Genomic DNA, 143,059 nt, shown 5'->3' on the forward strand with positions numbered 1-143,059 from the left:
TTTCTTTTTTCAATGTTGACATGTCACGTTGGAAAAGCACAGTTGTAAATGATCAAATGAATGCTGGCTGAATTCAGTTTAGCTGCTTCAGTTTCAGAGTCTTGGTATTAGTGATGAAAATATTTAGATACTTTACATAAGTAAAAGTGACAATACAACAGTGTTAAAAAAAAAAGTTGTTACAAGTAGCCTACAATTTATGGTAACTATAGCTAAATAAATGTAGTGAAGAACTATTTCCCACTGAAACAGTAGAGTGGAAGTATAGCAGAAAATGGAAATACTCAAGTAAGTACAAGTAAAGTACAATACTTGAGTAAATATATTTAGTGTTGTGCATGCTGACTCACTGCCACAATGCCGTGGCTTACTGAGCCATCTCTAATGTCATTAGTAAGGACCCTCCAACTGATATGCCTACAGCTATTCATCAATATTGTTACTTACACCTTCTGCTCTAATGTGTCAAAATGTCCTCAGTGAAAATGGTCTAAAAAAAACTGGAGTTAAATGTTATCAGAATTTGAAGCTGAAATGTTATTTAGGCTACTTATCATCTCTTATTTTGAAGTTAATGTTTCCGTTAAAATTAAGCTAATGATCAGTGAATATAGAATACTCATGAAAACAAGTCAAAAGTCAACCGTTTGAATCAGGATCACTCAAGTTTGACCAATTGCGGTCTAGCCTGTCTCTCGATTTATACCTCAGCTCAGCATTTTTTTTATCTATTGGACCCAGGGTATTTGTTGGACTTTAGTATTAATTTGACTAGCTGATGTAAAAACAGACTATTGGCAAAGGAAGCAAGGTCAGGTTAATCTTACATTCTCTGGTCCCACTCATGAAAACTCACTTGTCTGAAAAATTCAACAGCCTGCTTTCTACACCCACACTGGTCTTTTCAATATGAAAAAAATAATTGTGTAATAAAACTGCACCCCTGAGTGAAACAGCCTGAATGCTTCTAAATGTTAAGGGAAACAATTTGGTCTGCAGATCTGTAAAGTCTATTCATTCCCATTACAAAGTACAGTATATATTTTTTTATTGGTAATACACAATATCTTCCATAAGATGGCGCTCACACCCAATCAACTTGAAAGAAGATATTGCTCAGTATCAGAGATCTCCATGACACGTACAGTACAGTGATGCTCTACTGAACATGTGTTCAACACATACAGTATTCCATCCATTCATCTGAGAGTGTTGTCACAATTGTACTTTTCTGGACATCACTGCTAAATTACATAATCACACAGAATAACAGAGCTACATTTCATAAACCATAAATTTTTTAAGAGATCTTCCCTGTTGTGTATTTTGCACAGGTCACCACAACACACCTTAAACAAAACAGACAGGACAAAAATAGGTTAATGAATGATTTGTCTGATTAATTGGATGAGTAAAAACTTTAATAATTCTGTGGTGAAAAGTGGCCATTATATTAGTCTAAAAACTGAATATCAACAGAAAAAGAACATGTGTAAAATGTTTGGATAAAGTCTGATTACAAAACACACAACTAACAAGTATGATTTAAACCTGAAAAATATAAATATAAAGCAAAACATTGAGCTTGGTCATCACCTTTCATAGCCAAGATAGACACGTTATCATAATACCGTCTCACAACCCAACTCAAAATTAAATAAATCTAATTAATAATTAAAAAGTGCTTGGCTGCTTTTTTTTTGTTTTTGTTTTTTATTTGATTTATTTTGGATTTGACAGACAACATAATCCAAAGGATAATATGATAACGTGTGAACACTTATTTCCAACATGGTCCTTGGTGTTAGAACATTTAACACATGACAAAGACCTATTGCAGGACAAAGACAATAACATTTAACACAAATCATCCAAGGCTCAAAAGCATTCTAAAATCAGAAAATCACAGATCACATAAAATAATCAGTCTACTCTAATTAAAAAGATTGGTTACTCTATTCCATAAAAATGCCTTAACCTGATGTCTAAAAACCCCTCTGGTATTTACAATTTTGAGGGAAAGCGGCAGATTATTCCACAATGCTATACCTGTATAGAAAAAAGCACTTCTAGCTGCATTGTTGACTCTGGGCACTTTACAAGAACGGACACTGGCCCTAGTATTGTGATTATGCTGTGTATGAACCATTTTTATATGAGAGTGTAAATATTCGGGAGCAGAGCCATTATGACATTACATATGATTCAACTTTAACTGCTCCACTCTAACATGTACTGGCAGCAGTCCCTTTTAAAAGCATCTCTACCAATATGAGTCCGGGGGGGTGCATTTAACAAGTAGCGGATAACAATATATTGCATCACTTGCAGTCTGTTTTTAAGTTTAACTGATAATCCACAGTACCAGCAGAACATGCATAGTCAAAATGACATTGAATCAGTGATACAACCACTAATTTCTTGACAGAAAAACCTAGATGCCTTGTCCTGCGATACAGGAATTTCATTTTACCGGCACACTTGGATAATATTTTGTCAGCAATAGATTTACAGGTTAATGACCACTCTAATGTTAACCCCAGGTATGTGACACTTTTCTGATACACTATTTCAGTTTCATTACATGTGACCTTAAGTGCATTTGTTCTAGACAACTTCCTTTTTGTTCCAAATAAAATGGATTCAGTTTACCCAGATGTATTGAAAGCCTTTTGTCTATGAGCCACTTGCTAACACTATCTAAGGGGCCATCCACACGGAGACGCTTTTTGGTGCAAATGCACATTTTTAGCATCGTGAATCCAGTAAACGCACTGCCTGAAAACGCACTTTTTTGAAACCGGGTCCCAAGGTGAAAAAATTCGAAAACGGCTCTCTTTTGGCTTCGTCTGGATGATGAAGCCGGATATTTATCGTATCGATGATGTCATCGCCACACCCCTCGACCTCTAACTCGCAGTCCCGCACTAGTGCACGGCCACACACGACTGCGGTGAAGCTAAGCGAGCATATCCCATCTCAATGGTCAAACCAGCTCACTTCATCTAGCTAAATAGTTTGTCTCTGCTCCCTGACACTTCCCTCTGCTCTGCCGGTCCTGGATTCTACACAAGATATATTGCTAATGTTATGTAGCTAACGTTAAACATCACTAAAGTAGCTGACCGCTACAGCAATGTTGATATATACCTGACACACTCGGCAACTTATCAACCAGACTGGCAGCAACTGTTGTAAAAAAGGTATTGAAAAAGCAAGCAACCTGCTGTTTGTCAAAAACCATCTTATCCTCAATGACTAATCCAATATTACTCTTGCATCTGAAGAACGGCCGCAAGTACCACCAAGAAGACCACATGAGTGGTGATCATTTCTCAGTCATGCGAGATGTCCCATGCTTGCTTTTGCCCAGGGCCCTTAAATCTCTGAAGCATGATCTTTGCTTTTAGTATTGCTGCACTGATTCAATTTCATGGCCTCAGATCTTACACAAACTGTAAGCACATCTCTTTTATCAGATGTCTTCCCACAGGCCCTCAAAACTACAGTCATCAAGCCACTCTTAAAAAAGAAAAATCTAGACATATGACTAATGAACAAGTATAGATCCATATCAAACCTCCCGATTTCAAGTAAAATCATTGAAAAAGCTGTTTTTCTACTGCTAAACAACTTATTGTCACCACTAAACGACTGTTTTGATGTCTTCTGGTCAGGTTTATGACCACACCACAGTACTGAGACTGTTCAATTCTTCAATGATATCTGCTTAAACACAGACAGGGGCAGAATTTTAGTCTTAGTATTACTGTATCTCAGTGCTGCATTCAACACAGTCAACCACAACATATTACTAGAATGACTGGAAGACTGGGTGGACTTTCTGCAACAGTACAAAAACTGGTTTGAATCTTACTTAAAGTACATGGACTACTTTGTGTCAATAGGTAATTACACATCTGAGTGGACAAAATTGGCAGAGTTCCACAAGGCTCCATTCTGGGGCCTCTTCTGTTTAACATCTACATGCTTCCACTAGCTCATATAATGAAAACAACAAAATAAGTTACCATAATTATTCAGACGATGCACAAATTTACATAACCAAGCAACCAGGGGACTGAAGGTCCAATACAAGCACTGAGTAAGTGCATTGAACAAATCAAGGATTGGATGTGCCAACATTTTCTTAAAGTATACGAAGACAAAACTATTAAAATGTTAAAAACCACAGACCAAGCAAGAAACCTTGGTCTAGTCATGGAATCAGATCTAAATTTTAACTGCCACATTAAGACAATGACAAAGTCAGCCCACTATCACCTTAAGAATATACTGAGACTTGTGAAGAAGAAGAAGAAGAAGAAGAAGAAGAAGAAGAAGAAGAAGAAGACATGCCTTTCTTAATCCCGCAAAGGGAAATTTAAATTTTTTTTCACTCTGCTTTGGTATAGTTATTACACACATTACACTCAGGCCTGAAATACACACACATGCACAGGACCTATACATGCACTAAAGGAGAGATGTCAGAGTGATGTCACTGCTCCCTCAAATGAGTGCCCTGAACAGTTGGGGGTTCGTTGCCTTGCTCAAGGGCATCTTGGCAGTGCCCAGGAGGTGAACTGGCACCACGCTCCGTACTTTGGGCCCTTCGGTTCCTAGCCCAACTCCCTACAGACTGAGCTACTGATACTGTCTCACCAGGATCTAGAAGACTCGACTACTGTAACAGTGTCTGTACAGGTCTCCCTAAAAAATCAAATAGACAGCTGCAGCTGATTCAGAAAGCTGCTGCTCGAGTCCTCACTAAGACCAAGAAAGTGGATCACATTACCCCAGTTCTGAGGTCTTTACACTAGCTTCCCGTCTCTCAAATGATTGATTTCAATATACTGCTTTTATGCACCACATATCTGAAACAATCTCCCAGAAAACAGTTCCGCTGAAACTCTCAGTTCTTTTAAATCAAGGCTGACGACTCTGCTGATTGCTGCTGCTTTTATTTTCTATTCTCTTGGCTCTTTAATGACTGTTTTTAATTGTATTTAAAAATATTACTACAAATTGTATTTGTTTTTGCTGCTAAGCACATCTGCGCCGCCGTAATGTGATTTATGTCTGCTCGTACGTATATATGTTTTTTGGGTGTGACATCATCTACCCAGAGTGCAGTCAGTGTAGAAGACAGGATGCCAGACATTCCTTAAATACTCCACACAGGATCTCACTGCTGCTTGTAAACACAACCCTGTACCTCCAGTGAGTGGAAAAATACAGGCTCTGTTCAGGCTCAGTGGGTGAGGCTCTGGAGGGATTGATAGATGTCTTACTGCTGGATATCATTCAAATGTCTCATTTGTTTTTATAATTATGAGCCATTGAAAGTTGTTACTTCTACACACTTTTTTTTTTTTACTTTACTTTTTTTTTACTTTACTGTTGAGAGAATAAATTACCCTCTTTTATACCAAGGCATAGCAGAATTCTGTTATCTGGACAGGTGGAACAACCACAAACACAATGGAAGATTAATGCAACTTCTGTAGAGATGCCCTGATTGATTAACCAGTGCACCCCTTTAGAGCAGACATTTCCACAGTCGTCTGACATTCCAGATAGGGTTGTCAAAGGAAGGGGAGCCTTGCTGGCAAGGAAAAGCCACTTCACTGCAGCCATACGTAATGTCCTGACATTCCTTGAGCTATACAATTCTGTGGTTATCATGTCAGAGATCTGGCCTTATCTGGGCTCCTGTCATGCAACAGCAGCTTTTCCGGCTTCTTTTTGCAGGGTTTCTGCTCGAGCTTTGCTCTGGAATCTCATGAATACAGAAGGTTTGGTAGAGGTCTTTTTTTTAAATCAGCGGTTGCAGAAGAAGTTTGAAAATATGTAGCAGGTTTCATTCTCTCTATCTGTATTCCCTTTTAAACATGCAACATTGCTGGGTTAATTTAAACATTAAAGGTTTTTGAAGCAGGTTTTGGCTTTGACACATTGACCTCTTTTACAGGAAACTTCCATGTTGACTCTGTTTACGACAAAGCCTACATGAGATTTGGCATCTGGCACAACAGACTGTGTGTGTTTGCCTGCACTGTGCATTTACGTTAGAACAAGCCAGCACAATGCTACAACCACGGGATGTTACAGAGGCCTCCCCGTCCCAGTCATAATCCTCTTACAGCTTTACTCCAGGTGAGTATTATGACATCAATGGACTCAGTCTTCTCACTCAGGATATTGTGTGTGCTTGTGAGAATGGATGTGTGAGTGTGAGAGACTTGATCTGGTTTTAAGATACGATATAGTGTGAAAGGTGTAATTACCCTGCATCCTCCAGCTATCAGACAGGCAATCACGTTCACACTTAAGCCCTTATCACACAGGAAGTCAGGTTAGATTTAGTGGGTACGTGATGGCCTTTGTTGTTTAGTCATGTGTGTCATGTCACTTTCCCATGTGGGTCTTTCAATGTAGACAAAAAAAAATGAAAACGTTACTTTATCATTGTGTGGTAATGCAGCTGAAATGGACTTGAAATGTAAGCAGGTGTGATATATTCCTGGACAGTGTAATTAATTACAAAAACAATGACCCTCGTCAGACATTTAATTGCTAATTGAATGCAGAAGACTTCTAAAGAGCAGACTCCATAAAAACTCAGTGAGTCTTGATATACTGTCTGTATCAACTTATCAGGTTAGCAAACTATTTTCTACTGATTACACATTCAGCAAACAACACGGCAATACCAATGAAGTCCTCCTGCTTGTGACCAGTCAGTGTAATGTACCACTGTAACTCTGAATTCTTTATAAAGCTTAATTCTGTATGCGTAAACTCTTCGCCGAGGTGTTGCTATTGGCTTATTTACTACTTTAGCGTGTCCTGCCATGGCTGTCACATAACCTTCTCAAAACTGCAACTACATGTCAGGGCTACATATTTTGAAGAGAAGAAGATCTGACATATGTGTTAAGCCAGCCTTGAAATAGACCACAGTTGGCCAAAACGTTGGTGATATGTTATGGATCTTACAGTGTTGTCATCTTCTCTGTTGTCATCAGAATGTGTCACTGCCATGACCAGCACCCAATTTTTTGTTCGCATTCACAAGATAACTTAACCAAGATCTGTCGTGTGTCTGCCAAATGGCCACAATTATTACCAGTTTCTGTCACAAAGATATTTCTTTGCAAATGAATGCAATACATTCCCTGCACATAAGAACACTGACAACATTGATATAGTGTTGTGACACTGCTATGACAGTTAACATGTAATGAGAGTCATTTGATTCCATATTAGTCAACGTTTTAATGTAACTTGTTTAGGTACATGTGACAGAATTCAATTCAAATATGCCGTTTTTTAAGGAAGTGGGTATGTGTCACATATCTGATGTAGAAAAAGTAATCGAAACTCCAACTCCAACATATTTCATCCAAACTGGATTGTGTAAAAAGGGAGGGGTGGGGTTATGTCTCTTTCTGTCATTGCAGCAGTTCTGACACATTACATAACCATGTTTCCTCTGGATTGTGTTAATTAAAACGACTCTGAAGTTGAGTCAGAGCTCATTGCTAAATGGATCATACTTAAACTGGCAAATGACGTTATGGTCAATTGTGACTGACTGCTATAGACTGAAAACGTGAAGCTATGATAAGAAATACGAGACTCAATGTATCAGAAGTAAACTTAAGCAAGCTTGTACTTTCATTTTATCTTGTTTCAGCATCCAGCCTCATTTGGATAGCACCTTGACATTATCTCACACCACATTTAGATTGTCTCTCTCTCTCTCTCTCTCTCTCACACACACACACACACACACACACACACACACACACATAGTGTTTCACTATTTTTGTGGGGACCCGTCATTGACATAATGCATTCCCTAGCCCCTTACCCTAACCTTAACCATCACAACTAAATGCCTAACCATAACCCTTAGCCTCACCCTAACCATAACCTAATTCTAGCCATAATCATACAACCAAGTCTTAACCCTCAAACAGCCCTTTAAAGTTGTGGGGTCCAGCATTTTGGCCCCACAAAGCTGTCGGGACCCCACAAGTATACTGTAGTCCCAGTTTTTGTACCCCACGAATATAGTTAAACAAGAACACACACACACACACACACACACACACACACACACACACACATCACGATGCTATGTCCCTGACCAGTCAATTGACTTAGGGCTTTTTCCCTCCAAAGCTCCCTCATCAGATCATAAAAGATGCCTAACGACTTTCACACACATACAGACACAACACACTCCTGCCAACCTCCCTCCTGACAACAGGAAATCTAAAGACACAAAGGCGGGTGTGCTGGTTAGGGAAGGGGGGGAGTCGCACATATGTCACCAAAACCACAGCTTGTCTGAGGAAGCTGGTGAGGTCATGAATGAGCCTTTCATCACAGATGTATTGTCACTGGTGATTTTTTTCTTTCAGAGACAAACATTTGGATCGCTGTCAGATAAGAAGTGGGTGTCCGTTTAAAGAATACATTTTGTCATTTGTCAGAATCCATGTATTTAAAGTGAAAGTGTTGTCAAAATGTAAAGGTATTCTCCCCCTAAACCTGAGCTTCATTAAAAATGTTGTTTTGTAGTAAAGGCCTTGGGGTATCATCACCATCACCTCCGGAGGAAGTTTTTTCTCCTTTTTCTCACACCCAGCCGAGGGTCAAAGCCAATGTTTTGGCTAATTTGCAACCTTAACATATTCCTTTCCCTTTCACGGCCATCTCTGTCTCTGTCCCCATTGGTGGGGAGGCAGGGGACACAAGGCCGGTGCTTGAATAAGCCCTGAATGCTCTTTAGTTGTCACACTTTTCCCAAACGCCTTGCAGCTGCTCCTATTGTGGCCACAGAGGGAGGGCTCCTTAGCTCATTCTTTAGGCCTCCTGCTGCTGCCCTGCTCTCAGATGGGTTCATAAAGAGGGAGTGTGGCCAAAACAATGGGCAACACCATGACATCATGCTTCTTATGTGGCCAAAATCCTTATGCAGATATATGATAGGATTCCATCGCATGGAACAAAACAGGGAACGACGTGCACAGAGATATTTCTGACATGTCAGTAGGTCAATTTCACTTTAAGTTTGTTTGGGTGAATTGCAATTGCAGTTTTTGTCCTTGTGCTCTTTTAAGTCTATGTAAGCATCAAAATAAATAAAAACTTTCATTGTTGGATACATAAACATAATTTTTTATTCAATCAACAGAAAATTTAACTATTTTGATAATAGAAAAATGTATTATTTAAGCTAAAATGCTAATACATTCAGTTCGTATAACTTCAATTAAATGTGAACATTTGCTGGTTTAAGTAGTCCTCTATAATATTGAAGGAAACGTCTCAGTTTTGGACTGTTGGCCACACAAAACAAGCAATTTAAATGTCAACTTGTGCTTTGGGAAATTATAAAGCCCCAATTTATTTATTTTTGTACTAATTTCTAACCAAACGATTAATTAGAAATAATCCACAGATTCATCAATAATGAAATAATGGTTAGTTGCTGCCCTAAAATGTTTGTACTACTGGTCATATACAAACACATTTTTTATTTCTAGGGATATAATTTATTCCATTCAATTTTGGGAGACAATAAGCTTATGAATTTGCTTTGTATTTTACACTAAATTTGTATAATATTTATAACCTGAAGACGCCACTTTGGAAAGATATATCGGTTCTAAGTATTAGTTACCTCAAGTTACTTGGCATTATTGACATATTGGTAGATAACTAGATGTGACATTTCAAAAACTAAATCTGTTTTGCAAGTTATTGTGCATCATTGGTCTCACCAGTGAATAAATGTCTTCTGTTGGACAGAGAACAAAAAAGAGAAAATCTTCAACGGAGTACAAAAGTCAAATGAGATTTATTAAACGGTATAAAAACATTTAAACAAACATATGCAAAAATAGATATGATAAAGAAATATATTACTTTAGTTCAATAAATATGTCAGAATGCAGCCACTGAGGACTACGCGACCCCATTTTAGTAGTTTTGGGGTTTTGTCTGTCTCAGCACTGTAGGACACAGTACAGAAACATGAGGTAATTATGGTCCATTTCCCCAATGTGTCAGGATCGTCAAGGTTTCGCGATGTCTTGAATCGCAGGTATTTGCATTTGAATAGGCAACACATTCAACTCTCAAACTGAACATGAAGATTCCTGCCACATCTACACTGAAAAGAAGGGGATACATTCATTGTTCGTCAAATGAAGGAGTAACTCCCATGCCATGTTGCGCAATGGGTTTGAACAGCTTTCTTTAACCAGTACAGAAAGCAAAATAGACTTTTGAGAGGATAAGTCAACATTCCTGAGACAACTGTTAATCCTCTCCATTATGTTTGCTTAAAAATGATTATGATTATCAAAAGCAGTTGCCTTCATGGAAAAATAAAAATCAGTCCTTTGAATAAAGAATATTCAGATACTTCTAATTTCCTCTACAGGATTCATCTAAACTACCTTTTCAGCCAGAGATTTGGCCAGCAGCTAACAGAGTCACACAAACTGACCCCAAATACTAGTTCTCATTCTGTCCAGTGATACCAGTATCACCATCAAATGGATTATAATCAGGACTGTGTTTTGTGCAGTGCTCTTTGTAAAGTCACTTCAGTTACCAGTCCAAACAAAGTCTGTGCTCCCCACACCTTCCTCAGCAGCTGGGAGAGGTGGTGATGGGGCTGTGGAGGAATGAGAGCTGACCAGCAGACGTGTGTACGGGGATGGACACTGGGAAATTGAAGACTGTGCTGTTGTTGCGGATTGCTGGACTGCCAGCCTCCGACGAGCAGCTAGATGTGGCCAGGACCTGGGACTCAAACTGGAGGAGCTGACCCATGAAGCTGAAGTTGGGGGAGATGATGCTGCGGCGCTGCTTGACAAACTCAAAGGCCTCGTCCAGCTTCACGCGGTTGGTCCGCATGAGGTAGGCAAGGCAAATGGTGGCCGAGCGGGAGATGCCAGCTTGACAATGGACAAACACACGGCCTCCTTTATTCCTCACCGAGTCTGGGGGGGGGAGAGAGAGAGAAGGGACGAGAAAGCAACATTAGTTCACTGTAAACATCTATCAGGTGATTAAATGCATTTGCAAATAATGGAGGTTAAAACTCTGCAGGTCACAGGAAGGCAAAACAACTAAGAAAAAGTCTTTGCAACACTTTCAGTTCCCTTTTAAATCCAACAGTGCTCATTAAGAGACAGGAACAGAGTTATAAGGGGTGCAGGGTGTGAGCATGTGGGGGTTATTCCCAAAGGAGACAGTCTGAATGGACAAAGGAGGGGAACAGACCCCTGCTGGGGGGTATTGATCTGGGAGGAAGGCCGACAGTGAGAGAGGAGAAATTGCCTTTTGTTTAGCCAGAACAAAGAGTGGCGTGGAGGGAGCCATTCATGCACCGCCAGCCTACCCACTACAAAACTAGTTTGGAGCCGCTGCCTCACAATTCATTAGATGGAGGCATCCCTTTTTCTACGCCTGAGAGGTGGTGATGATGTAACCACTATTGTGGTGGAGTGGGGAGCCTGTGCTGAGCCAGCTGGTCGGTTTTGGAGGGAATTTTTTTTTTTTTTTATTTAAATCCAGGAGTCAAAGAGTGTTGTGAAGGTAAAGGGGGGTTGGATGTTTGTGTTGCTTGCCATCAGGGGGCTCAAGTAACAGCTGTGATAGGCGCGTCAAATTTGGCAGTTGGAGGGAGTGTGAAGGGGGTAAAAACGGAGTGTGTACTCACCGATAAACTCGATTGCCTCGTTGAACCAGGAGCTGATATTGGCTTTATGGTTGTCCTCGACAGGGATGCTCTTGTAGAGGAAGGAGTCCACAAAGTGGTTGGGGCAGTTGGCAGAGACGTTGATTAGAGCGCTGATCCCAAGCATGTCAAGCATGTCTTTTCTTGAAGCATGGTAAGCACTGCCGAGGTACAGGAAAGGCAAGATCTCCACAGGACCACCCTAAACAAAAAAATAAATAAACAAAGCAACCCCATTCAGTCAGCTACAAAACAGTACAACAGGAAGTAAGGAACAAACAGAGCGTGGTGTGCAATCTGATTAAATAAAATAAAAGATACTAACCTGGTCATATAAAGGAGTGTTGCATGGACTACAGCTCGGGTCTGCACTCCCAGGATGGCTGGAGCTCAGGGGCAAACTAAGCCCTTGTGGAGGGGAGGGCTTGGTACACATCTCTGGAAACTCTGTGGAAAATGTATCAAAGCCGCCTGAAAAGTAGAGAAAAAGGACATCTAGGTTAGATGACACCATACAGCACAGAGACACATCCACGTTTAAATATGGGTCTGCAAAAAGGCGACAACTGCTCATGGAGCTATTTTGGAACATTGTTTACTCCAGTACCAGCTGGTATGGTGACAGCTGTAATCCGCATTTGTTGCCCCGTTGTTAGGATACAGTGAAACAATTGTGCGAGGCTATTTCAAGCAGTCCCCAACTCACCTTTAAGAATAAAAACCCTAGACCCACAGGGGTCGCGACACAGGGCCGTAACAGCAAGCATCAATGTCCCGTCTTTCTTCGCCTGGCTTAAGTCCAAACTGCGGTCGTCAAGCAGCACGACAGACTGGTACTCCCCGGACAGGAGCCGGTTCCTGGTGTCCTCGTTGGGGACAATGTGCTCAAGTCCCAGACCACCCCTGGCTCGCCTGCGCACTATGGTGCTGAAGCGCACATTGGTAGAGCCCGATATGTGGGCCGAGTTAAAGGACAGGAAGGATCGGCAGTCCAGCACCAGGCAGCCCGCCGGGACGTCGCCCTCCAACAGACCACGGAGGGACGCACAGTCGATAGTGGGGACCTCCATAATGACCATAGTAGGACGGCGGGATAGAAATGTAAAATCCAAATACATAAGCTTGTACGGCAACAAAACAGAAGTTTAGGTTGTTGTGAAAAAGGCTTTTCCCCAAAGTAGCTTAATCTTTGAAGCGGCAAATCCTTTGTTCCGGATAACGTTTTTTTAAAGAAAAACAGTCCAAAAAGTTTTAAGACTATAGTAGCGGGTCCTTTTCTTTTCTTGAGTGTATCCTGTAGTTGTGGGTTTTCTTTAAAAGATTAATATATTCAACTTGCGTTTGACTTGCTTCTGGCTCAGAGCGCTTTGGAAAGCGTTTATATGTGCTACAGCTCGTGCTTGTGAATGAGAGAGGCCACTCACGTCAGGCGACCGCCCCTCTTGGCTTCCTGTCAACACTGCGAACGTCATCATCTCCACCCTCCCCCCTCATTGAGTACATGGTGCGGTTGCAGAACGGGGCTCGCGCACATCGCACGTGCAGGACATTTTTGTACATGCGCAGTGCGCACGGCACGTACGCGGCCACGCTGTGTCAAATCGCCTAGATTAAAAACACTAGAACCTATTTATATTGGTTCTAGTGTTTTTAAGAGTTAAAAGTACTTTAAACCGTGTGCAGATCGGATGTGCATTGCATGTGCAAAATGGGGGTTATTATAAATGATGTACAAAAAAATATATTGCACTTTGCCAAAGTTGCACAGAAAACAAATGTAAATGTGAGTCCAGTTACAGTTATAGCGAATGAGTCCAGAGGGACCTCAGTCAGCAGCCTCCCAGTCCACAGATGTCCATACTACCACAGAGTGTGGATGAATTAAAAAGTTAAACCATAAAGTTTTAACTGGGAGACTGAGGCATGGATGTGTTATAAGAGATCTTTTCTCCTTAATTGTTCTTTTATCTTTTATAATACTTGTATAATTATTCTTGTGTTTCCAAATCATAACTGCAAATAAGGAATTTGCCAAATTTTCCATGATGTTAGTGTTTAATTAGATTTCTATTTTGCCTCTTCACCTGAGAGTTGACAAATAACAAGATAATAAGTCAATATCTGCCATGGGGGCCATAAAAGTTTATTCTTTGTTTTTATTAGTCAGAGGTACATAGTGTTCAATGCCCCGAGAGCAAAGGCTAACCATAAAAGTTAATCACTGTATAGAAATCTGAAGTCCAGTAAATTTCCACATGCTGAGAAACAAAAACACTGGTCGACCACAAAGATAACAGCAGATGGAGATCTCTTGACCTGTCAGTTTTGTTTCATCTGTGACCAAATTAAAAACAGATAAATGAGGCGTTTTCCTCCGAAGAAAAAAAAAGTATATTTTAAAAAGCAAACATGACGACAATCACTCTGGGAAACCCTTTTGATTTGTTGGTGTGGTTTGCTGACTCAGAGTGGGCAACACTGCTGTCTCATAATAAGTAAGCATGAGGATCATTATTGACAGGCAACAGGCGTCTACTGACAGGAGGGTGTGTTGAAACTACACAGTAGATATGTGCCTAGGTTGTTTTGTTGTGAAACAAATGTTTACTGTGTCGATTTTAAAAAGGTGTTGTTGCGACATACTATTCAAAATCCCATTAAGTTTCAGCTCAATAGTGCTCAGATTATGTTATCCCATTGCCCTAAAAATCTAATGTATTTCTAATTAAGTCTTTATAACTAAAGTATCACATTGTATGTGCCAACTGTTTTAAACTGTGTATTGCTTCAAAAGACCAGGCTGACATAGGCCATGGTGACATCATTCTCACTTAAATGTAACCTGAATATGTGAGGACTTTCAGCCCTGTGAATCCACATCCATACTGTTTTGACTTCAAGCAGACGGATATGTGTTATTTGAGAAAGAAAGAGGGAGGGGGAGGGGAGGGGAAGCTTTAAGGACAGAAACTTAACCAATCACAACAAAGTGCAAAAACTCTCCAGCCGGTTTAACCTCACACTCCTGTGAGATGAGTCAACTGTGAGACACATGCAGGAATGTTACAAACTATACAGGGAAGGAGAGTTGAACAGGGCTCTTAAAACAGTCTGTACCCAAACATTTTGTCCTAAAATGTGTCTTGCCTCCAGTCATGAAGTGCTGGGCTTACATCCTGGAGGTTAGGAAAGAAATCAAACACCAGATGAAGGAGTGAGCAAAGACAGATAGTAGCCTACAGCGGATGCCTGGTGAAGCAATTGTGTATTTCCATAAAGTAAATCTTCACCTCATTCATTTCTTCACAGCACCTGCCAATGTTATCTGTGATATTGGTGCTTTCCAAAATGTTCTACAAAACATATTACAAAAAGTTCAACTGCCTAAACTATATTTTCTCTGTTCATGTTCAACATTTATCCGTGCAAATGAAACTCCCCGAGTAAGAATACAAACCTGTATGGGTGTGTCTGTACTGTGTGGGACTTAATATTTAAATTAAGATTTAAAAATAGAGCCTGAGTTAGACCTATTGCTCTGCATGTCCTTTAATTATGGCCCATAATCAACTGTAGCTCTCATCCAGAAAGGGAAGTGAAACAGAGGACGAAAGAGGCATTTCCTGTGGTCCGTCCAACCTCGCTGTCACTTGCTGTCATCCCTGCCTGTTTACTGTCATTGTCACTACAGGCAACAGCTGAGCCGTCAGTGGGAAAACACAGGGCCTATCCTGTCTTAGTGTCTCAACAACAGGAACGTTATTTGAGCCAAAAATGTTTAGTTTCCTGTATACATGAGTGTGGGGACACCAAAAAAACCACAACTGATAGAGTTTGTGGGTTTTCTTGTATGACAAATGTTTTCTTTTCAACATCAAATCATGACGTATAGCTCTCTGTTTTTGAGTTATGATGGTAACATAGTTAAAAAATACCTAGGCTATATCTGATACATGTGACAATAATGGATAACCGTAATGTTAACATAATGCTAGGGGAGAAAAAAAACACACACACACACACACACACACACACACACACACACACACACAAATTAACTTGCCCACCAATTAATCATTCTGATCTTATATACACCTTTACAAGCACTACCAGTTCTTTCCTGGTTACCTTTTTGTATGTAACAAGTAATCCATGTTGATGAATAATTTTCAGGCTTTTCTAAAAATGTTCTCCAACTTTTTTCATATGCTATCCAAACAGTGTAGTTGATGGGTTTGGGGCCATGGGGGCATTAGATGTCACCACAGGAATTTTAATAAAAAAAATGTCTTTAAGGCAATTTTTTCATAAAGGCAACATGGTTTATGGCCTGCTGTTTGAGGTCACCAACTGTAGTAGCCAGATAAACATGTAGTTACTCACTGGCTAAAGGTTGAAATATCCATCCATCCATCCATCTTCATCCGCTTATCCGGGGTCGGGTCGCGGGGGTAGCAGCTCCAGCAGGGGACCCCAAACTTCCCTTTCCCGGGCCACATTAACCAGCTCCGACTGTGGGATCCCGAGGCGTTCCCAGGCCAGGATAGAGATATAATCCCTCCACCTAGTCCTGGGTCTCCCCCGAGGCCTCCTCCCAGCTGGACGTGCCTGGAACACCTCCCTAGGGAGGCGTCCAGGGGGCATCCTTACCAGATGCCCGAACCACCTCAACTGGCTCCTTTTGACGCAAAGGAGCAGCTCCTTACGGATAACTGAGCTTCTCACCCTATCTCTAAGGGAGACGCCAGCTACCCTCCTGAGGCCGCTTGTACCCTGGATCTTGTTCTTTCGGTCATGACCCAGCCTTCATGACCGTAGGTGAGGGTAGGAACAAAAACTGACCGGTAGATTGAGAGCTTTGCCTTCTGGCTCAGCTCTCTTTTCGTGCGATAAACGGTGCGATAAATTGAATGTAATACCGCACCTGCTGTGCCGATTCTCCGACCAATCTCCCGCTCCATTGTCCCCTCACTCGCGAACAAGACCCCAAGGTACTTGAACTCCTTCACTTGGGGTAAGGACTCATTCCCTACCTGGAGAAGGCACTCCATCGGTTTCCTGCTGAGAACCATGGCCTCAGATTTAGAGGTGCTGATCCTCATCCCAGCCGCTTCACACTCGGCTGCGAACCGATCCAGTGAGTGCTGAAGGTCACAGGCCGATGATGCCATCAGTACCACATCATCTGCAAAAAGCAGCGATAAGATCCCCAGCCCACCGAACTGCAACCCCTCTCCACCCCGACTACACCTCGATATCCTGTCCATAAATACTACAAACAGGATTGGTGACAAAGCACAGCCCTGGCGGAGGCCAACTCTCACCTGAAACGAGTCCGACTTACTGCCGAGAACCCGGACACAGCTCTCGCTTTGGTCGTACAGAGATTGGATGGCCCTGAGAAGGGACCCCCTCACCCCGTACTCCCGCAGCACCTCCCACAGTATCTCCCGGGACACCCGGTCATACGCCTTCTCCAGATCCACAAAACACATGTAGACTGGTTGGGCATACTCCCAGGCTCCCTCCAGGATCCTTGCAGAGTAAAGATCTGGTCCGTTGTTCCACGACCAGGGACGGAATCCGCATTGTTCCTCTTCAACCTGAGATTCGACTATCGACCGAACCCTCCTTTCCAGCACCTTGGAGTAGACTTTACCGGGGAGGCTGAGAAGTGTGATACCCCTGTAATTGGCACACACCCTCTGGTCCCCCCTTTTTTAAAAAGGGAACCACCACCCCGGTCTGCCACTCCTTAGGCACCGTCCCAGACTTCCACGCAATGTTGAAGAGCGTGTCAACCAAGACAACCCCTCCACACCCAGAGCTTTAAGCATTTCTGGACGGATCTCATCAATTCCTGGGGCTTTGCCACTGTGGAGTTGTTTAACTACCTCAGCAACCTCCACCAGGGAAATTGATGCCAATCCCCCCCTCATCCTCCAGCTCTGCCTCTACCATAGAGGGTGTATTAGTCGGATTTAGGAGTTCCTCAAAGTGCTCCTTCCACCGCCCTATTACCTCCTCAGTTGAGGTCAACAGCGTCCCATCCTTACTGTACACAGCTTGGATGGTTCTCCGCTTCCCCCCTCCTGAGGTGGCGAACGGTTTTCCAGAAGTACCTTGGTGCCGACCGAAAGTCCTTCTCCATGTCTTCTCCGAACTTCTCCCACACACGCTGCTTTGCCTCTTTCACGGCAGAGGCTGCAGCCCTTCGGGCCCTTCGGTACCTTGCAGCTGCCTCCGGAGTCGTCCGGGATAACATATCCCGGAAAGACTCCTTCTTCAGTCGGACGGCTTCCCTGACCACCGGTGTCCACCACGGTGTTCGTGGGTTACCGTCCCCTTGAGGCACCTAAGACCCTAAGACCACAGCTCCTCACCGCAGCTTCAGCAATGGAAACTTTGAACATTGTCCACTCGGGTTCAATGCCCCCAGCCTCCACAGGGATGCACGAAAAAGCTCCGCCCGGAGGTGTGAGTTGAAAGTCTGTCGGACAGGGGCCTCCTCCAGACGTTCCCAATTTACCCGCACTACCCGTTTGGGCTTACCAGGTCTGTCCAGAGTCTTCCCCCACCCCCTGACCCAACTCACCACCAGATGGTGATCGGTTGACAGCTCCGCCCCTCTCTTCACCCGAGTGTCCAAAACATACGGCCTCAGATCAGATGAAACGATTATAAAATCGATCATTGACCTTTGGCCTAGGGTGCTCTGGTACCAAGTACACTTATGAGCATCCCTATGTTCGAACATGGTGTTCGTTATAGACAATCCATGACTAGCACAGAAGTCCAACAACAAACAACCACTCTGGTTTAGATCAGGGAGGCCGTTCCTCCCAATCACGCCTCTCCATGTGTCTCCATTATTATCCACGTGTGCGTTGAAGTCCCCCAGCAGAACTATGGAGTCCCCGACTGAAGCCCCATGCAGGACTCCACTCAAGGTCTCCAAGAAGGCCGAATACCCGAAGTCTTGTTTGGTGCATATGCACAAACAACAGTCAGAGTTTTCCCCCCCACAACCCGCAAGCGTAGGGAGGCGACCCTCTCGTCCATCGGGTTAAACTCCAACGTAGCGGCGCTCAGTGCTGGGCTTGTGAGTATCCCCACACCTGCCCGGCGCCTCACACCCTGGGCAACTCCGGAGAAGAAAAGAGTCCAACCCCTATCCAGGAGTATGGTTCCAGAACCAAGACTGTGCGTAGAGGTAAGCCCCACCAGATCTAACCGGTAGCGCTCCACCTCCCGCACAAGTTCCGGCTCCTTCCCCCACAAAGAGGTGACATTCCACGTCCCCAGAGCCAGCCTCTGCTGCCCGGGTCTGGTCTGTCGAGGCCCCTGACCTTCACTGCCACCCATGTGGCAGCGCACCCGACCCCAGCGGTTCCTCCCACAGGTGGTGGGCCCATGGGATGGAGAGATGTCCGCCACGTAGCTTTTTCGGGCTGTGCCCGGCCGGGCTCCGTGGCAAACCCGGCCACCAGACGCTCGCTGACGAGCCCTCCATCTGGGCCTGGCTCCAGACGGGGGCCCCGGGCTTCCTCCAGGCAGGGTCACTTCATCCGTTCCTCGATTTTTCATAGGATTTTTGAACCATTCTTTGTCTGGCCCCTCACCTGAGACCACTTTGCCTTGGGAGACCCTACCAGGAGCACAAAGCTCCAGACAACACAGCTCTCAGGTTCATAGGAACACACAAACCTCTCCACCACGATAAGGTGATGGTTCCCGGAGAAGAGGTTGAAATATGAGCTACTTAAATCAGCATGTGTATATGGGTATACAATAATACAAAAAAAGGCACCTATCTACAAAATAATGTAAATATTTATTTATCTTGTTCGTATTTCACAAATGTAAATGATCTGTTCACTCAAGCTCAAGCTCATTACAAACTTTAAAAAACTGTCCAACACATTACAGCTACTCAAACTTAGTTGGTTACACTTTACTTCAAGCAGTACTTGATAAATGATTTATAACACACTTTAATGTAGATGTGAGCATAAATAAGGAAATGTTTAAGTGTGTATTAATATGTGAACAATATTGCATGTGATCACAAGTATATATGGTTATATATTTCTTGGTCAATCACCAGTTGCACCAGCTATAGAGGTTTTACATGAGGAGTTACAGTAACAAAACAAAAAACATTTATGCTATCAACCACATTACATACTACTGCAGTTTACTATTTTGTACTATGTTGTAATGATATGCCATTTTATACTATTTTTAGGGTGCCTTTTTACATCTGGCTGGGGACAACAGATGAAATACACACATTTTTTATATAGATAAAGAAATAAATTATATTTGTGTTGCTGTTTTTCATTAAAATTAAAATTGTATAAATTGTGGTGGGAATACAGATGGAAAGTAATGTGGTACAAAGCGTCTCTTCTCTCTGTATGATATCAATGTTTTGTGTAGGCTACATAATTATGGTCCCTGAAAAAAATAATGTGTGTCTGTGAAAAAAAAACTATTTACTCAGAATTGTCATAACATTCATCAACCACAATTTATATTTGTGAGAAAAAAAAAGAGTAGCCTAATAATCTAAGTTTGTAAATAAAATATATCTGAAATTATTGGGCTTAAAAATGATTCACTTGCTTGCATTTTCAACGAACGTAAATCAAAAGCCATAAAAACGACGCCGCGCTTTCACAGGAAGAAGAATCAGAGCGAACAGGAAGTAATGTTAGCTCTCAGCCAATCGGCTTTTGCAAAGCGTCCTAAGCTGACGTCAGCCCGGTACCGATGAACAACCGGTAGCGTTGAAGAGAGCTGTATGATAGCCCGTTGTGTGTAGCTTTGTCCGCTAATCCCGCTGTCTAACGTGCAAACATCATGCCTTTCGATGTACGGAGGTGAGTACGGAGCTTCAGGTTATTTTGGGTAAGGTATGAAGGGACTGCGGCGGTGTTTTACAGTCTGTGAGCTCTGGATGAATTAACGGTTGGCAAAGCATCGTCTCCTTACGTTAATGAGCGAGTCAAAGTTGTAACTGGTGTTTTACATTTGGCATGAATAGGCTACATTGTCGCAGGGGATGTAGAGTTTGTGTTGAGTCGGTAGAGTGATTCTCAGGTATATGCTCACAGAGTTTTTGCGTGGGTTCCTGCCTGCGCATGTGCAGCTTTCATCATCTATCCTGATATTTGCAAGACGTGAAACTTACTAGGCTACAGTTACCTCAGGGCATAGTAACATTTATATTCAATACAGTTTTGCCATAGTTGCATGTTTTACTAAACAAACGAAATGGCTTGGTTTAGTGTTATTCACAAATCAAAGTTCTAATTCTCCCAATACACAACAAGGGTAAAATCATTCAGAATCATTAGCCACCAATAAACCGTCAAAACCAGGTAATAGAGGGTTTTCACGGCCTGTCATCAAACGCGTCATCAGACCCGAAGTCGCCATGTTGGAGGTACTCCGTATCACAACAAAGCACAGGCACTGAAGTAGATCCCGAACGGCGTTAAGGAAAATGGTTAATTATTGCCGTGTTTTAGGTTGTACCAATAGGTCAGACCGAGAAAAAACATTTGGAATATTATCGACTTCCTAAAGTTATTAAAAACCAGGGTGAGGAATGCCAGACGTTATCAGAGGAAACTCTTTCCTGGAAAGGAGGTGCTTGTGGTTGGCAAAGCTCAACCAGGATCTACAGGGAAAACTGTCTTGTTCGGTCTTTGAAATGAAAAACTGTTGAGAGTCACTTGGCTACACCTTGAGTATCACAATAATATCATACAGTTAAGGTTAGGTTGATTAAAGACGTTATTGCATTACTTACTTTGGCCTTCACAACACATTGGTTGTTAATGACTTGGTACTGCGTCTCCCTCACCCATCCACACACCATCTGGTTATAAGCCTCCAAACTTTTGTAGGATTTAAGGTCTTCTGCTGTGTATGGGCTCGGCGAGAAAACCAGGTAGTTGACTATATCGGGAAATGCAACTGAAGGAAGAATCAGCGGGTCACCATGGATCCAAGAAGAGGGAGCCAACTTGTAGGGATCTGCACCGCCAGTAAACTGTAATTTCTCAAAATATCGCGCCTTTTTTGTGGCGCAAGTTCTTCCATGCCTTTGCATCTTGGATGCGTTTTGATGAGCTTTTCTGTTATTTGACATAAAGTATTAAAGTATCCAAAGTGCACAATACTCCATTACTCCATTCAGTTGTTTACACAGAGTGCCTCCAATATGGCTGCGCATCCAGGTTACCGCCCAGAACGTGACTTCGGTGAAAACCCTCTATAAATAGTCAGAAATACACCTGACCTGACCCATTTAACTAACCTATAGATACTTGGGCAACAGGCACAAAGCTAATAGTCACACCTACAGGGCTGTTGAAACTGTCAATATAGCGCACCCTGATCAAACTAACGGACAGGATGTTTGCACTCAGTGGTCACTAAATAATTTGGGCAGTGACAGATGATATTCTGTCAAACTTAATTCTTAAATTTGAGTGTGAAGTATTAACTTAAAGTACTAGGGCTACAACCAATGGCTATTTTGGTATACGTGCAGTTTAGTGTCCCAAATTCCCCGTAACATAACCCCATTAGTACAGGTCCTATCCCCTGACCAATCGAGCTGCTTCGTAGGGCGGGTCTTGGCGTGGCCATAGTGGAATTTGGGGCACTACACTGCACGCAAACCGGTTATTTTAATGATGAATATTATGCAGATTTCTTTCATCAAATGTCAGAAAAGTACTGAAACAATGCCCATCACAACTTCCCAGAACCCAAGGGGATATACAGTACTTAACTGTCTTGTTTCGTGCCACCAAAACCCAGAGATTCAGTTTACAATGACATGACAAAGAAAAGCAGAACTTCTTCACATGAATGAAACTGTTTTTCCACAATTTTTGCTTGAATAAATTTGTACGATTAATTAACTTATCAAAATGGTTACCGAGTATTTTTATGGCGATCGACTAACTGATATATTGATTAATAGTTTTAGCTCCCTAAGGCATATATGTCCTGAACAAACTTGAGAGGAAGTTGAGAACTAAAACATGTGTAAATACATTTTTTCATGAGGGAACAGCACAGGATTTTCATCCTTGGTAATTAGTGATAGTTCATTTGGACCACGATCTGGTCAAAATATTGAATTTACGAGGCAAGATCACACTAGTCCTGAGAAAATAGTAGATTAATTGATTTGTTTGCAACTATTCTGATAATCAATTTCTAATTGCTGTCATTTATGAAACAAAAATTCCAAACATTCTCTTATTTCAGCTTCTCCAACATGAGGCTGCTTTTCTCTGTTTGATGTTACTGTAAATCTGATATTATGAGGTTTTGGATTGTTGGTCGGACAAAACAAACTTACTTGTAGATGTCACCTTGGTAACTGCTGATAAAAATGATGGTCAGTTGTAGGATTGGGCATCGAGAACCGATTCCTACTTGGAATCGTTACAAAAATTACGATTCCTGTAGAATCGTTTCTTCATTTGGAATCATTTTAGAGGATTTGGTTTCAAATCCGATCATCACTTCCCAATTTAATATGCGCAAGTTTTGGTTTCCAAAGTTGCCAGGCACTTGTTGTGTTGCAGCCTTGGAGCGCAGTAAGCAGCGCTCTAGTGTGCCCTCTAAAACTGCAAACCACCATTGACTCAAAATAAAACTTTCCTCTTTATTTGTGAAACAGGCATGTGACCCATTTCTACTCCACCCCTCAAAGAATCGGAATCAAGAATTGATAAGAATCAAAAGGAAGAATCAGAATTGGAATCAGAATTGTTAAAATCCAAACGATACCCAACCCTAGTCAGTTGCAGCCCTAGATGACACACACGCAGCTTACAGCTGTGTTGTAATGGGAAAATGAATTTACCGACATACAGGATCTGGCGTAATTTTCGTTTGCACTACTACCGTAGATGACCTGTGTTTGAGGGTTGTGAACGTGTCATGGGGTTATCAAGTGGTCATGTCCCGTTCAGGTACTTCACTGACCTGATGCCCTGATCATACAAAACCTGCACTGCAACAAGCTTGAAATACTTCGATTGACCAACTAACTAGAACTTTACTTTCAGAAATACGTCACCAGTGTGAGAGTTAGGGCTGTTGGAACGAATTCCGAAAGTCGAATATAATTTGAATAGTAAAAAAAAAAATCAATACTTCTTCGAATGTGATTTTTTTTTTATAAATAGGTTGGCTAACGCTAGCTAATCTCCCTCTTCTCATGTCACGTCTGATGAACAATAAGTTACGGGAGTGAGAAACGCAAGGCATTGTGAGCTTCAGTTTATTCTTTGTCCCAGAAGGGCAATTTGTATGCAGCAGGAAGACATCACAACACAAACCACACAACAATGAACTTACTAAAAACAGCAATAAATACAGCAATAAAAACAGCAATAAAAAACCGCGGCTTCAGCCTGAGTTTACGTACGTTACGTACCGAGTAACATTACGTACAGGAGTTGACAGGCTGGAAATCGGAAGATGGATGGGAAATAGTTTTAGCATGACTTTAAAATCGACATCCACCGAGTCAAAATGCTTATGTTATCAATAGTTACCTCGTTCTGGTTTTCCTAACTGCGGCGTGAGTTATAGGAGCTTAGCTGGGAGCTTCATGGAGACAGCTAAAGACTATGTTAGCTGCCCTACAGCTGTCAGAGTTAGCTTTGATTTCATATATTACCTTCTAACAGCTGGATTCTCAGTAACGTGACAATCTGCAAGAAACAGGTTACTTTTAAATCACTATAATAGTAGTGAGCCTGAGTAGTGTAGTACATATTTATAACAGGCTGCATATGAGCATTCAATATTCAAATATTATTTGAATATTAAAAAAACAACAAATGGAAGACATCAGGAAGACTGACAGCTCTAGTGAGAGTGTGTAGCAATATAGATTACCATAGATTACTTTATTATAAAGCTAATCTTTCTTCTTTTAATATTCAACATGTATATATTATTATTACTCTTTTTTTGTTATTGATTCCAAGTTGCATCCAACCAGAAATCCCAATGTTCCAAACAGAATGACTGCATTCCCATCCATAAACTAAACATCCATTTAAAAACCAACCTGACATGAGTCCACTCACAAAGAGTTTTCTTACACCTCTTGTCACGTACTATTACTAAACATGTATTCGACTGAATGTGAATGTACTAAAAATGCCTTTTTACTTGATACATTACCTTAAATGGCTAAAACAGTGTAAGAGAATGGCTTTCTGTGTTGCTTTTGAATGGTGCTTCAGAAGTAATATAGACAAAGATCAGCTTCTAATAAGGATCACTTCATTCAGAATGACTGAACAGCAGCTCATCTGAATGAATAACTGAAAGGGTTTCATCCCCAAGTTTAATTGACCTTCAGATTCAGTAATTTCTTGACAAACACAGGTTTGGTTTGGGCTAACCTGATGATTTAGAGTCTGCTCCCTGGGATGATTAGATCATGGTGACTTGAGAGCTTCAGTGAGGATGCTCAGCGTCAATAGTTCTATCTTTTAATCTGGGTGTCTGTTTACTGTTTGATACTTGACGTACACAACAGGGAGGTGAGTCGTAGAAACCTGTGTAAAGAAAGACCTGGGTACATGCGTTGCTTATAGCTTGTGATGTCAGGACATCATATGTGAGAAGAACATTATTCAGTAACACCCGTTATGTGCGTTTACTCAGCAATACTGTACATAAAAAAGGATGTACTACTGACTCACTATGACTCATTTGCGAGATATGGTTCATTTGGAAAGGGCCCTTCCTTTCGAAGCGGCCCTGTGGTGTCAACGGAGAGATGTTAGTACATCATGTTCTTACCATTAACAAAACATCTTTTTTTTTTTTTTAACAGAAGACTGAGCAGTGGGGAAGTGACGAAGGGAGGTGTGTAGACTGTAATTCAGGAAATTACAAACCTCAACGATGGGCTGAGAGGTGAACTCTCTGCAGTCAACATTAATATTCATGAATACAAAGTGTTCTGAGCGGAGGAAATTAAGCGAAACTGAGTTCTCCAACCAATTAGATGTGTTATACAGTATTTAAGTATAATACAACACAATAACATATTTGTACTTCTTACTTACGTAAGTAAATATTGTATCATATGAATATCAAGATAGTGCTGTGATGCCTGCGTGTTATTTTTGTCCTTATCTCCAACCTTGAACTTTAAGTGTAATTCAGACCTTATGTCCAGATATATCCAGGCTGTTGGTGGTACAGTAACATCCATTTGAGACTATTTAGAGTTCACATGTAGCATCAGTTTCCATCTCACGTCTCGAGTGACCTGACGAGTGAGATTTAGTTTCCTCGCTCATATTCGCATTTAGCAGCGGGAAACTGTGACCGTTTAAAATAAGTCTTTGGCATCCTACAGCAAGAAGTGAGGATCTCTGTAACTATTTATAACCCGGTCTTGGATACAGACTTCTAAGGCAAATCAACTGTTTGTGAGGTTTTAGGTAGAGATATATGATTTTAACAGACAGGCAAGCATATTAAAATTAGGGATGCACCGATCCAACTTTTTCAGTCCCGATACCTGGGCTTTGTGTATCTGTCGATACCCGATACTGATCCAATACCGTTGTTGAATTAATAATACACTGTATACCTTCCACCTTATACCTTCATTCCACCATGTGGAAGAGACTAAAGGCACCAGACTTTCCTAACTAAACATTACTTTCCTAACTAAGACAAAATAACATGGATGTAATGTATTGAATTCTTATTTATTTGGACACTCAACTCTTCCAGCATGCGACACACGTGCGACAGAGGGGAAAAAAACTAACAAAACTGGATCGGCCCGTGGATCTGTTCATTTTTCCGCTCCCCGATCCAACTATTTTGTCAATATCGGGACCGATATCCGATCTTAATATCGGATCGGCACACCCCTAATTAAAATGGCTTGTTTTTGTGTGATTAAAAAATACAAACTATAACCCAAGATCTATTTATGTGCTACAAAAAACTATCTTTTCAGTAGAACTTGTGTGTGTACCAGTTCCCCAAAAAAGATGTCCATGTATATCAGTAACATATTCATTAATTTACATTCATCTTGTGTTAAATTGAAATGAAATAAATAATAATAATCATGGTGTATGTAATTTAAAAGTATACTTGCTTGATATCATATATTTTTAAACAAGCTCAGTGGTCTCTTCCTACAGTAGTTTATATAGTTGCCATTGGATGAATACACCTTAACTAATCTCAACTCACTTTTGGTAGTGGATGCATTTCTCATTTTAGTTTTCCACTGCGGCTAGTACCCCTCAGTGTAGGGTTAGGGTTATTTCGCCATAGCGATGCCGGGTGAAATTGCCCAGGCATAATATTCAATGCGACACTCGCTGGATCCTTTCAACAATGTCTACACTTCAATTGAGTCAATTTTACAGTATAGTTTTGCTGGCTGCCATTTATAAAAAAAAATAAAAAAAATCTAAAACTAAATAAAAAAAGTAGCTGTCTCTATTGACGGTAGGAGGGCATTTTCTTTTAAATGGCGGGTTTGGGCAGGATGTCCCGTGTCGAGCTAGTGCCGCTTCTTTTCTGCAGCGTAACCTACAGGGGAGCATGTAGTCCTTGAAGTGAAGTCAGAAAGATGGAAATGGACTTGGTCATGTGAAGGTTTTCACATGACAGTAGTGTATATCACAGTGCTCCACCTGTCTGCTGGTCTCAGGAGGTCAGTGCAGTGGCTGGGTGGAGAGGAAAGAGACTCTCCCTCTGCACATTAAAGCTTAACATTCAGGAAGTGTGCTACTCTAGAAGTTATTCTGATCCTGATACAGAGCGACCCCTCCCTGAGCCCCCCAGCCCCTCTCTATGCTGTCTGCCCTCTGTATCCTGCCAGGCCAGCTATTGGCACACAGTGATCTAATACTAATGGGACATTGGCGCAGGACGTTTTAGATGAATGCGGATGGAGAGAGGAAGAGACGGAGGGACACCGGCTGAGGAGTTTGGGATCCAGTGGTCCTTTAGCGGTAGATGAAAACAAAGGAGTGAAAGCTGAGGCAAAATAAGAGAAGCAGCAGGTTTGGGGCTGGACAGGAAGCCCTAACTCCTACTTTCTCCCCCACCCTGCATAGCATCAGCTGTGGTTATTTCCCCGAGAGCTCTAGGTGGAAGAAATACAAACAGATGTGAGTGTTATGGAAGCACTTGATGAAGGGGAGAGGGAGGTGGGTGGGGTTTGTCTGCGATGGAGTTTGGGGTCAAAAACGTTTCACTGCCCAAAAAGGACATGCGCAAGAACTCGTGAGCCTAAATAGTTTTGGTGTTGAGAAGCAGATTTTTTCCCCCTCATCTTCTCCAGTCCCCAAATAGGCAACAGTATTTAATAAGAGAGTTGATTGTGTCAGGTTGCAATGATCCTCCTCCGCTTCGGATTCACTGATTCACACACAATCTAAAAATATCAAAAGTTAGTACGAAAATGTTAAAGATTTAGATGAGAATAAATCTGCAGCCTGAATTCTTCACTGTCGGTGTGGCTGTATGTAATTGTACACTAACTTCCACTTACCGCCAAGAAGTTCAAACCTTATAATTGAAAGTTGTTACTGCAGTTGTGTTTATGATTCCAGTGTGCCTTTTTTCCATTGGTGTATGTGTTTATGTTGGCTTTGTGTTTTCCTGTGTATATGTTGAGTGCCAGACACCTTTGTTGAAGAGAGAGAGAGTGAGTGTGTGGTTTTGTGTGTGTGTGTGTGGGGATGTGTGTGTAATGGCAGGAGTCCAGAGCTAACATTCCACCACTCTTCTGTAATACCGCACGCACAGCCTTATGGGTACAGAATGTGCTTCTTTTCTCAGCACGTAGTGTTTATATTTCCTTTTTTTCTTTCTCTCCTCAGATTCGATATCTACAGGAAAGTGCCAAAAGATCTCACCCAGCCCACATACACGGGAGCTTTCAGTGAGTAGTTCTTGCACGCACAACAGGCCAAACTTATGAGCTTCTATTTTTTGGTTGTTTTTCATTTATTTGGATACTTTGTTTAATGTGTTCATTAATTATGAAAAAATGATAAAGTTTGGTGCAATAAAGCTCTATTTGCTATTCAGTCACAAACCTGAAACACTCTTATTTGGTTACTTTCTGAAAGTTAACTAAAAAGATTAAAACTACTATCATGTTTGTACATAAAATATTTAACTACCGCCAATAGACACAGTTGGTTTAGCTTAGCACAAAGGCTGAAAATGGGGAAACGGATAGCCTCGCTCTGTTTGAAGGTAACATAATCCTTCTACCAGCAGCTTATAACAAATTTACACCAAACCAAATGACAATTCGCGGTTTCATTGTTGTGTTTTACACTTCAGTTTATGTGCGTATTAAACACACAAGATGCAATGTGTTAATTAGTGAGCTTTAAAGGTGCTGGTGGTCGTCGGAGCCAATCGTTTCCAATCTTTGTGCTAAGCTTAGCTAAGGCCACGTCCACACGTACCAAAACAATCTTTTTTTTTTTTTTTTTTCCCGTCTTCCCTTGAACTGTGTATTATTAAAAAAAAAAAAAATAAAAAAAAAAGTGCGTCCAAATGGATCCATTTGTAAAAGACTCAACATGCTACTTCATATTCCAGGCATATAGGTGGCGCTGTTTCTGCTACAGAAATTTACCAAAAACGGAGAAGAAGAGCATAGTCATATCAACATGATAGACTATAACTTTTACCACTGCTCATTTTATAAAGGCCGCCGCAAGAAAATGTCTTTGTTTACATTGTATAATGTGCTGTTGGATTGCTTTTTATTTTGCAATTCTGTCTGCCATCGGACATGATTGCAGCGCGCTAGCTAGCAGAGCTAACGTTAGTGCGCTAACGCTGCTAGCTAACATCGGCAGTCAAACGGCAATGATCCAATGTCTTTTTGATAATATACACGTTTTTCTTGCGGTAGCGTTTCTACAATTCTGCTGGAGCGTCAGTTACTTTAGCGGTGTTTAACGTTAGCTACATAACATTAGCGGTCGAGGGGTGTGGCAATGACATCATCGATACGCACGTATGCGGCTTCGCCTTCCAAACAGAGCCAAAATGGAGCCGTTTTCGAATATTTTTCACCTTGGGACCAGGTTTCAAAAAGCGCGTTAGGACGATAGGCCCAAACGATGCAAAACATGTGCGTTTGCATCAAAAAGTGTCTCCGTGTGGATGGCCCCTAAGTGGCTATTGGCTCTAGCTTCATATTAAAACCACAGCTTGTCTTTTCTACACTTCTGTTTTTGTACGGAGGTGTTGGTAAGCTGATTTTGTTACCTTTTGAAAAGTGCAAAGCTAGCTGTTTCCAGTCTTTATGCTAAGGTGCTTTTTAGCAATCTCACTAGCTGATTTAGTCATAGCAACATTTTGCTTTAACGTCTCAGTATTGTGAAAGTTTTTTTTTTTTTTTTTCTTTTTTTTTTTTCCAAAGTGGAAAAAAACAACCAGTAACAAGAACATACTTTCATCCAAATAAAAGTATTCATTTCAACTGATAAACATGTCTTCTATCACTTCTATTCACACAGCCTTCTGTTAAATGACAATATCCAATAACTTTGTAATCCTAGCTGGACTGAAGAGGTACTATTTAGCATATCGATAGAGTTTTAGGGAGGTGGATGACGTATTGAGGAACAGTTTAGGCAGCTGTAATTCGAGTTCCTACCTGTCCCAGCGTAGAGGTGCGTCCCGACAGTCATTTAGCATGGCAAAGTACCTGTTTAGGCACAAACTAATATGTTAAGAATGTTAATGATCATGCTCTGCCATCGCCTCAGGCACCTGAGAAGTCACCAGAAGAAATCTGAATGCTTTTCCTGTCACGTCATGTGTTTTACTGCTTGTCATCAATAAGTCATTGTGTAAACAGGGAATTGTATCGATTATTCACTGCTTGATTGAATACAAAAGGCCTGATGACACATTTTGGCTCCTCTGTTATTTACTAGTATTGGTTATTCATTGGAGAGCTAACGACAGAACAAAATGTCAACCTCTTACCAAACTGATGACAGAATGGATAGGCAGTGCTGTCATTGAACGGGGAACAGTTTTAAACCGATTTATAAACCCCTTCCTGGATGACAGGAAAGAGCATGGATTGGCTAAAGATATACGCACGGCTTCCACCCATGAGGAAATTCTTCCTGTTCACAGTCTACACCCTTTCCTGTCTCCTTCCACTGTCTAGGGTTGAGGGTATTGGGTTGATTTGGATATTAGACAACTGTTTCTTTGTGTATTTGCTTCACCCACGGCAGGTCAACTCACATTTTGGCTTGTGCGTGGTTCAGAGGCAACCAGAAACAGCCCCCCCCCCTTCTCACAAAAGGCCACATATTTGACCCTATCTGCTTCTGTTATTCTGTTTTAGGGCCACATGCCTTTTTGGGTTTAATTTGTACGGTATTTACTGCGAACAATAACTGTGTTTGGGCCACAGCGGTTTCCAGAGCTGTTCTAGCTTTGGACATAATGTATCAATCTGTTGTTGTGCCTGATTGTTTTGTCATAATATATGTTTGTACTGCCTGTGATGTTACAAAATTCTCATTTGTCTTTGCAGTGCAAAAATATATGGCAATGTGGAGATGCAGCGCTAGTTTCTTATGTTACTGACTGATTCATGGTGAAAAATCCCATTTCTTCCCATGTGTGAGCACTAGTAGGATGAGCTCAAGTGTAAATAAAACACTCATGTAAGGTCTTTGTTAATCATTTGGCTTGTCAGTATTTCCATGGCGGAGCTGTTGAAGTTTAAAACCGTAGCAGCCTATTACGCTGATCTTTAGTAATCCACATCCAGTATTGCGCCCTTTGAAGCCCGGTAAAGAATTACTGTGCAAGTTTTTTGAACCTGAATTGTGTGTCATAGCGACACTCCTTATTGTTTGTTGGTTAAACATTACCTCATGTAAAGCCTCCACCAGCCGCAGGTTTGGCTGTGATGCCCTTTCAACCACAAGGTCATGTTACTGTGAGATCCTAGGAGACAGTTGCCACGTAAACACGCCTCACCTGCTGAGTGAGAGCTTTCTGACTGAGGCTCTCACCATACCGGATAGACCACAGTTGTGCAGACACGGATCAGTTCCTTCCATATTTATCTTGGTAAACACATGTTTTATATGACAGTTTGGCTGATTAGTTTGACACATGACATAAAAAAAGATGGCCTGATTGCTTCCTCTTTTTCAATCTTAGGCTTTATTTAGACTTAGACTGAACAAAAGGTTGATATTCAGGAGTTGGTTTCTGTCTAGCTTTTAGTTAAAGTCCTTTAAAGCTTCTTTGTGGGAGCCATTTTTTGCCTGGGTGACTGTCTGTGTGTAAGTTCGTCTAAGGAAACCTAAAAAGAGCTGTTTGTAGGAATTGCGTAGCATGAGCTCACCTCTCTAAAGAAGCAGCTATGCTGTAATGGCTGCCTGTTGTGCTGGTATTTAATGTGTAATTAGTGTAGGAGGGTCTTTAAAGACCTGCGTAATGGCAGACTTAATACCGCCAGTAACACAGCTATTTAGGGAAAAAAAATAAATAAATTATAACCGCTGTGATTTCATTAATGTCAATACCTTAGGTCATAGCTTGGCTCATTTGGTTTGCATCATCCCTTGAAATGCCGGTGTAATTAGAGATTAATGTGAAATAAATGCCACATGTGTGATCAACAGGGACTTAAGTTTAATTTTGATTCTAACTTTCTTCCTCTCTGCCCACAGTTTCCATCCTCTGCTGTGTCTTCATACTCTTCCTGTTCCTGTCTGAGCTGACGGGATTCATAGCCACAGAAATGTAGGTATCACAGCATCAAATGTCAGAAAGAGGGTGTATCTTGTAATATCCTGTGGCTGAAACACACAGATCTAGAGGGCAGTTCCTTTGTTGCCACAAGGGCGCAGGACCTGCTGTGTGAAATATACAAAACGGGGAGTTAGTCATGACTGTCAATGCCCCCATCATGATGTATTCTGCTCAGGCCCTGAATGGATGCAGTTCTCTCCAGGAAATTGGCTTTGTGCATACGTCAGCTTCTTGGTGATATGTAATAAGGGATGACTTGGCTGACTTTTCTTTACTTATCTAACAATTTTTCTCATTTTCTGTCCATTACAGTGTAAATGAACTGTATGTGGATGATCCTGATAAAGATAGTGGTGGGAAGATAGAAGTGAGTTTAAACATCAGTTTGCCAAACTTACACTGTGATTGTGAGTATATGCATACAACTCTACACCATTTCTTTGCATTACACTTCCTGTTTGTGTGTTTTCTTTTGACACATTGCTTATGGGCTCCTTTTTACAGTTTTGTTTTTCCCCTTTTATATGACCGTATCATACTTACCATGCCTTATCATTTTACATCACATATTGGCAAAAGATAAACGCTGCCCTAGATAATGGAGTTGACTGATAATGGTTTGTTTGCCGCCTGTGTTGTGGCATGCTGCGAGATACCACTCGATTTAAGGCCAGCCTCCGGCCTGTGCCGCCCTCTGTTTGATCTTGTGTTGCCACACAGTGATCTCAGTTTGAGTTGCCTCTCTTGGCTCGGCTGCTTTACTTCAATGTCAGAGAAGTGGCTAGGACGGAGAGCAGTCACTGGTTATTTGCTCCTTCATGACTCCTGTCAGAAACTATGCCCAATTACACACACACACACACACACACACACACACACACACACAGACAGACTGGCGAGGCTTGGGCAGCCGAAGCACAGAAAACACACATTTGTTCGATTCAAGCGATCTCCAAAAATGGCAAAGCTAATAGATGTTTGTGTGAAAGCGAGAGAGGCTTTGGCATGCAGACACACAGCTGTTGGCCATGTGTTTAGACGAGCTCACTCATGGCATGCCTAAACAAAGGCCGTCTCATGCCATTTCCAATTAAAGCTCTCGGTGATTGTATATACGGTGGTTTTGTTTATTTGCAGAATTTAAACCTTTTTTTTTTCTGCAGAAATGTGGGGCCCTCTTAAATACCCGCTCAAACACGCTGGTCTACCCACACTGCAGCTGCATAGAATGAGTAGAAATGTTCCTCGGCCATCCTCTCTGCGAGTTAATATTGTACATCAGTTTATTTTCCAGCCCTCCAAACAGGTTGTCATCCATTACAAATATACTTGGAGGGAGAAATCATTTCATCATGGAAAAGCTGGCATTTCCATCCCTTTTTTTTTTATATTCCTCTGTGCTGCTCTGCTGTTCTAGATTTAAACACTGTCTCCCTCCACTGACCTTTACGGCTTGCCAGATCTTGATTTGTGACTCCATGAAAAAGTAGAGCCGCGCGTAATAACCTTATAATATTCCATGCCCCCCCCCCCCCCCCAAACTACTTTTACATGAACGCACTTCCAGTTCTAAATGACTTAAAAAGGAGAAACGACCAGCTCAGACACAGTCACAGTGGCAGACTAAACTTATGTTTGTGCACTGTATTTAGGGGCAGGGGGCGGAGTGGGGTTGGGGGTGGGGGAGTTGGTCGAACTTGTCTTGAATGTCAAAGGTCAGACAGACGGCATGTGGAGGTTTAAGCACAGGTCCAGCAGACGTCCTCCTCTGCACTGCTAGCCAACACACAGCACAAGCCGGTTCTGAAAATAGGCCAGTGCCAGTGTGCCAACACACGGCGGCCTGCAGGAGGGGTGGGTGGGGGGGGGGGTAGTGAAGTCTAGATGGAAAAACACAGACACGCAGGTTGGGTGGTCTGTTTGGACTTTGTGTGTTTACTCTATGTGTCACTCTGCAGAATTTCTCTTTTTATTCTTTTCTTTCACTGCTTGTTTGGTTTGGCTGTACAAAATAGAAATAATACAAATAGAGCTGCAGCTAATGATTATTGTCATTATATATCATTTATTTGATTAACCAATTAATTGTTGAGCCCATAAAGGGTCCAAAGAATCTGGGAAAATGCTCTTCACATGGTGGTGACATCTTTAGTGAACTTGTTTTGTCAAAAACAAAAAGATTTTCAATTTTTCGTGACGTTAGTTTTAACATTTATTCATAATTTCAGTGTTTATAGTTTTTTTCATTTTATTTAAACTCAAAGATTATCATACAAAACAGAGAAAAAGTAGCGAATGTTTGGTATAGAGCTGAAACAACAAGTTGATTAATCAAAACAAAATAAATGATGAATTAATAATGAAAACAAATGTTATTTGCAGCCCTTGTTTGGTATTTTTGCTAAACACATGATTTAAGAGATGAATCAATTATCAAACAAGTTGATGATTCATTTTCTGTTGTTTATTTGATTAATCAACTTAATTGTCTCAGCACTGGAAATAGTAAAAGAACCCAGCACAGCAAACTGTGTAATAGTTCTGTTCATATTCGTTCATGTTTGTTATATATTTAATGATCGTGTTTTTTTCAGTGGTGGGATTGGACATCCAGGATGAGATGGGCCGCCACGAGGTCGGTCACATAGACAACTCCATGAAGATCCCTCTCAACCAGGGTGACGGTTGTCGCTTTGAGGGCGAGTTCACCATCAACAAAGTAAGGCCTCATCACATAGTGGAGTGGAGACGAAGAGTAACCCACGCACACACTGTATGAGTTTTTATATGGCTGATCCCCTTCAGAGAAAGGCAAGGTTTCTGTGCTCAGTAATTCCATTATGGTGGATCTGATAAGAGGCCTGATATTTTTGTGGGACATAAGCCATTGGACTACATGTTGTTTATTTGTCTTGGACTTGAGTTAAACATAGAGCTCCCCGCTCGAGAGGATCGAGGCCGACCTGCTTCCTCCTCCAGTCTAAATTGAGTTATGTTAAATGGAGCAGCTCTGGAATCAGCTTCAGTAACACCTGCAGTCTGGGCCCTGTGCAGCACTATTTGCCCTACCACCATCTTGTGCGTCAGTCCTTCCAGTCCATTTAAAATGATTAACCCAGCAGTTGTACATTTAACACACTTGCATGTGGAATATCTGGAAATATGTGAAACGTGTTGAAGTGGATTTTTCTTCCGGAGGCAAGGGCCATTTAGTTTCCCAACCAACTATGTGTATATTCAGACTTGGTCATTAGTTAACTAAATGTGTTGCATGTGCTTACACAGACACACTAAGTGTGTGTGTGTGTGTGTGTGTGTCCGTGTCCTTTTCAGGTGCCAGGAAACTTCCATGTGTCGACACACAGCGCTACAGCGCAGCCCCAAAGCCCAGACATGACCCACAACATCCACAAGCTGGCCTTTGGAGAAAAGCTCCAGGTTGGGTCATGCACAGAAAACGCACACCACACATATATAAGATTTACAGTATCAAGGCTGAAGGCAGATTACTTTTCTTTCTTTTGTCACGCAGGTACAAAAAGTACAAGGAGCCTTCAATGCGTTAGGAGGGGCTGACAGGCTGTCATCTAATCGTAAGTATGCACATGTACTCAACAGAACCACTGTGACATTTATGTAAAGCATGGGATGATCCAATGAAATGAGTCACCTAGTGGACGTCTAAGGAATCCAAAGTGGAACCACACTGACACTGCATCTCGGATGGAAAAGCTCCAGCTAGTTGCGTCATGATTAAAACTACATCCATTTTTGGACACTTTTAAAAAGAAAAATCACTTTGTTTCTTTTGCAGCTCTGGCCTCACATGACTACATACTGAAGATCGTTCCAACAGTGTATGAGGACCTATCAGGCAAACAGAGGTTCTCCTACCAGTACACGGTAGCCAATAAGGTGCTGTCTTCCTCCTTATCCCTCTTTGAATCTTCTCTCACCTGTAGGATCCGGCCCTCTCCGTCATTGGTTGTTTTTGCACATGTCAAGGCAGCGTGACCATCCCAACATATGGCCAGAGCATGTATCACCGTGTTAACTTGTGCACTGACCCGGAAGTGAAAGCTCACCCCTAGTGACTGGAAACGCTCCCCAGATGTCAACAAACCATAAACGCCGAACACACTTCCTAGAACTGTATTGACTGACAGCTGGGTTTGGAGTTATAAGAGTGCAGGTCAGCCTTGATTAGAGGAGGATTAGGGTGCCTGAGCAGAATATTCCAAAATCTCATTGCCAAAGAACAAATAAAGGTCCAGTTGAGACACCTATCAGTGCAGCTCTTTTTTTCCTCGTGAATTAGAATGGTGTGTTTTTTTTTTTTTTTTTTGCAGTAATGTCATTCATATAAACTCACTGATATCCATGTAATAACTCACAACGCATTGTTGCCTCGTCCCGCTTACGTCATCAGTTTTTATTCAGCCAAGATTCATTTTCAATGAATCATTTATGGCTTTTGAGTGACTTTATCCCAAACCAATTCTGTTACGACTCATAAACAGCCACTACTAGAGATAAAAATGAAATAACAGATTGCTCTAAATTGATTTCTAAACATAATGGGATTGACCGTCTCAGTGTTTATTAAATCGATTTCTCTTGCCTGGATCAGCTCCAAAACTCATTAAAATTTGTAACACACTTTTTTTTTCTTTCTTTTTTTTTTTTTTTACATCCCACACAGGAGTACGTTGCTTACAGCCACACGGGCAGGATTATCCCGGCCATCTGGTTCCGATACGACCTCAGTCCAATCACAGTCAAGTACACAGAGAGGAGACAGCCCTTCTACCGCTTCATCACGACAGTGAGTGAAGGCAATCTATTTTAATTCAAGGTCTTCTAAAGTCCTTAAACAGTTACAGTGAAAGCTGTGATCTTAGGCTTTGAACATAAACTTAAAGCTGCAATAACTGTTTTTTATGCCGCCCAAGCGCAGAAGAAATAAGCTTTGAACGCAACACTGACATTATTATCACCATTTCAGTTAATATGGCGAACTTGCAAGCTAACAGTTACCTTTTTACACATCCAGCATTCCAGTATTCACTCTCTTTTTTAGCTCTGATTTGGTGTCTTCCGACTCCTATGGGAATATATTGTATAGCTGCTGTACAGCTGCCCTAATTAATGTTCTTTCTAATAACAACAGAAATATATATTGCTTATAGCATTCTAGTATCTTTCAGCTCTTTGTTTTGGTTTTACCGCTGGCAGCTTTACTGTTTCGGTTTACTCTTGCCGCTCTCGTCAACCCCGTTTTCACCAACAGGCAGCTGTTTTTAGGGAAAAAGCTCTGATGAACCCATTGTATGCTACCTGCCCAGCAAACGGCAGACCTACGAAGTTAGCCACTAGCTGGTGAACATGGTGGAGCATTTAGCAGCTAAAGAGTTAGATATTCCCTTCAGGAGTCGGTGGAGACCGAAGCCAGAGCTTAAAGGAGAGTGAATGCTGGACTTGCATCCATCGGGTGGCCAGAAACAGAACTCCAGGTAAATGGTGATGCTGCGACGTGTCTGCTGGCTTTGTGAAAAGGCAACCGTTGGCAAACACATTTACCATAACAATATGTCAGCCTGTTGCACTGCTCCCATATCGCCAAAAAAATCACCTAATACACAATATACTTTTTGAGTGGGAAATCAAAATGGACACAGAGTATGTCTCGCAAAACTATGTTGGGTCACACACGCTTTTATGATTTTGGGTTTTCTCTTTGTCTCATAAGAGTTTTTTTTTAAAGTCCTAACTTTAATATAATTGTTTCAAGATTTTGGGAAAACCGCTCATTTTTCTTTTTGAGAGTTGGATGAGAATACCTGAATGATGGATACCTGTATGTTAAATCTGAAGCCACAGGCAGCAGCCAGTCACCTTAGCTTAGCATGGAGACTGGAAATAGGGGGAAACCGCTAGCCTGGCTCTGTCCAAAGACGACAAAGTCCACATACCAGCTTTTTAAGAAGAAAACGATTTCTATTACATCCTGAATTCCTTTCCTCGTTCCCTGCCATCTCGCCCCACCTGACGTCATCTCGCCCCACCTAACGTGTCGGTTGAGGAATTTTGGCTGATCCTGTACCACCTCATCGGAAGGTTTCCTTCTGACTGATAATGTCCTCAGGATCGAATTGGCTGCCTGGCTGATGAGCTACACCGTTATTTGTCTTTTGAGTTGTTCAGGTTTATCATGACTTCAAGCATGGGTTGGGATATGACTGTGATTGTGAGTCATGGCTTAAGATTGTGAGTCAAGCTGCAGCAGAACTCGCTGCTGGATGCCAGAGCATACTGAGGTGTCAGTGTAATGTATTGTTATGATAAAATGTGATTGGAAGCAGCTGATACTGAGCCATTTATAACCAGAGAAGAGAACATCAAAGCTTTTAAATGGCGAGACTGACAGAGTGATTTGTTCTCTGTAGATCTGTGCCATCGTCGGCGGGACGTTCACAGTCGCAGGAATCATCGACTCCTGTATATTCACCGCTTCAGAGGCCTGGAAGAAGATCCAGATTGGGAAAATGTCATGAGGACTGTTGCCCACTCCTCCCTACATCTTATTTATATAAGTGCAAAGTTGTTAGCCTGTTAGCTAAATCCAGTCCTGCTCGAACCCACTTCCTTTTGGAGATTGTATCAGCGTGATCGACGACGTGGCTCCGGCACTCGGATCTAACTACCAGGCTGCACGGCTGCGTCTCAGTTTCTCAAGCTCCACTCGGGCTCAGTCTGCCCTGGTGACGCGTGGACGCTGACTATCACATGTCTGCTTCCTCCGTCTTCAGTGTCTTCAGTCTTTTGTTACTGTGGATATGAAGTACTGCATGGCAGGGTTCAATCAGTATGGGTATTTGAAGGCTGCACCTGTGTTTTTTTTTTTTTGTTGTTTTTTTTTTTTTCATTCAACACAAATCACATACATTCAATTTATAGGGATATGTTCAAGTTATGGCTCAATGATTAACAGGCAACAAGACATAACTAATTGTTTAAATGAATTAAAAAGGTTAATTTCTGCCAGTATATACTGTGTTTGTTTGCAAAAGGGGAATGATCATTTCAACGAAGTGTTCTGGTTTATAAAACTGGACTGAACTTTAAAGTATTTCTGTAATTTACACTAAAACACACATAAAACTACATTTTGAATCATGTTACGTTATTTATTTTTTTGTCAGCCCTTCTCATTTTATCGCCGGTATTCAAATTGTGTGCCTTTTTAGGTTTCCTCTTCTACCAAACAGGGTTATCATCATCATGTGTGTTTGTCCACTAAAACCAGTTGCACCTGCATGTTACAACTTACTGTTTAGATTCACTTTTTAAGAGATCATTGTGTACCTTTCAGTCAATTTGGTATACCACGTTTCACCAACGCTGTTAAAGGTCCTAGCTTTGACTTTTTCCATTACATTTGAATTACTGCAAAACTATAGTGAATGTCTTGTTGTTTTTCTCTAAGAGATCAATTTATTTAGTTTGATTTTATTTTTTTTTTACACGGTACGTGAACTTTTTTTTTTTTATTGAGTTTCTATGAAGTTGTAAAGCAGATTTGTGAGAAGAGAACCTGTAGGCCAAAGTGTTTTTCCTCTTCCATCATTTTATCTTTCTTTTGTACTGTTGTATAAAAGACCTCTCTGATCACAAGCCCTCGGAAACTAGTCTTTCTACTGATAAGGTCATTTACATCCTGTTCTGTCTCAGATTAGTCTGTAATGCTATGTGTTCCTCAAGTAAAGGTACCATAAAAAACACTGTTGTGTGTTCAGGTTTCTATAAGATAGCTGCCATTCGTTCTACATGTTGTACTAGTTATTTTCATTTTATTTCCTTTTTTTTTTTTATCCACTCTAAAAGAGAGTCCTCGCCTACTAAATTGAGGTTTAACAAGGAAGGATTTTTTATATCTGGCCTGAAAAGGTACAAGAATTCACTTGATTTCATAATAAAACCTGAAGTAGTCGAGTCACGGACGCCAGGTTGTGTAGGGTCCAGGTACCCTTATCGACAATAATTCGTAGAAACTGAAAATGGAACCTTTGCACCTCTGATTTCTACACATTAACTGAGCTCTAGTGGCTGTAATTGTGTGTTTATGAAGTGGACTTTGCACCCAGATGCTCATTTCCCTCAGCTGGCAGCCAGTGTCAATAACCAGCAGGTTGTCGTTTTTGATGGGAGCATGTAAGAGGTGGTTCAGCTGCCCCAGCTGTCATCATGCTTACGTCCAGTTCTGATAAGAGGTGATTAGTGTGACTCACACCCTTTTTATTCACCCTACATCCCTCTGTTTACCTTCGTCACTTCTTCCTTGTTCGTGGTATCACGTAACCAAGCATCTCCACCTCCGCTGAATGACACAGATGCACAAATTTCAGCTCGTTTTCCTTGATTGGTCCATTATGTGGATCATCACAGAGCTTTTGGCACTAGCTAGCTGTGGACCTGTAATTCATCACAGCATGACAAATGCAAATTTTCTCTTAGAACATGTACTTCAGTGGAATAATGACAGCTTTGACTTCATATCAATCAGAGAGAGAGAAGGGCGAGGAGAATATACATTTCTTTATTTCTTCCCATATGAGTCATAATTTGTACAAATGAAGGAAGAATATTGTATATTAAAGATAAGTGTGACTAGAAAATACTTTTTTGTTTTTGTCATAATGCTGCCACCCAGTGGCTGGCTAGATGAACTTCAGGCGCATATAGTTCAGTCTGTTGTTGAGGCAGCAGCCCGAGAGGAAGAGAGAAAGAGACGAGTAGAGGTAAGCTCTAGGATCTATAACCTGATCTTTATTAATACATGACTAGTCATTACTGGGATGTTACTTAAGCCTACACGCCCCCTGAGCTGTCCCACTTTTTTTTTTTTTTAACCTCCATTCTCTCGAGCTGCATCTTTGATTTACACATTGGAGGAGGCCGGGCAGAGGGCGTCAGGTGAGGAGAAGAAGTCGCAGAAGCCCTCCTCGGACAGGTGTCCATACTCATTGTTGTAGAAGGTCTGTCCTGAAAGCTGGCTGAAGAAGTTGGGACGGTGCATGGAGCTGCCGGCGCCGCTGCTTCGACCCAGGGAACCATGGGAGGCTGTCAGAGGCTCTGTGCTGCTGCTGCTGCCCATACGACTGCGTTTAGAACAACAACAAAAAACATAATTATGGTCAAGTACTGACAACTGAAGCGGATCGATTAGCACAGTCAGCTATCAGGAGACACCGTCTACAGATACCTGAAGGTACTGTATGTTGGACATAGTGAGTTCATCAACAATTGTTTCTCAACAAGGAAGTTAGTTGAAAACCACAGTCCCTCATTTCCGACTTTAAGCTCTGAACCTGTAACTGTTAAAAGTGAATATTCCTAAGTGATAATGCTAAAAGCTATTCTTCCTGGGGTCCTGCAATCTCATGAAAAAAAACTATTCTTTATAACATTCTTTATGGCTTCAGTTGGAACCCATCGAGCCACAGACAGAGCGGAAAGTCAGAAAGTATTGATAGACAGACTAACACATTGTTGGTTTTGGTCTTTTCATGGGATTTGTTGGCAATAACAAACATAATGGATATTGCCAGCCTTATCCTGTATGTGCTCGTAATCTCAAACTTAAAATAAAAGCTATTAATCATACTTATTTTGACCAAAATATTCCTAAATCTAAGAGAGCCCCTGAGAGTAACCTGAGTCGGTAATAATGAACAATACAATATCTAAATCAATGTGTATAATTCAGGATAGGATAGTTTATACCTTGCCAGTTTTAGCTGTGTCTTTCTGGCAATGTCCAGAAACACTTTTGATACAATATAGCATCACTTTATATATATTTTTTTATTTTTGGCCTTCATTGTCAATGTGGTACTAGATTTCTCTTGTGATATGTTGAACAATGGGGCAGAGGGTAAAATCCTTGTGCCTGATTTGCTTTTCCTGCTCGGAATGTACAATGTGATGAATCATGTACTCACTTCAGAGCGGCTCCTCCTACATCTTTTCTGTAAGTAGGAGTGAGTTGCTGGATAAATGTGTCTTAGTATTCACTTGTAGCATAGAACCTTTTACTGCTCTACGAACATTGTTGAGTCTAACTCTCAAAACTTTGATGAATATGTGGCATGGGTTTAAATGACTCAGACTGTTGCTTACGCTTACTTACCCATACATAAATGTATTCAAATCTACTGTAGTTTCACCACATATAAAGCTGTGAGTGACTTCATTCTACATGCTTCCATCCAGGAGAAAATGACTGTTTTCTCATATTGACTCTGCACTGTGACTAAATCACTGGCTGCATATCTTTTGTGCGTCACTCTCAGTTCCAGACAGCAATATGGCTCAACACTTTTGTATGATTCACCTTTTTGAGACGGCGCCTCTGTGCCTGTGTTCAATTCTCTCAAATTCTTCAGAGGCCAGAACCATCCCGCTGTCTGTCTGGTTGTCCTGGGAAGAGACACAGTTGGACATCATGTGAATTAAATGCCTTCGTTTGACCCTGCTGCTGTGTCTGCAACTATTTTTGGAAACATTTCTCAATGCCGTTTACCAAATGTTACCAGTCACGTTTTCAACAGTTGATGAGAAGATAAAGAGCTTACTTGAGGAGCTTTCTGTCGGTGCATCTCCAGGGGCAACTCTTCAAATGTCTTCACTCTGGGCTGGCATATTTTGGAAGGTCCCACAAACACACAGCCGGCAAAGGGTACGCAGTTATAATACCTGGTCAAGAGGTGTTGAAAGGATTATCACATTAATACATGATGGGGCCTCCTGCTGACATACAAATGAGACAAATAAGATTTTTTTTTTTTTTAAAAGAGCCAAATATGTTTGCATTCAGTAAAAGAAATAGCAGTGTATGAATAATTCATAATTCAACTATTCAATACACAAGATAAGGCAAACATTATCTGAAAATACAGACACCATGGTACATCTGGGTAATTAAAATGTTTTTCTTATACCATAAAACATCTTATTAATAAAAAACTAGTTGATTTAAATTTTAAATAGCCGTATGCTCAATGTCCTGACAGGCTGACAGTGTGTATCACGTCATTAACGTGATGTGGAAAAAAATCTTTAAATGCAACTTTATCTCAGAGTTTTTCCATAATAGCTGTTAAAACCATATATTTACTTTTCAAATCATAATTTCCTTGAAACCTAAAGTATAAATTGAAAGTAAAGTGTAAATTAAAGAAATTTAACCTACAGGCGCCTGGTTAGCTCACCTGGTAGAGCGCCCGCCCATATATAGAGGTTCACTCCTCGACACGGCGGCCGCGGGTTCAACCCGCCTTTCATGTGGAAGTTGTTGATTGGTGCACAAAAAACAGTTACCTCCCACAAAAGATGGCTTCTCAGGGTGTTACACCATTTGCCTGAATATGGTCTAGTACCCAAACGCTGCCTATTATTACATTTTTGCAAGTTAGACAGTGTGCGGGAGTTTTTCTTTGCAACTTTTAAACCCCGTCCAACCAGCGAGAGGAGCTCAGACAAAAACACAAACTCTCTCGTGAAATAACCGTAACTGTTGGAACTTTGGCAGAAAACTGTGTGTTCAAGTAGAAGCATGTTGCTCATATTTAAAGCCTTTAATAGTTGAAGGGATACAGGATATATAAATGAGTACCTGGCGGGTAGAGTGTTGCAGGCTAGTCTCAGTTCCTCCTCAGATGGAGGGCGTGACGAGGCCTGCGAGAACCCATCATCCTCTGAGCTCTGTGAGTGGTTCAGAGGGATGTAGTCCTTCCCATCCTGAAGGGAAAAGAGAGAAGATCAAGAACTGAAAACTCTTTACAAAACTCGCTAGAATTAATGTTTCCCCAGAAGTGAGCTCACAGGTATGCTGTTGTCCTGCAGCAGGTCTCCGAGGATCTGCACCAGGGCAGGGAAGTTTGGTCTTTCTTTGGGTTCACCCTGCCAGCAGGCCAGCATGATGCCATATCTACCAGCAGAGGGCAGCACCGTCACAACAAGGACAACACTGAGGGCTCCAACTTTCCTGTCTCACTAATATAGCTGCAAAAACAAATATACCCTATATCTTCTCCTAAATGTACAAGTTAGTCAAACGTATGATATTTATGAGCATATTCTTGTTTGCCTTTGGGATGGCCTCAAGCAGTTAAAGGACTATAAATTATTTGACAGCAAAAGATGAGAAAAAGAATAAATCAAAGCTTACATTTCAGGGGAGGCAGTCTCAGGAGCCCTCATCCTCACGCCATCTTTTAATTGTTTGCAAAAGTCTTCGTCAATCTGTACGCCCGGGTACGGAGATGCACCTTAGGATGAAGCATTAATTAACATGTCAGAGAAAGGAAAAACAAAGTAATCGTGTGTTTGTTTCACAGTGATGATTTACTCTGCCTCGAAAAGTTCACAAAGAATAATTACCTAATTGCTTCTGGCAGAAACAGAGATTGATAGGCACTTTTAAAATCAACACACTTCGGGAGGAGATTATATTGAAACTCTTTAATTTTTATACAGATGACGAAAAGAGTGTCTTTACCCAGTGAGAAGATTTCCCAGAGGAGAACTCCGAAAGACCACACGTCACTCTGGCTGGTGTACACTTTGTCAAAGATACTCTCTGGAGCCATCCACTTTAATGGCAGACGAGCCTGAGAGAACATTACTTATTAACACCAGACATATAGTCAAATTTACACTAATGACACCTTCCTTTAAATTCACCCCTTATGGGGGTGATGACAACAAAAAGGAGTTTAGTGTTTTCCCGCAGTAAATGGAGATGGCTAAATGGAGCGTGAGGATGCCGTACATTGCCTTTCCTGACGTAGTCGGGGTCTTTGTATATGTCTCTGGCCAGGCCGAAATCACAGATCTTCACAATGTTGTTCTCTGACAGGAGAATGTTCCGGGCTGCCAGGTCTCTGTGGATACACTGTGGATACACACACAACCACACATACATCATAACCTTACGGACAGGTGTGTGGGCATGTGTGTGCCCGTGTATGTTTGCATGCATTGATTCCACTTTGTTTTCTCTGATGAATGAATTACAGATATGATTTGGAGGAAGTATTTGGCTTAATTGATTTCGATAATCTTTTGCCTTAAAATGTGTGTGTGTGTGTGTGTGTGTGTGTGTGTGTGTGTGCCAGTTTGTAACTGGGACTGGACTGTGTCTCATCCTGGCTGAGCTCTGTGGAATCTCTGCAGGAGATCCAACATCATTTACAAAGCTGTCGAGTAAACGCGCCTACAGGGTCAAGACTGTGAGTCATTCAAAACAGTCTGCTTAGAGTACAGTCAGATCGTTGATAGTCATTATAAGTTATGGCCGCTTTTGTCATCACCAGTTTAATTTCATTTTTCACCGGCTGTGGCTGTTAGTAAGTATCAAATCAGCTAACCAACGAATCGAAACAATCCAATAACAGCAGAGATGACAGTTTGCAGAACATGTCACTATTTGGATAACGTGTTTTACAGTGCTGATACATTTAAAAAGAAAATCTCAGCTGTCTGTGAGAACAAAATATTGAATCAAATATGCCCTCTTCAGATCCACAATTTAAGCATCCACAATTTGTTTTCATGTTTTGCAGCTGTGAGTAGCTTCTCAATGTTTATGGTTAATAGTGTCCATCAACAGCACATGCAAAAAAACAAAATCTATTGGATTTAATAAAGGAATGTTTTTTAATTTAATTGTGTAAACACACTGCATACTCAAAACCTGCTAAGCATTAGTATGCAGTACGGGGCCGTGGCACAGCTCTCGTTTATGGTCACATGGTCAATTAACAAGCACGATGGACTGAAAAGCGAAATGACCCAGACTACAGCCTGCTGCCTCTGAGACCAATCTCCAGCGTATTCACTAATTCTCTTTGTAAAGCTGACAATTAACCTTTCTGGAGGCCAGGAACTCCATCCCACGAGCCACCTGGAAACTGTAGCAAATTAGATCTTCTATTGTCAGAGGAGTTTCCCACAAGTCCTCCACTGGAGAGAGAAGATGAAGGGCAGGGTCAGTCACGGTAAGAAAAAGAAGGAGAAATTAAACTACAATTGTAACAAGACAATGAGTTAAATACTCTTGTAAATTAAAGCAGCCTTACTTTTCTCCCCAGCAGGATTCTCAGTGGGCGTGTTGGACGGTGGACTCTGAGGATTGGTGAGTGGGGAGGATGGGGGAGAAGGCGGGTGGCGAGCTTTTTGGTCCATTTGACCCGCCTCAATCATCCGTCTCACCTGGCTCTGAGTTTTAGGAGAGCGATCCTGAGCGGGGAAACAATTTAATGCATCATCTCCGAAATCAATATGTATATATTTTCAGTTTCAGAATACATGTGTCATAGGTTTGTGAGAAGTAAAATACTGTTTGATAAAGGATGGACAGAAATATCGGCTCTACTAAAGCAAAGAAGATTCTCTACAAACAAAAAAGTGGTAGACAGTGCTTCGGTGTCTGTAGTGCTTGGGATACCCTGTATGGGAGGAAGAACTCTCTCTTGGCTCGTAGGAAGTTGGACAGATTCCCATACTTGCAGTATTCCACTATCACCATCAGTGGACCTGGTGATACAGACAGCTTTTATCATCACAGTACTGTGTGAAAAAGGCTACACATATTTTAACACACTTTCTTTACATGGTAAAACACATTACAATGATCTCTGCCTCTTGTTAAGGGACTCTTTTCTTTTCTTTACACCATATTCAAAAGAGTGAGAGCTGGCATTCTGTAAGCATTTCCTGGCTGCGTTTAGCTGCAAGGCTAAATTGCTGCTTTTGTTTAAGGTAAACATGGTTAAACATTTCAAGATGTGTATCCCTCAGAAAGGTGCTCTATAGATCAAATGGATGTATGGACATAAACGTAGGGGTGTCAACGAAAAAGAGAGGCAGCTGTTTGACTTTCTCAGTTGGTTTGCTCTAAAAAAGCTGTAGGGGGTAGACCAAATAATGTAAACACACATAGAAGAGATTTCAATACAAACAGCAGAGCTGGAAAGAGTTTGTCTGTACCCAAACTGTAGGTGTATGTTTAAAAAAAAAAAAAAACATCAGTAATATTCTACCTAAATTTAAAATGACTATAAAGAAGAGCAATGCTCAGACGTTAAAACTAACTAACAGGGACATGATGAACATAAACAACATGTGTTGATATATAGGACGTCTAAACCCACACAATATATGAGATGAGTAGATGTAAATCTCACCATTTGGTTTGGTGCAGGCGCCTAACAGGTTCACTACATTCAGATGGTTACCAATGTGAATCAGTATCTTTAACTCTGACATCAAGGCCTTGTGCTCACTGGCTGTGGACCCATCTGAGACACACACACACACACACACACACACACATTGGAACATAATGCATAAAATACATCTGGTTGTTTAGCTACAATACTCATACATAAAGACAAATCTCACCTTTCAGCATCTTGACAGCCACTGTGTCCAAACTGTTGCTCTTGCTGACGCCGTAGATTGATGCCTCAATTACTTTTCCGAAGGCCCCATGGCCTAAAACCTTTCCTATGTCAGAAGAAAGAACAGGAACAACCACAGAATATTCATGCTCATTGATCTATGCAGGCTTTGTGTTTTAGTCTCATTGGAATACATAAACAGTTGGGGTCGGGAGTGCTTGCAAAATGTAAATGCATATGGCATCCATATAGACAATGGGGGAGGAATTGGAATCTCAACTGCAGCATTCGGAAACAACATGTTCCCATGAGTCGGGAACTGTCGTGGAACAGATGCTTTTCCTCGGGGCGTTTTTAAAAATCCGTGCTGGGAATGAACACATATGTAACATTAGCACTTTACTTGGCAGCACTTTACCCGACTGGCTGCGATCCAAAGTTATGCCATTAAGGATTCTGGAAATGGAAAACTAATCCGTTACATCCATCTATTCACTCTCATCCCCGCCTGCATATTTCCCTCGCAAACCCCCTCACTCCCATTCACTCGTTTATCCCAACATCCATCCATCCTTTTCTCCCACCCTTCCCGACTGCTCACCCAGTCGGAGTCTGTCTCTGGAGATCTCCCACTGCGAGGAGTCGTAGGGCAGGTATTCACACTGCTCATCCAGAGGCACCTCGCCCGGATCCATAATGATTGACAGATAGCCCGTCTTTATGTCTGCCGGGTTAACCTGAAGTTCAGACAGAGAAAGAGTGTCAACCACAATGATATATTGCAACAAGTGACCACTGTAGTCTGTAGTAAACATGTAATTCTGCCAGCTGTGATAGCTACATTTTGGGAACATCATACGTAGGAGGATTCAAAAAAAAACCTGCTTTTATCACATTAGATGAGTCAAAAATTAATTGTGATCAAGCTGGAAGCAAAGTAGATTGTCATAGCTCCTGAAAAGTTAACTGTACAAACTTTTCATCCATTGACAATTTCAAAGCATATTGCAGCAGTAGCCGTTTTACTATTGGATGGCTTTCAAGGCCAGCTGCTGGCACGTAGGCATAATAAAGACATTGTGTAGTTACAGTAAACACCTGTAGCCGTCAGCAGCAGGAATATGTACATTCCATCTGCAGTCTACAGTTTTTGACGTACAGCGTGTCATTTTACACACAGATTGCACAGCGGGTTCATTTACGGTTTAAATCTGCATACACAACGAGATTTAATGGTAACCGACTCCCTGTGCCTTTTCTACACAATTAAGAACTGTTTTGCACGTGTTTCAAGTTTATACAGTGAGATTATTCATAAAGCAGTGACTACTTTTATTTAAAGCAAATTTCCAAACACCATTTCTTCTTCATAATCTAAACATGTCATCTTAGCAAGATAATGACAGTTTATTGAAGTGGCTTGTTGAGTATTTACAGTAGTGGCATTGTTGGTGTTACAATAACTAAAGTTCCAGTCTCTCTTACAATTTAAACACCACATGCGATCAAAAGCATATTTAGGATGCTGTATATTAGTATGTGAAGTTCAGTATATTTATATTACTATTATAGATATTAACATAATGCTAATATTTAGTAGGCTATTTCCTGTATGGCGTACTGTATTTTTTGTTTTTGTTTTCCTCTCAGAGACAATGTTTTCTTCAGAAAGTCATCTGAGCCTCTCCTCTTAGCTCAATAAACTGCCTGCTGCTTTTAAAGGGTTACAGATGTTGAGAGGAGCTGATGTGATGTGATTGGCTATTATTGGAGGTCACCCCAGGACTCAATATTCTTATATTTTTATATGAATGTTGTTTTTTTTTCCTTTCTTTTTTCGTTGTGGTTGAGAGGGGGGCACATTTTAATACCTCACTTAGGGCACAAGTGAACAAGGGGGCAAGTAAGATAAAGCTACTGTGGGAAAGTGGAAAGAAAAAGAGCCATCTCTTAATTAATTTGTTAATGACAGCACCAAACTGTGAAGTCACTGTGGAGCGACTGTGTGAGACAATTTAATGAGCGACCAAGTGTAGAAAAATAAAAAGCAATTTGGTCCTCATTAAAGACGTGCTACGACTAATTGGACTTGCTCCCAGCGGATATCAGTAACTCTCTCAGTGGGTGATCTGCAGACTGTCTCAGAGATCAAACAGGTTGTGCTCTAACGCCGACAGACATGTTGTGAGCCGGAGGTTAACATGTCTCCGTCACAGTCGGTCAGTTTCTCTCACAAACCCACGGACACAAACACAGACACACGGTGAAAAGTGGTGCCCTCTGACCCGCTTCACATTGCAGAAGATGAGGATGAGCAAGGCCCAGAAGAAAACAGCGATGACTCCAGTCCCGATGAGAATAACAATCTCCACATTGGCCTTGTCACTTGAACCTTGATAGAAAGAAAGGAATGAAGTCATGTTTAGATGCAACTGTTGTATCTGAAACCACTCTATCCTCTCACGTCTCTCTTTGATGACATTACACTTTACCAACTGTAGGGGGTGCTATATTACAAACTATTGAACCTTCTCGCAAACTCCTTTAGGTTAGGTCATTGTGCTAAACAGTCATTTAATCAACTCAGTCATTCATCATAAGACCACTTCCAGCAAACCCATTCATATATTCATCCTGAATATAAAACGTCCCAGCAGTCAATGACTTTGATTTTTACTGTGGAGAGCTGTATACAATAAAAGCACAAAAACTACAGCTGCAGTGAAAAGTGGGAGGGGTGAATGACTAAAATCCAGACATGTACATTTTGTGTGTGAGGGCAACTGGGATTTCAGGCCTGAGCGCACTCGAAAAAAGCATTGAGTGTGTGTGAGTGGATTCAGGTCTCTTTGAGATTGTATCCAGCGATCTGTTTCTGTATGTGTGGGTGCGCGGCTGTCTCACCGATGACCCGGACGGCGGCTGATGAGTGGACACAGCCACGCTGGTTGCAGGCAGTGCAGGTGTAAAGGCCGGCGTCCTCCTCTGTAACCCTCTGGATACTCAGCGTGCGGTTTGAGTCCTGTAGCTGGATCCCTGAATAGCGGCACACACAGCGCCACACTTCAATATACCACTTCAGGTCTCACATCATAAATCCAGCAACTTTCTCAACAGTGTTTCTTGAATTTCTGTCACACCTCTGGTATTCAATTTATAATGTTAACATATAAACTCTGTCATCCTGTGAGGCGAGCCCCATGCCCCAGCAGCCATGATGAGTGAACCCTGAGCATCAGCTTTCACTCAGACTCATATTGACCCCCCCCCCACACACCTACTCAGATACACACTGAGAAAGCTAATGAGCCATGACTATCGTCCTGCAGGGTTTTATGCGTGGGTGTGTTTGTGTGTGAGTGGGTGTGTAATGGCATATGTGCAACAAACATCCATACAAGCATTCTTCTCACTGGTTCTGTTTGGCACATTTGTTGAGTGTGCGGGTGGGTTGGTGGGTGGTTGTGTAGCTGTTGGTTTTCAATAGCTGGATTGCCATTCATCATGACGGAAATTGCAACAAAAAAACAGCTACATCTGCCAAAAGCTGTCGATCGTCGAGTAAATATTAACAACGCTTATCGTTTCTGCTCTTTTATCTAATGTGAAGCCAGAATGTGGAAGACTTTCAAGGGAATTCCCCCGAACAGAGCATGAACTCTCATGCGACACAAGCCCTGCTAAACTGATATTCAGAGGGGCAAACTTCATGAGTAACTGTTGGTGTGGGTGGACGGGTGGGCAGCTGCACTGTTGTGTTAACGTGTGCATCACCTGTGTAGGTGTATTCACACACCTGACATTTGGTGGAGAGGCTGGTTGTCTTTGAACCAGGAGAGGAGGGGTAGAGGTCTGCCCTCTACGTCGCACTCCATGCGCAGAGACCCAGTCACATTCACTGTCTGGTTGGTGAGGCTGAGCTTGTATCGAGGCGCCTCTGGGGCTATAGAGAGAGAGAGGGGCCAAAAGAGAGGGAGAAGGGAAATCAACACTATGACTTGTCTGCACAAACAGTGCAACCCAAGAACCATCAATGTACATGATATTTATTCACCGAAGGGTCTCGTAAGATTGATAAAAAAAGGGCAAAACAAAAAATCCCATTAAAATGTACATCTGTGCTCCAGGCATTGATGCAAGGTTACAGCACACAATATGAATGAAGCAGGAATTTGTTTGTTCAGCTCTGTTTCCTGTCACTAGATGCTGTGCAAACACCAGGTACTCTCTCCATCACATGTGTAAAGGTAGGTATCGGGCTGCATGGGCTTTGTGAGTGCGTGTAATTTTAAGCCTGCAGCATCTCAGCATCAGCGCCACTGCTTTGTGTTTCAGCTACCAAGGGTTGAGCATTTCTCTATAATTAGCTGTGATTGAGAGTGACTACTCTGGGCGATGTGTGTATGTCTGTGTCTGGAGCTTTTATCTCTCACCTTTCACAGAGACGTATCTGAACAGGCACTGTTTCTCCCCGCTCCGCCTGCTCTGAGCCTCACATACATAATGACCCTCATCCTGCAGCTGTATGGAGGGGATGGTAAAGTCTAGGACCCAGCTGTTGGAGTGGTCCTGGAAGGAGAGCTGGCCGTCAAGGGTGTTCGCGTAGAGGTGCACGCTCCTGCAGTCCAACTCCTGGGGCTTGCCCTGTTCGTCCTGCAGGGCCTGGGGGTCAAGGCGGTACCACTGCAGCTGCTCGTAGGTGTAATTGTCAGCGCTGCAGCACAGGGACACTTTCTCCTGCTCCAGGGGATTCTCCGAGGGCTGAACGTCCACACTGAACCCCTCAGGGATGGCTATGAAGATACAGAGAAAGGCAGGTGGCGCGGTTAGGTAACCTCGCAAGACAGAGCTTGTGCACTGGACATTACTGTAATGAGAATTATTCCTTAAAGGGTTGGTTTACCCAAATTACAAAAACACTTTTCTAATTTAAAACCCATGGTGCTCACTGAACGTTCAATAATCCATCCATGTACACACACACACACACACACACACACACACACACACACATACATACATATACTGTACAAAGTAATGTTGCTGCTGATTTTTCTAAACATAATTTTCCAATGCTGGGAGAACCACAAATTGTATTCACTTCCATTGTAATGGGGTGAACCTCAGGGACACATATCATAAAACAAATAAAACCACCATCTACACTACATCCACACCACTAGAGGGGATTTTGGCAGAACAGACCCTTTAATTCTTCTGTGTTTTGCGTTCTTTGTTGTCAGATGCAGGGTGAATTTGAACCGGACCACTGTGAACCCAGATTTACTTTTTTAGTGGTCACTAGGCCTACTTATTCTTTCATGTTTTGTTAAAAACCATATTCATTACTAAATCACATTAGTTGTTTGTAATAATCAGCCTAAGAATGCAGTGCACAGATCATATTAACCAGCGATAACTAAGGATGTTAAGTTTCTGTATGGGAGGGGCGGGGTCATTTGAACTGTTCTGTGCTGAAGTGATGCAAAGGCTCATGGAAAAAAATGTTTTGCTGATGGTTTCTGTGCACATGTGTTTTAATAATGTTCTGTTAATGTTTGGGGTGTGCATTTATGTTATCTGGGATTTAGTTTTGTATGGTTGATTTAGTGTTCATATTTATTTACATTTATTGTTGCTTCATGACCGAGACCCGGGTCGGGACTGATGAGGTCTGGGCAGTCTGCTCATCATGCAAAAGTATTGTGTGGCACGTGCGTGGGTTTGAAGCTACTAACTTTATTACCCGAGTGAAACTTTCCGTGCAATACAAAACATTGGAAGATTACAGAGTAGTGTTGCTGTCCTATCTTTAACACTGGAACAAATGTATTGAGTACGTTGTTCTAAAATTTATACTGAGATAAAGGAAGATAAATAGTATCTGTATGACTGAATTATTGCTAGAAGTGATGAGTAGCCTAACGTTTTGTGTTTATGTTTCTTTGGATGTTTAAAGCTGTAGTGCGTAGCTACTGTCTCCCCCATGAGGAATTCTAAGTAATGACAACTAAACTGTCGGCACGTCCACATGATAAAAGCCTTCCGTGATCGCGCACCACCCCCACCCCTCCTCCACGCAGTTGCTAGTAGCCAAGGAGGACACGGAGGATTAAAAAAATACCATGGACTCTTTAAAAGAGATCATTTAGTGCGTTCCATTCGTACTTGGAAGTCGGATTTTCCGAGGTCAAAGTCGGAAATGCCCCCTGACCTCGGATTGCCGAGCTCGGAACTCGGGCAACCACGAGACCCCGAGCAAAAAATCCAACATGGCTGTTCTGTTTATCAACAGTTGTAAAAGCTGTAGTAACATACACTTCTGTGTTATTTGTGTCTCACTAAATCAGTCGTACATGCAGTCCTGTCCAACTTCTAACACGTTGCTACGCTGTTTGTGTGCACAAAAAAAGCTAATGAAAACAATGAAAATCTAACTTGTAAATGGAAGGCATTCAACTCGGGTGTGACGTAATTCACCGAGGTATATGGAACGCACTATTATTTTCACTCGAAAGTCACCGGAGGACACCAGTTTCTGAACATAGCCATACTGAGAAATACAGAGAGAGTTGTGTGGAGCTGATAGTCTTAATTAGCTTTGTATCAACTCATTCGGCAATGGCTCAAATGTAACAGACATTCCTTAATATAAAAAAGTTACACACTAAAGCTTTAACTTAACATGCTTATTGTAGACAACATGACTCCAGAAACAAATTATTTATGTTTACTAATGATTTTTAGTAATGACTACTAATGTAAACTTGATTTTTCTACTGCACCAACTTACCACTCTGTGTTAATACAACTTAGTTTCACCCTGTGTAAAAACTTAGATGGTTTAAGGCAACGGGTTTCCACGCAAATTTCTAGTAAAGTCAACTAATTTGCGGATAACATACTTACTGGTTACATAGAAGTAGATCAGCCACTCATCTTTGCCAACTTTATTTTCAGCAGAACACTTGTACATGACGGAAACACTGGCGTTGCCAATCTGAAGCCTGCTGACTGTCTGTGAGTTGAGAAAAGGTGGATGAGACTTGAATTCATATGGAGGACACACGCATATTCTCAAATGAAAGGGCAGTCTGCTGTCATGCAAAACGTTGTGAGCTGACACAAACTAGATTTTGTGCCGACAAGGCAACAGGAAGCAAACTCACCCAGGTGTGACTGAAAAACCATCAGGACTTTGCATGTGTGCGTTTTTCTGTGTGTGATAATTTCATCTTTTTTTTTTTTTTTTGTGTATGTGCACATGCACACCTTGCATGTGTGTCTCTCCGGATGTTTTTATTACCCGTCCTTACAGGAAGTCTGCAGAGGAAGACTGCTCTAAATATTTCAACTGTGGAATGGTTCGTGATTAACAAATTTTGTTATGGAGCTCAGAATTTGGGACGCTTACATAAATACATCACAGTTCACGGATAAGTCCACTTACATTGATGTCTTTTCTGGGCTACGTCCTAATCATTATTAGTTTCCTTAACAGATATTTCATCCTATCATCAATGATGTAATCATATTATAATATTGTGATTTCTTGTTTTTTTAATTCATGAATAGGTGGGCTTCTACATAGAATGGCAGTCACAATCAAACAGCTGTGATGAACCTTTTGTCGGCCATCCACCACTTCGACCGACGTTTCAATAGCCTCGATTTCATTCACGGCGTTTTCCGAGTTAATGTCCTGCCAGTTCTGACAGTCTGCGATCCTGTCACTCCGGCCCTTCCTGTCTCGTCGGACCCTGGAGAGAAACACACACACACACACACACACACACACACACACACACACACACACACACACACACACACACACACACACACACACACACACACACATTTGTGACATCTCCCCTCATTGACATGCATAGCAGAGAGTGGGCAGTGGGAGAGATTTCAGAAGCACATCAAACCAGACATCCTTTTATGAGATTTGTTTTTTCACACACTGGGTTGCATTTCATATCCTAAATCCCAAACCTAAGTCAATTACGCTGAGTGTCCTGGCAACTAATGGAAAAACTATAATATAAATTTCTGTTATGGAGATCCATAGTGTGAACATCATAGCAGAACTAATGAAACATGAAATGCAATTTTTCTCCGCTGAAATATTAGCAGAAGGCTATCAGGGTCAATTTCGTTTTATTCTCTTCATAGTGTACAAACAGTATACATACTTCATAAATTAATTAAAATGATTATACATAAGTCAATTATTTGTGAATTAAACTTGTGTGGATGATACAGCCTGATTTGATTCCCTCAGAATATTTCCACCAAACAGCTGCTCATGACACTCAGTATAAATTGCTATTGCAAATATTAGCTTACACACACACGCGCACATGCACACACGCACACACACACACACACACACACACACACACACACACACACACACACACACACACACACACACACACACACACGACATTTAAAGGAGTTTAAATTCTTAATATGCATACATATTACACATGTCAGGTCTTTTACAGTTATTTTGTATTGCTAACATGCATCGGTCCAAACTGAAGTCACATTGTCAAAACTCTTCAGTCACAGTCAGCGAAACAAAAAGTCTATGTGGACCAAACTGTGGATCATTTTTCATTTCTTTTACACAAAATGCATTCAATGACCACATTTTCCAAATTCCATGAACTCTTTTCTCATTCATACTCCACTACCTGCAAAAGAATCTGCAGCACATTGTTCAAATGCTCACATACTGCTTTCAAAACTGTTGAAAACACATTTACTGTAAAACAGAATGATGGAAGATTTTGTGCATTTCAGCAGTAACCTATCAATATATCTATAAACAATCTTAGCAGAATATTTACAATAAAATGAAGTAATAATCATTCCAAACAGCTGATTTCAGCTGAAAGAGAGATGGATGACTTGGACCCTCACAGTACTGTACAGTATGAGTGATTATACTATAGCCTACATGTTGTCTATGTTTTTTTGTAATTATTGTTGCAGCCCTGAAATTTCAGGAATGATTTTTGTTTCAACTTTTTATTTTTTACAAGTAAATTACAGATATGAAAAGAATACAGGATATTGAAGCAAATTTTGGATTCATTCTTGTTAAATTTACTTTAGTACGGTCAAAGTGAAAGGTATTACCTATTCCTATTCTATAATGAAATACTGATTTATGTGAAAAATCATTCAAACTATTCAGATAAAAGTCGTGAAAAATAAAAAAAATGCTTCCTGTTCTATAGGTCAGCATGTTATAAGTGATGATGTTTGCTTTCTGAGTGAAAATTGTTGCCAGTGTTTTGGTCCATCAAGCTTATTTTGAGACATGAATTAAGGGTTTTGGTGGTTTGAATGAATTTTGGAGGTGAGAGTAACTGCTTGGCCAAGATGCTGTTGATGATGTTGGTAATGCAGACTGTATGAAGAGTTTGGAAAAAGTAGTTTTAGTGTAATTTTCAACGCAACTCACAACCACTACACAACAATGGAGGACGTCGAAGGTGTGTTGTTTTTGATTCTTGGCATGTGACTATTTGCCACAGCCAGAAGTTTCAAAAGAAGCTGAAGGCAGCAAAAAAAAACACAGTTGAAAAAAACAGGAGAGTTTGGGAATTACAAATTCCTGAATTACATGGAATTGTTCACATTTGCATGTGTTCAGGGTCACAGTCAGTATTTACTATACGCTATACAAAGTATTACATGAACTTTAGCAACCATTATTACACACTAAAATATGTATGCTGTGTACTGTTTGTGTTTCAGATAATTCACGCTTTGCAAAATCGTCGCCGCAGACTGTCTGTTGGGGCGTTCAACTGGTCAGTGGGTTTAGAACTTCAGAATGTCCGAAGAAACATTTATCTAGCTGTACAACAAAATGCATCCAGCAATGGAGAGACATGACACAACCTTCCGCAAGTGTGTACCTCTAGCGTACAGACATGTAAGGGATAATGACCCGCTCACTCTACAGTACCCCTTTATTACACGGCTACTTACTAAAGGAGTCAATAATTTGACAGAAAATATCGATTTAAAATGATTTTATTGATTTCATAATATTTCTCAAGAGTCCATGATCAGAACTGTTACCTTTAGCAACAGTCTGTTATTGATAACAGTAGTCTGCTATTCAGAAATAACAGACTGACTAGACTAGAATGCCATAACTGACCAATCAGAATCAAGTATTCAACAAAACCATGTAATAAGAGAGTGATATTGATCTACTCACCTCTTACTATTCTTTTTAGTAAAACCAAGTTCTGGCACCTTGTGAGGACCTGTTTATTGCACCCACAAGGGAGTCCCTACAATTTGATCGTGTGAGCTTATATTTGTCCATGCAATGTGATCAATACAGACACCGTCCTCATCTTATATACAGTAAGTAAGTTCTCCACTATTGCAGAGAATTTTGTTCAAAACAACGAATGCAAATTCGGGGGTTTGTTCAAGCACACATCAGCAGGCAGGTGGACTACACAAAAAAAGGGGGAATTAGAGTAAGAAGGTTAACGCAGCCATGCGTCAGTTGGCGCCCATGAAATGTCACAAGCATCAACTGTATATGTCACGAGATGTACATGAGACAGAACATGAACTGGACATCTGGAGCAAAAGTTGCGCCTGAAGTGCCACTGGTGTGTGTTTCTGAATGCGTACTCTGGGCGCCTCGTGTCTGCACTCATGTTGCATTGCTCACATGGAAAGGTCAAAAGAATAGCAATAACTTGAAAAATTAAGCCTTGGAGGAAAATGGAGGCAGGTCTACTGTATATGGTTGTCCAGAGAATCCATTATATTGTGTTGTGGGATTAGGCGGAGATGGAGAAGGGGAGAAAAAGCAGAAGGCAATGCCTGATAATAAGTGTGTTTGTCATATGTGTGTGTGTGTTTTTATGACTCCGCCCATCCTTGACAGCTCCAAAGACGACCTAGTGATTCCAGTCCACGAAACACTCACCATTACATGCAGGTAAGTGTGTGTGTGTGTGTGTGTGTGTGTGTGTGTGTGTGTGTGTGTGTGTGTGTGTGTGTGTGTGTGTGTGTGTGTGTGTGTGTGTGTGTGTGTCTATGTATGTCAGAAAGTAAGACTGCTGTGTGACAGCTGAACCATGGCGGATCAGCAACAGAGTAACAGACACAATATTACTGCGCGAGGGAGGAAGCAGGTTGGACATAGAACAGACACACTGTCCTTTCGTCCTCTCTTTCCTCTATTTACTTCTCCTCCACCTTCCTCTTTATCGCTGCTCTTTTTATCCACCTCCACATCTCTTTCCCCATTGCCTCTTTCTTCATCATGTCCTCCCTCTCTTCTTCACTCAGAGCCAGTGGATAATTTCACACTGACCTTTTCCTGTCATTTGGTCGCTTCACGCACCGCATCCCACTCCCCTCTTGTCCCGTTCGATCAAACCTTATCTGCTCCCACACTGGTTACACAGAGTTTGCAAATAAATATCAGTCCTGTGTGTGAGTGTGTGTTGTTTTTCTTACAGTCTGCTCCGGGTACTGTTGAGGACACACGGGCCCCATGCCCTCCACTGCCAGCTGACATTGGTAGCTGGGAGACCATATGCAGTGCATGTTAGAGTCTGGCTGCTACCACTGGGGTAAGGACTGGATGGAACTGCCACTTCTTTCTCATGGATCTGTGGGGGAACTGCGGAAGAAGAGAGCCAATCAATCAATCCAGCCAGCCATAATATTTAGGGTCACAGTCCTATCCCAGTTTATGTTAATTGGGCGGAACAAGGAAACACCCTGGACTAGTTGCCAGTAACAGAGCTAAAACAAATAGAGAGAAAATCACCCTCATACATCTCATACACAGCTATAAGAGGAAACTAAAACATGACTAGAAGACAACTAGACCACTAGAAAACAGAGAGGAAACCCTGATAAAATGTAAGGAACATACAAACTTCACACACAAATGTGTTTACATTGACTACTTTTGGTAAATATTCTTAAGAGAGTACAAGAAAGTAAAAGTAACTAATCCATAATGTTACATACATCATGGCTTTTCATTATCGCATTTCCAGGCCCCACAGCTCTGCCATTCAATCTGTCATCAGCACTCTTGTTTATTGATGCAACATTTCAGTTTTTTTTAAATTTCTTCTCCCCAAATCCAAACCACACATTAACTCATTTTTAATATAAAATACTCATCATAATACTTTCATGGTTGTGCATACACTCTTTGTTTCTTACTTGTAAAACTAGTAAGCCTCTAGAGTTTTGTAGCATTCATTTTTTTCAGTTTTATGAAGAAAACATCTGGCGTGATCTCCATTGAGGGTACACAGACCAACAGACAAGTTACCGTTGACGACAAGCGTGATGTTGAGCCTCCTTTCCAGCACAGCGGCACTGTTCCTCAGCACCACAGTGTAGAGCCCAGAATCCTCCTGACAAACATCCTTGATCTCCAAAGCGTGGTTAAGGTGCATCCTCATCCTTTTCATCTTGAACTCTAGCCGCTGGTTTATCAGCTTTCCATCTTTATACCTGGACACAAAGCACAGCTGCTACAGTACAGGATACACTCCAGCTGAGCTGCTCTGCCTCTAAATTAATCTGTGAGGCCTAATTTTGCTTTTGGATATTGCCCATTACATTTAATGAATACACCAGAGTCTCATCTTACCATTGTGTTTCGGGTGTGGGGAAGGCAGACACATTTACTTGTAATTTGAAGGACTTCTGGCCAGCAGTTACCTCCACCACTGGTCCATTTCTGTAGTTGAGGCTGATAAATGGCTTTTCTGGAAGAAGAAGACATTCACTCATTTACAGTCTGAGTCTCAAAGCTCAAAGTAATCTCCACCAAAAATCTCCTCAGTATCAAACACTCACCCCCTGTAGGCTTAAAACTTCAGTCAAAATGTCCATGGAAACTTCTCAAATCACTCCTCTGCTGTTTATCCACACAGTATTTGCTTTGCCAATTCATTGCTAAATACGCAAGCAGTGGTTTGAGACATTTCTGTGGATATTTGAACACATCTTCTTGCTGTGATACAGGGTCACCATTGGAATCAGAGCAACCCCTTCAGGATTACAGCACTAAATATTTGATTGATTATTTTCGTGGAGCATTCCTTTTAAAGCAAGACTATATCATTTTTCAGGAAATAAATGATTCATTCTTCTGGAATTGAATTTATTTTATAAGCAATAAAACACCCCTGCACATTTCAATACTCATGATAGAACAGCTGAAGACAGGAAAGCGGGGAGAGAAAGGGTTAAGACATGCAGCAAAGGGCCGCGGGTCGGACTTGAACACGGGCTGCTGCGGCAAGGACTGAGTCTCAGTATATGGGGTGCACGCTAAACCAGGTGAGCTCCCTAAGAGAGGGTGCCCCACTCTTAGGGATTTTTTGAGCCTTTCTTGTCCTGATATGATCAGTGACCAGGAACCATGAACATGGCAAACATTACACTTGCTTAATTATGTTAGCATGTTAGCATTTAGCTCAAGTACAGCCCCACAGAGCTGCTAACACTGATTTAGTCTTGTTATTATGTACAGATACTCATGATTAAAGTGATATTTACTGTAGGATTACCGATTGACCTATTGAACAAGAGGAAGGCCGTGTAGTAGACTGCATTGTTCTGAGCTAGCGCTTACCATAAACTATGACATGAGTTTGTTGGGTGTGTCTTGTGTCCATGCTGGTGACGTTGCAGCTGTACGGGCCAGTGTCTGTGACATTGACGCTGTGGATGGTCAGGATGCTCACAGCCTCTGTTGCGTGAGACAGAGCTTCACGATGGGGCTTAGTGTTCTCCAAAGTGTTTGGCTGGTGAGATGAAATGAAATCCAGCATTGTATATTTACTGATGCCGTTCAACATGTGACCAACCGTTGCTGCTACATACCTGTTTGCGAGGGTAAGACCACTGAATGTCCACTCCAGCGTCGAACTCCACCAACACTGTGCAGTTCAGGGTGAGGGCCTCCCCCACTATCAGCTCGACTGGCTCCTCAGGAAACAGCTTGACATCGTAAACCTGACTTCCTGTCCGGGAAAGAGAAAAAAGGGGGAGGTAGAAACAGAGGGACCGAGGGAGGGGAGACAGTGAGAGAGGTCACGGTGACATCGTCGGTGTTTTTTTTCCTTCCTCGCAGGACCAGAGGAAATGACTTTCCTCTGGACCAGAGGAGCTATCCCACTATAAAGAAGCTGTCTGTCACAAGCTCACACTATTTCCACTCATTTGTCAAGGTATATATCAGTGAAGGAAATTAAAGTGGAATAAACAGAAGCCTTAATTCAAGATAATTCAGAAAAAGTAAGAAAGCTTTGGACACTGGCCAGTGTCTCTGATTGTCACGTCTCTGCAGTCTCTGGAAATGGCATGGGGTGTAAAACAACCTGCGCTGGTGATGTCTGTGCAGCAGACTGTGATTGCCTGATTGTTTGAAATGCTCCATTAGCGTTCGGAGTGAAGACTTTCTCTCAGTTTCTCCTCTGACTGATGCTGCTGTTACGTTTGGCCCAGCAGCAGTGGGTATGACTTTCCTTTCGCCCTCTGAAGTGAGAGGTGAATGATCTTCACACGACATAGCAAAGAGCCTGTGGGTCCCTCAGCTCACTTGCAACGAGAGGGAACTTCAACATGAAACCTCTTCGTCTTAGTTTCGTACAATTTAATTATGCCTTCGCTTCTCTTCCTTTTCTTTCTTTTCTTTTAATTATGCAGGCATAATGGCACACGTCATCCTATTAAAGAGGGAGTTGTATGTTTTCAAGGAAATTACATAATGAAATAAAATCCTTTAAATTGTCAGCATTAAGGCGTAATTGGCTCACTGGCTGCCATGCAGAATTATGGTGGCAGTGCAGTCAGTCGAGCACCACCTTTGATTTCCTTGCTAATTTCAACAAGAGTAGAGCTTCAAATCAAATTTAAATATTTGTACTGGGCCGGTTATGTTTTCGTAGCTGCTAAAGTTAAGGTTTGTGTGATCCTCAATGTTTTTGCTGGAACACCAGAGGAGACTGAACTCTTTAAACCTTTGGAGGTAGCACAGATATGAGGTTTTTTATACCTGTTGCATGGATCAGGTAGTTGGGAGATTGATACTGTTTGCCTCCCAGCGTGGCGACACACACAATTCCGATGAGCATCGGCACGCTGTCCACGATCTGCCTGGGAATGGACCAGCCTCGCTTGTTGTCCCATGTCATCCCGCTTGTCTCCAGAGGCGTGGGATACTGAGATGACACACATTAAAAAAATATCCTCAAATCATAAATCACAGCATCGCTTGACAGCTTCAATTGGAGGAATAGAGTGTGAGAAATCTGTGGTGAGTACAAACCGTGTGGAGAGTGACATTCAGATCAGGCACGGTGACCAGGCATGGCACTATGACGTGGGTGGCGAAGCGAGTCATTAAAATGGTCTCTAGGTCATTATCTGCGCTGTAGCTGCCTCTCCTGAGGAAGGGCTGCTCTGGGTCTGGGTGGTAATAGAAACAGTGAGCTGTTATAGTGTAACCCTGATGATGAGCCTACCAGCCGGTGTAATGGCAGCCATTACTGAGGTAACTTCATGAGTGGACAGCCACATATCTCAAAGCCTGATAATGACCCCTGAAGACACGCCGTATGTTGAGTTTATCAATAATTACCATGTAATGCAACAGTTCAGTCAGTCCCCACACAGTAAATAGCATTATGAACTGAGATTACATGTCAGCTGAGAGACAGACAGCCGAGGCGTTTAGTCCTCCTCTAAACAGCGCTACAGTTCCACCCCAAGCTGTCTGATAGTGGAAAATATCTGTCCTGTGTTTCTCCCTTAACACCTTGATATTTTCCTTCCTATTGTCTGTGACTCAAAGCTACTGTCACAGGAGGGCTTTGGAGGACATCACAGCAATTGTGTGACAAATTTACATTGCAGCTGTTATCACTACAAAGTCTTATATTCCCACAGAATGAGCGCACACTATTATAGAAATGCTTATCTCTCAGGCTTTCCTATCAATACCAGCGACTTTTGTACAGCAGCCAAAGATGGTGTGTGACTGCTCGCTTCTTTTCTTATTTTTTTTTCTTTTTCTCACGATAAGTTCTTATTTTATATAATACTTTTTTTCTCCCTCACTCAAAGCTATGAATTCAATCATCTGCACTCAAGGCCAAACAATAGGTCCTATCGAAAGGCTTACATTTCTGCCCCTTGATGGTCAAAATACACACAGGTAACAGAAATAATACACAAATCCTCGCAGTTAAAGTTCTTCACAATAAATCACTGCAGGTATTAGAGTGCAATTGGATTTGTAAGAGGAGATGTCACGCCCGGGGCAAGAAGAGTTTGCAAACCATCAGGGATATGAGCCTGGGTGAAAAGGTGTGTGCCAGAAAAGATAGCATTTAACACGAGCCTGTGTGTGTGTGTGTGTGTGTGTGTGTGTGTGTGTGTGTGTGTGTGTGTGTGTAGTTTTTCTTACAGTCTGCTCCGGGCGCTGTTGAGGACACACACGTGTGTGTGTGTGTGTGTGTGTGTGTGTGTGTGTGTGTGTGTGTGTGTGTGTGTGTGTGTGTGTGTGTGTGTGAGAGAGAGAGAGAGAGAGAGAGAGAGAGAGAGAGCTTATATACATACAGTACATTCATGCACACTACAGTCACGTGTGTTTGAGTGTTTGGATGATCGTCTGTAGCAGAGACAGGGTAAAAGTGCGACGTTTGCCTGTCTAACTCAATCCACATGCGTCTCTTCTCATCCCGCCACACGCTGGGTCTAATTTATGGCTGAGATTTCATCTGCTTCTGATCAGCCTCCTGGTAAAATCTGTGGAAACTGTTTTGGCACCTTGTCAGAGAGGATAAACAGTCGTTTCACTTGAGTGGACTGGTCAGCAGCATTCCCTTACATGACAATCATCTGTCTCTCTCCCACTCTCCTTATCCACTCCTACTTCTACTTTTTTCCCACAGCACATGAAGCGAGGCGAGAAAAAAGTAAAGGCAAACCCTTAAGGCCAAGCTCAGAGTCTTAAAGTTGGCTCAAATCAAGAAAGTAGGAGTGAAGGCTCTGAGTCCTAATGCCATATGAGACACGGTTAAACCAGGAGAGAAAAGCAAAACATATTTTATTGTGCTTATCAGGTTTGACACTCTGAAGTCTGAAAAGTCTCTTCTCATGTAAAGTAAAGGAGAGCTGCTGCCATATTTCAATATAAATATGACAACATATCCTTTCTCCAATTAGATAAGGCAATGAGCTGCTAATGTCTACCTCTATCAAACACTTTGCATCTCTAATTTCCGAAACCTTAATTCTGCCAGCATCCAGTGCGTTACTGAGGTAAAGTCAACCACTTGCAGTTGTGCAGTGGCTGCTTTGATATTGAAGTCATAATCAAACAGGAGATTTGTTACAGTAGGAAAACTGTGTTGTTGTTATTTTGTGAACCTCCTAAGGAAAAGAGAAAATGAATACTAAAGAGTCCACACAGGCAAGCCAAAGAACTGCAGAGCAGGTCAGGCAGGCAGGAGATGAAACATGCTCGTTTTAAACACAGAACGAGCTCAGGCAGCAAAATGGCCCCCACAAACTGCAGACTCACTACTACATGAAATAGATTTCTAAATAGAAAAGAAAACTCATGGCGTCAGCATAGTGTACAGTGTGTGTGGGTTTGTGGGAGTGCGACTCACCCCTGACGAAGACATAAACGCTGACTGCAGTGGTGCCGACAATGATGGCCTTGACATCCTTGTAATAGCAGCGATAGTAGCCCGTGTCTCTGGCCTGCGCCCCATTCAGGACAAGACTCTTGCAGTACGGTCTTCCGGGCTGCCCCGGACACTCGCTGACCAAGGCGATTCTCTGCCCGGGGGCCCTGGTGGTCGGCAGCTGGGCCTGACGGTCACTGAGCTCCTGTCCCACTAGAGTCTGATCAGGCCAGGCCCAGGCCAGAGTGTGCTGTCCCCTGAGGAGGCCAGGACACGGGGCGGAGTTGACGTTAGTATGAGCTTCAGGGTGATAAATCATCATCCACAGGTACAATTTGAAATAAAAGGATAGGTTCAAAAACTGTTGTGGCAGACTTGAAAAAATGTGAACAGAGTCCTTGAAATTAAGTTAAAAATCAAAAGTATTTTGGTATCTGTAATATTTACATATGAAACTACCAGTCATGTAATAGGTAATAACTGTAAAGTGAGAGTGTGCATGTGAGAGTGTGCATGTGAGTGGATACCAGTGTGTGCATGTTTATTTGTGTGTGTTGCTGTAAATGTCTCCATGCATCCACACATCCATGTTTGCTTTGTGCTTGCAGTGGTGGAATGTAACTAAGTACATTTTCTCAGGTACTAATTTAGTAAGTACAAATTTGAAGTACTTGTACTTTACAGTCTTTTCTTTTCATGCCACTTTCTACTCCACTACATTTCAGAGAGAAATATTGTACTTTTTACTCCACTACATTAATCTGACAGCTTTAGTTACTAGTTACTTTACAAATTAAGATTTTTGCACACAAAACACATGTAGTTTACCAAATCTGATATTTTATTATAAATTAAACTACCCAACAATATAACGGCCTACAAGTACAGCTGAAATGATTAGACCATTAAACAGACAACAGTTTGAATTGTTTCCAGTTTCTAAAATGTGATTTTTCTGCATTGACTACTTTTACTTTTACAACTTTAAGTACATTTTCCTGATGATACTTACATACTTTTACTTAAGTAAAATTTTAAATGCAGGACCTTTACTTGTAACAGAGTATTTTTATAGTGTGGTATTATAAGTAAAGGATCTGAATACTTCTTCCACCACCACAAATTCAGTTATGGTTGGACATGTTAACCCGGAGGCTTTATGAGCCAGGTTGAGTGGATTCATAATGGCTGCCTGAAAAATGATAGCTCTGCTTTCACCACCTGCCTCCACCAACTACAAATGTCCACATTTGCAGACAGTGCCAAAATGTGATGACTGGAAATAACTGGAAAAAAATCCATAAGGCAATGAAAGTATTCTGCTGCGGGTGATTTTCCAACCCTCGTGAATAGCATCTATCTATCTAGACTTAAGAAAATTGTACATTGTAAAGACTAGATTTACTCAAATGAAAATGACTTCCTCTCCCAGGAGATTCTCAGTAGTTCTGGCCATGTGAGGTTTAAATACAAACAATCATATAAGACCTGTATTGGTAAATTTCCAAACTTATTATCAGCTTTTCCAAGACTTTTCAACAAAAAGTTGAATGGAGTGACAGCTTGGCAGCAGGCAGCACATCAGAGATCTCATAAGGATAAAGGACAGTTATTATGGGTGAATTCATATCTCACTTGGACTCAGTTTAAATCAGTGTTGGCTGTGTTTTAAAAAAAAAACATATCTGTGTCTTATAGAACATATGTTTTTGAAAATGTAGAGTCCCATTTTTTGGGTGTATTTTTTACTGGGTTTTTCCACAGGGTCTAAGGATAAATGCTGTTGTATGTTGTACATGATTGATTTAAAGTCCCTACATATTTTTGTCTTCCTAAATAGAATGAACTTGAATTGACTAGTTTCCATTAGAAACACAATGCATACAAAATCCTGTGAAAACTGGACTGACATTGTTTGGTAACAATGTATCAATGGTGGAAGATCTTTTTAGAGTAAAATAGCAACAGAACCCTGTAAAATTAGTAGTCCTGCATTTAAAATATTTAAAATATAAAGTAATTTAAGTAAAAGTAACAACGCATTACAAGCAAAATGTATTTGAATTATCAAAGGTCCTCAATGCAGAAACAAGACCCTTGTGAGTTTTAAGCTTTTATAATTTGATTGTATTACTGATACATGAAGCAGAACTTAATATAGTTGTTTGAGGTGGTGTTAATTTTAACTATTTCATATAGAGCTGCAACTAGGGATTATTTTCATTATCAATTTATCTGCTGATTGGGCACAGTCAGAGAGGACTGAGAGGACTACTCTATCTATATATTTGTATGGGCTTTCATGCTTTTAGGTTGCAGAAAGTCCTCTTTACAAATAGATGTCATTTTGTATGAAAGGGTTTATAAAAAAAAGTAATGTGTACATATATGACAACAAAACGCTGTAGAATAGTTCAAGCAGACTGACAACTAAAAGGGCAGACAGACACAGATTCTTCTGGGAAACAGTTATATATGAATTGAAGAAATCAGTCAACGGTGAGAGAAACTGGACATCAAGTGCATGTATGTTCGAATGAGTGAGGATAGCTTTGAGAGCCTGTTATTTATCCAGCTTCAGGGTCAGGCATTTTCACATCACAGAGACACGTTGTCCCCATAGACTGTGCCCCTGAAATCTGACTAGCACAGAGAACAGAAATGCTTTGTACGTTGCACATATTCAGTGTCATGCATGAGTCACTCTGAGTCCAGGGATTACATGAATAATAAGAAATGGCCAATACATCAATGTGACTTGGACTGCTGTTACAATGTTTAGTATCACACTCTCCAAATAATACATTTGGTGTCTGAATTATAGGTTTGTATCTTTGTTAAAAGAGCCTTTATTGAAGGAAAGAAAAAAACATCAATAGAACAGCTGGTTCCAAACTTTGGAACGGTAGTGTATACCATTGGGTAGTTTAATCCAGAACAATGTACCATATTTTATAAGCTCATCTATCATATTTTGTATCATATAAAATCTTTGGATAATACATAGTAACAACTGTCACATAAAATGGAGTGAAAAGTATATTTCTCTGTGAATTAGACGTATAAAGGGACAAGAAATATCACTTGTCAAGATTGATTGATTGATGATTGATTGATTGATTGATTGATTGATTAATTGATTGGTTGGTTGGTTGGTTGATTGATTGATTGATTGATTGATTGATTGATTGATTGATTGATTGATTGATTGATTGATCATATACCACCACAGCAATGTATTAATGTCTTCTGGCATTTTTGGGTCATTGTGATGAAACAATAAGAAGCCTGAAATAACAAACAAGTCATGCACAATTGCTCGTACACACTTCCAAACCAGAGCAGCACAAACACACACACACACACACACACACACACACACACACACACACACACACACACACACACACACACACTTACCTGCATGTAATGGTGAGTGTTTCGTGGACTGGAATCACTAGGTCGTCTTTGGAGCTGTCAAGGATGGGCGGAGTCATAGAAAAGCCAATCACCAAACCTGAGGGAGCGAACACGGCAACTGCATTAGATTCATGTTACACAGGTCGGTCAGGACCTAGGGGTTTTTACAGAGCTGCTGTTAGGCTGTCGAATCTCCTAAACACATCTCCTAATCTGAAATCTGACACGACAGCAGCTCAGATAGCACGTTGTTCATTACATTTACAAGCTGTAAGGCAATCTGCAGGCAAAGCACTCGGTCCCTGACGCAGTGAAATACCCAGGCAGAGAAACCATAGCCCACTCAGGAGGCGATGCTGCTCGAAGCTCTCTGCGTCCACCTCTGAAATAGCCACAAAGACCATTTGCCCTTGATTCATTACCAATGCATTCACTTCACTGACTTGTGCTTGGTTAATGTGGCTGGTCTAGAATGTCATTACCGTCCCAGAGTCTCCTCAGGGTGCTATTAGCGCTTAGTCAGACTCCACACCTACAGTCTATCATATATAAAAGTGTCACCATGACTTATGCCCCACCTGGATATCATTTGAGATGAAAACACACACACTCTCTCTCTCACACACACACACACACACACACACACAGATAGCACAGACTGAGAGGATGTATGAAGATGGAGAGGCTTTCTTTGCATTTATTAAAGCAAATTCTGTTCATTTTTCACATGACAGTGTTTGAAAATGATACGTGTGCTGTATTTAACGCACTATATGGTGGCACTGTCCCAGCAGAGAGAACAAAGCAGGACAAACTATCCAAGGGCAAATACAGCAGCAATTTGAAAACTTGAAAGCCTACATTGATCATTATTCTCTTTTCTATAGACGTTTCAACGTGACGGCCTCACACATCTTCAAGCATGTGTAATACAGACCACAGGCTTCAGCACCGGCAGCGGAGAAGCAGCAAGAATGATTTCACAAGATTCAGTCGTGACCTGCTGCCAATTAAAACCCCGAGCTCCAGACAGCTGCCATTCTTGTACACAAGTCTCATTCCTCCAACACATCCTGCTGACCAGGGAGCACAATAGAGCAAGGTTATTCTCATGTAAATATTTTGTTAATCGTGTTTACAGTAAAGGCTGATCCCATTGGAAGGAGACTGGTCATCCCGGGTTCCTTCCAATACTGCAAACACAGTGAAACTCAAAGACAGCCTCAACTTTGAGTTCTCAGTCATGAATACAGTAAAGTAAACTTTTCCACAGCAAGGTCGGAAAAAAAAATTCTATTTTTTAATGGCCTTCCTTTGACACGACCTTTGTATATTCTACTTCAGGTAGAAGGACTTCACTGGATTTTTCAGTTTATACTGTTCATTTCATTAGCATGCCATGTCAATATTATATAATTGTATTAACTTCTTTAAAGAGTATATATTTTGACATTTTGGAAAATATTATTATTTGCTTTCTTGCCGAGAGTTCAAAGCGATTAATACCACTCTCATATCTGTTTGTACTCTCATATATATATACCGATTTAATATAAATCAATATTTTTTGTTTGGTTTTACAGGAGGCGGACATGTGCCGGACTATTTCTTGGCCTGACACAGTCACTGCCTGGAGTTCCTGTGGTTGCCTGGCAATCTCACAGTGAAAACAAAACTCAGCCTAACCGTTTTTTATAGGGATTAAACAAACAAGATATATGTTAATAATATATCTTAATACATGTTAATAAATGAGCTTTAGGGGGGCTGTTATGCAAATTCCACTGATTTTACACAGCGCAGTCTGTTTACTGGTGTTGAGGAGTTCTACTGCATGTGTGAAAAAGTTGTATCAAGCCTTCTGTCTCCAGAGGGAGCTGTGCAAAGTCTGATAAAACCTGCTCCTCATCTCTGCTTGAGGCTAGCAGCTCAGACTACAGAAGCCGCGATACCAGCACAACCTATACATCCATGAGCACAACACTATCCCTATTAACATCAGGATGGCCGAAAGCCTACGAACACATCTCTTCCGATTACATCTCAGATTAACATAAAAAAAAAATATATGATATATATTTCTTGAAGCTGCACTTTCATATGTAGTTTTGCTTATTTAAAGCTAATGTACTTGCACTTACCACTTGTTGTCTGGAGTTTGCACCTTCAGGGTTGAAAGCAGTTAATTGTAAGTCGCTTTGGATAAAAGCGTCAGCTAAATGACATGTAATGTAATGTAACAACACGCCCAAATATCTGACCAAACTGTCGGCAGTCAAGTTGCATTGTGGGTAATGCAGGGGACAGGTTTTGACAAAGAAGAAGAATGCATGTAAATAAAAAAAATGGCTCTGTGAATAATAAGTGTATTTCCCTAAAAGTTTAACTCTTCCCATGTGCTTTACTGGTGTTGAACTTCTTACTTTCTGTCATGCTAATAATATATTGATTGACATTTCAAATGTCATAGTTCATCTCTGCTGGGGAACACAGTTGAGACAACAAAACCATCAAGCAAGATCTGTTTTGTGTCTTTGCTCGGATATTAAAAGTGACATCATGCTAATTTAAAACCACAAAATAACACTTGTATGCATGTGAACTAGGAAAGCTAATATCGGGATGGTGACAGAAAACAAACATGTTACACTACTGAAGTGGGAAGTGGTGGCAGTGCATGAATCATTCCCAGCTTGGCTCCCAGCAGGGTATTCCTTCCTTACTCTTTCAGAGATCTTTAACTCTGCCCCAGAGGAGAAGCAAAGTTTTATCAACATATTGTCTCAGCTCAGATGTGAACCCACCATCGACTTCAGTCCCATCCCCACTCGTCTGCAACAGAACACAGCTTGTCTCTTCCTCACACCTGAAATGCTGTGAGGCCAAACAGTGGAGAAACATATACACAGGGCCCCCCAAGAGCTACAGACAAGGGGAAAGTGTGAAAGGAAATTCCTGTCAGGACAGCTTGACTATTCTGGCTTTAAATGGAGAGCTATGTGAAAGCCTGGGAGCTTGTATCTTACTATGACATTCAAATAGTAGATAAACTTAGTTTGAGAGGTAGAATCAGAATTGACAACAACTTAAAAGCTGCACTAATCTGGTATTTTTATATTAAAACTGGATTAAAAGTAGTAGTTATTCTTGGATATTGTCATGTGAATTATCACTTGACTGCAGTGCCTCTATCAGCTCCTTTCAGCACAATGTTTTGGTTTTCTGGCCTGCAACTTACGGCTCTCATCTGCTGTTTTCAGTGATAAAAGCTCTGGTAAACACACTGTACGCTACCTGCCCTACACCTAACAGCAGACAGACAAAGTTAGTGACTAGCTGGTGAACATAGTGCAGCATTTTGCAGCTAGAGAAACAAATCTCCCTCAGGAGTTGGAGGCAACAAAAACAGAGCTCAGATCTCCGCAGGGTAAATCCAGACAGCTAGCTAGACTATCCGTCGAATCTTAGTTTTCTGTTGCACAACTAAAACAACTTTTGAACGTATACATGTTCCACCAAAACAAGCTCCTTCCCAAGGCTATTTTGCAGAGGTACCGTTGCTCCGTCCAGCTCTTAGCGCTGCCCAAGATGATTGTGATTGGTTTAAAGAAATGCCAATAAACCAGAGCACGTTTTTCTCCCATCCCAGAATGCTGTGTGGACTAGCCAGACCCTTCTCCGCAGCGCTGTGGAGGAAGGTCTGACAACGCGAAACTACCTCTGCCCTTTCCAGGGAATGTCGCCACAGACGCCAAGTTAGTAATACTACAAGCACAAGGGCTTTCATCAGTGGGCTGTGTGAATAATGACAAAGTATATATAAAAGCAAAGGCGGAAGTAGTGTGATGTTGTTATAGTGTCACAAAACAAAAAGGAGGTCAGGGTGGATGGTTGGAGCATACAAAGTGTGCCGATGACTGCTGTTTGCATCCTGTTCTCTACCAGCAGTCATTGTGGTTTCTTTTAACCCCGACTACCGATCCTTTACTAAGTAGTTTAGTTGCCTAAACTTAACCAAACCTTAACCATAGAGGTGGCATATCAGAAAACCTTTACCACCGAGTGATAATATCAAACAAGATATTGTGACATACATCTATATATAGTATATATTCAACAGTAAACAAAACATGAATTGAAAAGATCGCTGAGATATATGGGAAAATATAAAGAGAATATACTTTTAGAGTGATATGCTCTGAGATTAATCGCTACTGTAGTTGAGTCTCAATGATGGATGCTTCCCTCACAATCAGTTGAGAGATCGCACACTGACTGACAGGATGCAAATTATAAATCTCTTTGAAATGTCATGACTGACTGGCATGCTCTAAGAGAGACGAGACATCAAGACGTTGGGGGTGTATTTTGGGAGGGAAAAATATGTATTTAGTGTAAAGGGAAGATTTTAGCTTCTGCTATTTGAATTGCTCAAGTATAGCAAGATAGACTGATCGTGTCTATCACAGTACAGCAAGAGTGTCTCACACCAGAGAGCAGAGATGGACATTACACCCACACGGAGACACAAAGCAAAAAGCTCTTTGAAGTCAAGCAAAACACTTCACAAATCATTCAAACTGATACAATTCATGACAAATATGCTGGTGTCCTGTGAGCTCAGCGGTCCTGACATGGTCTATATTTCCAGGGCGAGTTTGAGGCTAATGAGCACCACATTACTTGGATCTCTCATACATCACTTGTCATCCTAAGTGGCTCTCTCATAACTGCCGAAGGAGGTGCCGCAAAGTCATAACTTAATGTGTGCTGGGATACACATGGCTGCTGGCCAAAACAGCCACTGACTTCTCTGCTGTTTGGACACTTGAGATTGATGAGAGGTATGAAGGGGCATTTCTACACCTTGGTGAGTCTCACCCATGATTCTCCAGGAGCTGCTAGCTCTTTCCCCACGTTTCACAATGATGAACATGTTTTGTGCCAGATGTCAATATCTTCCATATGGATGTGCTGTATAATGTATACATCATGTTTCCAAACTGTGAGACACCAGATATGGAGGCCTGTTATCCTGTCAGCTACATTAATGGTTTGAGAAAACATAATAATCCCATTAACAATTGTTTGCACTCTGTCAAATAGAATTAAAAGCACATGCTGCTCCAATGTTCAGCAATGTAAAGCGAATGCCTAAGAAAACCAAACACATCAATTCATAGAATTTCATGGCTGATAGCATATCTTGTCATGATAATAAACACACTTTCCTGCTATGACCTTTCATGCTGCGTCTCTTGACAGATTGTTATGACTGTTATCACTCAGTCAGCTCATTTATTTTAATATGCATTAAACAGTGAAGCAGGGGGTAAAAAAGAGTCTCCATATATCGTACAAGCCTTGCTCCTAAACAGCCGTTTTAGCCGATGCACAAACAGTTGTGTAGGTGGACAGTGAGTAAGCAGAGCTGCAGCTGTGAACTCTGGTTAAGGGAGACTGGCTCAACAGTGTCAGTGTACACTGCGACAACATATTTTAAGTTCACTCTTGAGTTCAAACTAAGACTTTTTCATGTATTATATAAGCTCCTTAGCTACAGTTTATATTAACTATTATATATTATAATATATAACTATATTAACTGTAAGCCACTGGCTTTCATTCATTTCTGTGTGATATGAAAGTCAATTAGTGAACTGCTTAAGTTGTGTAATCCATCACAGTAAACATCTTGCCTGCATTTATTTGTGTCAGGGAGTTGTTATCATTGCAAAGTGAAGACTGATTTGAAAAAAAACTCATAATGACTGTAATTTTGATTAAAATAAATGCAAAGTTGATGTATACTGTCACAGATTATATATCACTGGCAGATTTTTTTTTTTACACAGTACAGACATTAATGGAAGCCATTAGCTTCCTGGAAGGTCAGAAAAACACATTTAGAAAATGAAAACATAACAGCATGGTATGAAAATGGTTAGCAGTGATGTACAGTACTTGTTGGGAGATAAAACATGCAAAATCGCTTGTATGGCCCATTATTCAAATCCTTATTCTATAGCTAACAACATTTGACAGATCAACATCTATGTATTCAGAATGATTGCTTGGCCTGACAACGCAAATGGACGGTGGTTGGCTTGTTGGCAACCACCTTACGAATGTGAACAGGGGGCAGAGAGCCAAAACAATATTTGAACTTGGTTCCCCTCTTTTCCCATGCATTCCAGCTGGTGGTGCAGAGATAAGCAGCAGCTTTGGCTGATTAGCTTCAATCAACAAAAAGCATCATTTTAACCATACAAAGATAAAACAGGATATTTCCACACTTGACTCACTCGTTCTGTTTTCATGTGATTACACAGGGCATAAACACACATTTAGATGTATAAAACGCTGCATTAACAGTCTCGGACAGTAAATTGTTAATCTTGTTAAGCCAATTTTATATGTTTTAAGACTTTATAAACCTTGTAATTCAGCTCATTGCGTTCACAATGTCTGACATACTAATCACTGGGGATTGTCAAAAATAATTCAGCAATTACTGAAGTTAAAAAAAGAACTTTTCATTGGCATTCATTTGACATAGTCCTGTCTTTGAGAAACAGCTCACTGAACATGTCCTTGTAAAAACTTGACATTGCTCTTGTGAAATGTGCTTCCTCTGTTATTGTGAAAAGCCATTCTCACTGTGGGAGCCATGTGTGTGTACCCTGCACCAGCTCCAGCTAGATCTGCCAGGCAAACATTAAGGTTTGAATGGCCTAACCAAAACTTTCAGGCCAATATTTGTTTGAAACAGCAATACAAGAGAGGGACTGATAAGTGCTTTGGTAGGTAAAATGTAATTCAGATAAGGATGAGGCAGTGAACAAAGTTCAAGCATGCCAACCATATAGAGATGACTACATTAGACACATGGGGTCACACAGCTGCTCTTTCTGCCTTTTGTGTGCTGCGTGCTTCTGTCATGATGGAAGTGCCAGATGTATATGTGAGAAAAGTGCAAGGAGTCGGAATTTTTCAAGGACAATTGTGCCTGTTCACTCAGGCTGTGCATCAGGCTGCACTTTGATGTGTCAGCTTCACATACCTGGTTGACAGGGGAGGAAAGATGTGCGACTGGCAATTGAAGTGTTCAAACAGCATGCCAGAGGAACATCAGCAGTAGCTCTTTATTTATGTTTGAAGGGCCAGAATACCAAGAGGGGCAGAGGACTGCTGCATGTGAGAGCTTTGCAACAGTTCAGTGCTGTAAAATATGAAAATAATTTAACAGAAAAACTTGCATAACCACAATATCTCCTTTTTGTCCCAGCCAGGGTACAAAGTAAAAATTCCTCCAAATTAAAAGGAATGATTAGATACAATTAGGCAACTATGCTTATTTTATGTCTTCCCGAGACTTAGATGTGGATTCTATGATTAAAACAAGATCAGCTGAGCTGCAGAGGTGCTGGTATGTAGATTGTGTTACCTTTTGACAGAGCCAGGCTAGCTGTTTCCCCCTGTTTCCAATCTTTATGCTAAGTTAAGATAGCTGGCTATACGTACATATTTAATATACAGACAGCAGAGTGGTATCAATCTTCTCATCTAACTCTAGTGTGATATGTGTATTTCCAGACAGGGGTCTTCAATGTTTTTTAAGCCAAGGACCCCTTAACTGAAAGAGAGAAGGAGCAGGGACCCCCTACTACATATATTGTATAAAATTAAGTTGCGTATTAAACTGGGCCTACACTTACGTGTAGGGTGGCCTAAAGCCATTATACATACCTTTTTGCATAGAATACTAGGCTTTTAAAATAGCCTAATAATTGTTGGCATGGTTTTATAAATCATGTTTTCATTTTAACATACACGTGGCACAGTAAATCCTCTGGAACCTTAGTGATCACCTTACCTATGAGGGGGATTTATATTTGCTAATAATATGATGGATTCATTGAAAAAACTTTCAAAAATTAACAATAATTTGGAGGCTCCCCTGCATTGGCTCTGAGGACCCCCTAGGGGTCCTGGACACCCTGTTGAAGATCCCTGCTTTAAGAAATAGAAAATGGTGAAATACTGCAGCCTATTTTTTTCTAAAGAGTCAAACAAGTCAAACAGAGTTTCTTCTCAAATCCCTTGTTCCCTTGCTTGATGATGGCTATAAGTGTGTGTGGGTAAACAGACAGTGTATGTATGTAGCACTCCAGTGTGGCCTCAGAAATGTCCAACTAAAAGCTTTGTAGAGTTACAGAGGCAATTCTATTTTCTACTTGAATGTTCTTGTTTTGTGAGGATTTATGGCACAGTGAACAGTAGAATTGCTCTAGTAAGTGGGAGAACAGTGATATATATATATATATATATATATATATATATATAGTAGATCTTTAACCCATTTAAATGCCTCTGTGTATTTGCATTCATCTTATCCTTTTCTGAGCTCTGTTCAGGGCTAATGCTGGTGTTTTGTCACAGTCAGTGAGTACTGAAACCGGACTTGAATAAAGATAAATCATACACACATACAGAGGAAGACGCCAAGCTGCCATAAGGCACTCTAAGCCCGATAAAAATGTAAAGCTTCTCTGACAAGCAGACAGAGGCAAGGCAGGCAGGAGCCGAGAGCATCAAAGGTACACATGAAGACGAGGGCTACGACACAGGGCACATTAAAGATTGTGTGAAAAGCGACGCAATGTTTTTCATTGGGAGCAAATTTCCTGTTTTCTTTATCATGTTCACGCGTCTCTCACTTCCCTTTTTCATGGACGGTGAAGGAGATGTTGCCGTTAGTGTTTCCTCGCTCCTCTGTAGTTTTGTCCCTGATCAGTCACATGACAGGAACAGGAAAAGAGGAACCTTGTGTAAACAAATAGTTTGGCAGAAAGGATGCAACGTGGGCGTCCTTCAAAAATACAGACACAGGTTTTCACAGATATAGTAATTGTAATTAGGTACCTGTGCTGTTGCTTTGTGGTTATTTGCTGTATAAATGGGCACAATGCCTATGTTGTATATACAGCTCTGACTCCCCTTCAATGGACACAAATCACACAGGGTTAAACCCAATTGAATGAGACAGCAAAAGTATTAACTAGAACTGTATTACACTTTAAAAAAAAACAAAAAAAAAACATGTAAGTGACAGTGCAGTGACAAGTGAAAGTGCAGCTAGTTATTTCAGTGACACAGTATCTGGCAAAGAGCCAAGGCTGGGGAACGCTGAAATAGCCCTGTATGTCCGGCGAAGGACAGGAGGCCATGCAGGCCATGAAGCAGACCTGCACTCTGGATGTGGAGTCAGCCGGCTTCATGCTGTAACATACTCCCTCTCTCTCTCACTCTGAAAGAGTCATCTGGACACAAGGCCAGGCCAAAGCCAGGCGACGGACTGACTGGCAGCCCGGCTTTGATTTCATTGTTACTACAGAGTAGGATGACATCCACCACGTCCCTGTCCTCTCCACTAATAGGGGAGTTAGGCCTTTCCAACATCCTGCCAGAGGAGGGCTGCGAAATTAAGGATGCAGCAACACGCCATCTGGTCCAGCTTCCTATGTTTAAAACCTCTGTCCCTGACTAAATCTTCCTGTACCTGCCTCACAGGCACACCGGACAACTCAAGCTCTTCCTCTGTGGGGATCCATTTTTTTTTTTTGCATGTCATCATTTTCATCTTTGATAAATGTTTTCCCCTGGTAAATGCTTTGTCCTGGCTCCTGGCGATGACATTTCTGTTGTGAAACTTCTATAATTTCTCTTTTAGTACAAGCAAATGCCAACGATTAGCACAGTCCGCGCCTGCTGTGATGGCTTGCATGCTCCTAAAACTCATGCTGTGACTGTTCAGAGGCCAAAATTGTCCATTACTGCGCTTGTTACCTAAGTCCTGGAGATTCAGGCCATAAACAAGGATGTGCTGCCGTGTCAGATGTCCCAGTGAGCTAAATCACTGCAGCAGCTTAAGTTGCCGTAGAAAACAAGGGCAAAGTAGGGAGTGCCGGGTCAACAATTATGGTGCTGAATGCCTAAAGGGAGGGAAGCTGGTAATTTCTTCAGGCTTTGCCAATGGACTCTTTCCCATGAACCTCAAGCGACCTCCAATGACAAGGCAAGAGGTATGAGTGACCAATGAAATGCTCCACGGACTTCCAAGTCACAACCCTTTACACACACATCAGCCTGAGAGTAGAAATTTAAATGTAATAGCAATGGTGGAAGTGCTCTAAATGATGCTTGTTTCTAAGCAACGCAAGCACTTTGGAGTGTTTTAATATCCGTCTAACGTGTCCCAAGATCCAGTTTCTACCGTGTTGAGTAATCAACCAATAAAAGCAATAGATGCCACAAAGCAATTCAGTGTCTGTCAACGCTGGCCGTTACAGATGCTGAATATCATTATTTAGCCTTGCATTACAACGTCAAGAGAACAACTAGGTAAGTATGTGTAGCTGTAAATTCAAAACCCAGAATTACTCTGGACTGCCTAATTTGTTGATAACCCCCTCCCTGCCGAATGATATGCGACCTGTACTAGCTCGCCAAGATTTAAGCTGTGCAGAAAAATGTGCAGCAGTCCTTGTGACCGTTTTTACATTCAATTAATGTTAGCTGCAGTGACATATCATTTATTTCATCTTCGAGGTAAAGGCACTTATACATTTAATTAACGTTCTTAACCCTTCGTGGGTGTGTTAATTCACTCATTGAGTTATAGCTCAAGTGCTCACAAAAATTGATTACTGTGTATGTGCTCTGCTGGCTGCAGTATGAAACTCAGGCCTGTGTGAGCATGATAGAAAGGACAGAGAGAGAGAGAGAGAGAGAGAGAGAGAGAGAGAGAATCAATAGATAAACCTTCTCTGCGTGGTAATTATTCCAAGTGTGGGGAAGTGATAAGAATGCTAAGAAACATATACATTGTTGGAGCAGAATGTGTGCCTTTATCCCGTATTTAAATTACATCTCATTTCCCCCCTCTCTATGATAACCAGATTTTCGGTCTGCATAAACACTTTTGATTACCGATGTGGTCGCACAACACGTCAAACTAACCAGTTCTTTTTTAGCACAACCCGGCCCTAAGAGTCTACAACCGAGCTAGCAGCTTTGCAAGGCTGTACATACAGTAGGCACAGCAGTGGCTTAAGCTACATTAGCATGCTAAGATGCTCACACTGACAACGCTAACATGCTAGTGTCACGCCGGTGTAACCTTCACATGTCAGTCATCTTAATTGTGCGTGTTAGCATGCTAACATTTGCTTATTAGCAGTAAACATAAAGGCCAGCTGTGGCTGATGGGAATGTCATTAAATTATCAAATTTGTTACACACATTAATGTTGTAGCTGGTAAATGTATTGTGTATTAGCCTACTGCTTAATCTATAATAATATCATCATCATTTATTAGTGGATTATATTTTGTATTAATAATCTAAATCTGCAAAGTAGAGTAATGTCATGGCAGGTGTATTGCTCAGGAACCAAGGGAGCACAGTGTCAAGTTTGAAGTTGTTCCGTTCCGAACAGACACATTTTCAACAAGCGGTGCACTAGTTTAACTAAAAGCATAAAAATGTAAACCTAATGGTGGCACTGGAGGAAAGTTCCAGGGATCAACAAAAGCAGTGGATTCAATCCCTGTAGGACCATGAAAGTCTGTAAAAAAATAAAAAAAATAAAATAAAATGTCATGGCAATCTTTTAGTCTGAACCAAAGTGGTAGAGCCACCAACAGATACACATTGCCACCTGATGCCACACACAGAGACATGCATCTAGCAAGCAGCTAGCATGGCTAAAACCTGGGCAGAGAAAATATGGAGGGGTCAGAAATATGAAAACACAAATACCACAGATGGTTTTCATCAACTATCTAACACCAATTTAGACACATATTTGGCCTATGCTGCAGATTCCTGGTGTTGAAAGAGCTTATCTCTCAGCTCCAGTCATATTTGGGGTGTTGGTGCTTTAGCATGATGAGAAAGTGAGTGACCAGACATCTTAATGCCCAAGGGGCCTCGCTACTTCATGCCAGTGATGAGTGAGGCACAGGACTCCCTATTTATTTGGACTTTACTGCAGAGAGATTCCCACACGGAGCAGCAGCAGCATTCCTCTCTCATCCGAGCTGCTCTCCAGCTGATAGAACCAGATATGCAAGGACAGACACCGAGGGTCCGCTCCTCGGAGTCCTGAGGTTGAATCCTGAGATCAGCACTGAGGATAAGGGGCTATTGTTGGCTAAAACAACTCAACCCCTATAAAGTGGACGACTAGAATAATACCCATAGTTTTAGAGTCAGATTTCTGGGATGATCTGATCAAGCGGAGGTATGCGTACAGAAAACACTCTGCTAAAAGCAATATCAACACTATGCACCCAAGACGCAGAGTAAGCCAAAGATCATTCAGCTCTAGAGCTCAGCTTTAGAAAAAAAAAAAAGATTGACTCATATGTGTGTCTTTCATATGTGACTGGGAAGGTTCTCAATAGCCAATTATGCTACAACAAAAACAACTAAATTAAGAGGAGATGAATTAATCAATGAGTTATTCAAAATTAATTTCAGTAGTATCCTGTACCAACGAAGTTGCACCAAGACGTCTTTTTTTTTAATGAGAGAGATTTTTTGTAGCTGTGTAAGAAATGTTTTGGAACCATAATAATTCAAACCAGAGACTGAGCGTGAGAGGAAGATGGTAGAAAATGGCTCGGGGTGAACTCTTGAAGCTCTATAAATGCAGCTGCTGCGTAAATTACACCCCCACCCCCTTCCCCTCCCCTTAAATGACAATGACTTCTGGGCTGGCAGGTCTGCAATCCACTCTCCTTCATTCTCCCTCTCCGGTCATAATAATGGGGCAGGGCTCTGATAATGCTTGCATAAGACTCTGACTCAGTAGTGTCTTTTTAATGTCACACATTTGTATTTTGTTGAAATATATTTGGGGGTTAAGAGGGTTAACAAAACCTGACTAAAATCTGACTAAAGACAAATATGATTATTTAGTATTTAAAATATGAGCTATATAATCAATTAAGATTATATATCTTGTTTTTTTGTTTAACAAGAGATTCTTAAAGGCAAAACAGACAAAAGGTAAAATGTTCACCTTGTCTTTCTTGGAGTTGTGTCATGCTCTGTATTCACAAAGGGGAAAAAAGACTGAAAAGAAACATTTTACATTAATTCTACATATCCATTATGTCAAGAATATGTACATCCATACAATGCATCATTAGAAAAAACATCTCTGAACCTTATCCTCACCTCTCCACCTCAATGTGGCACTCGATCTTAGGTACATACTGTGAGGCTGTAATTGAAAAATGTGCCTCACTGATATGAAGCTGATTGTTCTTTCAGCCTGCAGGATAGTTCTGAGATATTGGTTCTTCTCCATTATGCATTCAGTATTGACTGAGAAAGATGGGGGCCCTGCATGGTTGAACTAACAGGGCTGCCAGTAAGTCGTTCAACAGATAACACCACACATTCGCTAAAAAGCACATCAGTTTTGTGTGATGACAGAAGTGTCAGACGGAGCTTTACAATTTCAAGGTACACATTGTGGATTAATGGAAAACTCCTATGTGTATTTTTTTGAGTTTTCTCTTCGTTTTGAATACTGCAAAAGTTTGGATACAGCCTCAAAGGGACATGTGGCCGAGAGACTTCAGAATCAATTTGTCGCACATTAGAAAATCTATCATTACTGTTACTGAGGGCAGTGATTCCCCTGAAATGGATTTTGTGATGCCATAATCTGCACTCCTCTCTGAAAAAAAAACAGAGCCTGTTTATCTGTTCCTACAAATGTACGTGACACACCCAGCACAGCTCAGTGATATTTATGAAAGGAGCGAGAGCCATCCCTCCACCCCGGAGTCATGATTCAGATAGCCATATGGCGACCGCCCCTCACAAAAGTATTCCCTGTTCTTTATGAACAGCTGTTCAACAGCAATCAGTGATGAACAACTCAAACATACACATTGAGTCACTGGGCAAAACTGCAAACAATCTCAGCAATGTTCCCAGTCAACAAAGTCAATCAGAGGGCCCTGTTTCATGTATCTGATATGAAATAGTGCACTGAAAACAACGTGCTTTAGATGATCAAGTCTCAAGTTTTACTTGTTTTGTGAATTTTCTAGACACACAAGTGACTATACAGCACATATGGAGACAGATCACACTCAGAATAACCCTGCAATTCTTGACACAAGTTGATTTGTATTCAAAGCAAGTGACATTCTCTCACCTCTCGCTTGCTTTACAAAAATAAGATTACCAAAAAAGACCACTCTCTCACCCAGAGATTTGAAGGGATCTGACCCCCCCCCACCTCCCTCTGACCCCCCCCCACCTCCCTCCTCCACTCCACATGTCAGTCCTCTCCTCCCACTCTGCCTCTAAAATGTGACCTACATACATACACCCTGATCTAAAGTCACTCAAATTCAACATAATAGAATATGTTGTTTTTCTTCTCCTTCTGAGTTAAGCATCATCAATTAGCATCTTTATCAAACGCAAAAAAAACAGCATGCCTCCCCCTAGTGCCTATCTGCATGTAGACTCGAAGACTTCCACTGGGTTCTTCTTAATTCAGTCCCATACTGGGAGGCACGCTTTCAATCACGCACTGAGTGATAAATGAATATGAAGGAATTCGTGTGCACTGTGAACTGCAAACAGAAAGCAGGCTATGTGCTAAGATTTCGCGTTTTTGATTAAATATGTTGCATTAAATATCAATAAAAAATACCCCAGGGGCCCTTTTTTACAATTAGGCTAATTAAACAGAAATGACGTGTCATTAAGAAAAGCGTAAATTGAAGATGTTCCTGGCTTCAGATTAGGACCGCAGTTTAACATGAATAAAACTTGTACTCCTCTAGAAATACAACTTTGACCAACCTAGGATCAATTATTTACCGAAAGGCAGTGTCAACAGTCAGCTCGACATTTTCACTCATAAAAAGTTATGCGCTCAAAAGTTTCAGACTCACTGTAAAGGTCTCCTCACCTGAGGCATATGCTATTCCAATCAAAGTCCGACAGAAAAGCGTAAAATCTGTCTTCATCTCCAGATCTCCGGTCCAGAAGCGCAGAAGCTTGAGCGCTTTTTCTTATAAAAAAGTCTTTAGTTTGAATGCTGGCGGAGACAGTAGAGAGGTGGTTTGAATGAATGTCCGTGGATGGGGCAAAAAGTCAGGTGAACCTCGACCAATCGATGCCTGTCTGTTGCTACTCTGCACAGAGAGGACAGCGCCGAAATGCTGAGGAAAAGGAAACAAAAGAAAAAAACCTCTTTTTCCCCCCGTTTTGTCAAAAGGATGCACAAGGCACTGAATGGGATTTACAATGATTTCCCTTTCCTTTGCTCGTGACTGGAGCGCATGCACACCCAACCATCCAGTTCATAAAACGTGTGTGTGTGTGTGTGTGTGTGTGTGTGTGTGTGTGTGTGTGTGTGTGTGTTTGTGCGCGCGCGCGCTGGGGGGTGGGGAGGGGGGGGTCCCCTAACATCCATGACAAATTTTAGGTATGAGGTATTTGTACTTTACTTGAGTATTTCCATTTTGTGCAACTTTATACTTGTACTCCACTACATCTCAGAGGCAAATATTGTACTTTCTCCTCACTTTAGTTAATTTGCCGATTACAATTTTGCATCTCCCTTCTGTCCAGTGAAACACATGGTTGGTTATTTTAGGTGTAACATTTTCTAACAAACTGAAAGATGAAGTGTTCCTTGTTTTCTGTATTGAACTCCTAAGCTAAATAAACAAATGTAGACCCCAACTTGGATTAGCTGGAAAGTGCATGGTCACAAAGGGCTGTTTTTCTGACACCATGAAAACCTTTTAGAGTTACATGGTTCTCACAGGACAGCAACGCAACAAACATATGATGATCTTATGCACTGCTGTAGACTAAACTACCCAACAGTATATAAAGGAGTTGAAAATGAGCACAACCTTAAACATTTACAGCAGTAAAATGCAACATACACATTAATGCAGCAGTAATATTAATCCAGAACCACAATACTAAAACGCCAGTGTTTTACTATTAAATATGATGTTTCTGGATTAATATTACATTACAGGGTCCATTTTTTGCAAAATGAGTACTTGCTTAAAATACTTACATACTTTTTCTTAGATAAGGTTTTGAATGCAAGACTTTTACTTGTGCATAGTATTACTTAAGGAAAGGATCTGAGTACATCACTATGTCTAGGATAACAAAGGACAATACAACGTACAATAAGAACACTATAATCTCCATGATCAAAGAATGTATGATGCTGTATAAGAGCTGTGGATTTCCATTTGTTGCTTTAGTGCAACACTGTTCGACAGTGATTTTCATTCCTTGGGGTTTTTCAAGGCATTTAAATTCCTCCTGACGTCCATCCAAACGCTCAGCAGGTAATCCTAATACCATCAGACATTTGTATAAAGGACCCACAGGAGTACAGCAGCGTCACCAAGGAAGGGAACCAAATAACTCAGCCTCTGGAGGAATATTAGAAGACTATTACATGATATTTTCTCCTTTGGTTCGGCTGTCTTTAATCCTCCAAATTATATGACCAGCCTCGAACTCTTCTGACACCATAATGTCAATGCCAATTTTATCTGTTAAGGTCAAATGTCTGTCATAAATTTGAGGTAAAAAAGTTATCTTTTCTTTCAGATGATCTACAGCTGAGCAGAGATGCCTTGGGAGTAGCACACTATTTAATGTTTGTAATTATTCTTCCAAAGGGTCAGATGGAATGATGCCTCCAATTAAACTAAACTGCGCAGAGTTCTTCTAGCCTTGTCCATGTCCTGTTAACCCCCCACCGCCCACAGATCCATCCTCCTCCATTTTTTGTTTTTGTTTTACACATAAGGATTTTGAAAATTGAAAACGTGTAAAAGTCAAGAGGGTAGGCTACACAGGGTTTCTGCAGGTTTCACCAAGTCAAATGTAAGACTTTTTAAGACCATTATGAATGAAATGTAAGACCTAGGCCTATATCACACATCAAAAAAGAAAAAGAAATCAGATGCCAGATTCTGGAAACATTGTCTGAAACAATTCCCAGATTTCCTCATTCGCATTATAGGACTGGTGTCTAGTCACCTTGTGGACCCAGAGCACCTCCACTCTTAGTGCTGGCTCTGATCCAAAAGCGACACTGAGGTCGCTTACGGGAGTTTGCAGAGCTGCTGTGTGGGTCTTTCCTAGGCAGTGTGGAGGTAGTGCTGGGGCTGGAGCCACCATATAATCAGCAGAACTGGCTGATGGCTGTCATTTGCTGGAGACCCTTCACAGCAGTTAGATGTTTCTCACTTTTTGCATGAGACTCCAGCGGCCGTACACCCAACGTTCCCAGTTTAATTGCTTTCTTGCATAAGAAGTAGTAGACTTCAAATAGGCTATATTGTTAGCAACTGGCTTTAACCAAGCCCTAAATTCAGTTTTTTCAAGCCAATCATTGCTAAACTTGCACTTCTATATCTGTGGTAGGCTACAATCCGAAAGAGACTCGCGCCAATAATACGAAAGCTGATAAATATATAAATATAAATTTCGTGTTGGTCTCATTTGTAATCGTAATGCAGCGGATTATATTTGGACTAGCGGAAGAAAGAACTACCACACCATGGAATAAAAAACAAAAACATTCTAAAAATACATTTCAAGGCCTAACATTTAGATTTTTAAATTGTAGACCTTTTTTTAGACTTCAATTAGACCTGATGTAGCAGCAGCTTCAAGGTCCAGTCAAAACTCTTATGGAGCCACAGAAGAACCAGCATGCATGTTCAAGCCAGTGTAATCAATCACTTCTGCTTTCCAGCACCGTGTGCTGTAAAATCAATAGTATGCTGTATCTATCTTGGAAATCTATAACAGCAATGATAACACTTGCTGACTCCTTCCTAACTGTGCCTTCCGAACTGCTAAACACCCACCCATCTAACAGCAGCTGTCAATAAGAGAAAATGTTTTTTTCTCAATATGATAATGTTGTTATTCCCAATGATTTCAGAACCGTGGAGAACCAGACATCAGGAGTGTGTGGAATAACAGGGAGTCAAAGGATCATTGCGTGTTATTGTGGGCATATGTTTCCCCCCAGATCCCTTACGGCAATCCACCTCTCTGACCTTAAAACACAATGTTGTGATTGAATGGTTGTAATTAAAATGTTCTCCTGGTTTCAGGCCCGCAGCGTCCTCGGCTTCAGAGGAACATAAACACACTAAACCGTGTTGATAGCCTAACAAAGCTATGTCCAGGGAGTTACCAAATCTCATTCTTAATACAAAACAGATAATGTTAGAAACACATGAAAACACTGGAATGGCCAATAAAGCAATAAACTGCACACATAAGCATCCAGGCAAGTCATTCAGACAACAGTGATAACAAACAATAGGCCTCATGCATAATAGCATGATCGCCCCTGCTGTGTCAGATGAAAAGGTTTCGGTTAATAATCCTGCTGGCTCCTGAGAGACAACTGTGGACTCAAGGACTCGTCCTTGAAGTGCCAGCACACCATCCGGTCCATCCTCAGGTCAGGAAACACATTACAGATCCACAGCTACTATCATAGGAAGGATGTGGAGCGCGCATGCGACCCGCACGCTCTCTCAGTGAAGTCCATGACCACGACACTGCACTCTGCCAAGCTACTTTAAAGTAGCTGTCACTGTTCAAGAGGGGTTTTGTTTTGTTTTGATTGAGGCAGCCAACATTTCTCATAAGTTGTAGGTCATGTTCAATCGGTCAGCGATTATGGATTATTACAGCTTTCCTGACTGGAAGAAGGAGCAGTGCTTGCGTATAAATTATTTACCAACTAATTAGCCATGAAGATAATACGTTGAGTGGAAAGCAGCTGGTTGACAGAAATTCCTCTATGATGCTGAACTCTTGTAGATCAAAGCAAATGCTACCTGGAGTTTGAGTTATTTAGTTAACTGGAACTTTTTTATTTATTTTTATTTATTTATTTCAGGACAATGCACATTTGATGAACATGTACAGAAGTACACGTAAAAGTGCCAGATTGTAGCCCAAGGGCTAATTTCCATCTGTAGTCCATTCATCAGGTAGATATTACAATAAAAAGGACAAAAGATACACAGCAGCAACATTTGCTATATCAAACTATTATAATTCATTAGTCAATGTTAAAACAGAGACACAATTCATTAGTATGCTCCATCGAACTAACACGGCACAGCATACAGGTAGAGATGACCACATGCTTGGTTAGCTCCAAGCCAGATCCAAGACCAAATATATACAGCAATAACATTTGTTATATAAAACAGGGAGAAACAAAATGATAAAAAAAATAAACAAGACAATTCATTACTAAGTGTTAAAATGGAGACACAATTCATTAATACGCTCTACTGGGCTAATACGGTACAGCATGCAGTCAGAGGTGATTGCACGTTTGGTTAGCTCTGAGCCACACCTTTACCTGGCTCTTAAAGGTGGCCAGAGTGGAACATTCCCTTATAGTTGGGGCTACTGTGTTCCATAATGCACTACCTTTAATAGATAGTGCATTATGGCTGAAAGAGGTTTTTCTAAAAGGAACCTCACAGTCCCTGTTTACAACAGCTCTGGTGATCCGAGTCTGTCTGTCTTTTCACAATCCTAAATTCATTTGAAACTGTTTCAATAGTTTTTTGGCCATTTGAGGGCAGCAAAACAACACATCACTGATATATTATCAGCTTTTGAAGATAATATAGCTAATGTGTTAGCAAACTGCTGATCATTTAAACATCCAGCAGATACGGAGAGACAATAGCATTCATTTGGAGGCTGTTGTTTCTGTCCACCAGACGAATGTAAGTCCATTATTCACTCTCCTTTTAGTTCTGTTTTGGTCACCAACTCCTTATGAAAATATCTGGCTCTTTAGCTGCTAAATGCTCCACAATGTTCACCAGCTAGCTAGCTGCTAGCATTGTCTGCTCTTTGGGGGCTGGGTAGGTAACATACAGTGGGTTTATTAGAGCTTTTTTTGCTGGAAACTGCCTGTTGTTGAAAACAAAGTTGATGAGAGCAGTGAGAGTGAACCAAAGCATTAAAGTTGTGGGACAGAAAATCCAAATAACTAGCTAAAAGACGCTAATGCGCTCTGTAGAGCTGAGGGGAACTGCAAAGTTGGTTGATTACGTGCTACCTGCTCGACTCGCCTCGACTCTACTCGCCTTTTTTGGTTTTCCATTACGAAAAAAAGTCCCTGGTACCTGCTAACAGGTACCTTTTTTAGTACCACCTCAGTCGAGGTTCCAAGCGAGCTGAGCTGATACCAAAAGGTGACGTGAAAGCGACAGAGGGGGGTGTCCTGAACAAACCTGCCATTTTTAAATAGTTTAGCCAGCTGTGTTTATTTTTGCTGCCTCCAGCTTCATTTGAAACAAAATGTGTCTTCTGGCTGTGGCAACAACAACACATCCTCGATGTTCTGTGTGTGTGTCGCGTTAGGTCACGGCAGTTTACTGCGGCGCCGCTATGACGACCAACCACGCTGAGGCAGTACTAAAATCTGCAATGGAAAACGGACGCACAGTGAGGCGAGTAGAGTCGAGGCGAGTCGAGCAGGTACCATGTAATGGAAAAACGCCATTAGTGACCCCTTTCAAATTATACTTTGTCTAGTCTCGCATTGCCAGACCTTCCTCCACAGTGCTGCGGCTAGTCCACACAGCATTCCGGGATGGGAGAAAAATGTGCTCTGGTTTATTGGCATTTCTTTAAACCAATTACAATCATATTTGGCCATGCTAAGTGCCGGACAGAGCCATGGTGCCGCTGCAAAATAGCCTCTGAAAGAAACTTGTTTTGGTGGAACGTGTACGTTTAATGGTTGTTTTAGTCATGCAACAGAAAACTCAGATTGGACAGATAGTCTAGCTAGCTGTCTGGATTTACCCTGCAGAGATCTGAGGAGCAGTTAACCATAGTCCTCAGAAATTGACTGGAGTTTAAAACACAACAATTACAACACAAAGGAAATTTCTGGATATAGACTATACTTTGTAATTTTCCCCACTGTTAACAGAAAATATTGCAAAGTGCAGCTCAAATTTTCGATGCCTAATGAGGCTACCTACAATTTAATAACACCACCACTAGAAATCCCGTCATCACTTCATCATTTTATCCTATTAGACATTTGTGTGAAATGTCATAATTGGCACAGGAATTCTTGAGTTATGGCCCAAACGTGTTTTGTGAGGTCACAGTGACCTTGACCTTTGAACTTTGATTAACAAATTCTAATCAGTTCATTCTTGAGTCTAAGTGGACCTTTGTGCCAAATTTCAAGAAATTCCTTCAAGGCATTCCTGAGATATCACGTTTATGAGAATGGGATGGACGGACAACCCGAAAACATAATGCCTCTGGCCATGTCTGATGCCGGCGTGGCCCCGCTGAGGCATAACATATAATATATAGTCTCATATCCCCTTTCAACCAAGAGGCACAAATAGCTTTCCAGAGAGGCGATAGGGTCCAAAAACAGCCACGTAAACATAAAGGCTCTCCTCATAATCTCCTCAGATTTAATATAAAGCTCTCTTCAATTCAGGAGATTAAGTTAAATTCAAAGTAGGGCTTGGCGATACGGAGAAAATCAATATGTAACGATATTAAAAGTCTTCAAGATATAAGACGATGTCTAGTCTCATATCACGATCTCGATATAATATTGAAATATTGCCCAGCCCTAATTCAAAGGTCAGAGTGACTCGTGTGTTGTGTCGCACACACTCCATTTAGCCGCTGTGCAGGAAGTGCATGGGTCCCCCTCTGGTGCAGGTTATTGTGGCACTTTTCCAATATGCAGAGGAGGCAGCAGCATCCTGCTTCAGTATGGCCCCTGAGGCCCGTCAAGCAGCCCAGAGGCATACCCACTGTCACTCGTTTATGTGACCTTTCACCTGGCAGGAGGAAACAGGACGTCAGTGCTCTTGTGTGTTTGTGAAGATAACCGAGAGCCCGCCTATTCCTGCTGGTTAAGTGTCAGAGGCGGCTCTTGTATTCATAGTCGTGCGTTCTGCTTTGATGATGCTTAATAACATCCTTGATTATTTCAAGTGAGGTCATGGAAGAGTGCAGTGTCGCAGCTGCAGAAGAGAATCAAAGACTACGTTTATTTAAGAAAGAAAAAGTGATTTGGTTTTATTTGCATCAGCAGGTTTTACAGCAATTGTTTGGGTCTTTACCAGGAAATTGAAACACGTAACTGACAATGCTATAACAACGTAAATATACTGCATAGACTGAATAATGTAAAGAACTACATTTAAGTTTATTTCCTTGAGCAATACAAAATTAAGTGTGTATTATATTACATTTAGGCACATATAATGTATATAAATGAATGTACAAATAAAAATAAAAAACAGGAGCTGTTAAAAGAATCTAAATAACTCCCAAGGATGCTGTGATGTTACATCTGGGTAAACTTAATTATTAATCAGAAAATACATTTGAAATCTCTCTTCATCTATTTAAGATATGTGGTTGAACAGTAAATAACCAGTATGTCTTGAAATGTAATTTGATGCATCAAAGCTTCACTATATTCGACCCAAAATGGTTGAATTTAGTGTTTTTTAATGTTTCTGCTGACTGCTCCTGCAAATCGAATGAGCCTCTTCAGAATAATTACAGCACAATGGAATTTTATCATACAGTGAATATGGCAATTTCATTAACATTTCAAGGCTTTTAAGGTTTATTACAGAAACTAGATGCATCTGCTGGTGCCCAATCATTAAAGCATGGAAAATAAAAGAACAATCTGACATTAAATCTTGTGATATAGTACCATGATGCTTACAATAGCAGTACTGTCTTTTTAAAGCTGCGTGATAACGGTCATTGGCCAATAAGTGAATGAAAAGCTTTGACACCCATGTTAGCCAGACAGAGTGACATGATGGTAGTGGAGGAGTTTGATTGGTGGAGGTTTTTGACTGCGGCCACTAATGCACGGGCTGAAGAAGGGGAACGCCTTGCCCCTCGGCCCGTTGGTGAACGAGTAGAGCAGGCTCATATCGCCGGCGTTGTAGAAGGACACCCTCCTCTCGTCGCAGTCTAAGAAAACCCCGAGCCTCTGAGGGAAAGAGCCCATCTGCAGCCTCGTCCAGGGCTGTGTGCCGGCCGAGTACTCGCTCCCATTACGCAGCCTCAGCGTCCAGTAGCCGGTTTCGGGGCTCAGCTTGATCCGAGCGTGCCTGTCTACGGCCTCAGAGGCCACGCCCAGGTCCCACTTGGGTTTGGAGCCCACTTCTACCTCCCAGTAGTGTCGGCCTGACTGGAAGCCCTGGGCAGCCAGAATGTTGACGCACTGGAGGAAACGCTTGTTGTGGTCCGTATGTGGGACCATGACGTCACATTCAACTGCCGCCGTTTTGTCCCTGGAGACTTGAATGTTCGGGTGCGCCGTGTCGACATCAAACGTTAATGGAGCAGGACCTTTGGGATAGAATAACTTATTAAATGAGAATAAAATTCAAGAGTGTCACATTTTAAACTGAAAATATATCCTTTGAGTGGAACAATGGTGTCACCACTGTCATTCTGTTACCACGTCAACATCTTTATATATTTATATAACACCGGTTCTGCCTCCCATTCTTCAGGCAGAACCAGTTTTCGGCTTAAGTCTTTTTTGTGTCTGATGAAGGACATCAGAGGACATTACCTGGCTTCAAAGACTTGAACATCTTTCTCCATGTGATGTACTGTAATGGGGCCAAGTATTTGTTGCTGAAAGCATTTGTGTCAAACTCCGGGGCAACATCCACCTGCACACATGACCTGTCAGAAGAAAGCAAACACGCATTTAGTGAGGCTTATTTATTTTCAGCACAAATGACACTAAAATGGAGGTGGGAATCAAATAAGCATATCAAACTATCAAATCAGTCACAACAATGAAATGGACACTTACGTTAGCTGTGGGAGCTGGAGAGAAGGTAATGGAAGACAAAGCACATTAACAACTCGTTTCAAATTGATGCAACAAGTTAAACGACGTGACACTCATACATTACTTAAAACATGGGTTTTTATAAAAAGTTCACGTGATCTACATATTCACAGCTTGACAGCTACTTTTGATGCATCAAATCATGTCAGACAAACTTGGATTCTCAGTTGAACAGTTTTGTTGCAGCCGAGACCTTACCTCAGTCAGTATGATGTTCTCAGTGGCGGCGCTAGCCTGCTGTAGCGCTCTCATGTTGTCCTCCAGCTCCCTCACGGCCATCTCCGTTGCCTCCAGGTGGCGCTGGACTTTCTCCAGCTCCTCCTCCTGCTCTCTCCTTAGCTGCTCCAGCGCGCAGGTCTCCTCATCGTGCAGGATCTGATAAAGAGCTCTGAATTCCCCTTTGACACGAGCCTGCAGATCTGCTCCGACTCTCTGCGACAGGGGAAAATGACTGATGTTACAGGTAGAGGACATAACGTAGCATCTTGCTGTCTTTATATTACCACAGCTATGTTTTTTGCCAAGTGGCTTGTTCCATTAAAGCCCTGAATAGCTTCCGCAAAAGTGCACATCTCTGGAGAGACACAAGCAAGGGGTAATGGAGCTACATTTCACATCAAAGATCTGTGTGTCAAACAAATACAGACTGTTTAAGCGGGGAAGGATTTCCTGTTCATCTCAGCACAGCATACACAGCTAAACTCAAGCTCTTATCTTCCATCTGTCTCATACACATTAGATACGACTTTGTTTCTGTCACCTCTGCCTGTGCAGTTTGTCACGTGTAATAAAATCTTGTCTACTGTTTAAGTGATTTAAGGCTTAATTAGCAGTGCATGGTTTGATGCACCGAGTCTGTTGAAGCAAATATGACAGAATAATTGTCATGTAAGACTGAGACATTGTATAGATTTCCTTCGCATCGTTGACCCACAATTAAGTCAGAGGTTAGAAAGGTATTTATGCAGCCAAGCGCAAGGCCCTTATGTTTTACATATCAAAAAGCACAAACTGTCACTTAGCATCATCTGCAAACACCACTAAATATGCACAGCGACATATAGCAAACAGCCATTAGGGAGGGACGTCTGCATTGTTATCTGTTAAGTGCTGCCACCCTTTGAGTTCCCCAGAGGAGTGTACCTTTATGGTATCCATCTTGTCTTTGTCTCTGCGAATACTGTTGATGAAGTCCTCCTTCTTCAGGCGATGGCTTTCCAAAGTCTCTTTCAGTTGTTTCTGTACAGCAATATGAACATCAAATCAGTGTGGAGACAGAAACAATAGCACATAGAGAGAGACTGAGCAGAGCATCAAGGAACTCAAACAACTGTAAACATGCTGAATACTGAGTGAGGTGTGTGTGGTAGTGTGTTTGTGTGAGTGTAAATAAATAAATTATATATATAATTTTTTTTTTTTTCTTCTTCTTCTCCCCCAGGTATCGAAATCGGTATTCGGATGGAAAAATGATATCGGAACAGAACATCTCTACTGTAAAACTGCCACTTGTTTTCTGGTGGCTAAAACAAACAAGATATAACCTGTTAATGAGTTTTAGGAAGTGTTGGTAGGTGGATTGTATTAACTTTTGGACAGAGGCAGGTTAGTCGTTTCCCCGTTTCCAGTCTTTATGCTAAGCTAAGCTAACCAGCTGCTGGCTTTAGCCTTTTATATACTGGTGAGAGTAGTATCAAGCTTCTCATCCAACTCTTAGCAAGATTGTGAATAAACGTATTAAACAATGAATAAACACCTTTCTGCCACAGTATGAAAAACAATTACATTCATCAAGAGTGACAAAAGTATGATTTATTACTGGAATTTGGAACAGGTGGTTTTATTATTCTGGTTCTCTGCCTTGTGTTAAGTAATATATTCTCCTGTCGTACAAAGTAATATAAAAAGGGAGTGGCGAGTGAACTGTGCCCTGAGCAATTCAAACGAGATGTGTTCAGGGTGAACTACAGTGAAATAAACACAGATGTGGACTAAAACATAGCATACAATTGTATTCAACTTACATAACTCAAAAGGTTACAGAACCCTCTTTTTCAATTGATCTGTTTACTTTGGAGCATTAGGTTATTTGTATAAGATTGCCAAACACTTGATAACACTTTCCGGATGACCAAGAGTAAAGGAGTGGAGGGCAGCCAGCAGGATCACGGTAGGGGTGTACTCACCTCTAGGTTTTTCATATACGTGTCCGAGGTGGTGGCCCGAACCTTCTCCACCATGGCTGTCACAAGGTAGTTAGTTTGGAACTGCTTGGAGCTGAACTCCTTGCGACATTGCGGGCAGGTCACAGGCCCCTGAGTCCCTCTCCAGTACCTGGAGATGCAGGGTTTGCAGAAGTGGTGCATACAGGCCAACATGACAGGCTCACGGAACAGGTCACAACATATGGCACATGTCAGGTCCTCTCTCAGGCTGACTTTGGGGGATTTAGCAACAGCAGCAGCAGTAGCCATGGTGAATGGTGTTTTGCTGACCAAAGTCTGTCCACGCTGAGGAAGTAAAAGCAAAAGCCTGATGTAGAGAGAGACAGCGAGTGATAAACAAATACACCCCTTCTGTGGACAGTTTACAGGAAGACACGTTTGATTGTTCAGTCAGCTGAAACAAAACAATAATGCATTTAAAATTTCACATTCTACAACAACAACTTCCTGTTTTTCCTCACATGAGATTACGATACTCATTGTCTAAATCTAGATCCAGCAGAGTGGGCTGTGCACACCTCCTTAGTCAAACATTGATAACAAATCGGTGCAAATAACTCTCCACTTTCTCCTAAGAATATGCTAATCAGTAAACACATAAATCAAGTGTAAAAGACAGCCAGTTGCAGTGTAAATATTGATCGTGACCAGGCGCAAAAATCGTGTGATATATCACGGGACTATATAAGCTAGCTTGTGGTTTGTATCATTAGCTAGAGCAACGTTTGGTTTTACACTGCCTGAAGCCTGCCTGCGTATAGCGAAGTGAAGCAGCGAGAAAACAGCCTGTTTAAGCAACACAAAACAAAACAAATGTGCAACGTTGACATTGTGACTGTAATAAATTCGTAGTTAACACTTTCATGAACTTACGGAGAAATGTGTGGCCAAATACTTCAAAGTCCCTTCTGCTTCGGATCCCTCCCTCGGTTGCTGTTTGGGAACACGACGTACACGAGTACTGCGCATGTGTCAACTACAAACGCACCTTTGATTGGTTCATTTGTTTCACAGCAAACGGCAGGATGTGAATGATTGCAGTCAGTCAAATCTGTCAGGTATTTTTTTTTTTTTGCAGTCAGTCAGGTGCTTTTTCTCTTCTCCACCTAAGTCATTTTCTGTTTCACTTTGCACTGAACACTCCTGTGAACAAATGCTACATTTCCGCACTACTGCAAATTTGCAGAAGCACTCACTTCCTCTTTTATGTCTTTCTGCGAGCTGTAGCCAGGATTTTACAAATTCCAAAAACAACCCACAATGAAATTTTGGACAAGCCACCACAACACGTCCATGATATTTTCACATCATTTTCTAATTTTATCAACTAATTGAACAGATCAATTATATTTTGTGAGTTGTAGCCCTCTACATTATGCTATAACTAATTTAAAGCCATCTCCACAATTATGTGTTTTAAGGCTATAATTCTGGTTGAGAAATGCTAAATCCCTTCATTATAATGTGACCACTGCAGCAATTTACTGTAGTATTGCACTTTAATAAAGTTGGCTGACTTACAAGAGACAGATTTTTTAAAGGTCCGGTGTGTAACGATTTTAGTTGTTCATTCTCTTAAAATGATGTTGCCAGTTCACAAACTTGTCCTTTTCATGAATATTTACCACCACCATCAATTCCAAGTATTCCTATTGGCTTGAAATTGTACATTTGCGTTTGCATGAACTGGGGTAAACGCTCCATATTCATGCGCCATCTTGAAATACGTTAGCCGGTAACGCCTTTCGCGTTTTCGCTGTCACATGATGAACTCACAGGTGCTGCTAATGCTGCTAATGGGTATCGTCGCTTCCCGGCCCCAGCAAGTTTGAAGAAGGAAACCTGGAGGACCACACCAAATTTCAGGAACAGGAGTCGTCTTCTTCGCCCAGAAAAAGAAAAAGGATATTGAAAAGAGCAAGAGACCGGCATCATCAGAAAAAAAAAAAGCATGAAGGCTACCGTAGCTGTAATACGTACTTTGAACTGCGTGGTGCGAGAGAGTAGAGTGCAATATATGATCTCACTGCTAAATTCCTACACATTGGACCTTTAAGGAGTGGACAAAAATCAAAGCTTTTAGTCTCAATAACTGGGTCCAATATTTCCCATAATGCAACTCAAGAGTGTCTGACTTCATCAGGGTAGTTTTTTCAGACTTTAGAACAGACAGTAGACATCATATATTTGTTTTCACAGGCTGAATAATTCCCCATGTATAAAATTAGTAAAGTGCACCTGTGATTCAATAACTTTTGCAGAACATCTATACTACCTGTATCAGATCCAGGATCAGGCCAAGATCAGTTTTGCTTTCCAAGCCACATCGGCCTCGTCTTAGAATAAAACTACACCAGGAGGTATAACTTGAGCATACAGATGTTTAACCCAGGAATCAAGTTTGCAGACATCACAGACAGTCTATCCTTTTACATCAATATTTTGAATCACTAAATAACTAAAGGCTGTTATCTGTATTAGGCTACAGTCTCCACCTGTCAAGTTTAACCTATGTGAGACACAGCAAGAGAAAAAGGAAAAAGAATGAGAAATTCCATTTGAGCCTCTGTTTGTCTGTCCTCCACTCCCACATTCATTATTTCACAGACAGACGGAAAGAGACAGGAAGGACAACAGCAGTGGGTGCACTCTGAGTTTTGTGGATGTGCGACATGAGGACGCCATGCTCTCTGATCATGTCATCAGATCAGCACCAGTGTTCTCAGAGAACCTGATTAGAAACAGCGATCAGATGGAGCAGTGGACTATAAATACAGAATCTCAGGCCATATGGAGGGGAATCCTTTACAGACTAATTAGGTACATGCTTTAACCAGGAGCGATTCCAGGCATTTTTATCAGAATACAGCATAGACAATCTGCTTAGAAATATAGGAAATATTGGCTAGGGTCAGTAGCATTCTAAAAAAATTCTAAACCAATAAAAAAAAATTGGTGGGGCACAATTTCAAAAGATGGATGATACTCTGTGCCCCACCTGCCCCTAATGACCAGTCGCCACTGGATAGGATGATAATAATAATAATAATAATAATGTATTTGATATAGCACCTTTTACAGAGGGTTGAGTGGTTTCTGTGGGTTATCAAATGGGCACCCCCCTTCATCGATGTTTCGTTGAATTAAGCCCATGACATCTCCAAGGGGCGCGACGGTACACCTAGCGTCCTGGGAACACCCCCACTGTCCTCCTCTCAACTCAGTACCCATCGCCAGGATGTTTCTTCCACCTATCATTGCGCTTTAACCAGATCCAACGGGATGCTGTCTCTGCCCGCTTCCTGACGTCAGCTACCACCCGCTTCCTCGTCATGCCTTCTATTCCCAGCATCCCAAGGCTTCGCCAGAGTGTCTTCCCTGGGAAGCCCCTGCTGCCGACTTCCACTTGCAGGCTTTCCATCCCTGTTGCTGGCATTCAAGGATGAGATCAGGATACTTTGTGCGCTTGCGCTCATGTGCCTCCTCTATCCTCTCTTCCCAGGGCACTGTCAACTCAATAAGCACCACCTGCTTAAAATACAGTAGGATCCAAAACAGAAAATAAACAAACAAAATTAAAATACAATACCAATGAAGGTAAAAGATTAAAAGACTAAAAAGCCAAAATTACAAACATGGAGACAAAAGCGAGTTGAAACGTGTGTTTTTAGCTGCTTTTTAGATAGAACAACGCAATATAATTCTGCTAAATCAATCATATTTCAGGGGGGGGGGGGGGCGATGCCACCCTGTGCCCCCCTTCCAGCCCCGCCCCTGGCCTTGACTTAAACTGACAATCATTTTCTACAGAGTCACACTGTGAAACCTCCTCGCAACTTTTAGAACCTGGTTTGTGGCAAGGACTGAAATCCTTTAGCCTATCAGTAACGCATTCAAGTCAGGCTAAGGAAAGTCAACCTTGACTGCAGAGTGACCCAGTGCACATGGAGGAAAGGGAACGGCTCTCATAATTGAAAGAATAAATTGAGGCTGAGAGGCGGCGTGCCCCAATCAGTAAGGGTAATAATTGTTCAGTGCACCAATTATTGCGTTATCAAATAAAATCCCACCAAGAGGATTACATATAATGTTGCTCCATTATGCAGAGACAAGGCATAAGGGAGACATGCTGTTCTGTTATCAAAATCACAAATTTCAATGCGGCTAAAACTCCTTTGGTTATGTCTAATTCAAAGTAACAGCATGTTTCAGGTCCTTAATTATCTGGTGACATTCCCACTACATCTGTGTGCTATAGCTAACAATTTACAGGTCTGATAAGCAGTGGTGCAACTACCCAGTGTCAGAGGGGTATGCAGCAACAATTTTGCCCCCCCCCCCCCAAAAAAAAGTGCCGGACATCATGTATGGGCTTTAAATAAAGGTTTATTTTAAAGTATATCAGCGACATTAACGGTTGCCCGGTTGCCCTTGGCAACCAAATTGTGACAATTGGCAACCTAATCATCACCCCTGGTTGATGTGATTTGAGTGGTGAGTGGCTTTCCATCTCTGTCAACACTATTTCGTCCCCCAAAAAGGACACAGTGAATAGGTTGGTCAACAGAACTTCAAACCATACTGGACATTTGTGTGGTCTAACTAATAGAACTCCTACCTGATGTCATCACTGGTCTCATCTCTACCTGATGTCATCACTGGTCTCATCTCTACCTGATGTCATCACTGGTCTCATCTCTACCTGATGTCATCACTGGTCTCATCTCTACCTGATGCCATCGCCGACCTCATGTCTGTCTCATTCACTCCTTGCCTGTGTTCTTCTCCACTAAAACATACTGTCAAACAAACATTATGTAATAGATTTTTCATTAGTTTCAGTGGCTCCCCCTACACTCCCACCTAATGTTAGACCTACCTGTTACCTTCCCCTGCCTTTCCTGATCCACCATCCTCACACCTAAATGAAATGAACTCACTGTTAAATAAAGCAGCCTAAATTCAATTCTTAAATCAGCCTAGTGATGGCATCAGATAAGACAACTATTATATTAAAATATATTATTTATTTATTTTTCTTGTCATTTATTGTGCATGCTACCTTATATTTACCAGTTGTTATTTTACCTTAATAAAATTGAGATATGTCATGCATGGGATTGGTACCATAGGGTTTAACCAAAATCTAAATCTAGCTAGCTATCAGCAACATTGGTTTGCATTAAGCTAACCGTAAACCCCACTTTAGCTGCTGGTGTTAGCAAACACTAGCTTGCCTGAGAACAGTCTGTTAACATGAATATTTGCAAGCCTCCAAGTTTGGCAAATCTCTGCATGATTCACTGATAAACCAGAGTTATAGCATTAGTTATGTTTTCCAGATTCTTGTCATTTATTGTACATGCTACCTTATATTTATCAGTTTTCAGCTCAGCAACCTTGGTTTTGCAAATTGTAGGCTAGCCGTAAACCCCACTTTAGCTGCTGGTGTTAGCAAACACTAGCTAGTCTGACAACAGTCTGTTAACATGAATATTTGCAAGCCTCCAAGTTTGGTAGCAAATCTATGCATGATTCCATGGTAAACCCCATTTGGCTGCTACATTCCCAGTGTTACGCTAGCTAGTCTGTTAACATTAATATTTGCAAGCCTCCAAGCACAGATGTCACACTCTAAATCCTACCTGTTGCCTCTAACCATCCACTTATTTAACTGCTGTCGCATCCCTGGACATGTCATCTCCTTTTCCCTCTTTTTTCTATTTTTTTTAGCCCCAACAGCTGTTTTGCTTTGCTCTTTTTCCATAGACGGCAACTTACTACTCGTACCTGCTCACTCAGCGCTCACGGCCCACCCTTTGTTTATGTCTTCTTGTTTCGATATTTTTGGAGACTCTACATCCCATTTATTTCAAGGTAACTGCTTAGTGGTAAGTTTAGAGTTGTATTGTTCTTACCTTGGAAACTTCCTATACTGCGCACACTATCAAAATCAGCCTTGAGAAATGTCCTATCTTTTCACAAACCTCTCCAAGCCTTGCTACAGTATATGAGGGGAAAACGGCTCCAGGCACACAATAACCTCATGCATTCAAACCCCATAGGATTTTAAGTCATTCAGGTGATGAATGACACCCAACATATTAAACTTTTGATTGGAATTCACAACCAAACCCTGTTCAAATGTACTACAATTCAATCATCTATTTCCAACGTCATGGGAACTCACAGAAGAGATGTGTCTTCAACAGTGGCACCATGCAATTAACTGGCTTGTTACACACCACCACAACAGCTTGGTTTTAATGCTGCTCATTGCTGTAATTAGATCAGCTGTGACAGTGGAGCGTCAAATAAAGCAATATATGAGGATTTGATTTACAATCCTGAATTGTTCCAAAGTCCATTCAAAGTTGTACACTTAGATAGGAAGTGGAAAGCCTGCCTAGAAATAAAATTAATAATACATGGAGATAAAACTGCAAAATGCAATAAACTCAGTGACGTAACTCTGCGTTGGCAATTTAAAGGACATTCTGTGATATTTATTACATTGTTTTTACTGTGTTATGCAGTGGAAATGAAATTACATAGACTCCTCACTTGAAAAATATCTCCAGTGACAGTCCCTGGCACTGATGTGGACGTTCACACTGAATCCAGTAGACCTGCCTCAGGAACGCACAGTCGAACCACAAGATGCGCACTGGGCGCTACTGCTTGGGAGGAGCTTCGGGATTTTCCCCCCTTATTTTACGCCACTCTCCAGTGAAGACTCGTTTGCAAAAGGAGATATAGGGGGAAAGGTGAGTCCATTAATATGTGGATATCGTTCTTTTAGACTTTAAATGAATATTGCGAGGCTACTTTAGTGGCAAAAATATATCCCTGTGGAGAAAAATATTAAATTCTCAGTTATTTTATGCAGCGTAACCTGTAGTTGCTGAAACTGTATATGTGCGTAATTTGGATACGAGCGAAGCATTTAAAAAGCAAGTCCAAATTACGTACCACATGTGACTATGTGTGTTGGACGCAAACGCTTTGCACTAACCGGTTGAATACGCGTTGAGAGCTCATTTGAAGATATTTGAATGCGCACTATTCAGTAAGTTATACAAATGGCGACAAATTACGCACGACCGCACAATCAATGCCTAATAGATTGGGAATTAGGTATCTCATCATAATTTGATGGCAGTGCGTAGAGTTCACTAGAAGTCGGTGAAATTGTGTTTTTTTGTTTTGCTCCAGCAGGTGTATGGTAACAGATTCCTCAGTGGCACGAGCTTGCCTCAAGTCAAGGATTACCATCGGTGATCAGAAAGGGTGCTTTGGCAAATTACTGATGCTTTGTAAAGTGCACATGTCGCATGCAGTCTGCCTGATAAATCCCTGCGTGCTCCTGCGTGGCTGTCTGCTCTGGTGACAGAGGGTACAGGCAGGCTGGGCGTGCGTTTTGCTTTATTGGCACTGCAACACTGACAGTTGTCATTGCCACAATTTGGTCCCTATAGTTTCAGAGATATCCTGCGAGTCATTTCATGACACACAATGTGTCTGTAGATTATATATCAATGATACTTTGCTCTCATTTAGGCCTAACACCTCACATTTCATGTGTACGTAAATCTTGTGGAACCCAGAGGCTGTATTATTCTTATTTTGGAAGACATGCACACTAGCTTAGAGACACAGCTCAAACACACACACACACACACACACACACACACACACACACACACACACACACATATACATATATATATATATATATATATATATATATATATATATATATGCACTTCTAGACCTTTTGCTGCTTGGAGTCAATTGCAGAGAGGACAATGTGATTAATGTGTAGATAGATATGACAATAAAGCAACACAACAATGCAGCAAAATAACATTTATTTTATATTTTCCTCAATGAAAATCATTTAAAAAGCAAAGATTTCACTATATTATTGTGTGTCTTATAGTCTGTGACACAAATAGGCTACAGGATCCCTAGAACAACCAAAGAGTGTCTATCACCAAAAAGATGACCTCTCACTAAATGGTGTCCTGCAAAAAACAAACACCCAAAAATGAGTATTGTTGATTTGTTGAAAGCCTCTGGCTGAGTCTAATGTCACTAATCTAATGTAGTTAGAATTAATCTGCTTAATGAGGATGTAGATGTAGTATTATTAGCATAATTTAGGAGTCAAACATTGAGAGTAGTTTTTATACATGCAGTCAGAAAATTTCCTCTCAGCAGAAGCTCTCAGCCTCTTGCAGGAAAATTGGAAGAGATGACAAGATAATGAACTATAGAAAGTACAGAATGAGAGAATATTTTTCTTACTAACACACGGTTGTGTAACATGGGCCGGCGTTGATCTTTCTGTCAGAAATTAGGCATACCACACAATATTCCCTTTATGAGATGCCGACTGTGTATGAGAGCAGTCAGTGGCTCTAATGATGTTGCTTTGAACTGTCTCACTCCTCCTGATCACGTTGCTTTCTTCATCATTTCCCTTTAGTCTTCATAATAGCACAGGTGTTTGTGTCCCTTGGAAAACTGTATGCTGTAATCAAACAAATACTTGTACCCAGGATATGGAGAAAAAACATTTTCAATATAAAGAGCTCTAGGTAGCAATATGGTCTGTTTTTGAGGGGGAGGGTTCAAGTTAGAGAGATGATTTTCTATTGCTTATCATCTGTTACTGAGATGCGCATTTGTTTTTCTTTGTTTTTCAGAACATCCATTTGTTCTGATACTTAGGCTTTATACTTACAGCTTTCATTACTCTCAAGTTAAATACAAAATGGACTTAATAACAGTGTGACATTTACAATGCAAACTGCCCTTTCCAGGTGATATGAAGAGAATAATTAAATAGTTGTGCATCAGTTCTGTTTAGTGAGATTTCATTAGAGGTTGGGTCTTGCTGTTGATTCTATGTTGAGAAGGAGACCATGAGAATAAATGACATGTTCTTTGAATGATAAAAGGTATTGTATAGCATAAAGAGAGTGAGAGAATGGACCAGGAGCTATACAGGTGTTCAGAATAATTGCCCACCATCAAAGAGACCTGGGGTTCACAGCAGGGGTACCGCTGGATTTTTCAGGCATTCAAGCCAAAAGAAGTCTTTGGCGATGAGAAGCCAGTGAGGTATCCTGTTACTGCTTCAGAAAGTCATACTGGTTGTTTGGGACACCTGCACGGGATGATACATAAGGAAGCATGCACGTGTCACACCCTCCTGGTGAAGAAAAGTGACTGGTGATGCCACGTGTATCCGACAGTGGTGTAAGTAGTGACAAGCAATGCAGATCAGGCGTGTTGTGAATTCTTAATTGGAGAGAAAAGTGGGGAAATAAATAAACACCTCAAGCTCAAGTATTTTTTCACAATGACTACCTTTGTCGTTTTCTTTTCATAGCTTGTTGGGAACACTGTTCTGCCTGTCCCGTGTCAGAAAATCATTTAATTTGATGTGCTTTCTCTCCTCAGGTGTCGTCACTGCCTCAATCTGGCATCTATCGATAAAATGAGCCCACCAGACACATCCAACACCACAAGCGAAGGGGATGCTGGGGAAACCAATCCCTGGTTGCTATTCAACAACAGCATGGGTTTATATCCACCTGGTTTCCACACTGACATCACCAAGCACCTTGGAGTCCAGATCACTCTGATCACAGCTTATTCCCTCATCATTCTGCTGGGGCTGGTGGGGAACGCTCTTGTCATTTACATGATTATTCGGTACAGAAACATGCGAACAGTGACCAACTTCTTCATAGCTAACCTGGCTGTGGCAGACCTCCTGGTGGACACTCTCTGCTTGCCCTTCACTCTGGTTTACACTCTGCTAGATGAGTGGAAGTTTGGGTCTGTGTTGTGCCACATGGTACCATTTGCCCAGGCCCTGAGTGTGCATGTATCCATCTTGACCCTGACTGTCATCGCTTTGGAGCGTTACCGCTGCATCATCTTTCACCTTGGCCGGCGCCTCACATGGCACTCCAGCTTCCTCATCATGGCATTCACCTGGACTATGTCTGCTGTCCTGGCAGCACCCTTGGCCATCTTCAGAGAGTACCGCCATGAAGAGATCCCTTCCATCAACTTGCGTATCGCTGTCTGCTCTGAGAAGTGGCCGCATGGGACCAGCAGGGACGGAGTCATCTACAGCCTCTCAATGCTGCTCCTACAGTACATTCTTCCTTTAGCCATCATCATTTACACTTACATCTGCATCTGGGTCAAACTGAAGAATCATATCAGCCCGTCCACCCGTATCGACAGCATCAACCGCCGCAAAAAGACCACCAAGATGTTGGCGCTGGTGGTGGTGGTGTTTGCTATCTGCTGGTTGCCGTTCCATGTGTTTCAACTGGCCAGTGATCTGGACCTGGTGTTCATTTTTAAGGAGTACAAACTAATATACACAGTGTTCCATATCATAGCTATGTGTTCGACTTTTACAAACCCTCTCCTGTATGGGTGGATGAATAAAAACTACAGGAATGGCTTCCTCATGGTCTTCCGTTGTGAGGATAGGCCAGATTCCTTCCACCCCGAGGGTTCGTTCAGGACACGCTCTATAAGAAGGCTGACTCTGAGCGGTCGTAATGGCGGACAACCTCCGACTGCTGTTTGAGATTAACACAATTTAAAAAGCCTGCAGGATGTTACACATTAAACGCACCATTGGTTTGTCATTCAAAAGTAGCCTTTTGACTTAAATGGCCTGATCTTGAGTATCTATGTCACTAGAGAGGGCTCAAAGCTTTGCATGCAAATCGCTTTATGTAAGGCTCTTCTTTCCTTGGTGAATGGTAGCCTACTAGTGAAAATACATTTGTCAAACCTATTCAAATATGTGTTTAAAATGTTAACTAGGCTGTTAATTAACTCAGTACAATGTATAATGTGTCTCCTGTAAATGCAGAACTCTTGTTGGTAAGTAAAGTTCAATTCATTTTGCACTCCATTGCATACATCACCTGCAGGCTATTGATTTGTTCATACTTACTGAGAGGACGAAGGTGATTATTATGACTGTATTAACAAGTTTAATTTTTCACACTTGTTTTTCTATTTGTTGGCTGTTCAAAACATTTGGATGATCTTCATTTAATCAATCCAAATGCTGTGTTATGGATTAATTCCAATGTTGTTGCAGAGTAACATTCAATCCTCGTCCAATCGTCGAATCCAGAGGAGCCTATTTTTGCCCAACCAGAAACTTAATTATGTTCACCTGGCAACCAGCTGTTCCTAATTTGATGGGCCAGCAGAACATCTGTGTCGAAAGGAATGGGATCAAAGTGAGAGTTCTTGATTTCTTCATCATATAATGTTGGCAGCTGCTTTTGAGGATATGTAAAAGGACAAAGCATGCAAATTTAACAATCAGCTGCTAAAGTGTCATTTGTTGGTGGTCTTTTAAAAATGAATACAGGAACCTAATCAACCATACGGCCTCTGTGCACACAAATTGAGCCCCCACTGCACATATAGGCTGACTCCCAGAGTTGAATTTTACTATCGGAAGAAGTTTTAAGTGTCAAACAAAGAGACCTTGGCTTGGATTCAAGGAAGTAGTAAGGTGAATGATCCTGTCTGGGTGCATAGTAAAATTAGTGGCAAATTACAAAATGTATTGAACACTGACACCATACATGGTCTACTCAAAACATTTGTGGGTAGTAGTCTGTGCATTGGTGCATGTCCATAGTGCATGTACCCTCCATACTTAATATAAATAGACTTGAATTCTTTTACTTGACAGCTGGAAAATCCATCTATAGATGGGAAAACAGTATACATAGAGAGAAAATGGAAGCAAAGCATTTATTTCATAGTGAATCAAAGTCCTACACATAAACATTTAGACTTTTTTTGAACAAAAACAAAAAGAACTAGTGGGTCCAACAAACATCCAATGAAGCATTAAATGAACAACCAGACAAATGTGGATTACGCAGAGTGATTCATTTTACAGCAAAGTAAACACGTATTAGTTTTGTTTTGCTGGTTCTTGACATCCACATTAATGGTTTCCTGGTTTGCCTATTATCCTTTATATAGATTATGATAGAAAGTAACCCTTTTTCAGGACTACCAGCAGACAAACACTGAGCCTAGACCCATGACATTAAACCCTTTGGGCATTAGAGTGGATGTGTGGAGATTTTGCTGCAGACTGGAGATGTTTTAAGGGATCATTTTAGTATGCATTAGAGATTATCCATCTGCCCCAAAATATGGCTTGCTGAAGGGGATATTGCTCCAAAAACAGCAAGACAAGGTCAGATTAACCACAATAATGTTTTTGTTGGGGGGGGGGTTACCCTTGAGTTAAAGACAAATTGCAGGAGAGGCCACTTTAAGTGTTTTGAAAACATTACATGACATTTGACCCAAAATTTCTCATCAAAATTCACTCTTCAGATAACAAATACTCTTAAATGCTGTGTTGCATTTCGCACAGTCGCCTGCTCCCCTCTAGTGTTCAAGGTGGGCATCGCATTTGCACCACCTACCGGATGTGTCGTCGATGTTTGACCATGCGTTTGACAGACTGTCGGTGGCTTGCTGCCATGGTGGCTGCACGGTGAAATTAATCCCGACAGGAGTATAACATGAAAATACTTTTCTTTTGAATGTTGTCGCCATACAGGTAACCGTCTTTGCCTCTGAAATAAACGCATCCATTTGCTTATTGAATGTCGGTCAGAGAAATGTATAGGTCATAACTTACTGTGCCATTCATTCATATGGTTTGCTTCGTGCTAGGCTAGCTCATGCTAATGCGGAAGCTAAAGAGGAATGCGTACGTGACTAGTGGCAGTAACGTTATATCTGATGTTAGCCGCTCGCTGTAGAAATATTAATCAGTCTGTGTGCTCATAATGTTAGTCACATTGCCTTTGCAAGCCATACCAGAAGGCCCAGCGTGGTATTTGTGAGCTAATATCATATTTGTATTTGACTGACAGCAGTCATGTAACTTAGCGTTTAACGTTAGCTGGAAAGTTCGTAGAAATGCGTGTCCCTGTTAAAGGCGGGGATTCAGTTTAGATGTATAACATTTAAACAAACTTAAATCATGTAATTCATCCATGGTTTGTTTTGTAAAAACGTGTCTTGCTTGTTCTATCGTCGAAACTGATGTTGTTAAACCACTGTGTGTCGTCCAGCACAGTTCTATCAAAGCTAGGTTTTGTTGTTCTGTATTTCCACAGGGTCTTGCCACAGTAAACGCAGGGAACAATGGTGAAGTATTTCTGCTGCGGAGGTTTGCTCAAAAGCAACTGGGACCAAGTTTGTGTTGCTTTCTGGCAACGATATCCCAACCCTTACAGGTGAGGGCGATGAGTGGTAGTCTGGATGCAATATACTTGCATAAACTTCTTTTATCCAAATTGCATTGCATAAATATTTGGGATTATAAGGTATTACTATTTTCTATTCTATTTCTATTATATGTCTCAACATTTGTATACTGATAAGGAAAAGGGTAAACCGTGGTGGAAAGTAACTAAGTCTATTTACTTAAGCAGTGTACTTGGGTAAAGCTTTGAGGTACTTATACTAACTTTGGTATTTTAGTTTTATGGTACTTTATACTTCAACTCCACTATATTTCAAATGCTAGTGCCGTAAAACTTTACGTATTAAACAAATGATTAGCTGATAACACATGACACACCAGTTGTGTAGTCTACTTGATACGCAGGTATATGCAGTATACCCACTAAGAAAGCTCCAGGATTTCCATATACCCACTTAAAAATGCCCAATGACACGCTACAACATACTTTCCATTATATTTTTGATATATTTTGAATTGTCATCTGTGTTTTTCTTCTTCAAGTAGGATAAATAAAAGTATTTCCACCGTAAATTGGTTCATAAAATTGTACCTGAATACAGGAAATGAAGTCGTTGATGCTCATAACTTCCCTGGGGGAGGACACCCAGGCCCCCTACTATAATATGCCCCCTCCCCCCAAAGGCAGATTCTGGCCAATATACAGTACAGTATACCCACCACAATACATTAGACTACACCACTGTGACACACTATGTCAGTAGTCATTGTTCAATAATGTGATTAAAGCATCATTCTGTCAACTGATAAGTAATTTTACTAATGATGCTAATACTTTTGTACTTCTACTGAAATTATGAATTTACTTTTTACATGTAGTGGATGTAGTGATGTTGCTACTTTTACTCAAGTAAAGGATCTCAATACATCTTCCACCACTGGGGTTGAGTGGGCTGTTTCCCCAGACAGCAGTAATGTGGTACAAAACATAGCTGAAATGATTCGTCGATTAATAAATCAACAGGCAAACGTTTAAAGTGCTCATTATGCTTTTTGGCTTTTCCCCTTTCCTTTATTGTGTTATATATATATATATAGTGCATGTTATAGGTTTACAAAGTGAAAAAGCCCAAAGTCCACCCCAAAGGGACTTACCATCTCCAACAGAAAACACGGTTCACCAACTGCTCCAAACAGCTGTGTTGTAGTCCAGCCTTTACTTCCGTGCCGAACGTGAGTCACTTTGTAACACGCGTTATAATGCTCGCCTAGCTGCTAGCGTGGCACGCCCTCATACTCTGCAACGGACTAGCTAGCAGCGCTTACCTAGCTACTGCGCATGTGCGACTCCCAACAAAGATGGAACAGAAGTGAGATGTCTCACTCTGTAGCTAAAACAGAGAGCTCAACACACAGGATGAAAAGAGGGGCAGCAATGTGCAGTACAACAAAAATATGGTGTTTTTTGAAAATTAAACCATGTAAACTGGTACAACCTTCAAATACAATTATGAACCTGAAAATGAGCATAATATGAGCACTTTAATTGCATCTCTAGCTGAAATGATCAAATTAAGCAATTAATTGGTCAAAAGAATATAAATCTCCAAGAATTTTGGTTATCGATGAATTGTTTTTAAAGTCTGTTATCTTGCTAAACACTGGCTTGTTCAGTTTCTCATATGTCAGTGTTTGTTTATTTGAATTTCTTCCCATTTTGTGAGATTGTATAAACAAAATGATGTTGACAGAAGTACTTATAGGTATGACACAGAGGTTTTGTATGGTCTTGATCCATAGTCTTCCTTTTCTTCTCTCCCACAGTAACCATGTTTTGACTGAGGACATCATTTTCCGAGAGGTTACTCCAACCAACTGCCTCATTTCTAGACGTCTCTTGACCAAAACGAGCCGAGCGCCTCGCTGGATGGAGAGGTACCTTCCAAAGCACATGGCCAGCTCAGCATACATCATTGAGGACTCTATTGTGGACCCTCAGAAAAGGACCATGACCACACTCACATGGAACATCAGCCATGCTCGCCTCATGGTACCTCAATGTTTGCTTCTAGAGGCACTCAGCATTGCGCAAAGTAATAACATGGCCTCATGTTGCTTTTTTTTTCTTTTCTTTTTTTTTTTTCTTCTTCTCTCTCTCTCTGTCCCAGTCTGTGGAAGAGCGGTGCCAGTACCAAATTAACCCTGACAATACCGGCTGGACACAGATAAAAAGAGAAGCTTGGATCTCTTCCAATATCTATGGGCTCTCCAGAGCTATTCAGGTCAGTAGAGTAAAGTGGAGCACTACGTAACAACTCGGGGAAAGTGGTGTGGGGCGTCTGAAAGGAGGACTTGCCCACCTATCTTTCATTCTGTAATTGGTCACATAACACAGTGTTAAGATGCAACAGCTGAGCTCCTGAAGCTGTCAGCCAAGACCTAGGTTGCTTCCCAAAGTCCACCACCAACCCCTTAATCTTGTTTTATACTGAATACACGCGGTAGGTATGTATGTAGGTACGCGTTGATACATACCCCACACCGTAGCCTATGTCGTAGCCTGACGTGCACCTCCCCAAAAATGTAATTAATAATATAATTCTAATAATAATTACATAAAATAATTAATTACATACTCTGTGATTAATTAATCGAAATTAATCGCATACATAATTAACGGTGCCTGAACCGATACTTTTTAAGAAAGTAAGAAAAGAAGAAAAAAAGGGTACTAAACAACAGTTGGTGGCATTAAAGAATGGCTTGTTTATTGCTAAGGCCATATGGTCAAAATTAAATGATTTAATAATAATGTATAACAATAACTTATTTCACTAGTAAATTGCTGTTGAATGACAAAAACAACAACCAGATAGGAAAAGGACATTTACAATAACTTCAAATGCACCACGAGGCTGTAGTTTACCAGTTTCATTGAACGCACCATCTGTGTTGTTTCTCCAACGGCAGCTGCAGATTGTTACATACCGGTGTTGAATCCTCTACAGTAAAACACAGTCAAACTTTACACCGTTTAGCGTTAGCTGTCAGCATTGTAACCGTGTTTAATCCAGCTACTAGCTAGCGGTAGGCTAACGTTAGCTGCTGTTGAGTATTGTGTTAACTAGCGTCACATGCAGCGGGGTTTGTGTTTCCTGTATCGTCTGTTTCAGAACATCAGAGAGAAGCGCAGACATATCAGTGGCACCAGATTTTCGTCTGTATGCAAACGTCAATATGGAAATTCTCAGATTAATTAATCGAAATTAACGCGTTATTTTGACAGCCCTAATTAATACAAATAAAAGTTGCAGGTGTTCAGTGTTAAGTCTAGGGCTGCACGATATTAGGAAATATTTAATTGCGATTATTTTGACTGATATTGTGATATGATTCACAATATTGGAGGGAATGATCTTTTTTTTTTTATCATTATTTTCATTGAAAAATATATTTAAAAAAAAAAGATTGTAGTGTGACTTATTTTTTTTTGCGAGGATCTGTACCAAACAAAGATTTTTTTCTTTAGTCTGTAGGATACGATTTGTAGGCAGGGACGTCTCTGCAGCACCACTATACTTTATTTTAGAAGGGTTTGACACACATTTTGCCTTTAACAAATATTTCGCCCCCCTGCGATTTGGATATTACACTAGTTCATATTGCGATTTCGATAAAATTGTGATTAATTGTGCAGCCCTAGTTCAGTCCACCACACTCCTGTACTCAGCCTCCTGTTCCCTGCTGACACAGCCCACAATGGCAGTCGTCAGACTTCTGCAGGGGCAGGACCTAACCCTGATATGAGTTATAGGATGTTGACACATCTCTGTCTCAGTGTTTTTATTTTTGTCTCTGTTGACTTTGTGTCTTCTCTTTCCAGGAATTTGGTCTTGCAAGGTTCAAGACCAGTGTTACAAAGACCATGAAGGGCTTTGAATATGTGCTGGCCAAAATGCAAGGTAAAGTCAGTAATATTAACAATAATAATTAGTGCATTACATTAGTTGCTGGAATGAAGGCATCGTTACTTTGTATTGGCAACACCTGTGCTTTTCCTGCTATGACAAGTCAAAATATCTGCAATGGAAAAGTGCTCTGATGCTAGTTAGGCTGTTAAGATTCAGGTTGGCGGATGTAAAGTACAAGATGGACAAACGGTTGAAGGGAAATAAAGGAGAAACTGGGTGATGCTCAAAGAGCAATCCTATCAGTCAAATCTAAAAACTGGCGATTTGGGTGAAGCTTAACTTGCTAAACAGCTTGTAAACGGGGGACATGACAGAAAAGGTTGGGATTCTTTACCTTTTGGGAACCTCTAAAGCAGGGGTCTTCAACGTTTTTTAAGCCAAGGACCCCCTAACTGAAAGAGAGAAGGAGCAGGGACCCCCTACTACATATATTGTATAAAATGAAGTTGCAAATTAAACCTGGCCTACAATAACGTGTAGTGCGGCCTAAAGCCTTTATACATACCTTTTTAGTGCATAGAATACTAAGCTATCAAAATAATTGTTGGCATGATTTTATAATATTTTAATTCGCAACATAAATATGGCACAGTGAATCCGTTGGGATTAACTGTATCTGTGGATGGCTACCTTAGTGACAGCGTTACCTATAGACCAGTAAGCCTATGATCAGTGGGGATTTATATTTGCTAATATGTTGGATTCATGTAAAGACTTTTTAAATTTTGAAAAAAATTCCAAAAATTAACAATAATTTCAAGGCTCTGAGCGTGACTCTTCACAGACTGACTTGCAGAGCAAATCTCAAATTTGCCCGAAGTTCGTCAGGGTTTACCCAGACTAGGTACGTGTACCCCTAGGGGTACTTTGGAGTACTGCAGGGGGTACGTGAATTTTTTGCAAAAATGCTAATTTAAAAATGTCATGCATAATTCCTAAAATAATACTATAATAATGAATGATTTAAGTGATGGATTCTTAACATTTAAAATGTAGCATTTAAATCTTTTTGTTTTAAAGGTTGTCGTTTAGTGAATCACTGCTGGTGCTGTATTGTACCTCCTTTTATATAGACTTTTTTTTTATATGCAAGATGACTTTTTTTCAAATTGCGTGGAATTTCAGTTGTATGTTTACAGTGCTTCCAATGTTTAAAATCACCTTTTTATTAGAAAGTTAGGATATTCAGTTTGGCTGTAATGAGGCCATACAAGGAAAGCTAATCACTTACTGGCTTAACTGTACGATTTTGAATTTGTAAGAAGACAATTTGTGTTCAAATCTAAAATTGTAAAATATGTTGCAAAAGTTTTACAGTTGAGTTCAAACAAAGTAAAGGTATTGAATACATAAGCTAAACATATTTTGTTTCATATTTTTCGTGTTGAAGCACTGGTGGTGTATTGTTGGTAAACCCCCGTCACCGAGACACAGAGGAGCAGGAAATCAGTGCAAATTATAATTTTATATAATTAAATATTTTTAAAAATGTTATGCAAGTGTCTGTTGTTCATGACACAATTCAGGACTATGAAGGGATAGCGTAGGTTTTCTAGAACTACATAACTATATGAATAATTCCACCGATATAACCAGTATGTTATGACTTTTGTAGGTGAAACTCCGTCAAGAACCTTAGCAGAAACTGCTACGGAGCGAGCAAGAGAGACGGCACTGGCAGCTAAGGAGAAAGCCAAAGACCTCGCCTCACAGGCCCACAAGAAACAATATGTGTGATGAGCTGATGATGATAGACCACTGATCCTGCGACAGATTTATCTTTACCCCCCCCCCTCCATTGGGGTAAGACAAACTGATCCCGGTCATGGGTTAGACACCGGACCTCTATGAGGAAGCTGCCAACTCAAATGGTGGGTGGACCATAAAAGGCCTGAGCTGGGTTCAAGAGCCTGTTCCAACCTCCTAGAATATATTGTACCTTTTGATACTAGATCATCTCAGTATTAACCATGGATAGAGTTCTTAGGGGAATGTTTGAATATGGCTCTGGGTGCCATAAAATGACAATATACTGTTCCTCCGACCTTAGTGCCCAGGAACGTTTACTTTTTACTCCGTTCCTTTCAGTATGTCATGTTGTTCTGTAATAGCTTTGTATTATTAACTGCTTAGATTAGCATACCACATAAGTATCTGATTAATGCAAATCCATGTTTATGATTTACTGCAGTTGTATGTTTTGTCACAAATAATAAACGTTATCGTTTAGTTCATTTCACCCAACCACACCTTAATCATCCTACCAAGACTGATTGCTTCAAGTTGAAGTTCATTGACTGAAGAAAGGTCCGTATTGTTGACGGTCATAGCTTGATAAGAAATACTTAGCGGTAAGATGTGGTTGCAATGGACATCAGTGTCTTCGCCTAAATTTAAAATGCATGTGCACAGGCAAAAATGTTACCTTGTCTAGTACATTCAGCTTAGGTCTGATGATACAACCCATGCAACAGTGTGCTCTTATTATATCAATTCAATATCAGCTTGTCAATAAATGGAGCGTTCCTTTGTAACCATCATGCTGTGATGTCTTTGAATGAGCTGTATCTCTGTATAGTTACTGCTAGACACCCACAAGGGGTTGCTAGGTTTCTGCAATACCAAATTGTTTAAATTCCTGTAATCCTTGCTTTTTTTCTCAATTACCACAAAACTTTACCTCTAAATAATATTCAAATAAAACAGGGAAACGTCTAGTCCCAACGGTAAACAAAAACAACCGGTGAAGAGGGGTCACACACAGGCAATACTTTGTTTTACGGGTCACAAGAAAAAACAAGTTGGGAACTGGTGAGTTTCATCATTGTAAACCAATAGGTCCAGTAAAAAGCAAGACACTGCACATAAATATAGAAAATATTTATTCAATAAAAAAAAGCTTACACCAGTACAAAAATGCTACATTATATTACTGGGCGGAGAGACCGATGAATGCATACATACTAATTAAAAGGTAATAAGGCATCTTGCATATATAAAAGTGAATGGAAAAAGCACCTTCAGTTATTAAATATATAGCAATGAATATAATACTTGTATTACAGCATAAATTACCTGCCTAACTTGATTAATTTGTTGCATGCACAATTTACATTTCTATTGACAAATGCACAAGCAATGAAGTGTAATGTTGTGATAATGAACACTTCTATGCATACCAGTTAATATTAGCAGTAAATAAAATGTGTCATTATACCTCTCTCCATAATACAAGCATCAAACTTCTTGCACTTGATCACAGACTTAATTGTGTACACATACACCAAATGAATATTTGCCACAGTTACTAAAATGCCAGATATCAATGTGCAAATATGACCATTCCATTTCTGTTTACGGCTTTCATTTTTGATATACCCATAATCTTTTTGAGACAAAAGAAGTGCAACGTGTGGACGTTTTGTGCAACAGAAGAGAAATACATGACTGAACTTACATAATAGGACAATAATACAAATATAGCACATATTAATATATAAGTGCATGCTACACATGACATTACTGAAATATGAAATTAGTGCTAAATAGCTGTATGGAATACCGGACCAAATCTGATTTAAGGCAGAATTCAGTATATACATAGTGTGGTAAAGAATAAGTTAAGAGGTTTGAATAAAAAAACACTTATTTGGATTTTAAAAAGCCCTTAAAGACGAATGAATAAGCCCTTAAAAGATGAATGAGTGGAACAGTTTCAGAAGTTACAGACACGGCGTGGCTTATGAAATATGAAATAAATGCCATTAATGGTTGATGCCAGAAATATATATGCGTAATGTCCTCACAGCCCAGTGTTTTTAACTGCTATTCAGTGCAAATGGAGCCAGCTCATTCATAACATTATCGTTTAGCTTGTAGTCTGACATATTTTGAAGAGAATGTCAAAAGTTACTCCTTCTGTAAAACGAAACGGAAATGTGTTCAGTTGTACAGTAACATTTTTCTCTATTGTCCCTCTTCCTCGGTTGGCTTGTTTTTGGAATGTTTTTCTTCTCTTCCTGACTGTCATTAAACGAGTTAACGTAGGTGTACTGCTGTCATAGCCAGGCTTTGTCCATGCTGGAGTAACGGTGGTCTGCATCAGTGTGCGTCATGCTCAGTCCGTCAGAGTCCACATAGTCGAACACGATGCTTTCCACGTCAACCTCCACATCCTCTGTAATGTGACCAGCCGAAGATCAAATACATTAGCGGACGGAAACATGAGAAAATATCACAATATTCCCCATTTTACACATTATGATATGGAAAATGGGGGGCAAACTTAGAATTATCAAATGTGTGTTATAATGCATTACAACAGACAAATATAACTATAAAATATTGATGTTTTCTTGCCTTAAATCATTCAAATCAGACAACAGAATAGTGTTAAGATGACAATATATTAATATATTATATATAAGATTGATAAACTGTAATAAGGAATTATTGTCATGCTCTAGTTCAATTAATGCTGCTCAGAAAATAACATATTTGTAAAATGTAAACATTCTAAACTCCTATTAATGAGTAGACTACAATAATAATGTATGAATAAATAAAATGTGTCAACCACAAATCATTAGGAGACATAGATAATCTTTATATGGTTTCCTTTTTTGCTGGAACTTCCAATTCCCATTCAGTCCAGAATTACAGTGGTTTGAGTGTGACAGAATAATGGATCAAAAATAACCAGAGGTTGTACTTAGTGAAACAAGACCTATAATCACTAGGGCTGGGTACCGAATTCAATCCTTTTTAGGCACTGACCAAATTGCTTCGAGTATGTATCGAGTATTGAAAAATCCCCCCCGTCATTCAATGCCCAATTTCAATACCTAAGGAGTAAATCTCATCAGCGTCAGTGAGCCAATAAGCATGCAGCATGCTTCTACCAAGATCTAATAATGTTGGTGATTGGATGTCTACGTTACACGTCATAGAGGCATGCAGGAAAAACTCTACGTTACGCACAGAGATGTGCGTAACATGCTAAAATGCTTTGTGCCGTGTATGTAATGTAATGTTCTAATTTCTTTTTGTTTTATAAAATTAATATAGAAAAACCATAGAAAAATCATTTTTGAAAGATACTCAGTCCTAGTCAGTCCCTCCAGAAAAACGTGATTATGCGATCGCATAATTCAATGCATAATCAGCCAAACTCCGCATATTTATGCGGGGCCCGCATTTTTTCAAATACGCCGCACTTTCGCCGCATAAATTGTCGATTTCTGCGCAAAATATGCGGGGCTTGCATGATTTCATAATCCCCGCATTTTCATTGCAAAAAAAGTCACATATATCTTAGCAGAAAGTTGAAAAATGTTGCGTTTACTTCACACAAGAGCAGCCATTTCTCTTTATGTTATGAAGTGACGTAATCACGCGACGTGAACGTCATCGAAAAGCTGCAAACCCCGCGATGAAGCCATGATGAAAGTTCCCGCAATTTCATTGCATAAAAATCCCACATATTCCATCGCATTTTTTAAGAAAATATGCCACATAATCAAGGATTTGAATCAAATCACACAAAAAAAAAAAACATTTTTCTGAAAGGACTGCCTAGTAACCATACTTTAAGCTATAGAGCAGTTCTCAAATGGGGGTATGTTTTTTTCTATGTTTTTGTCGCGTTTTTTAAAAGTTTTTGTCACTATTTTTCGACCTGTTCTTGCCTTCCTTCCTTCCTTTTATCTACTGTCTTATTTTTTTCTCCAAGTTTGTGTCGCTTTTTTTGAAGTTTGTCTTTCTTCTTTCTACTGTTTTTGATACTATTTTCCACTTATTCTTGCCTTACTTCCTTCTTCTTACCGACTTTTTCCAAGATTTTCAGTTTCATTTTTAAAAGTTTTTGTTGCCTTTTTTCCATTAGTATTTAAATGTTTTTTCAGTTCCATGGCTGTTGTTTGGTAAACCTATCGCTGGTCAGGGGGTACTTGGCTTAAAAACACAATTCAAATGGGGTACATTATTGAAAAAAGTTTGAGAACCACTGCTACAGAGCAAGGATAGGCAATACTGTGACTGCACCTAGGTGAGACCTTTCTTGTGTGTGACAGACGTACCTCTGTCCGAGTCCGACCTCTCAGACGACATAGTCGACCCCTGACTGTCATTCCTCATCCTCTCTGTGCCTCTCTGCAGCTGCTCCAGCCGAACCCGCAGCTCTCTCTGCTCCCAGCGCAGGCGGCCCTTCAGCTGCTCTGCACGCTCATCCTGCTCCTGCAGCTTCTGAAATGAGAAAGCAGAGAGACACACAAGTGAGCAGTGGATGGAAAAAAAGTAGACCAAAAGCATTTTTGAGATCCCCGGGCACTATTAGCAAAATGCACGCTAACGGCAGCGCCCTTAACCAGGACTTAGATCAGTACGATGCCATGTTGTTGTGTCTACCTTTATGTGAAGTTGGGCTCGCCTCAGCAGGTTAAGCGTGGTGTTCCTCATTGAGTCAGATGACAGAGGGACTTGCATTTTGAGCTGCTCCAGGCAGTGTCTCAGCTGAGCTCGTCTACAAAGCACAACAAGCAACAACAGAATCTGTTAGTCCATGCGAGTGGAAACAAGGTGTTTAAGATTGATGCTTCCTCCTTCTCTTTGGCCACCATCAAAAGTGTCTTTTTCTTTGATAGACAAAATCTGATATTGTTTATTATGACAAAAATATTCCTTACCTGTTTTTTTCCAGCTCGTTGTGAACTGACCTGCAGTTACAGAAAGAGACAGTTTGTTTAGCCATGAAATGCATTCATGACAAAAACCGGTTCTTAGCAATGACAGCTTGTGTGACCACACCCTCTTGTCGGTTGTGTGTTATGCAATGGCTTTACCTATTGCCCCCAACAGCAGATATCTTTTTGCTCTTCTGTTTGCTTCTCTTGTCAGAGTGATCTGGACTGAGAGGCAGGACTAAAGCATATCCATGTTCTGCCTCTGTGCAGGAAAAATACATCACAGATGTATAAGAAAATAATCTGAAATTCAATGGCAGCAATGTAAAAACGATATAAAGACTTCCTATTATTAACGTTAGTGAACCACAGTGCTACAAATGTACATATATACCATTTTATTATCTCTTCCTAAGTTGTAAGATGAGGAGGACAAAAGCAATCGACTGCTGTCATCAGCTGGACGTTTTGTTTTTTGGCGCCATCACACACCACCTATTGTACAATTACTCTCTGTAGCCTCACAAGCAGAAATACACAATACAATGTCTACAGTGTGTAAACGATGAATGAATAGTATAGCTTTTCCTGTCTCACTTTTATTCACCGTACTGAGCGTTCACCGCCGCTCGGATTCATTTTCAAATTGGACCAGATTGGCGCCTTTGAGTACAATGATGTGACCGATATGTAGGTCACTGAGTCAGTGGGAAAGATCGCGTAAACTTACAAACACGTTCTAGCAAGAATCTTGATGATTTCTCGAACCATCGCATTGCATTACGTATCTATATTGTGTTTTGCGTGCAAAGTTACAGTCGCTTCATTGTGAATTCTGTTGTTTGAACAATAACCAACTTCCTCCCCTGTAGACTGACAGTTATCATAAAACACCAACCTCGGTCTCTTCTCTCCAGAAACTCAGCAGCCCGAAGAAGCACCTGAATGTTGCAAACGTTTCCGTCCATTATTATGTTTGTTAAAATAAAACAACCGCGGGTAAGCAACCTACAGTGGTGTAAGCGGCAGTAGCCTGAAGTAAATGAAGCTGTCTGCTGTCTCTGTGTGCTTACGTCCTCAATCCAGAGAGCCCCAACACTGACGCTGCATTCATGTGTTCCACGTAAGCTCGGACATTTGAAACTATAATCGTGATTACGATCCAGCGGGCACCAAGTTGCTCGGATATAATTACAAAAAGGAGCACCTAATTGGCAGGTGTTGCTTTATTTTTTGTAAAAAGAGAGGACTCATATAGGTGACATATTCATTTAAAAAAAGTGTGACAATAACAAGAAAGACTATTAAGAAACGGTCTAGATATTTTAACGTTATATATCCTACAAGGCCAATATTTCTGAAAGCATTTGAAGGCATCGACAGCCAAGCCCCCATCCCCTCCTCATGTTCTCTTCTCAAGCATCTTTATTTTTTCAAACATTTACTATTTTGACTAACTATATTGACTCGTGCTAGACTGATATTGGCATGTGCTTGTGCATATTTGCCTCTATTATATGAAAACCTAAACAGTCGCATGTGAGCTAAAGTTGTACAAAGATGCATTAAGTTACATAGTTTGATATCTATACACTTATATTTTATCTTACTCTCCCCCTCTACCGATGTCTGAAAAACATACATTTACCTCAACTACAGCCTACGTCGATCTCATTTTAATTCTATAACAATATATTTTTTACATTATACACTAAATCATATAATATGATTTGGACATATCATTATCATAAAATGATATGCTCAATAAATATGTTTAAACACTAAAACAATCGTTTGAATAGCTAGTTTAAGAGGAAGGATGTGTCTTTTCATACACAGAAGAAAGTGGGAGGAGAGGATTGCCCTTACTAAATATGGCGGTGTCTGGCTTCACTGCCTGTGTCAGCTTTCAGTTGTATTCTCCTTATGGGAGTGAAGCCTCTTTGCCAGTAGTATCTTTAACCTATGAACCCCTGAGTGTGCCAGTCCTCCGCCATATTGACTGTTGTCTTGACTGGAGGAGATAGAGAACATTTTGAGGTCCGGGAAGAAACGAAAGTGTGCTCTCCAAATCATCGAAACTGGTGCAAACTTGACCAAAGCGTATTATAAACACCCCCGTAATGGCAAGGAAGAAAAGCAAGCAGCAAGGGGTCGCCCAGAAGGAGCTTGCGCCTGGACAGCAGACCGTAACGTTGCCGAAGAGCCCAGTCTCTCCCGGCGATGCAGCTGACGGTGGCGGGGGAGATGCTGGGCTGGATAGGCTGGCCACTACCAGGGCGAACCAGGTAGGTTAGCTAGCAGCAAGCCAATCGCTGCTTTTAAAATAGGCTAGCTAGCTTCTGAGCTAGCACCTCTCTGCTAATCCAAGCATCCCCCATTGTGCTTCTATTTAATGTAACGTTAGTTAGATCCTGCAGAGGTGAAGTTATATATGCATCCGCTGGCTGATTGAAAGCTATTTTAATCAGTAGTCGTAGGTGTTGAGGTCTCACGTCGTTTGATATGTTAATTAAATAAATAATACGCTCAACTTAGCGAGCAGACTCGTCTACTACAGGCGGCGTTGAGGCAGTGTGTGGCTAGCATTGCAGCCCATCTCCTCTGACGGACAGGTGACATTGTGCCTCGGACAGGTCGTCCCATTTCCAGCGTTTACAACTCTTCATCCGCCCAGCTAACCTTAGCCAGAAAGCTAGCCGGGCTACCATAACCAGCTAGCGTGCTGCAAACGTGCTTACTGCCTGCACTTGAACCCATCCACAGGAACCACTCAGCCAACAGTAGCAAGCTAGCTCAAAAGCTGCTAGCTAGCTAATTAGCTATTTAGCTGAAAGAGATAACTGATTCATAATAGGGCTAGCTAACTCCCAAACATGGTTCGAGTTGTTTTTTCGACTCTATACTGTTGTTGTTTTTTGCTGTACCGCACTACTTTATCGGAGTGTGACAGGAGCTTATGTCAAAAGTTTCAATGCATGCAGTTATCAGCCAGTGATGCCCTAACGTTAGCAAAATCGAAGTCAACCTCAAAAAGAGAATATGGTACGCTGCAGGCTGGACCACTGTCGCCTCAGCAACCAGCTAACCTTACATCTGACCTCTGAGCCTTACAACATGCTTGACTTTTGCTTGGATTACATGTTATACCAAATGTGTAAGATGCCTGTCTAGACACGTCTCATAACTAGAAATATTTCATTTTTAGGCAGATTTGTGTTGTACTTTGTAATTTTTAATAACCTGGTTATCTCTAAAAGGTAATATCTATGACTATAATATACAATGCGGTGTGCAGAAAATACTGGGAAACATCTAGATGTGTCTATAACACAACTGTTTTAGAGAGATTTTGATTTAACATTTCAACTTGAGGACACCTTTTGTATTAGACTGAATTTGTTTTAGCTAATTGTACATAATAAACTGTAAACTGAGTGTATATGCACAAATATAATTATAGATGTGTCTGTTTGATTGCCTACTATGTTTAGTTGGCATTGTCAAATATTGTAAAGACATCTGACCTAATAGACCCTAGTTTAGACCTTTCTTCTAGTGTTTAACTGGTAATCACAGGCTAATACTTGACCTCCTTTATACTCTTTCTCTACCTAGCCTATGCACACCTGCTGCCTCCTGTGCCACCGAGAATTTAAGGACTGGGGAGCAAACTCTGTGAACGGACTCCCTGGGGGCCATGGGACCAAGCTGGCTGACGCAGTGCCCGCGCTCTCCCAGGCCTTATTGCGGGAGGCGCCAGGGCGTAAGCTTGCTGATGCAGTGCCCTCGCTGTCTCAGTCCCTGCTTGGTGAGGTGCCTCTGTGGATATGTCAGAGCTGCTGCAAGAGTGTGGAAGAGGAGGAGAGGCGGAGCACCCAGGAGCAACCCACGCCGGTAAATAAAAGAATGATGATGAAGAATGATTTGGATTATATGTGTGGATCCTTTTCGCAACTTCTTTTTACTACGTTTTAGTTAAACTGTGTTGTCTCTGTCGACTGAGGTAATGTCATCTTTATTTACCGCACAAGGCATTGCATTTGCATGTGCTTACTCACAGAACAAATCTACATGTAGTCTACTGTTTGCCTCTTCAGAAGTAACTTATTTTGTAATTGTCTCTCTGTGGCATATGTAAGGCAGCGGCAGCTATTAACTTTGCTTTCTTAGTTGTATTTACATAAATACTTTACATGAAATGCACATTTTAAAGACTTCTTTATCATCCTTAAGCTTGACTGCAGATTAACATGGTGTTCAAGATATTTTGTTGATATTGGCTTAAACTTGCAAATATTCAAAATAGCAAAAAAGGAACGGAAGGAGTTTTTGAACAGTCCCCTGCAGAGGTTTGTTTTTTGGTTACTTATGATTGATTAATGCATTATTATTATTATTATTATTATTATTATATATATATATATATATATATATATATATATATATATATATATATATATATATAATGTATATATGTGTATGTATATGTGTGTATATATTTTTTATTTATGAAATTCACACAAAAAAACAAAAACAAACAAATAGACAGGACGGAGTAGAACAGAACAAAACAAACAAACTGCCAGCTCACATAAGGCATGTCAATCTGTACAATGACTGAAATGTCCACAAGTGGATTGAGGGTCAGAAATGAGTTTGTGGAACCAAGGCCAAAGCTAAAAAATTGAAATCCTGGAGGATCAAAGCACAATGCCATACAGTACAGTACAATTAGTTCCCAGGTTGACACCTCTCCCTCCTAATATGTTCAATAAAGGGTCTCCAGATCTTAGGAAACTTGGGGTGAGCATTGGACAGAGTATACCAAATTTCTTCAAGGTATGTCCAAGAAACTGTCATTTAGCGATTTTTAAAGCAAGGAGGGGAAACTTATTTCCACTCTCTCAGGATGACCCTCTTTGCTATGACCATACCAAACATTAGGGCTTGTTGTAACCTGATATCTCAGAGAGACCATCAGGGATTAGTTGTCTGCTATGTCGCTGTACAAATAAAAAATGTCATCTCAGAAACTCTTGAGCTTGGGGCAAGAACAGAAAAAATGACCTAGGGTCCCATCATCTGACCTGCACTTATCACTGATTAATGCCTTTTTTAAAGATGTTTCTGCTTGTCTTGTCACCCTCCCTTGAATGTATTACAAGATAATATTGGTAGTTACTTGGTGCCAACATCCAAGCCTATGTAAACAGCCCTGTGATTAACCAATTGGGTTTTCTTTTCTTTTCTTTTATTCAGCTACCATTGTCACACTCTTCCTCCTGCAAGTCCCAGAGCTGTGGGAATGGTTACCCGGAGCAAAGTACTGTGGATTGGGACCCGAGTTCCTTCCTGTCAGCCCACAAACTGTCAGGTCTCTGGAACTCTGCCCACACCAATGGAGGGGAACACTGCAACCACAACACTTCTTCACACTTACAACAAGGTATGTCATCAAATGGTAAAACACAGCTCCAGAAAACATTTAATGACAGTGACAGTAATTGCTGAAAACATCACAAACCTAAATTTCACGCTGTGTTGCGAGTTTCAGTTTTGTGAAATGGACAAAGCCTTTGTTAGAATCAGAGGTCTACAGATGGCTTGTTACCTTACAACTAGAGCTGGGCAATATATCGATATTATATTGATATCGTGATGTGAGACTAGATATCGTCCTAGATTTTGGATATCGTAGTATGTGTTGTCTTTTCCTGGTTTTAAAGGCTGCATTACAGTACAAGTGATGTCATTTTCTGAACTCACCAGATTATTGTAACTGTTCTATTATTTGCCTTTACCCACTTAGTCATTATAGCCACATTACTGATGATTATTTATCAAAAATCTCATTGTGTAAATATTTTGTGAAAGCACCAATAGTCAACCCTTCAATATTGTTGCTGTATCAATATCGAGGTATTTGGTCAAAAATATCGTGATATTTGATTTTCTCCATATCGCCCAGCCCTACTTACAACCTAAGCAATAAATGTGTGATACGTTTTTGAGCACTTTTTCAGGTGTTGTCTTTTACTTCTTAGAAGAGCTGTACTTCCTGTGGTGCATAGAGCTCAGTATAAAAGGTTAAAGTCTTAAAAATTATTTAAGATAAGCTTGTGGTCAAAAACTACCAAATGCATTCGGATGTTGGGAGATACATTTTAAAATAACAGACTTTCCAGTGAAGGTGATTTGACTAAATCAGAGAATATGACTTCTTGTAATTAATTTAATTTAATCCTCATCGGAGAACAGTTTACTGTTTTGCGTAGATATGGAAGTGTCCATCACACTAATCAATTCTCCCAAGATCTTAAGAGCTACATAAACTACAGAACTAAGTATTTATTGCATGCCTGGACAGTGTTTCTTTTTGGATTTATTTATTTATTTTTAGCAGTGGGGCGGTTAGGGTTAACGAAAAGTTTGCTGATCCCAGACTCCCCACCGGCTGGCAACCAGCCTGCTGTGACCGCAGCGGTTTGCGCTTGCTGAATTCAAGTTGCTACAGCAGCTATCTGGAGGTCTGTCTCCAGAGCTGCCGCCTGCTCTCCTCCCGGTGAAGTAGTCTCCTAGTGGCAGGAAGTGAGGCAGAATGGGATGCGGGGTGCGCTAGCTAGCTAAATGTATTCATCAAATTCAGTGCCCCATGTTGCTATTTTCCAAGATACCGTAGCTGTCTTATTTTGCGGGTGCACATGAGTGCGGTCTCAATGGGAACACAGCCATCAAGGCTTTCGTCCCTGTTTGTCACTCTGCCTGAAGAGAAATGGTTGTACTTGCGCTGTTTATTTGGTTGTCATGACTTTGCCTCCTGTCACTGTTCCAGTTGCTCACCCTCAAAGTGGAAAGAGAGCATACGACCGTTTGTTTGAGTTCAGTGGAGCGTACAGCTCTGCAGAGTCGTGTAATTGCGACTTCATGACCTTTCATAAAATTCTGAAGCAGTGGCGGCAATAAATGTATAAACCGAAACACAGCTGGACTTGCAGACCAATATAACGAAGACTCAAAAATGGACCCTCGAAAACCCTCTGTCATGGAGTGGTGAAAAGTGATCATCTTTCACACGCATTGTAATTTGTTTCTTGAAATATTTCAATGCGCAAACCTCCTCCAATGGAATTCTGATATGGTGCATTATGATTCCTGACTCTTCATGATGGATATTATAATTGTTTCCCAGTAAAGCTGGTCATGAAGAATGAAAAAAGTGGAAAATTGAGATGCACTAAGAAGTTTTAAATTGAAATTGAACCATGGTGTATCTTAGCCCAATTCTTTCAACACATAGTATTACAGTAAACATATTTCTTTCTTTGTCATTTTACTGTTCAGTGGTTTCATAGGACTGTATTACAAACCAACTCCGATGCACTACCTAGCTATATCATTTACTAGCCATAAGAGGAGAACTGAATGTGAAAGTGAGACACTATGTTTTATTCCTGTTTCTTGGCTCCAATCAAACCAATTTGTAGAGGCTAGCTGGTGCGTAACTGTGGTTGTATTTCTAGTTTAGCAAATACTCCAACGGGTCATGATGCAAAATTGCATTTAAACTAGTGTAAGTAGTTATACATGATGGCATATGCGGTCAGTGTGTGAAGCTGTGCCCTTCTGCATGGGCAAAGTTACATTCAAAACGGTTCATTTAATTTGAGAAAGTGTGTTGATGTTTGCTGGTGACCAATTGTGTGTTTCAACTAGAAGTAATATCAAACATTTGTCTCAAGTTGGATGTACTTCATTACATACTAATGCACAAGTTTAGGTGGGTTTTATTTTAGTGACTTGTATCAACTTCTACTGGCAGAAGAGAGTCCCTTTTATACAACAGAAATCGTATGTTAAATAATTAAAATGTTGTAGTACTACTTCCTCATTTTTATTTTAGTTAGCATGAAGTGGTTTTATCCTTAGGGCTTAACAATGTCTTTCAATGCTGGTTTCTTTCTCATAGCAGTGAGAAATGATCACCATTCGACAGTTAAACATGTCTAAAGATGACTCCGAAGAGCATGGAATTATTTTTACAAAACATAAACCACAGTCCAAAAAGTCAGTGTTGAATTACCTTAATCTCAGCACCTGGAAATTGTTAAGTCAAGGGCATTGATCAAAGCTCTCAAACTCTCCGAGACGTTATGGTGATTTTGTGATATGGACAGTAAAAATCCTCCAATTTCCCCCCTAAATCTTTACACCTTTTTGTAGGACATTTTAACATCACATACCAACAAATGAATTGGTAAATACTTTTTGAGAAGTTGTTCTTTAACCAAGCTTTAGTGTTGGGTGGCTCTAATCAATACGAGTATTTCGCGTTCTTGTAACCGTTGTCTTAAATCGATCAATTCCCTTTCAAATTCATTCCTTTTTTCATCTGTAGGTTTAACACCGGGATCAGTCTGTCATGAGAAAAGAGGTCTTCATGAAGCGCCTGGGAAATCTGCTAAAACATCGGTGACCAAAGTCTGTCCCTACAGTCACCCATCCTCCCAGAATTCCAGTGGATCTTCTGCTGGGAACCCCCTGTCTACCTCAGCAGACCTTTGTAAGACCACTCCCAAGCACTTCAAGACCATGTGCCGTCGACCGACACCACCAGGTATTATTTTCTGTGACTCTTAGGGTTCAGTGGCATTTTATGAAATTGGAACCCAGTATAGAATCCACTTATCAAGCTTAATGTTTAAAAGATCTCATTGACTCTGCAGTGTTAATAGGAATATGTAAAGAGATAAGATATGAAATGTTGAACTTAAAAATGCATCTGACACATTTCAGTAATAAGTGTAGTTTTACTCACTTGAGTTGTTGTTTTTCTTTTCTTTTTTTAAAAGAGTAACTTACTATTATGGACACCATCATTTAAACAAGATTTACTATATTGCACAGATCTCGTTTGTAGATGGAAAAACATTTTTTGTACTTAACAAAATTGGCAAGCCAGTGTTTGTATTTTAATTTGAAAGTAAACTTAGTTAATCTATAGAAAAGTGGACAATTTAGGCTACATTATGACATTAGTGGTAATTGCATTAATGGTAATTGGCCTACGTGTGTGTGTGTGTGTGTGTGTGTGTGTGTGTGTGTGTGTGTGTGTGTGTGTGTGTGTGTGTGTGTGTGTGTGTGTGTGTGTGTGTGTGTGTGTGTGTGTGTGTGTGTGTGTGTGTGTGTGTGTGTGGACGTAATTAGGAAATCCCATTAAATAAACTTGCGGACCAGAACGCAAACTGATGCACTATGTAAAAAGTTGGTTCAGTGTTGGTGATCTTGAAGTCGTTTTTTTATTCATGTTTTTCACTGTCCAGGTGAAGCCTTCCACCCCAGTGACCATCATCAACACACAGACTTGTCGGTACCCCCCAACAGTCCCACCGGCCTGTCTTCCCAGCATTCCTCCCTCCTGCCCCCGAAGCCAAACTCTGGGCAGCACGCCCATGTAACCTCCTCGTCTGGCACCGGTGTGGCAGCCCACTCTCCCTTCCCCCCGCTGGTCCCAAACCTCCACGGCCCTACAGCCAAACTCAATTCTCCCGGTCCAGACAGCCCAACATCTGTCCATAAGCCCAGCCCGTGCAAAAACTCCCACATTCCTGCCGTGAACACACAACACAGCAAACTGGGCACGTCTCTCATGGGCTGTAACCATCCTTGTAATGGACACAGTGCGGGAACAGTGGCCACTTCAAATGTGGGGGGCCATCTGACAGCTGGGGTCTGCAGGTTAGTAATACTATCTCAGCATTGTTTTGAGTTTTCGTGAAATTGAGAAACCATTTCTGTAGCTGTGTTGATTCAAAATACAACTGCCTTCTGATGGTTTGAAGGGACCAGGCATGTAAGGGGCACAAAATGACTAATGGGACGTTGTGCCACCCTTCGTCTGAGCTGGAGGAGGGGGAGGATGAAGATAGCAGCTCTGAGAGGAGCTCCTGCGCCTCCTCTTCCACCAACCAGAAGGACGGGAAGTACTGCGACTGCTGCTACTGCGAGTTCTTTGGACACAATGCGGTACTTTGAAACTTTTTAAGTAGTAATTAAGAGTTCCCTTTGCAATTACATGCGTGTTAAACATTAAACACCAATGCTAACATGACATATTTTGTTATGTTATTTGGTCACAGCCTCCAGCTGCACCAACCAGCCGTAACTACGCTGAGATCCGAGAGAAGCTCCGCTCACGTCTGACCCGGCGTAAAGAGGAGCTGCCTCAGCGTCAAGATTCAGATCTGACGGTGACTGGTGCCATCGACAACCGGGACGTAGATGAGCTGCTAGACTTCATAAACAGTTCTGAGCCCAAACCTGTCAACAGTGCCAAGGCCGCCAAAAGGGCCCGGCACAAACAAAAGAAGAAGGTGTGAAACAATGTGTTTGAATGTTTGATTGATTTTTTTCATTTTCATTTCAATATGTTTGATCTAATGTACAGGGCTGGGTATTGGTTTTAAGATTTTGATACCAGTCCAGACCAAAACCTTATTTGATACGCTTCTTAGTAATATTAACATGTATTCTTCAAAACCTTTTTTTCATTTAACAAAAGAAGCCATAGTAATAATATTAAGTGTTGTCTAAACCCAAGCCCCCCTCTACAAGAATTTAGCCAAATAGAGTAAAATTGCCAAAATTTAGATTTAAAGTTCTAATTGATTTCAGTCCAAACAGCTGTATACACATTCGGTTTGCATTAGCTTTAACTTAGTCTGGCTCACCAAATGTGCAGTGCTGGGATACAGCCTGACATCCCTCCCCTCCCGCTATCTATTTTTGCAAAATCACGGTTGCTGCATCCGGGGCTTCGCGCCGCCCAGAATGATTGTGATTGGCTTAAAGAAGTAATAACAAGCCAAAGTGGTTTTATTTTTTTTTTCCCTATCCCAGAATAGATAAGTGGTGCAGCCAGACCTCACCCTAGCACTGACACAGCGCAGAGGAGATAGGTCAATAACTCAATACAGCTCTATTATGGCATTAATAGAGTGAACAGTAAACAATAAGGCTGATATCAGTGAGATTAAATAACAAACGGTAACAGTGGATTACATAAATGCATAATTTCCTGCAGGTAGACTGTTTGAATCCTGTTTGGAAATGAAGACTACTATATAGAGAGGTAATTGCATAATGTATATTCAGTGAATGGCTATTGCTAAAACAATTACGATAATTACCAAAAAGAGGGGTTTGATTTGATGTAAATCTTATGGATTATACTTTAAAACCAGGAACTAATTTAATTTAATTTAAGAAGAAGTAAACAAGATTAAAAGTCTGACCAGACATTTTGATGCCAAATTTCAGTAGTTTTGATACTCGGTGCTACAGATACGTTTTGGTCAATACCAAAAAGAAAGTATCGAGGTTTGATAATTACTAATATATAGTCTTCATTTTGTGTGTGTATCTGTTCACGCTGTTAAGCCTGTACCATTTCTGTTTCAGGAAAAAGCTCAGCAGGGCATGGGTGCTGCAGGCAGTGACCCCCACTCCAATCTATCTGAGCCTGTCGACGACGAGCCCATCCCCGATGGTCCAGAAGCCAGTCGGTTGCTCGATTGGCCTCAGCTGGAGCTTGAGCGCGTCAACAGTTTCCTCACCAGTCGGCTCGAAGAGATTAAGAACACCATCAAAGACTCAATCCGGGCCTCGTTTAGCATGTACGACCTCAATCTGGATGTTAATGACTTCCCAAAGAAGGCAGCCACGTTGGAGGGCAACCATTTACTGTCCCATCTCAATGGTTCCTCTGACCTGCAGCAGATAGACCTTGACTTGGCCCCTCTTTCACTGGGAACCTTTAAGAGCCACCTGGACCTGGTAAATGGATGGGAGGACACGACCGCCGTCTCGTCCCCTAATACCACCAGCACGGCATCGGGGCTCACTGCTGGGTCCAAGGACATCCAGCGGTTGCACACTACCCCCAGTCTCTCAAAGCTCATAAGGGTTCGGTCCCCAGAAAGATGCACTTCCACTGGATCTGACAGTTTGCCACAGGTGCCAGCCCACGCTACAGCTAAATCGAATGAGGATGCCCCTGATCCCAAGAACACAACAGTTGGGAACGGTGGTGCAAAGTCTAAGAAGAATAAAAAGCAGCAGCAAAGACAGGAGCAATCTGTGTCCGAGCAAAATTCCAACAAACCAACCAAAGCTGCCTCCGGGAATGACGCACAGAAAGGCAACGAGTGTAGAGAACCGTCTTCTAACGGCTCAAAATCTGGGAACAAACAGCCCCAGCACTCTGCAGACAACCAGAGAAATGGGCCCAAGAAAGCTGAGGAGGGCAGATCGTCTAAACATGCAACAAATGGTGGCCTCTCAAATTCACAAAGAGGGAAAGGTGACGCAGAAACACGAGGTCGATCTGAGCAGGATTTAGAAAGCAAAGCTCATCCCACTGTTCCAGCAAATGGGCAGCAACAGCAGCAAGCCAAGGGGAAAAATAAGAAGAACAAGAACAAGGGTGAAAAATCCAGCAGTGCTATTGGTACAATAAACTATCTTTGCCACCGTGTGCAAAATTTGAATTGTTTCTTAATTTGTAATGTATTTAGCTAATGTCTAATCTTTATCCGTATTCCCTAGATGATGTATTTCTCCCTAAAGATGTGGATCCAACAGAAATGGATGAGATTGATCGGGAAGTGGAATACTTCAAAAGGTAGGCGTAACATGGCAGTGTATCAGGATACTTAAAAAAAAAAAAACTTTGAGCTAAACTGTTGTATTGATAACCCTTAAACTGAGCATTATTTCTTCCTCCTCTTCCTGTTTGTCTGTCTTTGTTCCCTCTAGGTTTTGTCTTGATTCTGCAAAACAAACTCGCCAGAAGGTAGCAGTGAATTGGTCTAACTTCAGCCTCAAAAAGGTTCCTTCCAATGCAGCTCAATAACTTGGACGAATACCAGAAAAACAACCACACACACCACAAACTCTTTCAGTAGAGCCCCATTTGGCCTGAGGCCTTCTCTCATTCCCTGTTTTCTTCTCTTCCTTACTACGCCAAGGGACCCTGGTTCAAAAATCATACTCTCCATTCAGAGGACTGAAACATAACTTGTGGCTGACAAGCCAGGGATCATTGTCAAGGCCAGCTCTACCCTTTGCTATTATCGCAGTGTCCACTAAATGAGAGGTGCAAAAATGGAAAAAAGTCTGTTGAATCCACTGCATCCATGTGCTTACGTATGTAGTATGTAAACAATTACCTTATATGAAATAAATGTTTTTATCACAAATCTGAGACATTTTAAAGTTAATTTTAACGTTTAACTTCTGAATTCCAATCAATTCAATTTGGTGCTTACTACACATTACATTCTGCATTGCCAGTTTCCCGCTCACTACACCAGTCTCAGTAGACACCTGAGACAATTTGTCTTATACTGTACAACTGACAAAAAGGAGCACAAGACAACATTTTGACCTAATTTTAGAGAAAAACACTTGTACCCTCCTCCTCTGCAGGAGGCAATGGTGACAACAATTGCACTGTTTTTACTCAAAAACACTGCAGTGCATTCAGCAGTTGTTGATAGTTTTTAATTGGAATACTTTTCTTAATAATTATGATCATCAAATGATTTAGTAATCAGTGGTTGAAACTGAAATGACAGACACTTGATTACCCACCTTGTACACTTTATTTGTATGAAATTATGTTTTTTAAAAACATGAATTTTTTTACAGTTAAGTACACCAACAACGCTAATAGAACCTATTGGGGAAAATATATATTTACTGGCTCGCAGGATGCATCCAATGAAGTACCAATGCAAATACGTCCCCATGCATGACCCCTAGAACAGAAACCTCTAAATGCTGTCCCCCAGTCCTGTACTGGGCAAAGTTAAATGCATATGTTGCTTCAATGTCAATCCTCCCTTGGTGTTAATCTTGAACAATTATATATTTTATAGTGATATACAATATACACTCTGCCATCTGTAGATGAAAGTCCTTTACCACGGTTTTCTCACTCTTAAACTGTTCTTTTAACCCCCTATATCCCAGCAGTGACAGGTACACCAGTGTGCAATGTTCATTTTAACATTGGAACCATCACACATTGTTTGGCACAGTTAATGTCGATGCTTGTACATATTGAGTGATTATTTTGGGCCCTTTTGAGCCTTTTCATGCATTTCTGGGGGCTGTGTGTGTGTGTGAGATATATTTTCAATCATACTACTCTTTTCCCTGTACTGTGACCTTGGTGGCACCCTGTACCTCAGCTAGCCTATCTTAGTCCAAGTCTTTTTCATCTTTTGATTGGAAATACCACTGAAGAGTTGATACCTTTTGGACAAGGGCCTTGAGATTTACACCAGTACCCATGTTTTTAGTTGATGGCATTCATTGAGGTGGATACTTTCTTTCCTGAATCTGTGCTGAGATTTAGTTTTCATATAACATCTCTGATGCTTCCCAGGTTATATTCAATTAGAGAAGATTATCTTAATGTTTCGAATGTAGATTTATACTATATCAACAATAGCCAAGTGTATGTTGGCTTGTTTTCTTCTTTTTTTTAAATTCACTTTTGATACTGTGAAAAAATCTTTCGTTCAGAAAGATTAAAAACAATACAGTTTTGACAAAAAAAATAAAGTGTGGTGTTTGCTTTCTAAGTTTTATCTATTTGGTTTAGTTTCCATGATATACAGTTTGCACGAGCTGCGTTCTCGAAGACCAGACTGTCGCTTTGAAATGCAGCGTCTCGCTAAGGTTTGACCCTTCCAGCGTTCCGTACAGTATCAAAGCTTCCTGTGTTGTGAAAACATGTGTATTAGCTAGGTCTATTTATTGAATTGTGGGTAGCGTATTTGATCAACAACGTCGTGGCTTTAGCTAGTACATAGAGAACGTTACTGTATTCATAAATAAAATGGAAAACGAAAATCGACCCCAAAAGGTAAGTTAGCTAGCTAAGCGTATACTATCGTTCACAGTGTTGAGGTTACACTAGCTAATGTTAGCTAACCCTAGCTAAAGTTAGCAAGCTAGTCAGCCTTAACGTTAGGGTCTTTAACACTCATCCCATGCATACTGTTATCTATTCACAGTTAAACTCATTGGAACAGGCCAATGTAGAGAGTTGAAATGTTTGAATAATATGGGATTTTATATGAATGTGTAATGTAAACCGTGTTCGGTAAAACTCCACGGTCAACTAACGTTAACGTTAGCCATAATAATGCAGTACGTAATGGTGACGTTTGTATTAACTTGAAAGTCTACTCCGAACATAACTAGCTAGCTAACGTTGCCTGCATTTCTATTAGCGTTAAATATAAAAGTGCTTGAGTTCATTCATAACATTCTGAGGTTGAACGCAGAGCAGCTAAAAAACCGCGCCATGGTCTTTAAATTGTAACGTTAGGCTAACGTTAAGTGTGGACATAATGATGCTTTTGGTAATCGGATGTGAAGGTGGGAGACTTGAGGAGTCCTGTGACGCTTCGTCCCTTCACATTTTCATGATGAGACTATTCACATAACTTGTTTGTTTGAACATCTAATATATCTGTCAAAATCCTGTTGCCATACTGTTCAAATATGTATCCAGGTGGCACTTGCCAATGATGTCGGCATATACAGATTAATCACATCCGAGATCTGTATGATATTACATTGTGGTAATCTTCAGTACCATTGCATGTTTGATCTGCGTATAAAACAGAGGGTAAACCAAGAGATAATACTACTGATAATGTGTTTGTACAGAGATCCCATGGGGAGGATGAAAGGTCTGGCTCAGAAGGATCAGAGGATGATGATTATGTTCCTTACGTTCCAGTCAAAATAAGAAAACATCAAATGGTAAGTTATTGTGCACCGTCCTGTTTTGACACTTGAGAAGTTAGTAAGGATACGCCAATCCGATCCACCGGTTCGGTGTCGGTGCCAAGACCTCATTAAGCGGATTAGGTATGTAGGTCCGACAACCTTGAGTTTCATGTAGTGAACTATATAGATTTAACATTTTGGAACAAAATACCACAAAGAATCTGCATTGCCAGATACCCTGAGTTGAGGTATCGGAATAAGTATCAGGAGAGGAACAAGTGTAAACGGTGCATCCCTGATTAGTGGTATACGGTCAGTTTAACATAGATTTGTCTTGAGGAAGCTAACATTCAGATTACTGTTACAATTGTGTATATATAGATTTTTTTTTTTTTTTTAATACAATTGTATTTTCATTTTCCAAATGTACACCAACATCACATTCTGTTGCCACATATTCAAATTAAATGTTTTTGTTTTAAAACGTCTAACGCACAGATACAGAAGATGTTACGTCTGCGAGGAAAGGCAGTGGACGAGGAGCAGAAGGACAGTGGGGAGGAGCAGAGAGATGAGGACGAGGGTCTTGGTCCACGCTCCAATGTCAGTCTCCTTGACCAGCATCAGCACCTCAAAGAAAAAGCAGAAGGTATCCAGTTTAAGCACAACCCACTCTGGATTATGATCAGTGTTGTAATGTAACGAAGTACAAATACTTTGCTACTGTACTTAAGTAGAATTTTCACGTATCTGTATTTTACTTCGTTATTTATATTTCTGTAAAACTTTTACTTCTTCTTACTTACTCCACTACATTTCCTAAATAAAATGTTTACTTTTACTCCACTACATTTCCCCTAAGCATCTTAGTTACTCGTTACTACAAAATAAAATCAGAAGAAATTTGTTACACTGGAAAAAAGCAGGTTTGGCGAATCATTGCTCCTAAATTGCCAAGATAATGCACCCTCCATCCCAGTTGGTGACCTAATGCCTGTTTGTTGCTAAGCGGCAAAAAAAAAAAATACATAGGCCAAAACTAAAGAAGAAGCGAAGGAAGCATAATGACTGATAGTGTCATGGAAGCACCTGGTGCAGGTTCTGCTGCCATGGAAACAGATGATGACCACCCCGATGACAGTGGTGATAAAGATAACGTTACACACCTTTGGCCATAAAGTTCATAATCAGAAAATTACTTTTGATACTTAAGTACAGTACGTTTTAAATCCATTAAAGGTCCTATGACATGGTGCTCTTTGGATGCTTTTATATAGACCTTAGTGGTCCCCTAATACTGTATCTGAAGTCTCTTTTATATAGACCTTAGTGGTCCCCTAATACTGTATCTGAAGTCTCTTTTATATAGACCTTAGTGGTCCCCTAATACTGTATCTGAAGTCTCTTTTATATAGATCTTAGTGGTCCCCTAATACTGTATCTGAAGTCTCTCTCCCGAAATTCAGCCTTGGTGCAGAATTACAGCCACTAGAGCCAATCCCACAATGAGCTTTCCTTAGGATGTGCCATTTCTGTGTCTGTAGCTGTTGAGGAGGAGAGAAGGGGAGGGGGGGGGTGGGGTGTGTGACCTTGACCATCTGCCACTTTGCTCGTTTGAAAGCCATGATGTCTCTCTCTCATGGGTGGGCCAAATTCTCTGGGTGGGCAAAGCAGAGAAAGGGGAGGTAACCTTCCTCCTTTTGACGTCATAAGGAGAAGATTCCAGATCGGCCCATCTGAGCTTTCATTTTCTCAAAGGCAGAGCAGGATACCCAGGGTTCGGTTTACACCTATCACCATTTCTAACCACCGGTGGACCATAGGCAGGCTGGGAGAACACACATTAATGTTAAAAAACCTCATAAAGTGAAATGTTCATGCCATGGGACCTTTTTTAAGACTTTTATTCAAGTAATATTCTAAAAGGAGACTTTAACTTCTCCCTAAGTAATTTTTTGGTAAGATACTTGTACTTTTACTCAAGTATTGCTTTCAAGTACTATATACAAGACTGATTATGATTGGTGTTGTTATTATCATACTGCTCATTAGATATTACCATATTAGGTCAGTGATATCTCACCTGCTGTATGTTTTTGCATATTACAGCCCGTAAGGAGTCCGCCAAGGAGAAGCAGCTGAAAGAGGAAGAGAAGATTCTTGAGAGCGTTGCAGAGGGCAGAGGTAAAACAATAGTGCTGTCAAGAATTATTAATCAGATATACCTTGATAAAATTACAGTTTGTGCAGAATGTTCTAAACTTTTAATCTTTTGATCTGTCCTCAATCAGCTCTAATGTCTGTAAAAGAAATGGCCAAAGGGATCATATATGATGATCCCATAAAAACAAGGTAAGTTCTTGATCAGTGTATTCCATTTTTAATATATATACTTTTCATTTAACCTGGATGTTCTTTATAGCTGGAAGGCACCGCGCTACATCCTGAATATGCCAAAGACCCGACATGAGCGCGTCAGGAAGAAGTTTCACATCCTTGTTGATGGAGACGGAATCCCTCCTCCAATCAAAAGCTTCAGGGAGATGAAGCTTCCACCAGGTTACAACACACTCCCTCTCTCCCACGCGTGAAAAACACATTGTGTGCCTGTGCGAGGCCTTCAGTGGTCCCATGTGATTAACAACTGGCAAATGAATCTGTTTGTTGTTTTTGCAGCAATCCTAAAAGGTTTGAAAAAGAAGGGAATTGTGCATCCCACGCCAATTCAAATTCAAGGAATCCCTACAGTGTAAGTACAGGAAATGGACATATGCTATACAACCAGACTGTGAGTTATGTTAAGTACGTGTGAACGGTTCATGAATTTACAGTGTGTGTCTGTAGTCTGTCAGGTCGGGACATGATTGGCATAGCCTTCACTGGTTCTGGGAAGACTTTGGTCTTCACTCTGCCAATCACCATGTTTGCGCTGGAGCAGGAGAAAAGGCTGCCTTTCTTTAAGAGAGAGGGACCATATGGACTCATCATCTGTCCTTCAGTAAGACACACACGACAAACCCACTTCATTGATGATGCAGCTTGAAATACAGCATAAAGCCTGATTGGTGGTTCCAAAAATAAACGCAGTATTTCTTACTGTTTGCACTTCAGACAGATTGCATTTACTGTGAGCAGCTTTTCTTTTTTTTTCTTTTTTTTCTCTTTTGTTTTGTGTGTGCAACTAAGCATATCTGATTTGAATACCTTTTCCTTTCACTCCAGCGAGAGTTGGCGAGGCAGACTCACGGCATCATCGAGTACTACTGCAAGCTGCTGGAGGAGGAAGGAGCTCCTCAGCTGCGCACTGCCCTCTGCATCGGAGGAATGTCTGTCAAGGATCAGATGGAGGTAGTAAAACAGTAAGTAAGAGTGAAGATTCGTCTGAAAGGAATCTGTTTCAGTCTTCAATTCAGAACTTCAGCTTGAACTACTGCCACGCCAAAAAAATGCACGATGCAGCCACATTAAATCACTCAGGGCGGAACAAAATGGGCAAAAGTTCCAGACATAATGCATTACAGAAAGCATGCATATCACAAACATTTACCATGGCCATCTCAGAACCTAGGCACTAATACAATTGTATTGTATTTTAAAAATGCTGAATCTGTACCTCCTCTTGGTTATAGTGGTGTCCACATGATGGTTGCTACCCCTGGCAGACTGATGGACTTGCTGCAGAAGAAGATGGTGAGTCTGGACATCTGCCGCTACTTGGCTCTGGATGAGGCTGATAGGATGATTGACATGGGCTTTGAGGAAGACATCAGAACCATCTTCTCCTATTTCAAGGTGAGTTTTCGGGGCATTTTTTTTTTCCCTCCTGGTTGTCAAAGCCCTGGTTGGACAAATTCACCACTCAATGGGATATCATTGGTCTTCCCCTCTGATTTTCCCACTGAAAAGCTATGTTGGCATTTCATGCAGCTCCTCTTCCAGAATAAAGCTTCATTTTCTGTCTGTAACGGTAGTTGAAATAGTTTTTAACACGGTCCTGATGCTTTAAGCAGTAGCACATTTCGTCATCACTTAAGCACTCAGCATAGTTGGCCCATTAGTCCATCTTCCAGCTGCTGGGCTCAGTCAGTTGTAGCTGAATGTTGTATTTATTTCTCAAACAAAAATATTGTGTGTGCCTTGTCTTTTTGAGGCTATCAGACATGGGATGTGTTATTTCTTTATCTAGGGACAAAGGCAAACCCTGCTTTTTAGCGCCACTATGCCCAAGAAGATCCAGAACTTTGCCAAGAGTGCGCTGGTCAAACCTATCACTATCAACGTAGGCAGGGCCGGAGCTGCCAGCTTGGATGTCATCCAGGTATGTTTATTTGTCACTGAAAGAGGTTTTCTGCCTTAGTCGGGGGGATTTATTGAATTCAATTTACAAACTCACTCATATAAAAATAATAAATGTGTGTTTGTGTGTGTGCAGGAAGTGGAATACGTCAAAGAGGAGGCCAAGATGGTGTACCTGCTTGAGTGTCTCCAGAAAACACCACCTCCTGTCAGTATTTCCACGTTATGACATTGACATGACATATACCAAAAGTCCGTAACTCAAACATGTCAAATGTTACAAAATATTTCCTGTTCATATCAACAGGTACTGATATTTGCTGAGAAGAAGGCCGATGTAGATGCCATCCATGAGTATCTCTTGCTAAAAGGAGTAGAAGCGGTGGCCATCCATGGAGGAAAAGGTGCGCCGAGCTCTGTTCTTATCTTTAAAGTACATAGCAATCAGTACATAGTGATAGTGCCTGCAGAGGATTACTGTATTTGGAGGAACCCAACCCAGCATCACGTTTCAGAGCACTTATTATATGTACACAGCCTTACTCTTCAACTTTGTTGTAGTTGCTCATCATTACCACCAGATGCCATCCTGCTTGCAAATGTCACCGTTTCTGCTTCACACTTTCTTTAACATTTCCATGAAACTGAAAGCATTGCCGACACTTTTCTCACATTTTCCATTTGTCATTGTCTTGCGAAATATGGTTTATGTTGAAATATTTTGTTGATTTACTTTGCAGATCAGGAGGAAAGAACAAAAGCCATCGAGGCATTTAAAGAAGGAAAGAAAGATGTCTTAGTTGCCACAGACGTTGCCTCCAAGGGTCTGGATTTCCCAGCTATACAGCATGTAGTGAATTATGACATGCCGGAGGAGATAGAAAACTATGGTGTGTGTGTGTGTGTGTGTGTGTGTGTGTGTACGTACATATATATATAATATAGTTCAGTGACGTATGGCCTGGACTTCTTAAAATTGGTACAGCGTTTTTGCTCAGGCTGGTTTGGTGAAATTGTCTCGTTTCAGTCCATAGAATCGGAAGAACTGGAAGATCAGGCCAGACCGGTATTGCCACTACATTCATCAATAAAGGCTGTGGTAAGAAAAATACCAATCAAGACAAACCTCTAATTCATTTCTGCATTGGAGTAGTGATTTTCGGAATATCATTATAGTGAATTTAGTCAGCATAATTCAGTGTTAAATGACAATAAGTTAAAGGAGACCTATGATATACTAGTGTCAGGTTCATGCTTGTATTTTTCTGTTTTTACTAGAACATGTTTACATGCTTTAATGTTCAAAAAGACATTTTCTCATACTGCTCATGGCTGCTGCACCTTATATTCACCCTGGACGTATAATAAGAACTAGATACAGCGCTCAAGGCAGAGCCTCGTTCATTTCTATAAGAGTTGCTCAGTGGCGCAGGGAGGCAAAACCAGTTATAAAATGACCCGGGTCATCGGCACTGCTTCCGCACTGTGCGGCCCATAGAGCAGGCCCACTAGAGACGTCCGCTAACCTTGAATGGGGATTAAGTGATTTAATCGTGCGGCTCTTCTGGACTTTCCAAATGTTATCGGACCAAATGGATCAAATTCTGATAGTGAATTGTTTGGCGGGGGGTTGTGATGCCCAAAACATGTATCCACTGATTTACAGACGTCTCTTTTGCCTTGTACTGTAAGTCTATGGGCAAAAGTCTTTTTCAGCCGGGAGTTGAAATTCCACAGTTTGCCCACTATGTTTAATTTGCTTCAAAGTCCAGTGCATTTCCTGGGGCCCCTCTGTCTGTGATGCTCTGTTGGAGTGCCTGTCTCTCAAAGAAGCCTAGTCTGCTCTGATTGGTCAGCATTTCCGGATCTCTGGAGTCTACGCGTCTGTGCTCTGCTGTCGATGTCTCTGTACAGTCCGTTACAGTCCGGGACTGACTACAGCAGTGCATAGTGGGACTTTATACGGTGAAAAATCACCAATAACGGTTCTAAACCAAATATTACTCAACCAGACATGTTCCACCAGGAATGTCATTGGCAGCCAAGATTACTGCTTTCCCTGGCGCTGGCTATAGCTACATTTAGTTAGCACTGGATTGTAACTATATATAGCAGCACTTTCTGCTGTCAAAAATCACCAACTAAGGCACATGTGCAGTGTATGTGATGTAAGTGGTGCGGTAGCGTTCCTGGAGCAGATGACCACTTTTAGAAAAGCGTGTCAAACCAAGCAGAGTGTAGGAAAAAAAAAAACCCAGAGCGTTCAAAACAGTGTGAAATCTGAGGTTTTAGCTCACAGGGATTTCTTTTAAATATGTATACCTCATTATCTGAAGCTTTGGCCACGTTTATTATGAGCATCCGTAACATTACGACAGAAAATGAGGAAAGGCAAGTCTATTTTAACATTATGTGTACGTCTTTCCCCATAGATGAGTCCGTGTTGATGGACCTTAAAGCTCTGCTAGTTGAAGCCAAGCAGAAGGTTCCTCCAGTCCTCCAGGTGCTCCAGACAGGAGACGAGACCATGCTGGACATCGGAGGTGAGTCGTTCACACCAAATCTAGTTCATATCTCCTGCTCTAGGCCTACATGCTCTCCATTTATGGGTTACTCTCATTTTCTTAGTTTTTCCTTTTTAAACGTCGCTCTAACCTGATCTGGTCTTCTCATCTCAAATTCACAGAAGTGTGGAGTGTTTGCAAACCCTTTGTGACATACCTGATTCTCATGTTTTCACAGGAGAGAGGGGCTGTACATTCTGCGGCGGTCTGGGTCATCGTATTACAGACTGCCCTAAATTGGAGGCCATGCAGACCAAGCAGGTCACCAACATTGGACGGAAAGACTACCTGGCTCACAGCTCAATGGACTTCTAAGAGTTTTTGATTAAAGAGAAGATTCTCCTGTGTTAAACAGAAAATTTCTGACGAAATGGTACAGCTGTGTCACGGAACTGAACTAAGGAAGTGTATTTTTATCACCACCTGACATAGTTTGCAGGTTCATCAGATGAATTTTCTGCCCTTTTTTTTTGTCCTGGATGTGTAGACTTTGTAATATACATTTTTGATACTCCAATTGTAAATAAAAAACACTTATCTGTTGATCTTTTATGTTCTTATCTAGAAAAATACAAAGGTTTGGTACCGGTTTTGTATGGTGAGGAAGTTGCTAAAACGGACAGAATAATGTAAAGGGAAGTTTGACTCATGAAAACAGCAACACACAATGTACCCGTTGTTTTGCAACCTTTAAGTTGCAGATCAGAGATATCTTGACTTTCAGGAAGTCTAACCGCTCACACGTAGACAACAGAATGAAAGCTGCTGGTGATGTAAAGGAAACAATTTTTTAGTGGTGGAGAAAATCTAATTTGAACCTCCCTGTTTGTTACATCTTGACCACAGAGCATCAGGAACTAGAGTGAAAGATATACAGACAAGGCTTGCAAGTATGGATGTCATCTTCAAGGAAGGGAAGCTGTACCTTAGGGTG

General features: G+C 41.0%; 10 protein-coding genes across 12 annotated transcripts in view; 6 read left to right on the top strand and 4 right to left on the bottom strand.

Annotated features, from left to right (window-relative positions):
* Positions 1-9,858: 9,858 nt before the first annotated feature.
* Positions 9,859-13,154, bottom strand: dusp1 (dual specificity phosphatase 1). Its single transcript, XM_078260894.1, has 4 exons — positions 12,477-13,154; positions 12,096-12,241; positions 11,753-11,972; positions 9,859-11,030 (listed from the first exon to the last, which is right to left on the bottom strand). The coding sequence occupies exons 1-4, from the start codon at positions 12,886-12,888 to the stop codon at positions 10,675-10,677; spliced, it is 1,134 nt and encodes a 377-aa protein (XP_078117020.1). The 5' UTR covers positions 12,889-13,154; the 3' UTR covers positions 9,859-10,674.
* A 7,353-nt stretch (positions 13,155-20,507) lies between these two features.
* ergic1 (endoplasmic reticulum-golgi intermediate compartment 1) lies at positions 20,508-40,416 on the top strand. Its single transcript, XM_078260897.1, has 10 exons — positions 20,508-20,655; positions 28,696-28,757; positions 32,554-32,626; positions 32,948-33,042; positions 35,230-35,354; positions 35,969-36,073; positions 36,168-36,228; positions 36,450-36,550; positions 37,338-37,460; positions 39,082-40,416. The coding sequence occupies exons 1-10, from the start codon at positions 20,636-20,638 to the stop codon at positions 39,187-39,189; spliced, it is 873 nt and encodes a 290-aa protein (XP_078117023.1). The 5' UTR covers positions 20,508-20,635; the 3' UTR covers positions 39,190-40,416.
* Positions 40,417-41,215: 799 nt separating this feature from the next.
* On the bottom strand, positions 41,216-84,582 carry flt4 (fms related receptor tyrosine kinase 4). 2 transcript variants are annotated; one of them, XM_078260895.1, is made up of 30 exons: positions 84,262-84,582; positions 69,252-69,348; positions 65,814-66,088; positions 63,464-63,603; positions 63,191-63,356; positions 62,017-62,156; positions 61,766-61,937; positions 60,776-60,893; positions 60,452-60,636; positions 59,617-59,782; positions 55,724-55,859; positions 55,009-55,117; positions 52,533-52,892; positions 51,896-52,042; positions 51,004-51,135; positions 50,385-50,491; positions 48,701-48,836; positions 48,101-48,205; positions 47,884-47,997; positions 47,145-47,233; positions 46,777-46,936; positions 46,566-46,660; positions 45,468-45,590; positions 45,195-45,306; positions 44,865-44,964; positions 44,519-44,624; positions 44,310-44,434; positions 43,270-43,390; positions 43,029-43,114; positions 41,216-41,793 (listed from the first exon to the last, which is right to left on the bottom strand). In XM_078260895.1, exons 1-30 carry the CDS (start codon positions 84,317-84,319, stop codon positions 41,574-41,576), a joined length of 4,200 nt encoding a protein of 1,399 aa, XP_078117021.1. In that variant the 5' UTR covers positions 84,320-84,582; the 3' UTR covers positions 41,216-41,573. The 2 variants fall into 2 exon arrangements, with proteins under 2 accessions (XP_078117021.1, XP_078117022.1); XM_078260896.1 differs by having other exon boundaries at positions 84,245-84,317.
* A 6,845-nt stretch (positions 84,583-91,427) lies between these two features.
* Positions 91,428-95,837, bottom strand: trim105 (tripartite motif containing 105). Its single transcript, XM_078260898.1, has 6 exons — positions 95,463-95,837; positions 94,420-94,515; positions 93,475-93,708; positions 93,238-93,251; positions 92,989-93,104; positions 91,428-92,759 (listed from the first exon to the last, which is right to left on the bottom strand). Exons 1-6 carry the CDS (start codon positions 95,748-95,750, stop codon positions 92,200-92,202), a joined length of 1,308 nt encoding a protein of 435 aa, XP_078117024.1. The 5' UTR covers positions 95,751-95,837; the 3' UTR covers positions 91,428-92,199.
* Positions 95,838-102,195: 6,358 nt separating this feature from the next.
* npy7r (neuropeptide Y receptor Y7) lies at positions 102,196-106,938 on the top strand. The gene is made up of 2 exons (XM_078261501.1): positions 102,196-102,268; positions 104,973-106,938. The coding sequence occupies exon 2, from the start codon at positions 105,010-105,012 to the stop codon at positions 106,123-106,125; it is 1,116 nt and encodes a 371-aa protein (XP_078117627.1). The 5' UTR covers positions 102,196-102,268; positions 104,973-105,009; the 3' UTR covers positions 106,126-106,938.
* Positions 106,939-108,040: 1,102 nt separating this feature from the next.
* prelid1a (PRELI domain containing 1a) lies at positions 108,041-115,313 on the top strand. Its single transcript, XM_078260899.1, has 6 exons — positions 108,041-108,150; positions 108,716-108,835; positions 110,629-110,854; positions 110,973-111,086; positions 112,688-112,766; positions 114,391-115,313. Exons 2-6 carry the CDS (start codon positions 108,744-108,746, stop codon positions 114,510-114,512), a joined length of 633 nt encoding a protein of 210 aa, XP_078117025.1. The 5' UTR covers positions 108,041-108,150; positions 108,716-108,743; the 3' UTR covers positions 114,513-115,313.
* A 327-nt stretch (positions 115,314-115,640) lies between these two features.
* On the bottom strand, positions 115,641-120,541 carry mxd3 (MAX dimerization protein 3). Its single transcript, XM_078260900.1, has 6 exons — positions 120,354-120,541; positions 119,615-119,717; positions 119,459-119,488; positions 119,181-119,295; positions 118,853-119,018; positions 115,641-116,952 (listed from the first exon to the last, which is right to left on the bottom strand). The coding sequence occupies exons 1-6, from the start codon at positions 120,421-120,423 to the stop codon at positions 116,834-116,836; spliced, it is 603 nt and encodes a 200-aa protein (XP_078117026.1). The 5' UTR covers positions 120,424-120,541; the 3' UTR covers positions 115,641-116,833.
* Positions 120,542-121,438: 897 nt separating this feature from the next.
* Positions 121,439-132,714, top strand: fam193b (family with sequence similarity 193 member B). 2 transcript variants are annotated; one of them, XM_078260902.1, is made up of 10 exons: positions 121,439-121,743; positions 123,074-123,352; positions 124,718-124,904; positions 127,854-128,072; positions 128,779-129,193; positions 129,298-129,481; positions 129,595-129,828; positions 130,916-131,963; positions 132,062-132,137; positions 132,272-132,714. In XM_078260902.1, the coding sequence occupies exons 1-10, from the start codon at positions 121,579-121,581 to the stop codon at positions 132,366-132,368; spliced, it is 2,904 nt and encodes a 967-aa protein (XP_078117028.1). In that variant the 5' UTR covers positions 121,439-121,578; the 3' UTR covers positions 132,369-132,714. The 2 variants fall into 2 exon arrangements, with proteins under 2 accessions (XP_078117028.1, XP_078117029.1); XM_078260903.1 differs by having other exon boundaries at positions 130,916-131,939.
* Positions 132,715-134,221: 1,507 nt separating this feature from the next.
* ddx41 (DEAD (Asp-Glu-Ala-Asp) box polypeptide 41) lies at positions 134,222-142,668 on the top strand. Its single transcript, XM_078260904.1, has 17 exons — positions 134,222-134,390; positions 135,203-135,298; positions 135,764-135,914; positions 137,375-137,449; positions 137,557-137,617; positions 137,688-137,824; positions 137,942-138,014; positions 138,110-138,263; positions 138,488-138,624; positions 138,895-139,057; positions 139,452-139,583; positions 139,698-139,769; positions 139,869-139,965; positions 140,302-140,451; positions 140,589-140,660; positions 141,994-142,104; positions 142,304-142,668. The coding sequence occupies exons 1-17, from the start codon at positions 134,364-134,366 to the stop codon at positions 142,438-142,440; spliced, it is 1,845 nt and encodes a 614-aa protein (XP_078117030.1). The 5' UTR covers positions 134,222-134,363; the 3' UTR covers positions 142,441-142,668.
* Positions 142,669-142,743: 75 nt separating this feature from the next.
* Positions 142,744-143,059, top strand: part of dok3 (docking protein 3) — a 9,735-nt gene continuing 9,419 nt past the window's right edge. Inside the window, exon 1 of the mRNA XM_078260905.1 lies at positions 142,744-143,059. This exon is cut by the window's right edge and continues 15 nt beyond it. Coding sequence (XP_078117031.1) covers positions 143,018-143,059 — 42 coding nt within the window. The 5' untranslated portion in view covers positions 142,744-143,017.

This window comes from Sander vitreus, chromosome 10 (assembly GCF_031162955.1).
Source record: "Sander vitreus isolate 19-12246 chromosome 10, sanVit1, whole genome shotgun sequence".
NCBI classification, from domain to species: domain Eukaryota; kingdom Metazoa; phylum Chordata; class Actinopteri; order Perciformes; family Percidae; genus Sander; species Sander vitreus.

Bases quoted from the DNA above. Each gene is read 5' to 3' on its own strand.
- prelid1a (XM_078260899.1), top strand. From the start codon at position 108,744: ATGGTGAAGTATTTCTGCTGCGGAGGTTTGCTCAAAAGCAACTGGGAC. The intron at 108,836-110,628 runs GTGAGGGCGATG...TCTCTCCCACAG, and splicing joins CGATATCCCAACCCTTACAG to TAACCATGTTTTGACTGAGG. The intron at 111,087-112,687 runs GTCAGTAGAGTA...TTCTCTTTCCAG, and splicing joins GGCTCTCCAGAGCTATTCAG to GAATTTGGTCTTGCAAGGTT.
- mxd3 (XM_078260900.1), bottom strand. From the start codon at position 120,423: ATGGACGGAAACGTTTGCAACATTCAGGTGCTTCTTCGGGCTGCTGAG. The intron at 119,296-119,458 runs GTAAGGAATATT...TGTGCTTTGTAG, and splicing joins AACGAGCTGGAAAAAAACAG to ACGAGCTCAGCTGAGACACT. The intron at 116,953-118,852 runs GTACGTCTGTCA...GTCACATTACAG, and splicing joins GAGGTCGGACTCGGACAGAG to AGGATGTGGAGGTTGACGTG.
- flt4 (XM_078260895.1), bottom strand. From the start codon at position 84,319: ATGAAGACAGATTTTACGCTTTTCTGTCGGACTTTGATTGGAATAGCA. The intron at 60,637-60,775 runs GTAAGATGAGAC...CTTTGTGTCCAG, and splicing joins CCCACACCCGAAACACAATG to GTATAAAGATGGAAAGCTGA. The intron at 48,206-48,700 runs GTGAGCAGTCGG...CTTCTGACATAG, and splicing joins CAGAGACAGACTCCGACTGG to GAAAGGTTTTAGGCCATGGG.
- trim105 (XM_078260898.1), bottom strand. From the start codon at position 95,750: ATGGCTACTGCTGCTGCTGTTGCTAAATCCCCCAAAGTCAGCCTGAGA. The intron at 94,516-95,462 runs GTGAGTACACCC...ATTGCTGTACAG, and splicing joins CGTATATGAAAAACCTAGAG to AAACAACTGAAAGAGACTTT. The intron at 93,709-94,419 runs GTACACTCCTCT...CCCCTGTCGCAG, and splicing joins ACAAGATGGATACCATAAAG to AGAGTCGGAGCAGATCTGCA.
- ergic1 (XM_078260897.1), top strand. From the start codon at position 20,636: ATGCCTTTCGATGTACGGAG. The intron at 28,758-32,553 runs GTGAGTAGTTCT...CTCTGCCCACAG, and splicing joins CACATACACGGGAGCTTTCA to TTTCCATCCTCTGCTGTGTC. The intron at 36,551-37,337 runs GTGCTGTCTTCC...CATCCCACACAG, and splicing joins AGTACACGGTAGCCAATAAG to GAGTACGTTGCTTACAGCCA.
- fam193b (XM_078260902.1), top strand. From the start codon at position 121,579: ATGGCAAGGAAGAAAAGCAAGCAGCAAGGGGTCGCCCAGAAGGAGCTT. The intron at 123,353-124,717 runs GTAAATAAAAGA...TCTTTTATTCAG, and splicing joins CCCAGGAGCAACCCACGCCG to CTACCATTGTCACACTCTTC. The intron at 132,138-132,271 runs GTAGGCGTAACA...TGTTCCCTCTAG, and splicing joins GAAGTGGAATACTTCAAAAG to GTTTTGTCTTGATTCTGCAA.
- ddx41 (XM_078260904.1), top strand. From the start codon at position 134,364: ATGGAAAACGAAAATCGACCCCAAAAG. The intron at 138,625-138,894 runs GTAAGTAAGAGT...TCTTGGTTATAG, and splicing joins CAGATGGAGGTAGTAAAACA to TGGTGTCCACATGATGGTTG. The intron at 140,661-141,993 runs GTAAGAAAAATA...CTTTCCCCATAG, and splicing joins ATTCATCAATAAAGGCTGTG to ATGAGTCCGTGTTGATGGAC.
- dusp1 (XM_078260894.1), bottom strand. From the start codon at position 12,888: ATGTATTTGGATTTTACATTTCTATCCCGCCGTCCTACTATGGTCATT. The intron at 12,242-12,476 runs GTGAGTTGGGGA...TCTACTTTTCAG, and splicing joins TAGGGTTTTTATTCTTAAAG to GCGGCTTTGATACATTTTCC. The intron at 11,973-12,095 runs GTTAGTATCTTT...TTTTTTGTTTAG, and splicing joins ACACTCCTTTATATGACCAG to GGTGGTCCTGTGGAGATCTT.
- npy7r (XM_078261501.1), top strand. From the start codon at position 105,010: ATGAGCCCACCAGACACATCCAACACCACAAGCGAAGGGGATGCTGGG.